Source organism: Nicotiana sylvestris, chromosome 10 (genome assembly GCF_000393655.2).
Source record: "Nicotiana sylvestris chromosome 10, ASM39365v2, whole genome shotgun sequence".
NCBI lineage: Eukaryota > Viridiplantae > Streptophyta > Magnoliopsida > Solanales > Solanaceae > Nicotiana > Nicotiana sylvestris.
The window spans coordinates 145194581-145338759 of NC_091066.1; the positions used below are offsets into that span (position 1 = coordinate 145194581).

Consider the following 144179-nt stretch of genomic DNA (forward strand, 5'->3'; position numbering starts at 1 on the left):
ACACCTCAATCCAGAAATCCCAGCAACACGGAGAAAACTAGTAAAAATGGAGAAGAAAAATAGTCCGGAAATCTCTCTTTGTTTTCTCTTTCTAGATTTGAACTCTCTCTGGTGTTCTTCCGCTCTCAATATTTCAGAAAATTTAGTTCTATCTTTTTTACTCTCTTCAAAATGAATTCTGTCCCTGTATATCCAGTGTATCCATAGTGTATATCGAGTGTATACCGCTCTCTCCGCCCCCTCTTTTTTTCTTCTCTCTATCTATTTTTTCCTCTTTTTTTGAACCCACTTCTTCCTAAATTTTCTCTTCTATTTATAGCAAAATTTTTAGATTTGTTTTTTTATTATTTTTTTATTTTTTAATTAAAAGAAATCCCACTTACAAATTGCTTTTATTTTTTTTAGAAAAAGAAATCCCACCTTTATTTACTTTTATTTTTAAAATTCCAACTTTAATTACTTTTATCTTATTTATAATCCCACTTTTTATTTTTTTTAAAAGAGAATCTCACTCTATTTAACTTTTCCTTAAAAAAAACAAACCACTTTCTTTTTCTTTTTCTTTTAAAAATGTTACTTTCATTTACTTTAAATTTTTTAAATTTTCAGATACTTTTTTATTTATTTTTTAATTCCAACCTTCTTTTACTTTTTAATTTTTTAAAATTTCCACAAAACGTTTTATTTTTTTAATTTTCTACATTCTTTTACTTTTTTTAAAAGAGAATTCCACCTATTTTTACTTTTATATTTTTTGATTCAATACTTCCCTTTTTCTTATTTTTTAAATCATTCCCGAAATTATTATTATTTTTTTAAAAATAAAATAAAATATTTTCGTATTTATTTTTATATATAAAAAACAAAAAAATAAAAAATATTAATAGTGATAATTCACCTTTTAATTTGTTTTGGTATTTTTATCCTATAATAAAAAGTGTAATAAAGTTAAAATAATAGTAGGTTAAAACCCTCTAAAATATTTACATAAAAGAAGTGATAAAAAATTAAATGTTGTCAAAATTAGGTGTTCACAACAGTTTCACTTGCAAATCTGATTTTTTTTTCTCTATTAGTACAAGTGATTAATTTGTTTAACTCTACCGTTTGCGACTATACTTAATCGTTAATATAAATTACCATTAATAAAAAGCATAACATTGTATAGTCGGCATAAAGGTTGCACCAGAAGACAAGTAACACGATGCAACATTATGTACTTATCACGCTGTTTAATACTGCCAAAAACATCAATCTATGCTTCCGCAACAGGAATACGCCATGTAAAATTAAGAGGTTTTCACAAGTAAGAAGCAACTCTATCACTGAATCATCTAAAGATTTGAATGGATTCAACTTAGTGCAGCATCAAACTTAAGCAAAACTGACTAACTTAATGCACATCTGAATGCAAAAGGAAAGAGATATTCTGATATTGCAGAGATAATTCTGTCTGTTATGTAATGTCATTTTTTTGTAGGGCGATTGGATAAGTGCTTCTATTGGCAAGTTAGTTTTGCATCTTTTCAAAACACAAATTGCTGAGCTTGGATTATATAATATGGCGAACTTTATCGTTTGTCATAATAAGGAGAAGTTCAACACCACGAAACATAGGTTGAGGCTGACGTTTACTCAACGGACAACAGTGGCTGAAACAACTGATCCACTTTTTCCAATGAATATCTTTGATTTGCGAGCATATGATCAATTGATAACTAAGGTTGACGTGAACGAGACTGAATTATTTGGTAAATATAGATTTTACGTTAAATTTCTAATTATGAATTTTTCTACTATTTATTTTAACAATTTCTTTTTCTTTAGATGTCATCGGAGAAATTGTCAATTTCAGTGAGGTACAAACGCAAAACCAAGGTGGAATTTCTAGGAAGTTTATGGATATTGAACTAGAAGATGACGAATAAGAATAAATATTCATCTACAAATTAAGGATTGATTTGATAATTACATATGGTAAAATTACATTCTTATTTCTATTTGACAGGAGGAAGAAGTTGTCTGCTACATTTTGGGGCGAGTTTGTTGATGAAATTGTTCCTCATCTACTAAGTGCTAACAACGAGCCTATTATTGTTGTTATGCAGCTCATAAAAGCCCATAAATATCAAGGTAAAATACAATTACTCAATTTATCATTACTTTGTGAAAGTTATTCATTATATCTTACACGAACGTTGTTTTGTAGATTCATATTCTGTGCGCAATACTTGGAATGCATCAAAGCTGTGGATTATTCCAAATTTTCCTCAATCTGATGAATTTAAAACACGGTTCAAAATAAATAAATATATATATATATATATATATATATATATATATATATATATATATATATATATATATATATTGATTTATTTATATAACAATTTCACTGCTTCTATACTCAAAACAAATTTTCCAAGTATACATCTAACTGTTTTAGTTATTCATAAATACAGATTACTTTCTGTTCGGGATAATAACTTCGAGAGGCTGACGCAAACCATTTCTCAACAAAGTTACTCTGTCTCGGATGAGTTGGAGAAGGGCATTGTTCAAGTTAAAATAATTGGCCAATTAGTGGAGTCCATGCAAGTGAGTGAACTAATTTCTGTAGTTTTAATTTAACTGGTGTTTTATGTTGAAAGTTGAAAAAATGCACATCTTTGTTTCTCTCATTTTATGGTTTGAAAAATGCTCATCTTAATTTTCTTCCAATACCCTATCTATGAAGCGCATCCTTTACTAAACCTGCATTGTTCACTGCATCTTCAACCAGTTCAAAACAACCCACCACATAAGAGAAGCCACCCGAACTGCAACAAATTAATTTAACATTGTTATATGTGCAAGAAATTAAAGTTAAAATTTATATGGGAAAACTATTAACAATGTCTAATATCCGAATTTAGCTAACAAGTATATATTGTTATTATTTAGATGTGATGCATAACTTCTTGACGAAAGAAATGGAAAGTAAAACTGTTGAGGGAACTCCTGAGCTTTATTACAAAGGGTTTATATTTTATAAAGTCTTACGAGGGAAATAACAGATGATTCCTTCTAAAAAAGGGGATGTAACGGGTGATTCCTAACTTTTTAGCAAATTGATGTAACAGACAGTATAGATATAGCCAATTTGGTCTATAGGCTATTCTAAGTAGGTGATTTGTAATCCATAAGTAGCTAAAAATGCAGCAACAAGTAGACTGGACAGTTTTTTCTCTCTGATTAATAAGATTTGAGTCGCAGCAACAGACAGATGCCATGACCCCAATCACCCAACATCATTGTGAAAAGGAATGGAAATGTGACAATAGTGTAAACACCAGGATTTGCTTCCTGATATTTGGCAACCCTGCAACTGTTAATCAACCAGCATGAATATCAAATTTAATAACATCATACAGAAATTATTACAAATCAACAAACCTACAAACCTATAAAGATAGAATCCAAGTGAAGACTTCTTTTACTTAAGAAATATCGGTAGTTCTCCTTCTGCAAGCACATATGACCTCATTGTACAGCAATGCATTAGGGCTAGACGTATAGAAAACTTACCATGACAAAAGTGCTTAAAGCTCTATAGAGATGATCATGTGTTTGTCTGCTGGACAATGGAACAGTTTCAATGAGTTCCAGGAATCATTTAGCACTCCATTTTCGATCAGTGGCTTTCTTGGTTAAATATGCATCCCAAAGTTCAGCAACGACGTAATTTCTTGGTGAAGGTGTATGAGGTAACTCCATTCCGAAGATTACATATTTTGAAAATATGCTCTTCATTATTGTTAAGTCAATGCACGAAGAAATGGAGTCGTTATCGCTTTCTGGAAGGAGAAAATCTTCCACTTGAGCCAAGTATAGTAGACAGGCAATCTGATCTTCCAACTTTTCTCTACTTTCAATTCTTAAACCGAGTTGAAGTGATCTTGAAAGCAGAGAGAAGTAAAATCCAACAAGTATTACTTTACTTGATTTCTCTCCCATAGGTAGCAAGTCAAGAATTCCCTGAAGGATTTTGGAAACTTTTTCATTTGTCTCATTATTATTATTATCGTCATCAAACACAAAGGTAGTGGTTTTACAAATTAAGAAAACAATATCCAAGTTCAAATGTGCGTTATTTTTTGCATTATTGGCTTGATGGCTATTCAATCACTAACTCATTATTTATGACGGATATATCTAATATATTATTTCTTTGATATTCTGATAGACCATATTCTCTATGTCTTTTCATTACATTTGTCTTATCAATTTATTCAACAATTGTCTTATCTATTTATTCAACAGGAAGGTCCATATTGGATTGTCGCAAGTATTGAAAATTTAGAACTTGGAAAAAGATGGTCGTACGTCAGCTGCAAGAAGTGTCAAAGAAGGTGGATAAAATAGGAAACATTTATCAATGCCCAAACCCCAAATGTAAACATGAAGATTACTCAACAGTTATTAGGTAAAAGCAGCAGATCTATTTACTTAATCCATCAAAATATTACATTTATATTTTAAATCAACTGTGCATTTAGGTACAAGCTTCAGGTTCGTGTAATTGATAATACTGGATCTGTTTCCCTATTGCTCTGGGACCGTAAAACCATGTTTCTCATAGGCAAATCAGCAAAAGAATTGAAGGAAGGGTTTCTTGAGGTATATAAACAAATTAAATTTATATTTTTTATTTCCAAAATTCCAACTCAAAATTTCATTCTAGAATACTGAAGCTGTTGATAAGTATCCCTATCCAGTAGAGCTGGACAATATTCTCCATAGAAAATTCATATTTAAGGTTATTATCAAGAGAGAGAACATTCACCTGCAAAAGGAAGTTTATAGTGTTGTTAAGCTTACGGATGAGGAGCAACTGATAAACAAATATAGTCCTGATCAACCTTCAGATGACTTAACTGTATGTCATATTTTTTCACAAACTTCATAACATATTTATATTACAAATTTCTTTTAATCATAATTTCAAACTCATTTATTTACTACTTTTTGATAAGAACCTGACTTCAATAATAATCAAGTCTTGGATGGAGAGAAAGAATGCGAGGTAAATACATAACTAATTTGTCCTTTAACATTAAACCTACTTACATATCTTGAAGGATTTCTTTATGAATTTTTTTTCATATTTGTAGTTGTTTTTTTATAACTTTTAAAGTTCTATCTGTTCACTTTGTTTTTCCTATCGGAATCTATGAACATAGTATTAATATTTTTTAGATTATTCATTCTTTTGATTAAATTATTTGTAGGGCATAAATTAATAAATTTGTAGTAACTATATGATCATTACTGATTTACACTAATTTAGTATTTTATATATGCAGGATTCCACTGAAGATAACGACTTAATCGATATTGCACATACACCTGCCAAGATAGGTATAACTAATGCCGCAACAATGATTGAAGAAGATCCTAATGCACAATTGTCAGGAAATAAAATGAAGAGAGTTTTTAAGAAGAAGAAAACAACATAAGGTGTTTGGGAATGTTACAGTTGGAGAAATCAAGAACTATTTGTTGAGTTACTTTAGTATATTATTAGTACTCTTATTAGTTATGAATATTATATTTGAATCATTTCACCTTTCTTCCTAATGTTTAACTTTTCAGTTTTACTTACTGTGGAGATTTGAATGGACAAGATAGTTAAAACTTTTCATGGTCCTTTCTGTTATTAGAACTCATATTACTGTTTATGTAATTATATTTCAGTAAATAGTTAAGCAAGTATAGTTGGTTGTATGATCGCATCCCTACTCTCGCCAAAAATGTTTGGACTGAGAACGATCCTCTACTGCTACAATGCCACAAGTTGACATGGAAGGCTGTTAATGTCGCTCTGGTCACATAGCCACGCCTCATTAAACTGGATGGTTTTCTGTTTTCTTAGAACTCAAGGATAAGGTGGTACGACCTTACTTTAATACTGAAAATTTTATTAAAATAATATAATTTAATATGTTCAGACGAGACAAATCACCACATGACATAGTTAGTAATTTTTAATATTGATAACGAAACGAAATTCAAGTATTAAAATTATCCTCTTGGATTATATAAATATAGAAAAAGAAAACATGTTATCCACTATGAGATTTGCGAAATGGTTTCATGTCTTGCTTCTTAATTAATATCTAATGATTATCAATAAATTTTATCTGGAAGGTTTATATTTTAAAGTTATTTATACATAATTCAAATAATCAAAATCACAACCCGACATGATTTGTGTCCGCGCATCGCGCAAGTACTAATACTAGTTAAATATAATCATCAAAGATGTGAATAATCAATTAAGCGACCTTTAAGAAATCGAAGAGCTAGGTTACATAAACTTAAAAGATACCTTGAAATGCTGAAGACAGCGTATTTGGCCATTTTTCAACTGCTGTTTCTGTTGGTGCTTGTGATTTAAGAGGGAGCAGAGGAGATAAAAACGGAAAAATTAAGTAGTAAATAAATTAACTAGAAGCAAATTATAACTCAAAAATTCGAAAAATATTTAACACAAAATTGTAAGGAAATTAATCCAATGTGTAGGCTAATTAAATTGCCGGCCGTTGTAGCTTATCATCAGATGATGTTAAGATACCTCAAATCAAATAGTCCATTGCTGTAGCCATCGGACGCTTACCCTGCGGCCGATCGAGCCAAGATCAGAAACATAACAAAACCCTTGGAAATTCAGAAAAATGTTCACAAATTACAATATAGAAGTCGTTCAGTTCTAGAAAGTTTTCAAACATGGTGGAATTTCTAGTACTGAACACTTTACACTTCTAGAAAGTTTTCAAACATGGTCGGCTGCTCGTTTTCCCAAACTGTTACGGCGGCCTCTATAAATAGTCTAATTTCACAATTTTTGCATCTTTTACTTCTCAAATCACTCTTAAAATCTCACTAGCTTCTTCGTCTTCTCTAAGTTCACCGCTTTCTCAACTTGTTCTTGCTACAACATCAACCTCTTCTCTTCTTTTGAATTTCTCAACCAACTTAACTTGGGGGTGGGGGGTGGGGTGGGGTTTCATCTTTCTCTAATGGAGATTTAGGGCATTTACCTACCAACAAATTGATGTACAAAAGAGTTACTGTAAATTGAACTCAAGGATGCGGATTAGTGGTCAACAAAGTGAGTTTGGAGCGATGAGGTCACATGTTCAATTCTCAATAGAGAGAAAAAATACAAGATGATTTCTTCTCATCTGTCCAAGTCTCGATGAATAGACTTACTTGATACTTGTTGCTGGTAAAATTAATTGAGATGCATATAAACTGGCCCGAACACCATGGTTATAGTAAGAAAAAAGCTCCCGTAAATTGTCTTTAGGATACAATAAACGCCAATCATCTACATTCACTAGGAAACCGAAAATATCTAACTTGAAGAAGTTTTGCGGTCTCTCTTTGGCAAGATGATCAAACTCAATATGAAGAGTAAAAACATCTCTTTCCTTAAAGACTAAATTGATCACCAGCCACTACCAACATATTGATGCTAAGGCTGTATTGTGGCCCGGGATCGGCCCAGGATTGCGGGCCAAACGGGCCGGTTCAATCGGGCCTGGGCTCGAGTGGTATAAAAGCCCGTGGTGGGCCGGTTCAACACATTTAGCCCATGAGCCCGGGACCGGCAGACGGGCTTGGGCCGGTTCAACCGGGCCTAACGGGCTCCAACGGCTAATTTTTTTAAAAAAAAAAAAAAAATTTTTAAAAAGACCAACGGTCAAATTTTTAAAATTTAGCCATTGACCTTCAAAATTTATCCGTTGGCCACTTTAAAAAATAGCCATTTGGCCCCTAAACTTTGCTTTAACCCCAAACTTTTTATAATTACACTTTTTCCCAAATCTCAACTATAAATACCCCCACATTCTTTCATTTTTACTCACAAATTCATCAATCTCTCTCAATCTCTCTCTAATTTTCTTCTATAATTGCTTGCTTTATTATTGCAATTTCGTGAAAATTTGTGAAGTTGGTGAATTGAAGTATTCAAGTCTTCAACGATATTCAATTTTCAAGAAGTTGTTCGTCAATTCGGTAAACGCGTTCCAACTCTTAAGTTTTAATATTATAGTTTTGTTAGTTTTATTTAGTATAATTATAATTAATATGGTATTTTCTTTGAAAAATATTTTTGATGGTAAGGGTAAGGGAAAATCTAAAATTGGTGAATCTAGTCGCCAAGCTACTACTCTTCCCTCGGCTCCTCGACCCAGACCTGTTACCCGTCCTCCTCCATCCATTATTCTTGATAGTGATAATCCTTGTTTTCAATTTTCCGATAGTCAATTTTGCCATGATGTTGCACCGGGTCAACAATTAAATGAAGAAGTTATGAATGCTCTTTATCCTAATGAAACTATCTTTGAAAATGATGAGGAAAATAAAACGCAACTGGATTTAGATGATACACCAACTAGTCCTGTTAATAACCCTACTAGTCCTGTTAATAACCCAACTGATGCCCCGCCTGACCCTCCTGTAGTAACCCCTACTTTTAATAGACAACCTTCTAAACGGCCCGAAACATCTCTTGTTTGGCATTTTTTTTTACTCAACTAACAGAACAAAGTAAGGCTAAGTGTAAAACTTGTGGGTCTCAACTAGTTCATAAATTTACTGGAGACCGTAGCGGTACGGGTAGTTTGACTAGACACATAAAGAAACACCCTAGAGATAAAGCTAGATATCTTCAAATGAAAGCTGCGCAAGAGGGGACACGTGTAGATACTACGGTTAACCCTAGTACAGGTTCAAATCTAGTTCAACCGGGAATTAATACTGTTACCGGTTGCATTTTATATTATGATCCAAATAAAGATTGTGAAGAATTGACAAAAATGGTTACTGTTATGTGCTTACCATATAGTTTTCCTTCTAACCCTCATTTTGTGCATTATATTAGAAGAGTTTTTAATCCTACTTATAAAGGATGGCCTCGCGCAACCGTAAAGAGTGATATTTATAAATATAAACATGAATATGAACAATATTTGCGCTATTTATTTACTCATATAGATTGTCGCATTGCTATTACTACTGATATTGGTAGAAGTGGTAATGACTGTGATTATCTAACTGTTACAAGTCATTGGATAGATGAGGAGTGGATAATGCAAAAGCGCATTATTGCTTATAGAATAATTAATTCACGCCACACAGGTAAGTTTATTGCTAACACAGTTGCAGATATTTGTAGATATTTTTGCATTAGAGATAAAATTATGTCGGTTTCAATGGATAATGCTTCTAGTAACACTAACGCTATAGGCTTGCTTACAACTACACTAAATCCTGCATTTAGTAATATTTTTCATGTTAGATGTATTTGTCATATTTACCATTTAATCGTCGGTGCTGGTATGAAAGTTTTAAATGTAGAAATTGAAAAGGTTAAAATGGCTCTTAATTGGCTTTTTTATTCAAACCGTAGAAGTAGACTTAGAGACTATTTTAAAAAATGTGATGAATTTGGCCTTAGAGAAAGAAAGGTTCCTAAACCTTGTCCGACTAGATGGAATTACATGTATGAAAGTTTAGTTGTTGCATATGAATATAGGAACCCAATAAGCGCAACGTATAATGCTCGTGTAGGTGATGGTGATGATGATGATGATGAGCACCTTACAAATCAAGATTGGAGTAATGTTAAAATGCTTGTAGATTTTTTAGAACAATTTCATATTGCTACAAATGAATTATCTGGCCAATATTATCCTACTATTTCTAACTGTTTAGTTTATATTGCAGCACTTGTAGAGATTGGATCCGTTCGGAAAGAAGAAATTTTGGACTTGCAGAATCACAACCGGATATAGATGAAGCTTATGAAGAAATGCTAGTGGAACTTGCGCAGGATGCTGCTTCGCCCCGGAAGCGGTGATGAACAAGCTTCTTTTCCACCACCACCAACGGAAATTCCTCCATCTCTTGAAGGATTTATGAGATTTGTTAGAGATAATACATAGACTAACACTACTACAAAAAAGACCTTGAGCGGCAATTATTTAGCGGCAATAAGGCAATTGTTGCTAATGAATTCTTTAAGATGAAAAATTAGCGGAACATGAGCATTAGCCAGTAAAAGATATCATTTTACCGGCAATAAAAATACAATTGCCACTAAAAATTACTAATTGAATTTAATTTTTTATTATTTTAACGTTTCCCTCCCCACAAAAAGAAAAACATCGTTCCCTCCAAATTTTTTGGACGAGAATTATCGTTCCCTCCAATCAGAAACTTGTAGGAACTAGGAAAACATATTTCCCTTTAATAGAAACAGATACCGTCAATTGAATAAGAAAACCTAAATTGTTGCTGCATCAATTTCCAGTACCTCGTCGTCGATTTTTTTTTCCAGGTAAGTTCTCTCGTTCCTATGACCTTCTCTTCTTCCCATGTTAATTTCTCTTCTTCCCCTGATAAATTAGTTTCTTGCAATCGTTTTGCAATACATTCTTGATTGATGATGCTCAATTTTATATGGATTGAACGATAGGAAAACCTAGATTGTTGTTGCGTCAATTTTCAGTACCTTGTCGTCGATTATTTTCCAGGTAAGTTCTCTCGTTTCTGTGACCTTCTCTTCTTCCCCTGTTAATTTCTCTTCTTCCTCTGTTAAATTGGTCGATTGCAATTGTTTTGCAATACATCGTTGATTGAAGTTGATCGATTTTTATATGAATTGAACGATTTACAGTGGATTGATGCTGCTCGATTGTTTATTTGGATTGATTTACAATGGATTGATGGTTGATGCTGCTCGATTGATTATATGGATTGTTTTACAGTGGATCCTTTTGCTCGATTTTTTATATAGATTTATTTACAATTGATTGATGATGCTTGATTGTTTAAATTGGTGTTGCCTTTTCCAACAAACTCTCGTTTAATGACTTTATTTAATGAAATAAAACAAACATATGTGACAGAGTATTATAAGTGTAAAGCACAAGACGATACGTTTGGACATGATCTGCTTCCTATCTATTTCCTTTTCTGGTTGCATTTTTGGCTACACTTCAGTCTTCAGGAAGCAATTGTAGAAAGCAATATAGTTAAGAGGCTTTCGTCTTTTATATTACAGTTAGGTGCATGATGGTATTTTGTATTCGAAAGGCTGACTAGAAATTAATCCAAATTGGAACTTTGTCACTGTCGACTAAGCAACTTGTCTTGTAGTATTTTTGTTTCTTTTCTGTCATCATGGTTAGGAATGACGACTTATTCGAATTCATATAATGACAACCTTTAACATAAAATATCTTACAAGTAGTAAATTTATGGTTCTCGATAGTTCACCTTCTTCTGGATCCTCTTCAACTTGCTGACTCCATAGTTTCCCTCCACTTAATTGTAATCTTTCATTAACATTGGACCTTCAATGTTGCATCTATATCAGTAGCCTGAGAAGGGATTTCTTGACAGGACTGATTGGTTGTAACATGATTGCCTACAAAAGCTCTATTAAGCCATGCTATTGTGGACTCCTTTTGTACACCCTCAACTATTGCACTCTCATTCCCAATAATATTTCCAGCTTTTCCTTCCCTTGATGTACTCCCAACCCCAGTAGGTTTAGGGTAAAAACAACTACTTTCGGATTTAATCTCCCACTTGCATTGAGATTAGTAGTAGGACTACTAGGTTCAACACTTCCTTCTACCATAACCAATTGGTTATTGTTCTCCTCATCATCATCTTGAACCTCTAACATTGCAAACTTGTTAGAGGTTTGGATTTGCTGATTATTAACTACACCTGCAAGGGCCATCTCCTTCCTTGTATTAACATCATTTTGCTGCAATTGCCCAGTAGCTATGACTATTTCATTCCTTATGTGACCTTGATCTTGTTGGACCTGGCCAGAAATTAGCACAATCTCCCTTCCAGAAATCTCAATAGCTCGATGAACACCTTCAGTAATTTGAACCTGTTGCACACTGTTAGAAATCACTGGAACAATTTCCTTACTAGTTTGACCTTGTACTAGATTTTTTTGTGCACCATTCTTCACACGATTGTCCCTTACCTTTTTCCATTATTCTCCAACATTGCCAAATTTAATGGCGTATTATTTTCGATCGTTATTTTAGTCTCAGCTGAAAGTTCCTACTTTTAGGCGCCACGTTTTGGTTTAAAGTCTCATTCTGTTTGACTATTTGAAGGTAACGATATGCATTTTTTTTAGCTCGGAGCTCGATGTGCGAGTGAATCTTTTAGTAATAATATGACCTTAAATACTATGAATGAACTACAACAATTAGGATACTTATCTATGACCGCATGCTCATTCCATTGGCATCTAAAATAAAAGGAAGACAAGTAAGGCTTAGACCTATAAAAAGAATAGGAATTGGCATATTCATCTCTTGTATATCCATGTTAGTCTCTGGTATCGTGGAACATGTTCGACGAAGAAGAGCGATAAGCCAAGGGCTGTTGAACAATAACTTAGTAATAATTTGTGAAAGTATAGCTTTTTATGTTTTTGCTAAGTCATTTGTGATATCTGGCTGCTGTTAGATTGATAGTCGATTGATTGAATTGTTTCCTCCTCTGTTCTGGTATTATTTTGTGAATTGGTTCCTCTGTATGTTTTCTAAAGCTACTTTTCACCATCTAAAAGCTCAATAGCCAATAGGACTGCCAACCACAGTAATTCATTCGTTTGTTAAGAAACAACTTGGGTTGTTAGCAATATATAGAATCATTCGACAGTCAGTACCCATTAGTTTCTTGTTAGTTATAGTCATAATGTCCAGCCTTAAAATTTCTATAATTTATAAGTTTAATAATTCCATTTTTAAAAATTTTATGAACCAATATATTGAAAATTGGCAAGTTATCTTTGGCTAGATTTCTTTCTCATTTACATGTTTATTCTATGATGACTATGATCTGTTTATAAATAACAAAATATTCCATATCGATTGAGCCCCCTATGTAGTAGCCCCATATCACTGCAATCATCGTCTTATTGTTAAAAAAGTTCACACCCTTTTAGGCTTTGCATAATCTATTAAATTTTTCAAGTTTATTTACTCTATCTCTTTCTTGTCATGTTTAGTTTAAGTAGTCTTTAACTTAAACTTTAGATGGATGATTTCATCACAATTATATTAGGCTTTGTATACTTTTAATATATAAACTAACTTATATTCCATTTAGCTTTAGAACTAGTTAAATTGGCGCCCAATAAACAAAAAAGCTAAAAACAAATTGGTAAAAATGGAGTATATATCTGGATATTCAACAAATATGAGTAGTAAGTTTTGATAATTTTAAATATATGATATATGGTTCTTCTATAAAATATAACTTTAATAATTCTATTCTTAAAAGATTTATAAATCAATTGTTAAAATAGTTTAACTGTTTAATAGTTTAATTGTTAAAAAGATAGTTTTAATAGATTTATGTTTGATAGTTTCAATTGTTAAAATGATATCTTTGAGCTATGGAATTACCTATTAATAGGATGGTTATTTTATTTTGAACTACCTTTTTGATTAATTTCTCCTTTTTACTAACAAATATGTAGCTCTTGCAGTAATTACAGAAAAGAAAGGAATATTCTTGAACGTCATGGACAATCTTAGAAATAAAAGATAGATGTATTGTGATAGAGTTAGTATAAAATATTTGGATGGAGTAGATGATTTTTTAAATCATGCCTTTTCTGGAAAAAAACCTGGAGAAAAATTGCATGTCCTTGTATGGACTGTGTGATTATCCATCAAGTAAATCGGGCTACATCATATGATCATCTTGTAGTTAATGATATTATACCGTCATATGATACTTGGTTTTGTCATGGGGAATCTCTAACGAGATCAAACAATGCTAGAGAAAATAACTGCAACCAGTCAACTCTAAGGGGCGACGATATGCGAGGAATGATACATGATGCATTTGGAGGTGTTACACAGTTTATGGATACTGAGATTAATTATCTGATCACGTGTATTGCTTGTCCAAAAATCATAGCATTGTCTGCCCACCTGTATTGTCATGTTGTTGAATTTCAAGTGCAATTTAAAGGGTGAATATGCGCAAAAATATAAGACTAAAGACGCTTTACTAAAAAATAGACCAAGTCGTATGCCGAGGGATCAATGGAGTGATCTTGTCTCTTATTGGCTTTCTGATAAAGCTAAGGTATCAACCTTGAAAATTCTCCTAGTCTACACATTTTTAAAGCATTTTGATTTTAGGTATGCTCAATTTTTGTTTAAAATTTATAAGATATCATTTTAATATTTCAATGACAGAGACGTACGCAAGCAAATAGAAACAATAGGACCAAGCAAACGATGCCTCATACAGGAGGATCAAAAAGTATTGCCACCTTGATGAATGAGCAGGTGAACCTGTAAAAACTACAAACTATAATATTTTAAGCTTTTCTTGTTATGCATATATGATATCATTTTTATTGTATTAGGCTGTAAACGGGATAGTGCCTACACGAGCAGAAATTGTACTATTAACTCATAAAAAAGTAAGGATGGTAGGCCACCGGTTGATGATTTTGTCAAGACAATCGTAAGATTTATTCTTTTTTTTTTTGGTTTGATGACTACGTCAAACAATATGTATTTTTTCCTATTCATGAATTCCAAAATGGATTTATTGTGTATTCAATGGTCAGGAAATGATAAATAAAAGGATGAGAAATAGTGAGAGATCTACTGAGCAACCTCCTTGTAGCGTTGCTTGGGAAGGCGTGTGTATTCCCAGGTGTTGGGAAATGAAAAAAGTGAGTATGTTCGTGGTTTAGGACTTGGTCCAACTCCTTTTGTTCTGTGGGGGTAGTAGGTCTTCCTTAGGAAATATTGCTGCAGATGATTCTTCTAATGAGGTTATACAAAGGTTACAACAACATATGATCGAGTTAAAGAAGAAACGAAATGAAGAAATGAATATTATGAAACAAAATCAGGAGAATATGCAATCAGAATTACTCCAAATGAGACAATTAATGCGCAATTATGCTCCTAATACATCTATGACTCAAAGTAGCAATGTCACCTTAGGTGAACAGGTAACTCCATTTCATAAACTTTAGGTATTTTAAATGAAATTATAATCATATAAAAGTATTGTAATCTAACATGTTAATATTTATTAGATTCCCGATGCCAAAAGTGGACATGAACGAGTACCACAAATATCAAGAATACATAGTGCTGCTGAAAATGCTCAACCTTCTCATGGTACTACTCATCTTTGTCCTTCGTCACTATTGTTTGAGTTTTCCTCCTTCGATTTTTATAAATTTGTTGTTGTATTTGGGCTTATAATTCATGTCACATGCATTTTGTACATAGAACAGTGGAGGAGTCAATTCCCTAACTAATTCTATTACTCATTAGACTGTTTCATGCTTCAGTAGGTAGTTGTTGAGTTCAGGCTATTTAATTCTTCAGCAGATATTTCTTAATTTGCACCACTACAGTATCTTAGTAAAGTGTGGATTGTTTTGAGTTCGGCAATTAATCTCCAAGTGTTTGAACTAAGTTTGGCTACCAGCTGTGCACCAGTCTTGTACCAGCTTTCTTGAACCAATTTGGAACTACTTTTTCAACTTTCTACTACAGGCATTTTGCTCTAGTAATTGTGAGTTTGTTTTCTACTTTTAGTTAGGGAAAGGGTGTTGTAGAGTATGTCTTCTGTTGTCAATTTTCTTCTCTTTCCTCCTTCCTAATTTGATTACTTTACAGATCCTATGAGTGACATGATAACATGCTAGATTAAAGCATTTTCGTGTATTGTCCCTTGGAACAAGAATAATATTAATGGTCATTCTGATTTATTGACTCAATAGGCCACAACTTATTCTGTAGATTTAGATTGACAAAACACGTGGGTGAAGAGTTTACTAAAAAGATATACACGTGGGTAAAGAGTTTGACAATTTGATTTCGTTCTTATTTGTTTAGTTGTTTGCTGCCATATAACGAGCAATGAACACTTAAGAGTACAAATTAGGTGAGCTATTAGACAGTACATGTAAGTTATGCAATTATCCCTTTCGAAGAACAACTTCCTCTCATGTTCAATAGAAATAGCACAAGCTTTTCAACTTCCAGGGCCACCTTCGCAGGATCTTCTTCATCTTCTTTGGTGAATCAGTCTTGTTTAATTTCCGTCCCAAAAGCTACCAGCTACTCTATTTCTAGCTTTGCTCCTATGACTCCTCAAAAAGTTGATATGTCATTCTTAAAGATGATAGTGAGTTATCTACCGTGTTTGCCGTATGTTATGGAAGTTGTCGGGGTTGTTGGTAATTTACTAGAAAAATAGGTTGGGGCAGAGAGCCATTTGGTTGACATATTTGGAAAAAGAAATTGCTTTAGCATGTCAGATAGTGTCATATAAAAGGAAGCCTATGAATTACTACTATACCTCAGCCTATAAGTGCAAGTTTTACTTCATTAGAAAAAGAAAATTCCAAAAGAAGTCCATAAGTAGAAAATTCATATTTCAGAAGTGTAATTTATACAATGAGACATCAGGAAGAAAACAAACTAAATTGATTCTGGTGATGAAACATGATAGCCTTTTAGATATTAGAACTATAAGAAGAGTACTGTTTCCTTAGAATGGCAAGGAAGAAATACGAGCTCTTCTAAAACTGACACTACACAACTGAACAGTTTAAGAGTGCTCGGACACTGCACAACTGGTTTGCTCATATGAATTAATATCACAAAGTGTCAGCTAGATAGGGCCTCTGTTTGCTGAATTCAATTTTTGTTTCTGTTGGAAGTTTCTGCCCAGTTTTTGCAGCTTCTGAAAAGCCTAATGTTCAGCTGTTTGTGATCAAGATTTGAGTAGTATTTGACAGCAATTTTCCACAGCTTGAAGCTGAAATTTCTGCACATTTTGGGCTGACCAAAACTATAAAGGAATTTTGGCTTCTTCCTTGCTTTGACAATAAGACTTTCTGCACTTTTGTGGCTACTCCGGGAAGTTAATAACTATAAGTCTGTTCTATTCTGCATTGTTTAAAGTTTCTAGCAAACTGGTTTGTTGAGCTACAATTTGGGACTAATTTATTTGGTTCTTGTATAGTTGCTTCAGTTGCATGACTTAGCTGAATGGTTTAAGAGTGCTCGGACACTGCACAATTGGTTTGCTCATATGATTTCCAAATTTTCCCAAATGTTCTTAGGTTCTTCTCCTTCTGAATCTGAGTATCTCAGTGGAGTGATGAGATATCTGGCAGTGAACATTTAGCTTTCGAGTTAAGATCTTCCTTTCATGTGGTGCTCCACATGTCGTGTAAATGCCCTCATCCTGAATTCTCAATCTGTGATCTTCTTTTAGAAATTCTAATCCTTAGATTAGAAGTTTGACTTGTCTAGGTTTAGTAGCTCCTTCCAGCACTAGGAATCTGTGAGAAAGAATGAAATTCATTTGTTCCTGCAAAAGAAAATGCACTGGTAGCTATAAAATCTACACTGTTAGCTATAACACTAGTCTCTTATTTCAGCACTTCATGTATATACTTTAACCTTTAACACAATTATTTTATAATTTCAGGTCATATAGTATGATGTTTGATGATTTAGCGGTTGGAAGATTTCAAAATGATGAAAAGTTGCGGAAATCATTTAAAGACCATCATTCTGGATTATTACAATGATGACATTGCTATTTAGTCCAAACAATATATTTTTATGTTTTAAGTTACTGTGATATTAATATTTTTGATTACTACTTTCTTTTGTTTGTTAAGATTTTATGAGATATATTATATTTTTTTAATTAATATTAATATATTTTATTATTTGGGTCATATTCTATACAAATGTAGTAACTATATATTATTAATTGTGGCCAAATTATTGCTATTATCGCTTATGGCTTTTAAAGCTATTGATTATTAGCGGCAATTTAGTTAAACATATTAACTATTAAAATGGACTCTAAAGGGCAAACTAAGATGTTTAAGAAGGGATAGTATTGCCTTTTTAATTGCAATAGAATAATTGCCATTAAAGATGCGAACTTTTAGCGACAACCATTTTGAATTTAGTGGTTATAAAAATGGATGGTAAAAAAGTATAGCTAGCCGTTTGGATTGGATTTAGTAACCATTATAATTGCCACAAACAATTGCCGTTAGAGATGCGAACTTTTAGCGGCGATTATTTTGAAGTTAGCGGCTATAAGAATGGATGATAAAGAAGTATAATTAGCCATTTGGATTGGATTTAGTGGCCACTATAATTGCCGCAAACCATTGCCGTTAGAAATGCGAACCTTTAACGGCAATTAGTTTGAATTTAGCGGCTATAAAAATAGATGCTAAAGAGGTATAGTTGACCGTTTTGGATTGGATTTAGTAGCCATTATAATTGCCGCAAACAATTGCCATTAAAGATAATAATTTTTAGCGGCAATAAACCATACCCTTTACCAGCTTTTGCGAGAAACGCCGCTAAAGGCTTTGCCGACCCCAACATCAGCGGCAAAACCCTAATGGCTGGTAAAAGATTTAGCGGCTATTGCCGCTAAAGCCGTTTTGTATTGCCGCTAAAGGTCTTTTTTGTAGTAGTATAACATGTAACTTGTATTTTGGCACATCTTCCTTAGTTTTTTTCCTTTTAATGGTGGTATTAATACATTGTTGTGCTCATTCCATTGGGGGGAGGAAGACTAAGAAAGATATTGTCATTCTTTGTTAATGTCGTAATAGTAAAATATATAAGACATTCCCTTGAATATTTCTTTGCAATTTATTTTGTGTTTAAATTTGATATAGTATATATATTATATATCTAATACATATAAACTATATATATATATACATACATATATATAAGGCAATATATATTACATAAGGCAATATATAATTATATATACACATAATACACCCTTATATATACATACTGTACATACTATATATATTTATATAGCTATATATAAGCAATTTATACTAGTATATACATATATAGTTTACAAGAAAGTGCCTTAAATAAAAAAAATTTAAAAAAATAGCCTATATATATGTGTGTGTGTGTATGTGTATGTATGTATGTATATATATATATATATATATCTAATACATATAAACTATATATATATATATATAATTATATATACACATAATACAACCTTATATATACATACTATACATACTATATATACTATATATATTTATATAGCTATATATAAGCAATTTATACTAGTATATACATATATAGTTTACAAGAAAGTACCTTAGATAAAAAAAATTAAAAAAATAGCCTATATATATGTGTGTGTGTGTGTATGTATATATATATATATATATATATATATACATACATACATATATATAAGGCAATATATAATTATATATACACATAATACACCCTTATATATACATATTATATATATTTATATAGCTATATTTTAAAAAATTTATACTAGTATATACATATATAGTTTACAAGAAAATGCCTTAGATAAAAAAAATTAGCCTGAAACGAAAAAAACCCGTTAGACCCGTTTAGGCCCGCGGGCCCGGCCCATTTAGCCCGGGACCATGTGGGCTTAGGACCGCCGTGGGCCGGTTCCACACATTGGGACCGTTTGGCACGTGACCGCCTCGGCCAGGCCCGCCTCAAGCCCAGGCCCGTTGGCCGGCCCGATTGATCCGGGCCCGGGCCACAATACAACCTTAATTTGATGCACAAGAAATTAAAAGTTCCTGGAAATTGTCTTTAGGATACAATAATGCCAACAAACGATTGTATGAATTCAAATTTAGAGCATTCGCTAGGAATACAATGTATGTAACGTGACTCGAGAAGTTATGCGGTATTTCTAAGCAAGATCCTGAAAATCAATATGAAGAGGTAGAAGGACTTTTCTGTAGGTTCTTTGTTTGAAATCTGTTGTTTGATTGTGTCAGAAATAATTTCTTTTGTTGTTATCTTGAACCTCAATTACTCAAATGGTCGTTCAACTATCCCAAATTATCTTCTAAAGTCACTTTTCTTTAGTTTATAATAACAAAGTCGCTGAACTATGCCTAAGGTTACTCAACTAGATTTTCCAAATTTTGGATTGCCAAATACATATTTTACCCGCTAAGTAAATATTTATCTTCTTTTTATTTATTTTTTAACTTTCAGACGACACAAAGTTTATGTCACCGAAAAGTAGGGAGACTATCTGTATAGGGTAAAATATGTTATATTAAGTCGTGCAGCGAATATATATAATATAATTGAGTATAATTTTCAAGAATATATAATGTATATTATAAAAGTACCATTATTTAAATAATTATTTTTATATTACGTGCATGGAATATATATTTTACAACCTTTATTTTCTTTCATTCCGAATTGTGTAAATAAATTTTTAAATTTTTGTTGTTAATACTAAAATTATTATTACTAACAAATTTTCTAATTTTTACTATGCTCATTATTTTGTTATTCAGCATTATATATGCTTAAATACTTTTTATTTTTTTAATTTATAAATAATATTTATTTATTCTATAGGCAAGTCCATAATGTAAATTAAAAAGGAAAAAAATTATAATATTAAAAAGTTCAAAAAAATAAAAAGAAGATAAATGTTTATAATTTAGAGGGTAAAATAGGTGTTTGGCAATTCAAAATTTGAAAAATCTAGTTGAGTGACCTTGTGAGTGCAATAGGCATAGTTAAGTGACTTTGTTGTTACAAACGAAAGAAAAGTGACTTTGGAAGATAATTTGAAATAGTTAAGTGACCATTTGAGTAATAGACTCGTTTTGTAATGAGCCAAGAAATCAAATCCATTCGGACATGTCTCCAAGTTTAGGTCCCAGCTTCCAATAGCCAGCTCCTCCACCCCGCCTTAGAAATCATCTGCAAAATCATCATCTGGAAAACATTCATCTGCAGTTTATAGAGTTTGTAATGAGACTGAATACAGATGTATTTTCTCAGTAGTGTACCTGAATTATTCTTCCACATGAAGAGCTTGAAATCGGCATTTTGATAATCTTCAACTTGTGTTTCTCGGATTTCCCTGGCTGACTTGGCAACAGATTCGTTGCATTCCGTTACCTCAATGTACTTAAGGGAAGAGATGTCCCCTAAACTAGAAGGGATCTCCTTAAGTGATCGACAACTATCCAGAAACAGCTGTTCAAGGTTAGGAAATGCATCATCCGCGACAGTCCATTCTTCAAGGGGACAATGTCTTTGTAGTTTCAAGACTTTGAGCTGAGGGAACTCGCCATTGTTCACCTTCCATTTACTAGGATAGCCAAATCTAACATAGTAAAGTTTGAGTACCTGAAGGTTCTGAAGCTGAGCAATTGCTGATAAGTTTTGAGGATTCAGGCGAAATCCAGATATTGTCAAGCTTTTGAGATTTGGGGCAGATATACAAAAGGGGATGTTCTCACTGGAATATCGTACTTTATAAATCCGTAGTATCTCAAGTCGTGTTGGAAAATCCAATATATGGTACCCATCGCTTAACTCACCCTCGACTTCACAACTCAGTTTTCGAAGATTATGTTGTGATTCTCGGATCAATATGAAGATTATTTGAGAGGAAAAACAACTCTATTTCACAAGAATAGAATTATAGAGAATTTACACCAAGAATTTCTCTCTACAAAAAACCTCACCAAACTCTCTTTTGTTCTCACAATCTCTTCCTGGATTGTATTTCAATCTCTCTGGATTGATGTTTCTGTGTAAAACATAAGGCTCTATTTATAGCCTTAAAGAAGGTGGTTGGTGGTTGAATTCTTCATTCAACAATGGAGGCTTCAACAATGGTGGCTTCTAGAATGGGTTGGTGGCTTCAACAATGGTGGGCTTCTAGAATTGGTAGTTGGCAGCAGCTGAACTTATCAATTCTCCCCCTTCAGCTGCATTCCAACGCAGCTACTATTTGAAAGTTATTCCAACTATGTCTCTGCACAGCTCTAACTTTTCTTGAGTGACCACCTTTGTTAACATGTCTGCTGGATTCTCCTTCGTATGGATCTTCACTAGTTTCAACAGTTGTTGATTCATCACCTCGCGTATCCAGTGATAGCGAATGTCGATGTGCTTTGTCCGAGAATGATACATTGAGTTTTTGCTTAAATCAATTGCACTTTGACTATCACAATGTATCTTATACTCTGTTTGATTTATCCCTAGTTCTTGGAGAAACCGCTTTAGCCACAACATTTCTTTTCCAGCTTCCGCTACAGCAATATACTCTGCTTCAGTTGTGGATAGTGCAACACACTTCTGCAATCTTGACTGCCATGACACAGCTCCCCCTGCAAAAGTATAAACATATCCTGAGGTTGATTTTCTTCCATCAGGATCTCCGGCCATATCTGAATCTGTATAGCCTTCCAAGACTGGATCAACTCCCCCAAAGCACAGACTTGATTTTGAAGTACCTTTAAGATACCTGAAAATCCACTTAACTACCTCCCAATGTTTCTTTCCAGGGTTAGAAAGAAAACGACTTACCACACCTACCGCATGTGCGATATATGGCCTCGTGCAAACCATGGCATACATCAGGCTTCCAACTGCTGAAGAATATGGAATTGTAGACATCTCCTCAATCTCTTTCTTGGATGAGGGGCACAAACTCTTGCTCAACTTGAAGTGATTTGCCAAAGGGACACCTACCGGTTTGGCATTACTCATATTGAACCGTTTGATCACCCGTTCAATGTAATTTTCTTGAGATAGCCATAACTTCTTGTTTCTCCTATCTCGAGTTATCTGCAATCCCAAAATATGTTGAGCTGGACCTAAGTCTTTCATTTCAAAGGACTTAGAGAGTTCTTTCTTCAACTGTCTAATTTTTGTTGCATCTTGTCCGACGATCAACATGTCGTCTACATAAAGTAGAAGTACAACAAAATTGCCATCCGAAAATCTCTGAATGTAAACACACTGATCTGCAGCAGTCCTTTTATATCCTTGACTTACCATAAATGAGTCAAACCTTTTGTACCACTGCCTCGGTGCTTGCTTTAGGCCATATAAACTTTTCGTAAGCTTATAGACGAGGTTTTCTTTTCCTGAAACCTCAAAACCTTCCGGCTGCTCCATATAGATTTCTTCATTTAGATCACCATGAAGAAATGCTGTCTTGACATCCATTTGTTCAAGCTCCAAATTCAAACTGGCTACCAATCCAAGGATGATGCGGATTGAAGTCAATTTTACAACTGGTGAAAATATTTCATCAAAGTCAATTCCCTTTTTCTGTAGGAATCCTTTGACTACTAACCGGGCTTTGTGCTTCACCACCTTTCCGCTGCCATCTTTCTTCAGCTTGAATACCCATTTACTCTTCAGTACCTTCTTTCCTTGTGGAAGTTTCACAATCTCATAAGTGTTGTTTTTCTGTAAAGAGTTCATCTCTTCGGTCATTGCTTGCAGCCATTTTTCTTTATCCGTATGAGATATAGCTTCATGGAAACTCTCTGGTTCTCCATCTTCAGAAAGTAGAATATACTCGGTTTCTGGGTATCGAGTTGATGGAATCTGACCTCGTTCAGATCGACGAGGTTGTTGATTATTAGCTTCAGGATGTGTACCATCATCGTTCCCCTGTGATGGTTCTGTAGTTTCCTGAGGGGTTTGTGCCTCCCCCTGCCAAACATCCTCCTGTTCTGCTTCTGGTACTGCTTCATGCTCCCCCATGCTATTTGTGTCAAACTGCAATGGTAGTGGATCTGGACCAACTTTTTGGGCACTGGAACCTCTTTCATAAGACATTGTGGGCTTTTCAATGTCTTCAATTGTCTGGTTTTCGTGGAATACAACATCCCTACTTCTGATCACCATCTTCTGTATTGGATCCCATAATCTATACCCAAATTCTTCATCTCCATAGCCTATGAAGATACATGGTATAGTTCTACCATCAAGCTTCTTCCTGAGCTCCTTGGATACATGTGCATGTGCTAAACAACCGAATACCCTTAAGTGAGAATATGAGGGATTCTTACCCGACCATATTTTCTCTGGAACCTCAAAATTCAACGGGGCTGATGGTGACCGGTTGATTAGGTAACAAGCGGCGAGAACAACTTCTCCCAAGAATGGCTTAGGCAGCTTTGCCATACTGATCATACTTCTGACTTTTTCCATAATTGTCCGGTTCATTCTCTCGGCTACTCCATTGTGTTGTGGGGTGCGTGGGACCGTCTTTTCATGTCGAATCCCTTGTCTCTTGCAATAGGAATCGAACTCCTTGGAAGTATACTCGCCTCCATTATCTGAGCGAAGGCATTTTAATTTCTTTCCCGTTTCACGCTCTACCATGGCATGAAATATCTTGAAATAATCAAAAGCCTGGTCCTTTGTCTTTAAGAAGTACACCCACACCTTTCGAGAAGCATCATCAATGAAAGTCAGAAAATACCTATTGCCGCCAAGTGACTTCTCCTCCATGGGACCACAAATATCAGAGTGTACCAGACTGAGTAACTCTGATTTTCTGGTTGAAGAAAATGTAAAAGAGACTCTATGTTGCTTTCCGAATAAGCAATGATTACAAGGGTCTAAAGCAGCATTCTTGTCCATTCTGATAAGCTGCTTTTTCGTTAGAATTGATATCCCCTTTTCACTCATGTGACCGAGTCTCTGGTGCCACAGGTTTTGAGACGCCTCTTTTTCCATAACATTGAGGCTGTCTGAACATACCTTCACATGAGTTTTATATAAGTTGCCACAAATATGTCCTCGAGCGAGAATCATAACCCCTTTCAGCAATTTCCATGTGCCTTTTCCGAAATAACTTTCATAGCCCTGTTTGTCAAGAGCTATACCTGATATTAGGTTTAGACGAAGATCTGGCACATGACGGACATCCTTCAATATCATTGTACTCCCGATATTTGTTTGTATTTTGATATCACCAATTCCAACTATCTCACAGGAAGAAGTGTTCCCCATCTTCACTACTCCAAAGTCTCCTGCTTTGTATGTTGTGAAGAAATCTTTTCGGGATGTGGCATGGTATGATGCTGCAGTATCTACCACCCATTCGTTTTCTTCTTGACTTGAGACGTGAAGGCATGCCTCTTCTTGGATGGAACAAATGGCTACCTCTCCGTGGGTAGTGACTAATGCATCTCCATCCTTTTGCTTCAACTGCTCCTTCTCCTTATGCAATTTTCTGCAGTTCTTCTTTAAATGGCCCTTTATTCCACAGTGGTAGCACGCATATGATGACTTCCTACCATCCGTGGATTTTCCCCTACTCTTGCTTCTGCCTCTCCTCTTATCTTGACTTCTTTCTTGTTGTCTCCCTCTTTCTGTAATAAGGGCATGCGACTCACCATGATCGATGTCCTTTCTTCTGGCTTCTTCATTAAATAAGGCATCTTTAACCATAGACATGGTCAGATTTCCACTAGGAGCTGAATTACTGAGAGAGACTACCAGCGTCTCCCAACTATCAGGAAGAGAACTAAGAAGTAGTAGGGCTTGCATCTCATCCCCGAGCGGCATGTCAACAGACGATAATTGATTTATCAAGCTCTGAAACTCACTGGTATGCTCGGCAACTGAAGTTCCGTGCTTTAACTTCAAATTTACCAAACGCCTCATCAACAAGGCTTTGTTCCTAGCGGTCTTGGCTTGATACATCCCTTCTAACTTCACCCAGAGGGCATACGCATCTGTCTCTTGTGCAACATGATGAAAAACGCTATCGTCAATCCATTGTCGAATTTGACCGATAGTTTTTCTGTTTAATTTCTTCCACTCTGCTTCTTTGGTGGAATCGGGGTTCCTACCCTTTGCTTCTATGGGATCAAACAAATCTTTACAACTGAGGAGATCTTCCATCCGAGGTCTCCACAATGTGTAATTTGTGGCAGTAAGCTTTATCATAGCTCCAGATGATGATGACTCTTCCATTATGTCTTTAAAATGGCTTGGTCAAAATTTTGGAGCAGAATCTCACCAAACGGAACTCACCAACACGTCCGGAATGGTGAAAAATGGTAGGATTGACTCTTCTTGGGTCAAAATAGGGCCTCCAGAAAATTTTCAAAATTTACACCAAACTTTTGGGGTTAAATCGAAAATATACTGAACTTGTGGGGCAGATTTATAATTTCAGTAACTTTAGGGGTTATTTCATAAATTTCTAAAAATTTTATGATGACTGGATGCTGATGTGGCGCTGACTGGATGCTGACGTGCGCTGACTGGATGCTGATGTGGCTCTGACTGGATGATGATGTGGTGCTGACTGGATGCTGATGTGGCGCTGACTGGGCAGTTACTATTCATCATCTTCTTCCTTGGGCAGAAGAAAAAAAATTGCCATAACTTCTTCGTTTTAGCTTTGTTTGGCCTCCGGAAAATTGCGTTGAATTCGTATCGACGCAAGGAATCTAATGAAATGATCAAAACACACCGAAGATCACGTTTCCGAAAAACGTAAATCCGGGTTGAAATTTTCAGTGTTCCGATATTTCTCGATGAACACAGAATCGAAGGCTCTGATACCACTTGTTGTGATTCTCGGATCAATATGAAGATTATTTGGGAGGAAAAACAACTCTATTTCACAAGAATAGAATTATAGAGAATTTACACCAAGAATTTCTCTCTACAAAAAACCTCACCAAACTCTCTTTTTGTTCTCACAATCTCTTCCTGGATTGTATTTCAATCTCTCTGGATTGATGTTTTTGTGTAAAACATAAGGCTCTATTTATAGCCTTAAAGAAGGTGGTTGGTGGTTGAATTCTTCATTCAACAATGGAGGCTTCAACAATGGTGGCTTCTAGAATGGGTTGGTGGCTTCAACAATGGTGGGCTTCTAGAATTGGTAGTTGGCAGCAGCTGAACTTATCAGATTAGGTGTTTTTCTCAACATCAATTCCGCATTCTCGACAGAAGAAAAATATGGAGCAGAAAAAGTTTCCAGATCATAAAGTTCTGCAGAGTTCTCAAGTAATTCTTCTTCATACATACCGAACTCAGAAATATGCAGATGTCTTAATTTAACCATCTCCCAAACTGTAATGGGTAGTAGCAGAGTTGTATACTCTCATTTACGACATTTTAATATCAGAGTTTCAAGGTTCCAGAGTTTGGATATGAATAAAGGAATTGACGTCTGATCAATTTGTGCAGAGAAATATCTCAAGTAAACTAGATAGCTTGGGAAAGAATCAATAACAATGTAGTGCTCCAAATCCAACACTTTTAGGAACCTGAAATTCTGTAAAATGCGTGAAATCGCCAAAGCATGTGCGGGTAAGCCACGAGGGTACAAGTCTGCTGCTTCATTCTTGAAAAGTACAGAGCCAACAAGTGAGCAAGACGAGCTCCAGTCTACAAGATTATCCACTTCAGAAAAGGCCAAACGACGTTGAGCATGCTGCTTGTGAGAGTAAACACAGGAAAAAGGATTGGCACTCTGATCCCTATCGAATATATAAATTAGCAAAACCATAACATTGAATCCCAAATATAACTTATATACTTGATCGCTGTAAATATATATATTAGTAAAATCATATCATTAATTCTCAAATATAACTTGGAGAACTTGATAGATTGAATAAATAAAGTATAATTAATTATCATATTACCATTTTATCCATAGTAGAAGATTCTCCTCAGATGCTCTTTCCTTGCAGAAGTCAAGCAATACATCATGAAGGTGACACTCTTTGACCTTACCATCTAAATTGGACTTCTGAGCAACCATTACAAGATTTCGTCCGATAAGATTCTCCAAGTAACCTTCTGCTATATCCTCCAACCTCTTGCCTCCACAACTTATTACAAATCCTTCTATAATCTTGTTAACTTTGGAGTTTTAATCACTTTGTCCTCCAAAAATGCTCCAAAATAAAGGAAGCAAGACCTGATATGATAGGGCAAATTCTGATGACTTTGTTCAATAATGCCCTTTGAGTCACCGTGAATGAGAACCTAAATTCTCAGCCATCTTTTCCCAAGATTCTTCGTTCTTCTCCATATCTTTGAGAATGTTGAAGTTTGGCAAATTTTTTGTCCCACATTGGTGGGCTCTTGAGTTTGGGGGGATTTTCTCCCTGTAAAAGAAGGCCTATTGTTTAGGATTTAAACACACCTCTCATTTGCCTTCTTATCTTCTTAAGGCATTTGTATCTTCTCTCTTTAGTATTATTTCACTTGTATTTTTGGAGTGGAATAAAATATTGGTTGTGTCCGAGGAGTAGGCAAAATTAGCCGAACCTCGTAAATTCTGGTGTTCCTTTTATTGTTGCTTTATTGTCTTATTTATTATTTGGTGGCTGTCATAATTTTTGGTATAGTAGTTGTGACTTATTCACACTATATACATTTGGCTTCCGCAACAATTGGTATCAGAGCCAAGGTACTGTCTAAGTATGCTCTGTGGTTGCAGCATAGTCTGATCTTCCACATCAGAAAAGATTTATCTTGGTAACTGAGTCAAGGTTCTGTCTGAGTATGCTCTGTAGTTGCAGCTTAGTCTGATCTTCTACATCAGAAAGGAAATAATCTTGATTTGTGTCGTCAGCTATTAAATAATATTTGTGTCAAATATGGGAGACAATAAACAAGAAGAATCTACATCAAGTGTCAACAATACGTCATCATTGGCATCTTCGCTTATGACAAGAATTGTGTCAAATGCGAAATTTGCGGTAGAAATTTTTGACGGGTCCGGACATTTTGGGATGTGGCAAGGCGAGGTTCTAGATGTCCTTTTTCAACAAGGGCTAGATCTGGCCATTGAAGAAAAGAAACCAGATGTTATTGGAGAAGAAGATTGGAGAATTATCAACCGTGTTGCTTGCGGTACCATTCGATCCTACCTTGCTAGAGAGCAGAAATATCCATACACAAAGGAAACTTCTGCAAGTAAATTATGGAAAGCACTGGAGGATAAATTTTTGAAGAAAAACAGTCAAAATAAATTGTACATGAAGAAGAGACTGTTTCACTTCACCTATGTTCCTGGTACCACGATGAATGAACATATCACCAGTTTCAATAAGTTGGTCACAGATTTGCAAAATATGGATACAACTTATGATGATGGTGACTTGGCCTTGATGTTGTTGGCGTCACTTCCTGATGAGTACGAGCACCTTGAAACTACTCTACTCCATGGAAATGACGAAGTTTCTCTCAGAGAAGTTTGTTCGGCTTTGTACAGCTATGAACAAAGAAAGCGAGAAAAACAGAAGGGCGGAGAAGGAGAAGCACTATTTGTGAGGGGTCGTCCTCAAAATCAAACGAGGACAAAGAAGGGAAGATCCAAGTCAAGATCCAGACCCAGCAAAGATGAATGTGCCTTTTGTCGAGAAAAAGGGCACTGGAAGAAAGACTGTCCGAAGTTGAAGAATAAGGCCAAACATAACAATGGAAAGGCCATTATGGATTCAAATGTAGCTGATTGTGATGATTCAGACTTCTCATTAGTTACAACAGAGTCATCAACATCATCAGACATATGGTTGATGGACTCGGCTTGTAGCTATCATATGTGTCCCAACAGGGACTGGTTCATGGAATTTCAAGAAGGAGAATATGGAGTCATCCACACAGCGGATAACAGCCCTCTTACCTCATATGGCATTGGTTCAATACGATTAAGGAACCATGATGGAATGATCAGAACATTGATAGATGTTCGATATGTACCGGATTTGAAGAAGAATCTCATCTCTGTGGGAGCCCTAGAATCAAAAGGGTTCAAAATCATTGCAGAAAATGGAGTGATGAGAGTATGCTCCGGTGCACTAGTGGTAATGAAGGCTAATCGGAAGAATAATAATATGTACCGCTATCGTGGCAGTACAGTTATTGGGACAGCGACAGTGACATCCAGTGACGACAAAGAGGCAGAAGCAACCAAGCTATGGCACATGCGCTTGGGACATGCTGGAGGAAAATCCTTGAAAACTCTATCAGATCAAGGATTGTTAAAAGGAGTAAAGGCTTGCAACTTGGAGTTTTGTGAGCATTGTGTTAAAGGGAAACAGACAAGGGTTAAATTTGGTACAACGATCCATAATACTAAAGGCATTTTGGATTATGTACACTCTGATGTTTGGGGTCCTTCCAAAACACCTTCATTGGGTGGGAAGCACTATTTTGTAACCTTTGTTGATGATTTTTCCCGAAGAGTATGGGTGTATACAATGAAGAGCAAAGATGAAGTGTTGGGAATTTTTCTCAAATGGAAGACGATGGTGGAGAATCAAACAGGCAAGAGGATCAAGTGTATTCGCACAGACAATGGAGGTGAATACAAAAATGATCATTTCAATAAGGTCTGTGAAAATGATGGCATCGTCCGACACTTCACTGTTAGACATACACCACAACAGAATGGAGTGGCAGAACGTATGAACCGGACCTTGCTGGAGAAGGTACGGTGTATGTTGTCCAATGCTGGCTTGGGCAAAGAATTTTGGGCTGAGGCAATTACATATGCATGCCACCTCATTAATCGTCTACCATCTGCTGCTATTGATGGCAAGACACCATTTGAAAAATGGTATGGAAAGCCTGCTGTAGATTATGACTCTTTGCACGTGTTTGGCTCAACTGCATATTATCATGTGACAGAGTCAAAATTGGATCCAAGGGCAAAGAAGGCTATTTTTATGGGAATTACTTCTGGAGTCAAAGGATATCGCTTATGGTGTCCTATGACAAAGAAAGTAATATTCAGCAGGGATGTTACCTTTGATGAATCTGCTATGGTAAATAAGGTAACAGAAGATACCAAACAAAATGAAGGTGCTTCTAAGCAGGTGGAGTTTGAGGGAAAATTTATTTTTCCTACACAAGAAGTAGAGGAGGAAACAAATGAAGATTACCCTCTGGAAGGAGAGCCAGTAGAGGAGATTCCAACTCAGGAACCTCAACAACAACTTGAATCAATAGCAACCAACAAGCCAAAAAGAACAATAACGAAACCTGTTCGTCTCATAGAGACGGTTGCTTGTGCAACCTCAATTGTAGCTGATGATGTTCCTACTACTTATAAAGACGCTGTCCAAAGTTCAGAAGAAGATAAGTGGAGGATTGCCATGAATGATGAAATACAGTCCCTTCATCAGAATCATACATGGAGATTGGCCAATCTCCCGAAGGGAAAGAAAGCAATTGGGTGCAAATGGGTATTTGCAAAGAAAGAAGGATTTCCTAACCAAGTAGATGTTCGCTACAAAGCAAGATTGGTGGCCAAAGGATATGCTCAAAAGGAGGGAATTGATTACAATGAAGTGTTTTCTCCAGTTGTAAAACATTCCTCCATTAGAATTATGTTGGCTTTGGTAGCACAATTGGATTTGGAACTAGTTCAGATGGATGTAAAAACTGCGTTTTTACATGGAAACTTGGAGGAGGAAATCTACATGACTCAGCCAGAAGGATTCAAAGTTGCTGGAAAAGAAAATATGGTATGCAAACTTGAAAAATCGTTGTACGGATTGAAACAATCTTCTAGACAATGGTACAAGCGATTTGACGAGTTTATGTTGCGGCAAGGGTACAAGAGAAGCAAATACGATCATTGTGTGTATTTGCGCAAGCTTAAAGATGGTTCCTTTGTATATCTTCTCCTATATGTTGATGATATGTTGATAGCTTCCAAGAATTCAGAAGAAATTGATAAGTTGAAGATTCAACTGAAGAAGGAGTTCGAGATGAAGGATCTGGGTGAGGCAAAGAAAATTCTTGGCATGGAGATAATAAGAGATAGACGTTCAAAGAAACTCTGTTTATCTCAGAAAGAATATTTGAAGAGAGTACTTCAACGTTTGACATAGATGACAAGACTAAACCAGTTAGTACTCCACTTGCTTCCCATTTTAAGCTAAGTACTACTATGTCGCCAATGGATGAAGCTGAACGAGAGTATATGTCAAAGGTACCATACGCAAATGCTGTTGGTAGCTTGATGTATGCAATGGTTTGCACAAGGCCTGACATTTCACAAGCTGTTGGAGTTATTAGCAGATATATGCACAATCCAGGGAAGGAGCATTGGCAAGCTGTGAAGTGGATTCTACGGTATATTCATAATACTGTAGATGTCGGGTTAGTTTTTGAGCAGGAAGACAATCAGTCTGTAGTTGGATATTGTGACTCAGATTTTGCGGGTGATCTGGACAAACGAAGATCAACTACTGGTTATGTGTTTACTTTTGCAAAGGCACCAGTTAGTTGGAAGTCTACTTTGCAGTCAACAGTTGCTTTGTCTACAACAGAGGCAGAGTATATGGCTATTACAGAGGCTGTGAAGGAGGCAATTTGGCTTCAAGGATTGCTAAAGGAGCTTGGTGTTGAACAAAAAGGTATCACAATTTTTTGTGATAGTCAAAGTGCTATTCAATTAGCGAAGAACCAAGTTTATCATGCAAGGACGAAGCATATTGATGTTCGGTATCATTTCGTACGAGAAATCATAGAAGAAGGAGGAGTCACGGTGAAGAAAATTCATACTACGGAGAATCCTGCTGATATGCTGACAAAGGTGGTGACTGCGATCAAGTTTCAACATTGTTTGGATTTGATCAACATTGTTGAACACTGAAGATTGAAGATTTAGACACAATCAAAAATTTGAAATTTGTTATTGAGAGAAAATTGAAGATATGGAATTTTGCCAAGGTGGAGATTTGTTGAAGTTTGACAAATTCTTTGTCCCACATCGGTGGGCTCTTGAGTCTGGGGGGATTTCCCCCTATAAAAGAAGGCCTAATATTTAGGATTTAAACACACCTCTCATTTGCCTTCTCATCTGTTTAAGGCATTTGTATCTTCTCTCTTTAGTATTATTTCACTTGTATTTTTGGAGTGGAATAAAATATTGGTTGTGTCCGAGGAGTAGGCAAAATTAGCCGAACCTCGTAAATTCTGGTGTTCCCTTTATTGTTGCTTTATTGTCTTATTTATTATTTGGTGGCTGTCATAATTTTTGGTATAGTAGTTGTGACTTATTCACACTATATACATTTGGCTTCCGCAACAATTGGTATCAGAGCCAAGGTACTGTCTAAGTATGCTCTGTGGTTGCAGCATAGTCTGATCTTCCACATCAGAAAAGATTTATCTTGGTAACTGAGTCAAGGTTCTGTCTGAGTATGCTCTGTGGTTGCAGCTTAGTCTGATCTTCTACATCAGAAAGGAAATAATCTTGATTTGTGTCGTCAGCTATTAAATAATATTTGTGTCAAATATGGGAGACAATAAACAAGAAGAATCTACATCAAGTGTCAACAATACGTCATCATTGGCATCTTCGCTTATGACAAGAATTGTGTCAAATGCGAAATTTGCGGTAGAAATTTTTGACGGGTCCGGACATTTTGGGATGTGGCAAGGCGAGGTTCTAGATGTCCTTTTTCAACAAGGGCTAGATCTGGCCATTGAAGAAAAGAAACCAGATGTTATTGGAGAAGAAGATTGGAGAATTATCAACCGTGTTGCTTGCGGTACCATTCGATCCTACCTTGCTAGAGAGCAGAAATATCCATACACAAAGGAAACTTCTGCAAGTAAATTATGGAAAGCACTGGAGGATAAATCAATGAACTCATCCTTTCGGGATGTAGTAAGGAACTCCTTAGTGTAGGCTTCTGGATCTGGGCCGTCGATAATAGCATGCAACCTCTTCCAAATTTCTTGTATTTTCTGAATGACATGTAGCATGCCGCATTCACCTGCGAAGGCAAAACTCCGCAAACAGAGAAAACTATCCAGAAAATTTAACTCCCACACAAAGAAGTTCAATCGATCCTTTGTAACATCGCAATCGACATCTGGCAGTATTGTAAGGATCTCATCTTTCATTTTAGACAAATCTTCGTCTAAAGCCATCACTCTCAGAAGTTGAGACAAAAGAATTAAACTGTTATGAACTTAAACTGCGCGCAAGGGAATCAAATTAAGAAGAAGAGCAGTTGAGGTATAAATCAGATGGCTTCACACATCCTTTTTTCTTCACCCTTGTTTCCTCTTGCTCAGCATTAAATTACTAATATTCCACAAATATTTAACTTCTGGTGCATCAATTACAACCAGCATTATTTGTTTGTTGTATGCATGTGACGAGAGCATTATTTATTAATTTCCTTGTCTATTTGTTTGTTGTATGTGATAGGACCAAACTTATGTGAAAGTAGACAAAACAAAAGAAAGAAAAATCAAAAAGAGATGAAAATATGATATAAGCGCTTACATCGACATTCTTGTGATGTAAGCGCTTACCTCAGCATTCTTATGATGTAAGCGCTTACATCGGCATTCTTATGATGTAAGCGCTTACCTCGGCAGGGCATTCAAATGCTTATAAATAGGGGTCTACATTTTCATTTGTAGAACATCCCAAAACTTCTTCTTTCTCTCTTCAATTAATAAAGAGCTATTCTTTGTGTGGCCGTGGAGTAGGCAAAAATTGCCGAACCACGTAAATCTTGTCTTGTGCAATTTATTGTTTCTCTCCTAAATATCCTTTTCATTCTATTATCTTGACACGCTTCCTCTACAACTGGTATCAGAGCAAAGACAGTGTAATTCTGGTAGAAAAGTACAGTATTGGTGCAGGTACTATTCACAAGAATAGTGCGACACTATTGATCATCGTTACTATTCACATAAATTGTTTTTATGAAAAATGGCATCGGAAGAAGGGAAGGTTAAGATTGACAAGTTCAATGGCAAAGATTTTGGATTCTGGAAAATGCAAATAGAGGACTATTTGTACCAGAAAAAATTACATTTACCTCTGACCGAGGTGAAACCGGAGACTATGTCCAAAGCGGATTGGGATCTATTAGATCGCCAAGCTCTTGGTGTGATTCGTTTGACGCTAACACGAAATGTGACGTTTAACATCATTAACGAGAAGACCACTACAGGCCTGATGAAGGCGTTATCAAATATGTATGAGAAGCCATCTGCTTCAAATAAAGTCTATTTGATGCATCGATTGTTCAACTTAAAAATGACAGAAGGTGGATCAGTCACGGAACATATCAATGAGTTTAATACAATATTAACTCAGTTAAGTTCTGTTAATATAACAATTGATGACGAAATCAGGGCGTTGATTATACTATCATCTCTACCGGAGAGTTGGTCTGCAACAGTAACTGCAGTTAGCAGTTCATCAGGAAGTACCAAACTCAAATTGAATGATATTAGAGACTTGGTTCTAAACGAAGATATTCGCCGAAGAGAATCAAGTGATTCCCCAGGATCTGCTTTTAGTACCGAAAGCAGGGGGAGAATCAACCAAAGAGGATAGATTTATGGTCGTGGCAGATCAAAGTCAAGGAGAAGAGGACAATCCAAAAATTGCAAGGACATTACTTGTTGGAATTACGATAAAAAGGGTCACTACAATAGTCAATGTAGAGAACCAAAGAAGAAGAAGGAAGAAAATTTAGCAAATGTAATTGCTGAACAAGTCGGTGATGCACTAATTTATTGTGCAGACAGTCCAGTCGAATCTTGGATTCTGGACTCAGGTGCATCCTTTCACTCTACATCATGCAAAGAATTATTGCATAATTATATTGCTGGAAAATTTGGGAAAGTTTATCTAGTAGACGGCGAACCTCTCGACATTGCCGGAAAAGGTGAAGTTCATATAAAGACTTCACAAGGGATGCTATGGAAATTGCAAAATGTACGACATGTTCCCGGCCTCAAGAAAAATCTGATATCTATGGGACAGATTGACGATGAAGAATATACAACAACACTCGGCAACGGATCGTGGAAGATAACCAAAGGGAATTTGGTTGTGGCACGAGGCTTCAAAAGGGGAACACTGTATGCAACTGCAATAGAAAGAGATACTATAGCAACAGTTGATCATGGTCGTGATACAACATTGTGGCACCGGAGGCTCGGGCATATGAGTGAGAAGGGAATGAAGCTTTTGGCATCCAAAAAGAAGTTGTCAAACCTAAAACATGTTGAATTAGGTTTGTGCGAAGATTGCATTTACGGGAAACAAAAGAGAGTTAGTTTCTCAAAGGTGGGAAGGACGCCAAAGAAAGAGAAGCTGAAACTAGTGCATATAGATGTGTGGGGACCAACTCCTGTAACTTCTCTAGGAGGCTCACGCTATTATGTCACCTTCATTGATGATTCCACAAGAAAGGTATGAGTTTATTTTCTGAAAAATAAATCTGATGTATTTGTTACCTTTAAAAGATGGAAAGCTGAAGTTGAAAATCAGACAAATCTAAAGTTAAAATGTCTGAAGTCTGACAATGGAGGAGAGTATGATAGCCAAGAGTTCAAAGCATTTTTCTCGGAGAATGAGATCAGAATGATCAAGACAGTTCCTGGAACACCGGAACAAAATGGTGTTGCTGAGAGGATGAACAGAACCCTGAATGAACAAGCCAGAAGTATGAGAATACATTCTGGATTGCCGAAGTATTTTTGGGCTAAGGCTGTTAACACGACAGCTTACCTCATAAACAGGGGACCCTCTGTACCGCTGAATTTTGAAATTCCTGAGGAGGTATGGACAGGAAAGGAGGTAACTCTCTCACATCTGAAATTTTTTGGTTGTGTTGCTTATGTGCATGTAAACTCTAATGATAGAGATAAGCTTGATCCTAAAGCAAAGAAATGTTTCTTTATTGGCTATGGTGATGATAATTTTGGTTATCAGGCTTGGGATGATCAAAATAGAAAGACCCTAAGACACAGGAATGTCGCATTTAATGAAAATGTGATGTACAAGGACAAACTTGAAGTAGAACCAACCAACACCAACAAACAGACAATGTATAAAACAGTTGAGTTAGAAGAAATCTCAGAAAATGAAGTAGCTAGAGGGATTACAACTGATTCTGAAATTGAAGATGAAGAACCAGAAGCCGAATTTGAAGAAGAACTAGAAGCCGAACCTGAAGCGGAACCAGAGATAGAATCAAATCCAGAACCAAATCTGGAATCAGGACCTGAATCAAATTCAGATTCTGTTACTCATGAACCTACATTGAGGAGATCTAAAAGAGTCACGAATGCTCCAGATAGGTTAACTCTCTCTCTCTTCACTATTTACTTCTTACTGATGCTGCAGAACCAGAGCATTTTGTTGAAGCAATGCAGGTGATAGACTCTGATAAATGGAAGCTAGCCATGAAAGAAGAGATGAATTCTCTTCAAAAGAATAAAACATGGATACTTACAGAGTTACCAAAAGGAAAGAAGGCATTGCAGAACAAGTGGGTGTACAGAGTCAAGGAAGAGCATGATGGTAAGAAGAGATACAAAGCACGATTAGTAGTAAAAGGCTTTCAGCAGAAGGAAGGAATTAACTACACTGAGATATTCTCTCCTGTAGTCAAATTAACTACTATCAGGTTGGTGCTAAGTATCGTAGTTGCAGAAAATTTGTATTTGGAGCAGCTAGATGTTAAAACTGGTTTCTTGCATGGTGACCTTTAAGAAGGCATCTACATGAAGCAGCCTGAAGGTTTTCAAGTTTCTGGTAAATAAAACCTTGTGTGTAAGTTGAAAACGAGTTTGTATGGTTTCAAACAAGCTCCCCGACAATGGTACAAGAAATATGATGGATTCATGCATAAAAATAGTTTCACACGATGTGAGATGGACCATTGCTGTTATATCAAAAAATTTGATGAATCCTATATCATTTTATTGTTGTACGTTGATGATATGCTAATTGCAGGATCTAGCATAAATGAGATCAACTTGGTTAAGCAACAACTGGCGTAGGAGTTTGAAATGAAAGACTTAGGACCAGCTAAGCAAATGCTTGGGATGAGGATTAGCAGAAATAGGTCGGAAGGAACCTTAAAGTTGTCTCAAGAAAAGTACATACAGAAGGTACTAAGCAGGTTCAGTCTTCATGATGCAAAGACCAGAAACACTCCACTTGAAAGCCATCTAAATCTGTTAAAGGACCAATCACCTAAGATAGATGAAGAAAAGAAGTACATGTCCAAAGTTCCGTATGCTTCAACAGTAAGAAGTTTGATGTATGCTATGGTTTGCACTAGACCTGACATAGCCCATGCAGTTGGAGTTGTCAGTAGATACATGTCAGATCCAGGAAAGGAGCATTGGGAAGGTGTAAAATGGATATTGCGATATCTCAAAGGCACTTCAGGTATGACACTTTGTTTTAAAAAGAGCAATATTATCTTACAAGGTTTTGCTGATGCAAATTTAGGTGGCGATCTGGATAGTCGAAAAAGTACCACGGGCTACGTGTTCACCTTGGGTGGTACTGCTGTTAGTTGGATGTCCAGACTTCAGAAAAGTGTTGCTCTATCTACCACTGAAGCAGAGTACATGGCAATCTCAAAAGCTGGAAAAGAGATGATTTGGCTCAAGAATTTTCTTAAAGAGCTAGGTAAAGAGCAGAACAATTGTGAGCTTTTCAGCGATAGCCAAAGTGCAATTCATCTTGCCAAGAATCTAGTGTTTCATGCAAGATCGAAGCATATCCAATGGAGGTATCATCATATCCAAGAGTTGATAAATGAATGAACTCTTTCCCTACAGAAGATGCCAGGATCAAAGAACCCGTCAGACATGTTGACCAAAGTTGTCGGTGTTGACAAACTGAGGCTGTGCACTGCCTCAGTTAACCTTCAAGACTGATAAAGTGAAGGCGCCACCAGAGAATTGCAAATCTTTCTTTATTTTCTTTCTTGATGTAACATAGGTTTGAGGGGGAGATTGATAGGACCAAACCTATTGTTATATGTGAAAGTAGACAAAACAAAAGAAAGAAAAATAAAAAAGAGATGAAAATATGATGTAAGCGCTGACATCGACATTCTTGTGATGTAAGCGCTTACCTCAACATTCTTATTATGTAAACGCTTACATCAGCATTCTTATGATGTAAGCGCTTACCTCGGCAGGGCATTCAAATGCTTATAAATAGGGGTCTACATTTTCATTTGTAGAACATCCCAAAACTTCTTCTTTCTCTCTTCAATTAATAAAGAGTTATTCTTTGTGTGGCCGTGGAGTAGGCAAAAATTGCCGAACCACGTAAATCTTGTCTTGTGCAATTTATTGTTTCTCTCCTAAATATCCTTTTCCTTCTATTATCTTGACACGCTTCCTCTACAGTATGCATGTGACGAGAGATTTATTAATTTCCTTGTCTTTCTGCTTTATCAATTCACAGAACCATTTGACATATATATCACATGGGTACTGGTAGTGATAGGTACACAAAATAATAGACTAATCCTTAGATCTGTGAATAATAAATCAAGTGATCATCAATTATGAGATCTAATTAAGAGCTAGGTTCCATTTTTAACCATCAAATGCGTTGATAGATATGCTGAAGACAACATATTTGGCCATTTTTCAACTCTGCTGCTTCTGATGGTGCATGTGAGTTAATCAAATTTGAAAGTACAACGGGGTGAATTGCTTATTTTTAATAATTTTTATAGTTAATTTACTAGTTTACCAATTAGTCGAGTTGAAATACGAGCAGAATAATAACAATAAATGCAGAATTGTAATGCAGGAAATAAAAACACCAGAATTTTTATACTGGTTCTGATTCAATGTGAATTCTAGTCCAGCCCCCTTGGGTTGCAGGGGTGTTCTCTTTCAATGATCGATGTTTTTTGAGTACAGAATGAATGACGTAGCTTTACACCAATAGCTCCGTCTCTATGTCTCTTTTCTTTTCTTCATACAATGCCTCACCAATGTTTATCTCTTTTTCTTCTCTCACTAGTTACATAATAGATCTAAATAAGCTACAATGCTTGTTTGGAGTAGAACAAAAGGAGGATAGATGGTTCGATCGAAGTATATCTTGTCACATCGGAGGCATTTGTATATATACTTCCTATGAGGCCTTCAAGAGTCTCGAGAGATTGCAAACTCAAAGGAGTTAATCCTTGAAGGGAATCATAGATTGATTCTTTCCAAGAATAAGGTTAAATTCTCGTTGATCTCCCTTGTAATGGCTTTGACGAGCTTTCCATCCGCTAGGCATATCCGCTGGATCCCTTGAATTCCGCTTTCATTGATTTCTAGTGATCTTGATTTCTTCTGATTTTGGGGCCTTCCAGTAATAGCTTTCGTCAATCTCTGATTGATTTCTCTTCCTAGATTTCTGCTACTTCTTCCTTGCCGATTGTTTATTCTTTTCCTTGTTGGCTTACGTCAATCTTTGATTGACTTATTCTTGTTGGATCTTTACTACATCTTTTTTTTGTATCGCAGATCATTGAATTATGTTTCTTAATCTATTCCTGACCAGTGTTGCTTCTTTATTCCCTTGATTCCTTGTGATCCTACATCAAATATAATATATTATTTTTCATCATTAAACTTATAACTAACAAAATTGACTAGAAGCGTGGAGTAACTAAAAAGAGTTCAAAAAGATTAAACACAAATAATTATATTAAAATAAAAACAGGCTAAGCTTTGCTTAAATTAATCAACTCAAAAATAGAAACCCCAATGCAAGATTTGTAACATAAATGCCCCTTTTCTTAGTAACATAAAATTTATTTTTCTAAACCCTAGTTAATGCAAATATAAGGAAGAATGAACCTTTGAAAGAACTATTCATTCCGCGTAACAAATGAAATGACCATCGATATTATGGGCCCTTCTCAGAGGAAAGAAATAGGACACACAAAATAAATATAAGGAACCGTGCTCAACATCTCTCTGTTGCGGCATGCAACTCGATCCACACACGATACCGTTGCGGCATACAAACCGATCCACACATGATATCGTTTCGGCGTGCAACCCGATCCACACATGATACTGTTGCAGCGTGCAACCCGACCCAAACGGCATGCCCGTGGTGGCGTGCCACTCGATCCGTGTGAGCACGTGATTTTTGCTTCACGCGACAATCGCTCCAAAAGAAATAAAAAAAATAATAACAATTGATCCTGTTGTACAATTTTTGGATTTTTACATGGCACTTTGTTAATTGTTTATGATTTTTTGCCCATTTTATTTTTTGAAAAAAAAATACAAAAAAATGTATGTGTCATGCATAATTTGAACCGTAATCCGGTTGTTAAATAGAAAATCATAAATAGGCATCTTTGTCCGTGATTTTGTTCTTGCTTGATTTTACCTGTTTTAAAATATTTTAAGGTGTGTGCAAACAATTGTATTAAGTGTTTATTTAATTTTAATTTGATTTACTTAGGTTTTGTTTTTTTTAAAATAAAGAAGAAAATGAAATAATAATAATAAAAAAAAGAGAAAGAAAGAAATCTTTTCGGACTTGGGCCAATTTTAAACAAATTGGCCCAAACAAACTCAGCCCAAAACCCCTGTGCAACCCAGTCCAGTCCAGCTGACACCAAGGACGTCCAAACGACGTCGTAATGGTTGAGTCTGATCTGAGCCGTTGATCTCTGAATGATCAACGGCCAAGATCACCTCCTCACAACCCATGATGAACCCGACCCATTTCCACCCGGACCAACCCAAACCCCCTTTAGATGAAACGACACCGTTTCCCCTAAGCCTTCAGATCCAAGCCATTGATTTCGATTGATCCGACGGCTGAGATCAACCCACCCATTCAATATATAAGCCCCTTACCATACCCTGCCCCCCTATCCGATACCCCAGCCTTCATCCTCACCAAACCCTTCCCCTTCAAACCCTAGCCGCCCCCATCTCCCTTCACCAGAAACCCGGCGGCATGAACGCCGGTGACCCTCACCTTAACACCCTAGGACCACCTTGACACCCCGAACATGGATCCACCAACCGTTCTGCTCGAATCCTATCCCACCTTCTCGAATCTTCATTTGAAGATTCGAGTCAAAACTCGATCTACACCGTTTAACCCCAGCTTCACACCAGACACTCCCCAGACCCCCTCGTGACCAAACCATGCTTGGTTTGGTCCGAATCTGACTAGGGAAGCACGAATCCCGGATCTAATTTTCGGAACTTTAAAGTTCTTCGTCGATGGTCCGTTGTCTTGTTCGAGCCGAAGAGATTAAGGTCTAATGGACCTTAATCGAAGTGTATCTCATCTGAGAAACACTTCGATTAAAGTCCGTTCAGCCTTAAGAAAGGTCTGTCCGAGTCCGAGTTAAGGTTTTGATTTTTTTTCGGGATTTAAGGTGAGTTTTTCTTTGTTCTGTTAGTCCATGTTTGTTTAAAAGGCTGTTATTATTGTTGTGAAATGGGTGTTTCGAATTTTACCAACTGTGTCCTGTCCACCTTGCCTGAACCTTTGTTGTTTGATTGAGTTTCTTCTTCTACTTGTTCTGATAATATATATGTATTTGTTGTGCAATTAGTTGAATTCCAAATTTGAACTGATTAACTGATTCCTCGAGTACAATTCTACTTAGTCAGTACAATTCGAATCATGTGTCCTATACTGTTAAATGTCTGATTTTGGTTTCGATTGTATGTGTTATAACTAATATAGTCGAGTCGACATGTGTTGTCAATTAGTTTCAGCTGCCTGAACAATAACAAATCGATTTACTTTTGATAAGCATGGCTTGAATCACTTAGGAACTGAGTTTAGTGCTTATAATTGGTAATTTGAATCAGAAATGTAAAAATCGATGTTCTGTTTAGTCACAGTTCTGAAATTGGAGGGCATGTGCACTTATGCACAACATGTGCATTTTGTGCACAGCCTGTGCCCTGCCTAAGTGCTTTTGAATTAAATAGTTTGACAGCATGTGCTGTCAGACTACATCCTGCTGCCCATATTCTGCTTTAAGTTTCAGAAATAATAAATATTACTAAAAAGTTAAGCCTGCAAGGGAATGTCATGGGGGTTAATACTTAAATAGCTGAGTGGAAACTGAAAAGAAGATGGCACATGGGAGGGGTGTTCTTTTGGTCTAACAAGCTGTTAAAGGGCAGATTTTAGGCTTATAAAAGAGGAGGACTTCCCTCAGTTTTAGGGCAGAGATTGGAGAGGAGAGAGCTGAAATACATAGATATTAATACACACAGAGCATATAAGAGATTGGAGAGGAGAGAGCTGAAATACATAGATATTAATACACACAGAGCATATAGGAGACAGAGAGAGGAGAGGAATACATCTGATATTAGGGAACACACATAGGGAACTCAGACTGGACTGGGGTTTGGAATTTTCAGAACAGATAGAGAGAGGTTAAGAGATAGAAAGCATACAGTCAACAATCAGAAACTGCTTCTTCCTATTGCTGTTTGGTTTTCATTTGTTCAATCTGTTCAATCAATTCTGATTCTTTGAAGTTCCAATTGAGTCTACTAGTCGAGTGTTTTCATTGGTTTACTACTGGTTTTGGTCTGCCTGGAGTTCTGATTCTACTCCACTGTGTGCTGCTGTCATTTGGCCACTCTTTCTATCGGCTATAGTTGTATTCTTGCACTCGAGCCTGTTCTGCTGTGTTGTTTTGTTTGCTGCTGTTACTTTGTTCCTGCTGCTGCTGATTTTCTCTATCTTCTTCCTTTTCTTCTGTCGTATTCAACATCCAGGTACACATTTCATACTGATGTAATCATGAGAGGCATGAATTGAAAGATCTGAAGAATTTTTAATCATCTGTTGCCTTACTTTACAGCTTTGCGAATATTGTTAAAGTTGTATAAATTCTATTATTTGTAGTCCAATAGAAAACACATTAGTAAGTTTGTACTTAATTGAAAATATTCTAGTCTAAAACTGCGATATGGTTGTTGGCAGTACACGTGATGTAGTCATATAATTTATGGAATGAGCTATCATTTGGTAGAATTGTTAATTCAAACTCTTCTTCTAGTTATGTTTGAATAGGTAGGGGCAAATGGCTGTTAAATCTAGCCAAATATAATACAGTCTTGAATCATCCAGTTTCGATTTCTTTAGGCAGTTTATAGGACTAGTTTTGAACATTATCAGTAACATCTTTTAATAAAGAACTCTGTTAATCCTGTTTAAGCAATTTGATTTAGATTCGACTTAAGGATGTTGTCGGATTAAGTATTGCATTTCATCAATCTCACATGTAATTTCTTTGTTCAACCAAAGCATTTTCATAAGGTATGGCGTCTTTTCATTTTTAAGTAATTAGAAATTGATAGGAATCCGGTTTAGGCCAAAGCATATACTTCAATTAGCATACATCTTTCTTTCTTCTATTTCTGGAAACAAAAATAATAGAAATGTAGTCACTTTAGGATATCCTCTTTAAAAATAATGAGACGAGCCTCGCCAAATAAAAATGCAAATTGCGGGGCCCTCAACAACTAATCATAATATTTAGAATTCAGGCTAGGCCGTTTAGTGAATCTCATGGCCTTCTCAAAAAATAATAACGCGTTAGACTCTTTAGGCGCGGCTTAATTAAATCATATTCTTAAATTCGGGTGCACATTGATGTGACCCAAATCCAAATCTCAACGAAGTCAAAATGTGTTGACGATCACGGGCGCATTGATTGTGACGTGGTTCGAGATGCATTTTCACGACGTTGCAATTCTATAAAAATAAGTGATAATGATAAAAGCGGTTTAAACTTAATAAAAGCACGTAAGTCATAACATGTATTTAAATCAGATATTTAGCCATTATAACAATTTAAGCGACCGTGCTAGAACCACGGGATTCGAGGGTGCCTAACACCTTCCCTCGGGTCAACAGAATTCCTTTACTTAGAATTTCTGGTTCGCAGACTTCATTTGGAAAAGTCGAAAATTTCCTCGATTTGGGATTCAAGATAAACCGGTGACTTGGGACACCAAAAGCCAAACCTTTTCCAAGTGGCGACTCTGAATTAAATAAATAATCCCATTTCGAATATTGTCACTTAAATTGGAAAAACTCCCCTCGCGCATTTAACCCTTCGGGGGCGGGCGCGCAAAAAGGAGGTGTGACAATCCGTACATAATAATTAAGAAGGAAACATACACAAGCCGTAACGCTCATACTCACAAAATGTCCAGGTATCAACCACAAGCACACGAAGTGCATAATACAAATCCTGGGGAGACGAATAGCGTCGTACACTACGAAACTCTAATACAACTAAGGTGTGATAAATGACCCGCATCTCGAGAGCCATCCTGCTCTCACAACACCACAAATTACATAGGATCTCAATACGAGTGCAAATAATCATACCGTATCACAACCCACATGGCACAATAGAGATAACACAGAATAGTTGACGATAGAAATAATATCCAAGGCTCGAATACCCTTCCATAAGCAACACTATGTCGAAATGTACACATCCGGCATGATACAGAGCACATATTCACATTTGGATCATCCATGAACCTCAAGCGAATTTGATCATACTGTATTGAGTTAATAACCTTTCAAGGATCCACAACAACCTTTTTCCCATGACACCCAAGAATAGCTGTCAAATCCGGAACAAACTTCTACAGTTCACAACCAAATGAACAGAGCGTCCTTCAGGCATAATTTCTCATATTAGCGATAGTACCACAATCTCCAGACTTGATTTCAATCTTCAATTAATCAAGTGACTGCATGTCACACTTATACAATCTTTCTGTGGGATACGCTCCCACAACCTTCCGCACCAGGTAACAAGTCTGCATCACCATACCACTGGCCATACTAATGTTGTAAAGTGAATCGAGGATCTGCAAATCAGTACACCAAGCCTCTTACTCTTGACACCGATCTTAGGTGACGCCAAAGATAATACCATCTTACTCTAAACATCTGAATTCTTCCCTGCTCATCCGAGCTCGTGACATTCTTGTCAACACCAAACTGCAACCTTGATCCTCAACTTCCAATTCTCATGCCGCTCACTGCACCTAACATACCAATACATGAGAGTACAAGAATTCCATCATAACTCCTGATCCACTAATAGAATAAACACTCCATCACATAGAAACCTTTCACCCAACTCATCTCAGGAGAACCATTGCAACACGCGACTGAATACCCATAACCACAGAAAATGCAATCCTCAAGTAGTGGTCTAGACCACCATAACTCTTCCGGGATCCATCTACACATAATAGGCCATAATACTCAAATGCCTCCAAATAAAATCAATTACGGTGGTCGTCAAGCCTCGCACGTACCGCCACAAATCACATGTATAACTTAACACGCTGAAAAAACTGGTCATTGCCACCATTGTGCCAATTCAACCATTGTTAACCGATCCGACTTCTTCTAATTTACGTTGGACTTGCCTTATGAATAATAATAGCTCTATTCAAAACATAACGAACCCAAATATGTACTCATCCCGAGTGACCTTATTTTACGAGACCACGTTGTCTCAAAACCCACGAACCATCTCATACCCTCCTTGTGCGCATATTCGCATCTTCAACTGGTATACCCATTCTGATAATTCCTCTATGAATCCAAAATTATTTTCTCCCACTCCTCCAATTCTACACCACAGACCGAATATAATATAGAATACTCCAAGCCCATTTTTATAATCTGATGCAGAAGCTCGATACTTAACCATACTACGGACTCGAAATCTTTAGGCACTACACTTTAATTTTTGAATCCACTAGGACCGTTGTTGTGAGCCACTTACTCCGACTTGGTCCCGAATATAATCAACTCTGAGGCTCTGCTAGCACATGAACACCCTCTCAAAGAAGCACCCAGCTGAATTACTTTCCTTGCACATCACATCCACATGAAGCATAAATTTTGAGTCTTCCCAAAGTTGAACATGAATCGATAAGGCCAAATATAGCACACATTCCCCAAATCTTTTGCTCAAATTACCACTGATATTTTCTTTCCTTAGTCGTAATAACCCACAAATATGTCGATAACCAGAAACCTTACAAGTAGACAACCGTACAATCCAATCGTAGACGGTGAGGCTCTCCCACTTAGATTGAATCTACTATTACATAACCCTGGAACCCACCAAGATTCGTTATTCCTCATTGATATGATCTCGCACAATCGACCCACCAAATTTCTCGAGATCTTCCTATTAAGCATTTCGTGAACATTCTAAATCACTAGCCACATTCACGTATTCGACCTCTTATTGGATAGCCAGTAGAATTCTTTGTAGAAGATTCATGTCGACACCTTCCAACAACGTTGCACTGAGTACAATTACTACAAAATAAATAAACCATCATGAGCCCGTGTTCATTCACCAGCTGTACAAGTTTGTTCACTCCCCATCGACATCAACTACAGGTGAGACAATACATTCCAATCCGAAGTCATGTTGCATCCCTCTTCATATCAAGAAACTCCTTTCTATCGTATCCAATCTTCCTAAGTATAGTAGCCAATATTCCATAGACCTAGTCACCGCCCACCATTAATCCCAAATCACTCTAAATTTTCTTCAAGACATGTAGCTATCCTACTGCAGAACCCATATGCTACCTCTTCCACTCTCTCACTTTGGTTAAACCCTCTCCTTTGACCGACTTCTTGACTTATACTTTTCATACTTGACCTTCTCGCAATTCAACCACTGCAAAATACCTCCCACATGTCCTTCCTCGTCCTTCGCTGCCCAATTGTTGCCTTACATCCAAATTCATCTCTGTAGCTTTTGAACTAATAAATTACCACCAACTCTAAGCCTTCTAGAAGATCATCCTTCTCGAACCATCAACATTAGAAATATCTATTTGATTCCAAAATTGAAACACTCTGCTATATCTGACAACTGTTTCTTAGGCACCATTTCAATATACCCTGCCCCAAAGGAAAATTGATGAAGACCATAATACCGACGAACCTTAATGAGTTCAACAAGGGTAGTGACAGCATATTGCAATTGAGAATTCTACCACGCTAAAAAATACCAAGTCTCGTCACTCCATTAACCCAAACCTGAACATGTATTGTCTGATTGCCTTTCCTCTGCTAGAAATAAAATGCTAAACCTCTGAATCATGCACTGAGTAAAACCTCCTTTCAAGTCATTCACTTCCTCGACATATAGACAAACACCCTACCATTACACAAATATTGTACCATAGCAACACACGAATCATCATAACAATCAGTGCCAAATCTCAAAACCATAGTCAATACTGATACTAAGCTAAAACGACGGAACACCCTTCCGCATGGCGACGACAATAGCCCAATAAACGCAGGGAAAAACATCCTGCACCACATCTGTTGTACTATTATGATTCCTCGATTCCCAATTGATAACTAGCGCTCCACGTCGTATAAGACTGAATAGGAATGAAATAAAGGCATAAGCCTCAAAGAAATCAAATCACACGATGAGGAATCAAGAAAGGAAGTGCTCCTAACAATCCTGTAGCCTCTCGAAGATAAGTTCAAATGTTATCGTATTGATCCGCAAGAATCTACTAGACTTGCCCATGACTCGTGAGGACCAAGTGAACCTAGCCCTCTGATACCAAGCTTTCACGATCCAAAATCCATTAAAGATCATGATGACGCCTAACACCACTATCAGGAAAGCCAACAATAAATGATTATCTTAATTACTCATTTTAGTGTGTTTGAAATTATAATTTCCTTCAATTAATTAATAAGAGATAGAATTTAAAGAGTAAAGGATAATATTTTCACAACTACAATACTGAACAACCCATAATTACCTCCAAAATTTGATGCCACAAGTGCATGAGCATCAACTAAGAAATATATAAAAATACAACATCTGTCTGGAATACAATTAGACAAGAGAAAGTAAATAAGTCTGATGCAGAGTATGTGTACTGCGGGCTCATAACATTTGATGTAGGTTACCTGTGTCCCAGCAATAACCGCGCCTCTGCGCCCACAAGACCGCTAGACATATATGTACCTGCACAAAATCTACAACAAGTGTAGTATAAGTACGTAAATTAACGCACACCCAGTAAGTATTCAGTCTAACCTCGAAGAAGTAGTGACGATGGGTCGACTCCGACACTTATTATGGCTAACCATAAAATATCGATATTATAATTAAGCATGAATTATGTTGAAACACCTGAAAACTCAAGAACAAGAAAAGAAATAGACAATTCTTTTACTTATTTGTGACTCTAGTGTTACAAATAAGAAATTTAGTGACCAACCATAAAAAAAATTTTAACAAAAAAAGAAAAAAAAGCAAAGTATCACTATAGGTACGAATATACTCCCTTCGTCTCATATTATGTGTCGTATTTCTATTTTACACATCCCTTAAAAAATATTAATTAGAAAAGGGATTGGACTATTCTACCTTTATTTATGTTATAAGATATAATCTCTGTTCATTGAATATTTATTCTATTTATGTGTTATCTCCATCTTCAAGAACAATTATTACTATGGGTAAAAAAGAAAAAAAAATAATCAATTTTGTCTTGAACTTCTAAAACAATAAATAATTTGAGATAATTATTTTTAGTAACGATGACTGTTGATATGAGACGGAGTGAGTAAAACTTTTACTTCAAAACATGTCCCACTCTCCTGTCCTCCCTCTTAAGTCACATGCGCCATCAGAAACAGCGGAGTTAAAAAAAAGGGCAAATTAATTATTCCCTCCGGTCCAAAATAAGTGATTTTTTGGCCTTTTTCTTGTGGTCCAAAATAAGTGATTTTTCCAAATTTCAAGAATGAATTAATTATTTTTTTCCTACATTGTCCTTGGAGTAAATAGTGTTGGAACATGTGTTAGGAGTGTTTATATGAGATAGTAAAGATTAATATGGTCAATTCCATTGCTAATTAATAGTAAAAAGGTGGATTTTTTTAGTCTGTATGAAAACATCCAAAAAATCACTTATTTTGGACCGGAGGGAGTAATAAGTTGTCTTCCGCATTTCAATGCATATGTTTTCAAGTCCTCCAACTTGGTGATTAATAAAGTTGAAGTGTAACCTGGCTCTTTTTTTTAGACAACATCATAATTTAATTTGTAACCTGGCTCTTAGATCTCTTAAACGATCATTTGATTGATTAATCACATCTTACAAGTACTATCATATTACACTTTGTAGGTAGATCTAATTACAACCATGTGATAAGTGTTGAGTTTTAGATTGTTGAGTTTTTGTTTAAGATGAAATAGTCTTAAAATGAGAGTAAATAGGAAATGGGATTTGGATTTAGATTTGGATTCGGATTTGATCAAATGATCGATCGATTGATGAATTATTTGGACCAAATTTATTTGTTAATAGTGAATATTACTATGATATAATCCGTGTTTGTAATGGATGTTTTCCAATCCGTGTATTGTGTTGCACCAAGAAAACAATAAGATGCCTAGTGTACCTCCCACCTGGAAGTATTGCCTAAGTTTGAATGCGAAAAATCAAAATGTCAAATATGTGTGGAATCTAAGTATGTTAAACATCCTTATAAGTCGGTTGAAAGGAATTCAAATCCTTTAGACTTAATTCACACAGATATTTGTGACATGAAGTCAATACCATCTCGCGGTGGAAAGAAGTATTTCATAACTTTTATTGACGATAGTACTCGATATTGCTATGTTTACTTACTTAATAGTAAAGATGAAGCAATAGACGCATTCAAGCAATACAAAAATGAAGTTGAAACGCAACTTAACAAGAAAATCAAAATGATAAGAAGTGATAGGGGTGGTGAATATGAATCTCCTTTTGAACAAATATGTTTAGAATATGGAATTATTCATCAAACAACAGCCCCTTACACTCCCCAATCCAATGGGATTGCGGAAAGAAAGAATCGTTCATTAAAGGAGATGATGAACGCATTGTTGATAAGTTCTGGTTTGCCACAGAACTTGTGGGGGGAAGCCATTCTTACGGCCAGCCGAATACTAAATCGAGTACCCCATAGTAAAACACAATCCATTCCATATGAAAAATGGAAAAGAAGGAAGCCCAACTTGAATTATTTTAAAGTGTGGGGGTGTTTGGCAAAGGTGCAAGTTCCTAAACCCAAAAGGGTAAAAATAGGACCGAAAACAGTTGATTATGTTTTCATAGGATATGAGACTAATAGTAAAGCATATCGATTTCTGGTTCATAAATCAGAAAATCCCGACATTCATAATAATACGGTTATAGAATCAGATAATGCTGATTTCTTTGAAAATATATATCCGTATAAAAAGGAATGCGAGTCGATTGGTGAAGGATCTAAATGACCTCGGGAAGAAACAAAAGAAAGTACATTTAATCAGGGGGATCCAAGACGTAGTAAACGTCAAAGAATGTCTACTTCGTTTGGACCAGATTTTGTGACTTTCTTATTGGAAAATGAGCCTCAAACATTTAAAGAAGCTATGTCTTCTTCGGAATCATTGTTCTGGAAAGAGGCAGTCAATAGTGAAATAGAATCCGTATTGAACAACCATACATGGGAATTGGTTGATCTTCCTCCTGGAAATAAACCTTTGGGTTTTAAATGGATTTTTAAGAGAAAAATGAAAGATGATGACACTATTGATAAATTTAAGGCAGACTTGTTGTCAAAGGATATAGACAACGAGAAGGTCTTGACTACTTTGATATATACTCCCCAATTATAAGGATTACGTCCATACAGATGTTAGTAGCATTAGCTGCAGTGTATGGTCTTGAAATTCATCAAATGGATGTTAAAACGGCCTTCTTAAATGGAGAGTTAGAGGAAGAAATTTACATGGAACAACATGAAGAGTTTGTGGTTATAGGTAAAGAAAATAAGGTATGTAGACTTGTTAAGTCCCTTTACGGACTAAAACAAGCACCCAAACAATGGCATGCGAAATTTAACCAAATAATGTTGTCAAACGGTTTTAAGATAAATGAATGTGATAAATGTGTTACATTAAAAATGTTCCAAATCACATAGTCATTGTTTGCCTATATGTGGATGATATGCTGATAATGAGTAAAAACATTGCCAACATAAATGCTACTAAGCGTATGCTAACTAGCAAGTTTGATATGAAGGACTTGGGAATTGCGGATATAATTTTGGGGATTAAGATCCAAAAGACTCCTCAAGGTCTGGCATTGTCACAATCTCACTATAGTAAGACAATACTTGAAAAATTCAAGCACTTGGGCTTTAAAGTTGCAAAGACTCCAATTGACGTAAATCTTGCACTAGCAAAGAATAAAGGCCAAAGCATATCACAATTGGATTATGTTCGTGTGTTGGGATGCTTAATGTACATCATGAATTGTACACGACCAGATATAGCTTGTGCTATAAGTAAACTAAGTCGATACACGATCAATCCAGGTCAATCTCATTGGATGGCAATGAAACGAGTTTTGGGATACTTAGAACATACCCAAAACTTTGATTTGCACTATAGTAAATATCCTGCGGTGATTGAAGGATATTGTGATGCAAATTGGATCACCGGTTCAACTGTTTCTAAGCCCACAAGTGGATATGTATTCACTATTGGTAGAGGAGCGGTATCTTGGAAGTCATCCAAACAAACATGTATTGCCCGCTCTACAATGGAAGCTGAGTTCATAGCCTTAGATAAAGCCGGTGAAGAAGCTGAATGGCTCCGGAATTTCTTGGAAGACATTCCATTTTGGCCCAAACCGTTGGCACCAATATGCATACACTGTGATAGCCAAATGACAATTGGAAGGGCTGGGAGCGTTATGTATAACGGTAAATCTCGTCATATACGATGAAGACATAAAACCGTTAGACAACTTCTCTCTAGAGGAATTATCATGATTGACTATGTAAAGTCAAGTGATAATGTATCGGATCCACTTACAAAAGGCCTAACTAGAGAGGTAGTTGAGAAATCATCGAGGGGAATGAGACTATGGCCGAGAACAAGTCATTGTGGCAGTAACTCTACCTAGAAGACTGGAGATCCCAAGATCTAGATTCAAGGAGATCAAACAAAGTCATTAATGACGGTTCAACATTGTCAACAAAATGTTTTAGTCCATTCTCGTGATGAGACGATGTTCAATACCAAGGATAAAACATTAAGGCTTTTTAATGATTTCTAAATTTGATACAGGGTATATCAAATAGTGTATCTACGGGATGACACGTTTAGGAATCACCTATGTAAGTGTGAAGTGTTAGCCGCTTCAAGGAGAATTTTGCAAGGCCAATTCTCTACGCACTTATGAAACCAGGCAGTGTTCATGGCTGAAACGAACACAACAATGAGAACCAAAGACGGTTAAGGGATTGATTGTGTGACTTATGGTTGTCTAGGTATACACTAAAGTTCGACGGTTCAAAGATATCAAATCTACCGATTGACCGAGTATATCCGACATAAGTTCACTACGGAAAGTTCAAAGGGAAACCTACTTATCCAGATGCAATTAATTCTTGTTTGCAAATCACACAAGTTTTTCATGCATACTTCCGTGATATAGCCGCATTCCTTCCTCTCAGAATTTCCATTCGACTTCTGAGTTCTCCTCCCTTGTTCTGCATTGTTTTAAAACTATAACAAAGCAACTGTAAGTGTGATTTGCTGCCGAACTTTGCGTTCGCTGAAATACTGGGGTTTGAAGTACCGCTACACCAGTGTGTAATTCGTTCTATCCTGGGAGGAAATAATCCATAACCTTGGGTACTAGGAGGGGATTAAATTCCTTAAGGAAACACTGTGAATTCAGTGGGCTCGAATTAATTTTTGTTTCAGTTATATCATTTATATTTACGTATGTTACTGCTGTAGGTAGCTGATAAAGAGGATAATATATATCTAAGAGTGGAAAAGTTAAAACTTGATCTTCCATCATTCCATATTTATACCAGATAAGAAGTTTTCACGACCCGGATTTTTCACCATCGAGTGTCGTGATGGCGCCTACTATCGGAGCTAGGCAAGCCAAATGTATAAAATATTTTTCCCCATTTCTTCCAAACAATATAATAAACGAGACAAAATTTAAGTGGAAGACTTTAAATCTAAAGCAATTGAGAACCAAAAGTACGGAAGTTTGAACCAAAATGCTACCCAGAGTCTGGTGTCACTAGCTTACGGACTACAACAAAATACTACAATCAATGTCTAAAAGGAATATACATCATGTTTGTCTGATACAAGATAAACAAACGAAAAACACATGGAAAGGGACTTCGGCCTACGAATGCCAGCTAGGCTACCTCGAGAGTCCCTGAACTGAAGATAGCTCCCAGAAGTTCTACTGCTGCGGTCCGTAAGCTGCTCCCTAATCTGTGCACAAAAATGCACAGAGTGTAGCATCAGCACAACCGACCCCATGTGCTGGTAAGTGCCTAGCCTAACCCCGGCGAAGTAGTGACGAGGCTAGACAGTACCTACCACAATTAACCTGTACAGATATATACAACAAGTGCAAGAAAACAATAACAGGATAATACAAAGTAAAACTGGGAGGGGACATGCTATCGGGGAGTAACAGATAAAAATGAAATATCGGAAATAAACAGAAGAAACTCCGGTTTCCATGATATATATATATATATATATATATATATATATATATATATATAGTGGACGACGTGCCACACGATCCCATAATATCATATATAAGTGGACGACGTGCCACACGATCCCATAATATAGTATATAAGTAGACGACGTGCCACGTGATCCCTTTTAACAATATATAGGTGGGCGGCGTGCCACACGATCCCAATTCATCTTTATCACAGTGCACAATATGTCACCGACAACAGAGGCCAATAACCAAGTGGACGGCGTGCCACACGATCCCGTAATATCATATATAAGTGGAAGGCATGCCACAAGATCCCAATTCATCTTTATCACAGTGCACAATATGTCACCGGCAACAGAGGCCAATAAACAAGTGGATGGCATGCCACACGATCCCATAATATCATATATAAGTGGACGGCGTGCCACACGATCCCATAATATCTGACTTCTTATAGTAGACCCCTTCACGGGAGAATAACAACTCAATACTTTTAACCTGGCAAGGGTGCAGCTAACAACCCAAAATATTCCGACAAGGGAGAATATATATCAGTCTACACATCCCGGCAAGGGAGTATTCACAACACATTCTTTTTTTAAAACATTCTTCCTCAACTAACACATTCATGTTCGAGCCAATGCTCCAAAAGTACACCAATCACAATTCCACCTCAACCGTTCACATTATAAGAAACTCATCAAATAAACAAGGAGGTTGTGTCACGTTATTCGAATTAAAAACAATTAAGACTCACGGTCATGCTAGACTCTGGTGCATAAATAACCGTCACCATGCATATACACCATACTCCACATTAGCAAGAAGCAATTAACATCCTAATCCTATTCCCTCAAGCCAAAGTTAGAATAAACACTTACCTCGAATGCTCCAAACTCACCTCACGCTTCTAGAATATATTTACCTCTTGATTCCACCACCAATCCGCTCAAATCTAGTCATAAGTTACTTAATCACATTAATAATTACTAAATGAATCATCCCCAATGCATGAAAATAGATTTTCAAGGGTTTTCCCAAAAAGGTCAAAAATACCCCCAAACCCACGTGGTCGAAACTCGAGGTTCGGACCAAAACCCGGTTACCCATTCCCCCATGAATCCAAATATATGATTTGTTTTGAAATCGGACCCCAAATTGAGGTCCAACTTCTCAATTTGTAGAAAACCTAGGTTCTACCCAAAACACCCAATTTCACCCCTGAAAATCTTTGATTTGAAGTTGAAATTATGTTAAAAGATGTTAAGGGATAAAGAAATTAAGTTAGAAATCACTTACCAATCGTTTTGGAGAAGAAAAATTGTTTGGAAAATCGCCTCTTAGGTTTTGGGTTTTTGAAAAGTGAAAAATGACTGAGATTTTCCGAACTTGTATAACTTTCTGAGGACCTGGCGCGGACCGCACAAAAATGTGTTGCGGCCGCGCTGAGTGGGAGAAAAAATTGGGGCTTCTATGAACCCTTCCAGCGTGGACCGCACTGTTTTGGTGCGCGGCCGCACTGGTTAACCTGAAACCCTAGCCCTCAGACTCAGCCACACGGACCGCACAGGAAGGCATCGCGGCCGCGCGGAAATGACCGCGGCCGCGCTGGTGTCTGCAACACCTGAACTTGCATTTTCTTAAGTCCAAGACCTCCCGGGCCCCATTCAAAACTCACCCGAGCCCTCGGGGCTCCAAACCAAACATTCATATGATCTCGAAAACACCTTACGGACTTACTCTTGCGATCAAATCGCCAAAATAACATCATATACATAGGATCAAGCCTCAAAATATATGATTTTCTTTCAACTTTTATAAAAACTCAAATTTCCCATTTTAAGTCCGAAACACGTCATATGACGTCCGTTTTTAGCCAAACTTTACAGATAGTGCTTAAAACATATTTAAGACTCGTACCGGGCGTCAGAACCAAAATACGAGCCCGATACCACAGTTTTCTGATCAACTTTCTTCTTCATTTTCCTTAATTAATTTCAGAAAACAATTTCACACAAAAATTCATTTCTCGGGCTTGGGACCTCAGAATTTAATTCCGGGCACAAGCCCAAGTCCCATAATTTTCTACGGACCCCTCCGGGACCGTCGAATCACAAGTCCGGGTCCGTTTACCCAAAATATTGACCGAAGTCAATATTATGCATATTAATATAGAAATTCATCAAAATTTTCACATAATTCACATATTCTAACATAAAAACTTTCCGGCTATGCGCCCGAACTGCGCATGCCAATTGAGGAAACTAAAAGCGAGGTTTTCAAGGCCTCGAAAGCACGGAACTAGGAAGAATTACGGTGATGACCCTTTGTGTCGTCACATTCTCCACCTCTAAAATAACTGTTCGTCCTCGAACGGACAAAAGAAAGAAGTACCTGAGTCGGGAAATAAATGAGGATAGCGACTCCGCATATCGAACTCGGACTCCCAGGTCGATGCCTCAGGAGGCTGACCTCTCCACTGAATACGCACCGAAGGAAAACTCTTCGACCTCAATTGTCGAACCTGCCGGTCTAGAATAGCCACCGACTCCTCTTCGTATGATAGATCTTTGTCCAATTGGACAGTGCTGAAATCTAACACATGTGATGGATCTCCGTGATACTTTCGGAGCATAGATACATGAAACACGGGATGCACAGCTGACAAGCTAGGTGGCAAGGCAAGTCTATAAGCCACCTCTCCTACACGATCAAGAATCTCAAATGGACCGATGAACCTAGGGCTGAGGTTGCCCTTCTTCCCAAATCTCATCACACCCTTCATAGGCGATACACGGAGAAATACCCGCTCCTCAACCATGAAAGCAACATCTCTGACCTTGCGGTCTGCATAACTCTTTTGTCTGGACTGAGCTGTACGAAGTCTATCCTGAATAATCCTGACCTTGTCCAAGGCCTCCTGAACCAGATCCGTACCCAATAATTGAGCCTCTCCCGGCTCAAACCATCCAACTGGAGGCCAACATCGCCTACCATACAACGCCTCATACGGAGCCATCTGAATGCTGGACCGGTAGCTATTGTTGTAGGCGAACTCTGCTAAAGGCAAAAACTGGTCCCACGAGCCTCCAAAATCAATGACACAGGCTCGGAGCATGTCCTCAAGAATCTGAATAGTCCTCTCGGACTGACCGTCCGTCTGGGGATGAAATATTGTACTCAACTCAACCTGGGTGCCCAACTTTCGCTGAACCGCTCTCCAGAAATGTGAGGTAAACTGCGTACCCCGATCCGAAATGATAGATAGCGGCACCCCATGAAGGCGAACAATCTCCCTGATATAAATCTCGGCTAACCTTTCGGACGAATAGGTGGCTGCAACAGGAACAAAATGCGCTGACTTGGTCAGCCTATCAACAATGACCCAAACTGCATCAAACTTTTTCCGAGTCATCGGAAGTCCAGTAACGAAATCCATCGTAATCCTCTCCCACTTCCACTCGGGAAGTGCAATCCTCTGAAATAGACCAACCAGGTCTTTGATGCTCGTACTTAACCTGCTGACAATTCAAACACCGAGCCACATGCACAACGATGTCTTTCTTCATCTTACGCCACCAATAGTGCTGCCTCAGATCCTGATACATCTTCGCGGCGCCCGGGTGAATAGAATACCGAGAACTGTGGGCCTCCGCTAAGATCAACTCTCGAATCCCATCAACATTGGGCACACAAACTCGCCCCTGCAATCTCAATACACCATCATCATCTAAGGTTACTTTCTTGGCACCTCCACGCTGCACCGTGTCTCTCAAGACACACAAATGGGGATCCTCAAACTGCCGCTCGCGGATACGCTCTAATAGTGAGGAACGAGCAACCGTGCAAGCTAACACTCTGCTAGGCTCAGAAATATCCAACCTCACAAGACGATTGGCCAAGGCCTGAACATCCAAAGCAAGCGATCTCTGGCTGACTGGAATATAAGCAAGACTACCCATGCTGGCGGACTTCCTGCTCAATGCATCGGCCACCACATTGGCCTTCCCCGGGTGGTATAAGATAGTAACATCATAATCCTTTAGCAACTCTAACCACCTCCTCTGCCTCAAATTCAACTCTTTCTGCTTGAACAGATATTGAAGACTCTTGTGATCAGTGTAAACCTCACACGTCACGCCATATAAGTAATGCCTCCAGATCTTCAAGGCATGAACAATGGCTGCCAACCTAAGATCATGAATCGGATAATTCTTCTTGTGGATCTTCAACTGCCTCGAAGCATAGGCAATGACTTTGCCTTCCTGCATCAACACTGCACCAAGCCCAATACGAGACGCATCACAATAGACCGTATATGGCCCTAAACCTGTGGGCAAAACCAATACCGGTGCCGTAGTCAAAGTCGTCTTGAGCTTCTGAAAGCTCGCCTCACACTCGTTCGACCACCTGAACTGGGCACCCTTCTGGGTCAATCTGGTCATAGGGGCTGCAATGAATGAAAACCCCTCCACGAACCGACGGTAGTAACCTGCTAACCCCAAGAAACTCCGAATCTCCGCAGCTGAAGCTGGTCGAGGCCAGTTCTTGACTGCCTCTATCTTCTTCGGGTCTACCTGAATACCTGATGCTGATATGACATGACCTAGGAATGCGACCGAACTTAACCAAAACTCGCACTTTGAGAACTTAGCATACAACTGACTACCCTTCAGGGTCTGAAGAACCACTCTGAGGTGTTGCTCATGCTCCTCCTGACTGCGGGAGTATATCAGAATATCGTCAATCAAAACAATCACGAACCAATCCAGATAGGGCCTGAACACTCGGTTCATCAATTCCATAAATGCTGCTGGGGCATTGGTCAACCCAAATGATATGACCAAAAACTCATAATGCCCATACCGAGTACGAAATGCTGTCTTAGGGACATCAGATGCCCTAATCCTCGGCTGATGATAACCAAATCTCAAATCTATTCGAGAACACCCTCTCACCCTGAAGCTGGTCGAATAAATCATCAATCCTCGGCAGTGGATACTTATTCTTAATTGTAACCTTGTTCAATTGCCGGTAATCGATGCACATTCTCATCGAACCATCCTTTTTCTTAACAAACAACACCGGCGCACCCCAAGGCGAAACACTGGGTCTAATGAAACCTTTCTCAAGCAAATCCTGCAGCTGTTCCTTTAACTCTTTCAACTCCGGCGGGGCCATACGATATGGCGGGATAGAAATGGGCTGAGTGCCCGGGGCCAAATCAATACAAAAGTCGATATCCCTGTCGGGCGGCATACCCGGCAAGTCTAAAGGGAAAACCTCAGGAAAATCCCGAACAACGGGCACATAATCAATAGAAGGGGCCTCCGCGCTAGAATCGCGAACATACGCCAAGTAGGCCAAACATCCGTTCTCGACCATACGCCGAGCATTCACATACGAGATAACATTGCAGGTACAATGACCAGAAGTCTCTCTCCACTCTAAACGGGGTAAATCCGGTAAGGCTAAGGTCACGGTCTTGGCATGGCAATCCAAGATAGCATGGTACGGGGATAACCAATCCATCCCCAATATATCATCGAAGTCGACCATGTCCAAAAGTAACAAATCAACACGGGTCTCAAGACCCCCAAACACTACGATACAAGAACGATGAACTTGGTCGACCACAATAGAATCACCCACCAGTGTTGACACATAAACAGGAATACTCAACGAGTCACTAGGCATAACCAAATAGGGTGGAAAATAGGACGACACATATGAATACGTAGATCCGGGATCAAATAGCACAGAAGCATGCCTATCACAGACCAGAATAGTATCTGTAATCACAACATCTGATGACTCAGCCTCTGGCCTGGCTGGCAAAGCATAACAACGGGGCTGGGCCCCACCTCCCTGAATCAAATCCCTGGGACGATCTGCTGCTAGCTAACCCCTACCTCTAGCGGTCTGAGCTCCACCTCTAATACCTCTACCTCCACCTCTATGTCCTCTACCCCCGCCTCTAGCTGGCTGGGCAAGCTGTGGGGCAACTGGTGCCTGGATCATCAGGCGAGGACCCTGCTGCTGCGAGCTGCTGGAAGCTCGAGGGCAATATCTGGCAATGTGACTCACATTGCCGCAAGTATAACAAGCCCTCGGCTGCTGAGAATAATGAAGTGGTGGTGCACTAATAGGTGCTAATGGTGAACTGAAGAAATGATGGTCAGAATACTGCGGCTGAGAACCACGACCACCTGGTGTACCATGAAAAGCCTGGAGAGCTGACTGAAAGGGCCTCGAAGGATGGCCTCTACCATAAGAATCCCTACCTCCAGACGAGATACCACTGAATCTACCAGAATGACGGGGCCTCTTATTGGACCCATGACCACCCCCTTGAGAAAGTGATAGTTCTATCCGGCGGGCACCATCTGCCGCCTTCTGAAATGTAATCTCACTCCCGGCACTCATGGCCATCTGAATACAGATCGGCTGAATCAACCCATCAACAAACCTCCGTACCCTCTCTCTTTCGGTGGGGAGTATCACAATGCCATGCCGAGCAAGATATATGAACCGGGTCTCATACTGGCTAACTAACATAGAACCCTGCTAGAGACGCTCGAACTGCCAGCGAAGGGCATCCCGCTGAGTAACTGGGAGAAACTTCCCCAAAAATAACTCTGAAAACTGATCCCAGGTCAATGATGGCGACCCTGCTGGACTGGCTAAACAGAAATATCTCCACCAAGTCTTGGCGGATCCTGCTAGGCGAAAAGTGGCGAAGTCGACCCCACTGGTCTCTAGAATACCCATAGTCCGAAGAACCTCATGACAGCTGCATATGAAATCCTGAGCATCCTCTGAGGGAGTGCCATTATATGTGGTAGTGAAGAGCTTGGTGAAACGATCAAGCCTCCACAAAGCATCTGCGGACATAGCCGTACCATCGCTGGACTGAGGCACAATACCTGGCTGGGCTACCACAGCTGGCTGAACTACCACGGCTGGCTGAACTGCTGGAACCTGAGCCTGAGGAGCTACCGGCTCTGGAGTACGAGTATCGGGAGTCTGAACTCCTCCCCCAGCCTGAGATGTAGCTGGAGCTACGGGAAGCAAACCCGCTCTAGAAATGCCCTCCATAAATCCTACCAGTCGGACCAAAGCGTCCTGAAGCACTAGAGTGGCTATGAAACCCTCTGGGACCTGAGCCTACTGGAACAACTGGGGCCGGAACCTCCTCCTTAAAATCGACCTGAGGCTCCGTCGCTGGAAATGCTGCTCGGGGCTGAGCTCTACCCCGGCCTCGGCCTCTGGAACGACCTCGGCCTCGCCCTCTGCCCCTAATAGGGGCTGCTGCTGGGGGATCAGGCTGTTGCGCGGTTGAAGAGGAAGCACGTGTCCTCGCCATCTGCGAAAGAACAGAGTAGAAAGACAATCAGTACTTGAGAAACAGAATCGCACGACAGGAATGAACAAGGTAAAGTTTTCCTAACTCAGTAGCCTCTGCGGGATAAATACAGACGTCTCCGTACCGATCCCTCAGACTCTACTGAGCTTGTCCGTGAGTTGTGAGACCTAAGTAACCTAGTGCTTTGATACCAACTTGTCACGACCCGAATTTCCCACCATCGAGTGTCGTGATGGCGCCTACTATCGGAGCTAGGCAAGCCAAATATATAAAACATTTTTCCTGCTTTCTTCCAAACAATATAATAAAAAAGACAAAATTTAAGCGGAACACTTTAAATCTAAAGCAACTGAGAACCAAATGTGCGGAAGTTTGAACCAAAATGCTACCCAGAGTCTGGTGTCACTAGCTCACGGACTACTACGGAATACTACAATCAATGTCTGAAAGGAAAATACATCATGTTTGTCTGATACAAGATAAACAAACGAAAAAACATGGAAAGGGACTTCGGCCTGCGAATGCCAGCTAGGCTACCTCGAGAGTCCCTAGACTGAAGATAGCTCCCAGAAGTCCTACTGCTACGGTTCGTAAGCTGCTCCCTAATCTGTGCACAAAAATGCACAGAGTGTAGCATCAGCACAACCGACCCCATGTGCTGGTAAGTGCCTAGCCTAACCCTGGCGAAGTAGTGACGAGGCTAGACAGTACCTACCACAATTAACCTGTACAGATATATACAACAAGTGCAAGAAAACAATAACAGGATAATACAAAGTAAAACTGGGAGGGAACATGCTATCAGGGAGTAACAGATAAAAATGAAATATCGGAAATAAACAGAAGAAACTCCGGTTTCCATGATATATATATATATATATATATATATATATATATATATATATATATATATATATATATATATGGACGGCGTGCCACACGATCCCATAATATCATATATAAGTGGATGACGTGCCACACGATCCCATAATATAGTATATAAGTGGACGGCGTGCCACACGATCCCTTTTAACAATATATAGGTGGACGGCGTGCCACAAGATCCCAATTCATCTTTATCACAGTGCACAATATGTCACCGACAACAGAGGCCAATAACCAAGTGGAAGGCGTGCCACACGATCCCGTAATATCATATATAAGTGGAAGGCATGCCACACGATCCCAATTCATCTTTATCACAGTGCACAATATGTCACCGGCAACATAGGCCAATAACCAAGTGGACGGCGTGCCACACGATCCCATAATATCATATATAAGTGGGTGGCGTGCCGCAGGATCCCATAATATCTGACTTCTTATAGTAGACCCCTTCATGGGAGAATAACAACTCAATACCTTTAACCTGGCAAGGGTGCAACTAACAGCCCAAAATATCCCGACAAGGGAGAATATATATCAGTCTACACATCCCGGCAAAGGAGTATTCACAACACATTCTTTTTTTTTTAAAACATTCTTCCTCAACTAACACATTCATGTTCGAGCCAACGCTCCAAAAGTACACCAATCACAATTCCACCTCAACTGTTCACATTATAAGAAACTCATCAAATAAACAAGGAGGTTGTGTCACGTTATTCGAATTAAAAACAATTAAGACTCACGGTCATGCTAGACTCCGGTGCATAAATAACCGTCACCATGCCTATACACCGTACTCCACATTAGCAAGAAGCAATTAACATCCTAATCCTATTCCCTCAAGCCAAAGTTAGAACAAACACTTACCTCGAATGCTCCAAACTCAGCTCACGCTTCTAGAATAGCTTTACCTCTTGATTCCACCACCAATCCGCTCAAATCTAGTCATAAGTTACTTAATCACATTAATAATTACTAAATGAATCATCCCCAATGCATGAAAATAGATTTTTCAAGGTTTTTCCCAAAAAGGTCAAAAATACCTCCAAACCCACGTGGTCGAAACTCGAGGTTCGGACCAAAACCCGGTTACCCATTCCCCCATGAATCCAAATATATGATTTGTTTTGAAATCGGACCCCAAATTGAGGTCCAACTTCTCAATTTGTAGAAAACCTAGGTTCTACCCAAAACACCCAATTTCACCCCTGAAAATCTTTGATTTGAAGTTGAAATTATGTTAAAAGATGTTAAGGGATAAAGAAATTAAGTTAGAAATCACTTACCAATCGTTTTGGAGAAAAAAAGTTGTTTGGAAAATCGCCTCTTAGGTTTTGGGTTTTGAAAAGTGAAAAATGACTGAGATTTTCCGAACTTGTATACCTTTCTGAGGACCTGGCGCGGACCGCACAAAAATGTGTTGCGGCCGCGCCGAGTGGGAGAAAAAATTGGGGCTTCTCTGAACCCTTCCAGTGTGGACATCACTGTTTTGGTGCGCGGCCACACTGGTTAACTTAAAACCCTAGCCCTCAGACTCAGCCACGCGGACCGCACATAAAGGCATCGCGGCCGCGCGGAAATGACCGCGGCCGCGCTGGTGTCTGCAACACCTGAACCTGCATTTTCTTAAGTCCAAGACCTCCAGGGCCCCATTCAAAACTCACCCGAGCCCTCGGCGCTCCAAACCAAACATTCATATGATCTCGAAAATACCTTACGGACTTACTCGTGCGATCAAATCGCCAAAATAACATCATATACATAGGATCAAACCTCAAAATACATGATTTTCTTTCAACTTTCATAAAAACACAAATTCCCCATTTTAAGTCCGAAACATGTCATATGACGTCCGTTTTTAGCCAAACTTTACAGATAGTGCTTAAAACATATTTAAGACTCGTACCGGGCGTCGGAACCAAAATACGAGCCCGATACCACAGTTTTCTGATCAATTTTCTTCTTCATTTTCCTTAATTAATTTCAGAAAACAATTTCACACAAAAATTCATTTCTCGGGCTTGGGACCTCGGAATTTAATTCCGGGCACACGCCCAAGTCCCATATTTTTCTACGGATCCCTCCGGGATCGTCGAATCACAGGTCCGGGTCCATTTACCCAAAATATTGACCGAAGTCAATATTATGCATATTAATATCGTAATTCATCAAATTTTTCACATAATTCACATATTCTAACATAAAAACTTTTCGGCTACGCGTCCGAACTGCGCACGCCAATCGAGGCAACTAAAAGCGAGATTTTCAGGGCCTCGAAAGCACGGAACTAGGAAGAATTACGGTGATGACCCTTTGGGTCGTCACAGAAGTACTATACAAGAAACAACAACAACAATAAGATGATCTAAATCTGTGTGATAGATCAAATGGTTCTGTTTAATGGAGTACGAAAATTGATAAAGAAGAAAGGAAAGGAATCTACCCATGTGTTAATAATGTGGACTTACTTACAATAAGTTTATTTTAATTGACGCAACAAAAATATTTGTGGAAACCAAAGTGGAGAAAGAATTTATAAAAGGCAGTATCGATAACTGTTTTTTCTTTCCGAACTTTTTGTCTAGGCATGTTTTACCTAAACTGCTTCTCTGATCTGTAAGAGGAGATCTAGGGATGTTTTTAGCCAAAGATTTTTCGGAACTGAAAGAGTCACTGCAGGATCTCCTTCAACTTCTGCAACTCACTGCAGGTATTTCAAGGGACCTTTTCAATTTCTGTGTATGGGAGTTAAATTTCCTGGATAGTTTTCTCGGCTTGCAGAGCTTCGCCTTCGCAGGTGAATGCGGCATTCGAGATTTCACACAGAAAATGTTCGAAATTTGGAAAATGTTGGACGAGTTAATTGATCCAAATATCGGTCCCATTACCCTTTCCCTGCAAACAGAAATTTGGAAGACTAAGCTGGAATTCAGAGGAAAATACTCCTTTCCCAAAATACCAATACCACCTTATTCCAAGGAGGAAGACATTCCTACCCCAAAATTTATACTGGAATTCATGGATGCTGTTGCACAAAATCTCAATGTTCTATTGCAGATCAATGATCCATGCTCTCTACTATATGTTCCGGAACTCAAGGAACAAATAGAAGACCTTTCAAAGGAGATGAAATTACTCCGATTTTTTGTCAGCTTTGTTTCAAACAAATGCATGGAGCCGCAAAGCCGGCATTCTTTTTTCACCCACATTTTAGTTTTAGTCGGCCACACAGCAATGGTTGCATGGTTGTGTTTGCCCATCCATGGCAACAAAATTCAAGACTCCTCTCAAAGTGATATGAATGCTTTGCTTTCTCATCTCCAGAAAATGAAGATTAAGCCCATTCAGCCGGGCATTCGCGAAATTTTTATTGGTGTTCTGCAAGCTTTGAAGCCGACAATACAATCAGGATGGCATCCCAATATTCAAGATAAGCATGCAGCTGACAGTGGTGGCTTTGTAGAGACTCCTGCACACAACTTGGTGGAGCTACCGCCAGCTATTAGTAATCCTAGTCGGATAGTTTCTTTCTATGATCAAGTGGCTAACCTTCAGGAGATAATCAGCCTTTTAAGAGACACTCTAATCCATCTGCCAATTCTAGAGCATGGATTTCATCTTCAAGATATGGACACTGTTATTGTTGATGCCGGACTTCTAATTTACTCGTTATATGATATCAAGGGTAAGAAAGAACACGCTAGGTTGGATGACGTGAACCAAGCACTTGGTTTTGACCTTCCGAGCAACATTCAGCCTATCAAGGCGATGATCTACCTCATCATTCGAAAGGAGTTTCAATATGACTTGCCAAGGATTCATGGGCTAGGCTATATTGATTTCTTTTTAACCGTCCTGAAGGGGTTTCAAGGCCGTTATGCAGATTCGCTTGCTTTCTCAAGAATCAACTTCAAATAATTGAAAAGGAATTTGAGAGCTTGCAACCTTTTCTCGGGATCACTACTAGAAATCCGGGAAAAAACGACCACAAAAAGCGACCAAAGTTGGTCGCTTATAGGCCTAAAAGCGACCAAAAAGCGACCAAACATGTCTGGTCGCAATATTGTTGGTCCCTTTATTTTAGGGACCAAATGGTTTCTAAGGTAAAAAGACCAAATATTTCGGGTAAAGACTATAACGACCAACTTTGGTCGCTTTATTATTTTAATAATATAATTTTGGCGATCAAAGTTGGTCTCTAAATGTAAAATACGTTATTTATTTATTTATTTATTTATTATTAATCATAAAAAACCGACCAACTTTGGTCTCTAATCCAAATATTATATTTTAAAATCTGAAAAATAGAGACCAAGATTGGTCGCTTTTTTATTTTTTTAAAAATAAGCGACCATAGTTGGTCGCTAACTTCAAGAAATAATTTTTTTTAATTATAAGCGACCAACTTTGGTCGCTATATTTCCAGAAATTATTATTTTTAAATAGAATAGCGACCAAAGTTGGTCGCTTTTGAGAAATCTGGGTTAAATAGCGACCAAGGTTGGTCGCTATTGCCCAGAAAATTGTTTTTTTAAAGGGAAAAGTGATCAATTAGCGACCAAAGTTGGTCGCTTTTCTTGGTATATTTTTGCCAGAAAATGCCTGTTTTGGAAGCTACACCACCTGCCAGCTTACCAAAAATCCTAAACATGCATTTTATGCCAACAACAACAACAACAACAAACAACAACAATAAAAAGCAACAAAGTATAAAGTTCAATAAAACTAACACATTAAGCTAACAAAACTAAGTTAACGCTTATTACAAGCCCATTCGAAAACTGGTTCTATTGTCTAGTTCAAAGTATATAAAGTACCCAAGGAGTGTTCTTTCAGCATCCTCATCCGAAAGTTGGATTGCCTCGCCCGACTCATTAGGTGGCTGACTGCGTATGAATTCCCCCACATCAGCTCTGAAGCGAACCTATAAGAAAAATTATATTGAATTAGTATTTCAAAATTTATATAAAAGTAAATCAAAATACTTAATAAAAAGTAAAAAACCTACATGTATAGTCGAGGCTCAACCCTCGTCCCACCTTTCTGGATCAGTCTCTTTCTTCTTCTTTACAATACGAGTCTCATTGAATAACTCATCTTACTTCATTGGCATCATAAAGTTGTCTGGTGGCTTTGGTGATTATCCTCGTGATACTATTACTCGGGATGAACTTAGATACAGAGAGTAACTTGGATACAATACCCGACAGGGTGTGTCTTTGATCAATTGTTGTTCTCATTAGCGACAATGCTGATGAGAAGGCAATGGCATGTGTTTCAAACAGTGATGGTGTAGGTAAGAATTTAACATTTCCTAAGCAGATAAAAAAAGAGGTTATAGAGGAATTCTCTACTTCCTCTTGGAAAATGAAGTGGGGAATTCCTCTATAATCTTTTCTTTTATCAATTTAGGAAATGTTAAATTCCTACCTACACCATCATTATTTGAAACACATGCCATTGTCTTCTCATCATCATTGTTGCTAATGAGAACAACAATTAAAGGCACACTATGTCAGGTACTATGCCTAAGTTATTCTTGGTGGAAGTTGCATTGCATGTCTAATAAAGTCATCAATCCCTTCTACAAAATCCTCCCGCAATCCTAAATTTCAATTCATATCCACAAAAGTTCAATTCATATCCTAAAGGCTCAATTCATATCCTAAAAGTTCAATTCATACACAAAAATTTCAATTCATATCCTAAAAGTTCAATTCATACACAAAAATTTCAATTCATATCCTAAAGGTTCAACTCATATCCACAAAAAGTTCAAGTCATATCCTAAAATTTCAATTTATAAACTAAAATTCCAATACATAAACCAAAAATTTCAATTCATATCCTAAAGGTTCAACGCATATCCACAAAAGTTCAAGTCATATCCTAAAATTTCAATTTATAAACTAAAATTCCAATACATAAACTAATATCCTAAAGGTTCAATTCATATCCTAAAGGTTCAACTCATATCCACAAAAGTTCAAGTCATATCATAAAATTTCAATTTATAAACTAAAATTCCAATACATAAACTAAAAGTCCAATTCATATCCTAAAGATTCAATTCATATCCTAAAGGTTCAACTCATATCCTAAAATTTCAATTTATAAACTAAAATTCCAATACATAAACTAATATCCTAAAGGTTCAACTCATATCCTAAAAAGTTCAATTCATATCCTAAAATTTTAATTTATAAACTAAACTTCCAATACATAAACCAAAAATTTCAATTCATATCTTAAAGGTTCAATTCATATCCTAAAGATTCAACTCATATCCACAAAAGTTCAAGTCATATCCTAAAATTTTAATTTATAAACTAAAATTCCAATACATAATCCTAAAGGTGCAACTCTTAGGGTTTCTTCTCCTCAAACAATTTCTTCCCCAAATTAGTAGGTAAAACTAAATGTTTTGGACAAAATGTATTAATAAGAACCCTAAAAATGCAAATAATATATAAATTTGAACCCTAATATGGTTGAGCTAACTTTTAACCCTAACATGGAGAAATTAAACCCTAATATGGAGAAATTAACTTTGAACCCTAACATGGTTGAACAAATAATATATAACTTTGAACCCTAACATGGAAAAATTAAATTACTTTTAATTCAATTTAAAATTATGTACATATGTAGTATAAATTTAGGATTTCATTCAATTTAAGCTATATATATACATATATAAATAAATATATAATATTTTAAAAAATATTATATATATATATATATATATTAATTGATATAAGTCAAGATGTTTTAATTTATTATTTATATATATACATGCATATGAGTATGTTATAAGTCGATGAATCAATTTACAAGTGTATCAATACCTAAAAGAACCCGTCCCTATGTTCCGAGCGCTTCATGTTCTTATATATATATATATATATATATATACACTATATACTATATTATACTATATATATCGAATATACCTTGATATATAATACACTTAGTATATATACTACACTATACTATACTATGCATTAAGTATTAGTGCATTAGCTAATATTATATCGAATATATATATATATATATATATATATATATACACACACACACACACACACACACACTATACTATATATATAGTATAGTGTATTATATAATACATTGTACCATACACTTAGTATATATAATACACTTAGTATATATATACTATACTATACTATGCACTAAGTATTAGTGCATTAACTAATATTATATCGAATATAGCTTATATATATATATATATATATTGAATATAGCTTTTATATATATATATGCATATGAGTAGGTTATAAGTCAATAAATCAATTTACAAGTGTATCAATACCTAAAAGAACCCGTCCCTGTTACGAGCGCTTCATGTTCTTATATATATATATATACATATATTAATTGATATAAGTTGAGACATTTTAATTTATTGTTAATATATATAGGTTATAAGTCGATGAATCAAATTACAAGTGTATCAATACCTAAAAGAACCTGTCCCTGTGTTCCGAGCGTTTCATGTTTATATATATATATATATATTAATTGATATAAGTCGAGACATTTTAATTTATTGTTAATATATATATAGGTTATAAGTCGATGAATCAAATTACAAGTGTATCAATACCTAAAAGAACCTGTCCCTGTGTTCCGAGCGTTTCATGTTTTTATATATTTATATATAGACACACACGCACGCTTCGTAGTACTGCTTAACTGCATATATAGCATGTTAGAGTATATTTTAGTCTATTCATTCTTTGTATAACAAAAGTGTTAGCCCCGTTATATTTATATTATTTAGATAGTAAATACAAAAGTGATTTTTAATTTTGACCATTGTTGACCCGAAATGAGACCAACTTTGGTCGCTAAATATACATAAATTTAAATTAGCGACCAAAGTTGGTCTCTAAATTTAAATCAAATTTATTTATATTTTATATAATATTTAAAATAATAATATAATTGTTAAACGTTAGAACTCGGTCCCAGATTAGCGACCAAAGTTGGTCTCTATTTTCGTAAGTGACCAACTTTGGTCGCTAAATTTGAATTATATTTTTTTATATTTTATAAATTTTTTTAAATAAAAATATAATTATTAAAATTTTATAATTGAGTCCCATTTTAGCGACCAAAGTTGGTCGCTATCTGCTTACCCCTTAATTAGCGACCAACTTTGGTCGCTAATTTAAGTTATATTTATTTATATTTTATAATTTCTTAAAAATAATATTATAATTAATATAATTATATAAGTGGGTCCCCCTGTAGCGACCAACGTTGGTTGCTAATCTCAGTATACCTTTGACCAAGCAAGTCTGACAAGTCCGGTCAATATTTTGACAAAATTAGCGACCAAGTAGCGACCAACCTTGGTCGCTAATGTATATCAAATAATTATTTTATTATTTTCGCCAATTTAGCGACCAACTTTGGTCGCTAAAGTTTGGTCGCTTTTTTCCGGAATTCTAGTAGTGGATGTTGCAGAAGACCAACACAATAAGCTCAAGACACATCATCAAGATTGTGCTACACAATTGATTAGCAAAGCATATGAGGTGGAATATATAGTTGATGCCTGTGCAAGGAAGGAAGTTCCTGACTGGTGTCTTGAGCATTGGCTCTTGAACATCATACAAGAGATTACAGTTATCAGGGCAAATGTAGTAGAGATTCCGGAAAATAAAGTACATGATAGCATTGGTGCTTCCACTACAGTTCACATGTCAACACAATTGACGAGGAATCGAAGCATGAATGCAAAATTTGTGGGATTTGAGGACGTGGATGAAGAATTGAGAAGAAGATTAATCAAAGAACCCAAAGATCTGGATGTTATCTCAATCATCGGAATACCTGGTTTGGATAAGACGACTTTGGCCTATAAACTCTATTCTGACGAGTCAGTTGTCTCTCACTTTGATATTCGTGCACAATGTTGAATGTCTCAAGTATATACGCTTCGAGATTTGTTACTTACCATTCTACATGATGCTATTGGCGAGGACTCTTGTTACGGCCCAAATCCCGAACCTGGTCGTGATGACGCCTCTCGTGAAGACATGTCCAGCCAATCTAACCCAATTCATCCTCCAGTCTAACCTAATTCGTCCTTTTAAACAGTTATTTAACACAATTATAGTACAACATGGTTTAATAATACCAAATAGCGGAAAATATAGATAAAATACGGAAACCCAGCCCGACGCAGCCCTAACCGGGGTGTCACAAGTCATGAGCAACTAAGAAATCCTAACGCAAGTATACTAAATATGAAATCTGATAATATAGTTCGAATAACATAGAAATAATAAGATAAAGGAGTCACGGGGGCTGCGGATGCCAACAGCTACCTCGTAGTCTCCGGAACACCGCCTGGACTGGAAGGATCAGCTCTCAGGAGTGGAAATCTGCTATGCCTGAATCTGCACACACAGTATAGGGAGTAATGTGAGTACTCCGACCCAGTGGGTAATAAATATAAATAATGGCTGAAAGCAAGAAAACACGTAAAGGCACAAAGCATTCTATACAGAAGTAGTAAAATCACTTAAAATAGTAATTCAGTGAAATATCAATGAAGTCTCTTTTAAAACCAGTAAAACAGGTAATTTGGCAGTAAATAACAAGTAGAAATCTGCCCCTTGGGCACAGTATCAATCACTCAGTAGAGTATCAGCCCCTCGGGCTCACTCTTAGAACAGTATCAGCCCCGAGGGCATAGTATCAATCACTTAGTATAGTATTAGCCCCTCGGGCTACCTCACAATCACTCATATTAACCCCTCGGGCATAGTATCAATCACTCAGGATAGTATCAGCCCCTCGGGCTCACTCTTAGAACAGTATCAGCCCCGAGGGCACAGTATCAATCACTTAGTATAGTATCAGCCCCTCGGACTACCTCACAATCACTCATATCAGCCCCTCGGGCATAGTATCAATCACTCAGAACAATGGGTACCCGCGCTCACTATGGGTGTGCAGACTCCGGAGGGGCTCCTACAACCCAAGCGCAATAATAACATAAGGCCTAAAAGCCTTCTCACATCACTCATAAGGCCTGAAAGCCTCCTCACATCACTCATGAGGCCTGGAAGCCTCCTCACATCACTCAAACCACCACCACCACCACCACCAACAACAACAACCCAGTATAATCCCACAAGTGGGGTCTGGGGAGGGTAATATGTATGCAGACCTTACCCCTACCCCGAAGGGTAAAAAGGCTGTTTCCAGGAGACCCTCGGCTCAAAAAAGCAACAAGAGCCGATATATTAGTACCATAATAATGCATAATAAAATAACAGCAATATAAGAGATATGAAATACAGAATACGAAATACGAAATAGATGGCTGGTATAGTAAAACTAGCAGGTAAAGCCCTGCATCAATAGACGACCAATGACATTCTTAGTCTAACTCCTAACTGGCTAGTCTCACTCTATTGTGCTGTAGAAATATTCACAACTTTCCCCTAACCTACAACCTTAATGCTCGACCTCCATAATTCCCTGTCAAGGGCCATGTCCTCAGTAATCCTAAGTCGCGCCATGTCCTGTCTGATCACCTCTCCCCAATACTTCTTAGGTCGCCCTCTACCTCTCCGCGTGCCCACTACAGCCAGTCGCTCACACCTCCTCACCGGTGCATCAGTGCTCCTCCTCTGAATGTGCCCGAACCATCTGAGTCTTACTTCCCGCATCTTGTCCTCCATGGGGGCCACGCCCACCTTCTCTCGAATATCTTCATTCCTAATCTTATCCATCCTTGTATGCCCGCACATCCACCTCAACATCCTCATCTCTGCTACTTTCATCTTCTGGATGTGTGAGTTCTTTACCGGCCAACATTCAGTTCCATATAACATGGCAGGCCTAACCACTGCTCTATAAAACTTACCTTTTAGTAACGGTGGCACTTTCTTGTCACACAAGACTCCCGACGCTAACCTCCACTTCATCCACCCCACCCCTATACGGTGTGTGACATCCTCGTCAATCTCCCCGATCCCCTGAATAACCGATCCAAGGTACTTGAAACTACCCCTCTTGGGAATGACTTGAGAGTCAAGCCTCACTTCAACTCCCGCTTCCGTCGGCTCAACTCCAAATTTGCACTCGAGGTATTCCGTCTTCGTCCTGCTCAACTTGAAACCTTTAGACTCAAGAGCATGTCTCCAAATCTCTAGCCTCTCGTTGACGCCGCCTCGTGTCTCGTCAATTAGAATAATGTCATCAGCAAATAGCATGCACCATGGCACCTCCCCTTGAATATGATGAGTCAGTGCATCCATCACCAGGGCAAATAGGAATGGGCTGAGCGCAGACCCTTGGTGCAACCCCATAATAACTGGAAAGTGTTCAGAGTCGCCTCCTACTGTCCTAACCCGAGTCTTAGCTCCATCATACATGTCTTTAATCACCATAATATAGTCAACCGGGACCCCTTTATCCTCTAAGAAGCTCCATAAAACCTCCTTAGGAACCCTATCGTACGCTTTCTCCAGATCAATAAACACCATGTGGAGATCCTTCTTCCTATCCCTGTACTGTTCCACCATCCTCCTAATAAGGTGGATAGCTTCTGTGGTAGATCGCCCCGGCATGAACCCGAACTGGTTGTCTGAAATAGACACCGTCCTTCGCACTCTCATTTCTACCACTCTCTCCCAAACTTTCATGGTATGACTTAGTAATTTGATGCCCCTATAGTTGTTACAGCTCTGGACATCACCTTTGTTCTTATACAACGGGACCATTGTACTCCACCTCCACTCTTCAGGCATCCTATTAGTCTTGAATATAACACTAAACAATGCAGTAAGCCATTCCAAGCCTGCTCTACCCACACACCTCCACAGTTCAACCGGAATTTCGTCTGGCCCGGTAGCTCTGCCCCTTCTCATCTTACGCATTGCCTCCATGACTTCATCGATCTCAATGTCCCTACAATTACTTACTTCATGGTGACTGTCGGCATTCCTCGATTCCCCAAGTATAATATCCTGATCCCCTTCTTCACTTAGAAGTTTATGAAAGTAGGTCTGCCACCTCCTCTTAATCTGGTTATCTCCCATCAAAACTTTGCCTTCATCATCTTTTATGCACCTCACTTGGTCCAGTTCCCGAGTTGTCCTCTCTCTCGCCTTAGCGAGTCGGAATAACTTCTTCTCCCCACCTTTGTTCCTTAGTTCCTCATACAGACGAGCAAAAACTATCGTCTTAGCCTCTGTCACTGCCATCTTCGCCTCCTCCCTAGCTACCCGTGTGGCATAAATAGTAACTCAGGCCTTCGTCCTCATATCACTCAGCATATCCTCACATATGGCCCTCTGTAACGACCCGACCGATCGTTTTGAGCTTTTGCAGTTTGATCGCTAGTTCTCGGGCATGACTTGCCCCGTGTACTGTATTATGACTAATGTAGATTGTTGGTTTTGGTTTTCAGGAAAATTTGGAATGAATTTGAAAGAACAGTCTCAGTTGAAAGCTTTGAATTTGAAAGGTTTGACCAAGAGTTGACTTATTTGTATATGAGCTCAGATCGGAATTTTTATGATTTGGTTAGCTTCTTTGGGTGATTTATGACTTAGGAGCGCAATCGGAATTACTTTTGGAGGTCCGGTGAAGAAATTAGCTCATTTTGGCGAAGTTAGTATTTTGGCGATTTCTGGTTGATAGGTCAAATTTTGATCCGACGGTCGAAATGAAATTCCGAGAATTTATATAGCTTCGTTATGTCATTTTGGACTTGTGTGCAAAATTTGAAGTCAATCGGACGTGATTTGATAGGTTTCGGCATCGGAAATAGAAGTTGGAAATTCTAAAGTTCATAAAACTTGGATTGGAGGTTGATTCATGATTTTAGCGTTGTTTGATGTGATTTGAGGCCTCGAGCAAGTCCGTAATGTATTTTGGGACTGGTTGGTATTATTGGTCGGGGTCCCGAGGGCCTCGGGTGTGTTTCGGATGCCCAACGGGTCATTTTTGGAAGATTTTTGCCGTTTTGAGCATAAATGTAATGATCTAAAGGTTCATTTTTAGTTCTAGAGATCCAAATTTGATTTCGAGACTTCCAGAATTTAAATAATGAATTATAGGACTGATCTAGAAATTTTGGTTTAATTTCATCAAGTCGCGATTAGGTTTTTGGCGTGAAATGTGAGTTAATTGTTTAACGAGCGAAATGGGTATTGAACTGGGCAAACGAGCTCCGAATTGAGTTTCGATTGAAGGGTTGTGTTTGTATTATTATTTGTGACTCATAGGAACAAGAATCGTCTAATTTCGTATTTGTATGATGGAGTTAGAGCCATTTTAGTGAAAAATGGTTGTGCTGCAAATTTCTTAAAAGCTGTTGTATTTTCTGCAGTAGTGAACAGTACCCGCGCGGGTGAACAATGACCTCACGCGCATGAATAGTGCCCCCACGTGAACAATACCGAAATTTTTTGGATAGATTTAATGTCCAGCAGTCCGAGTTTGGTCAATTGTTTTGACTTCCAAGCTCGGATTTTGGGCGATTTTTAGTAAGAAATCTTGGAAAATCTTGAGGTAAGTCCCTTGTGATTATTTTTATTCCATAATATTGAATTATCATCGAATATCCGACTAGATTACATATTTTTGAGGAGTAAATTGAAGATTTAGGTCTAGGGATTTGAAAATAAGATTTGAAGATTTGAGGGGTCATTTGAACTCCGAATTTGGTAAATTTTATATGTACGGACTCGTGGCGAGACGAGGAATCTGATGATGTGACTTTCATAATTTTTCAAGAAGTGGGCCAGGGGCTCGGGTTTTGCAAATTTTGTGAATTTCGATATTTTCGAGTCTTTTCGATTGGGTTATATTCCCTTAGCCTATTGTAATGTATTCGTTGTGGTTTTGACCAGATTCGACGCGCGAAGAGGTAAATTCGAGAGGCAAGGGCATAGCGGAGTAGACATTGGACCGTCTTGAGGTGAGTAATGATTTTAAATGATGCACTGAGGGTTTGAAACCCCGGATTGCACAACATACTGCTATGTTGAGATGAGACACGCGTTGTATGACGAGCGCGGGGTCATTTACTATTGGGGATTGTGACTTGGTCCATCCCAGTTGATATTTTTACCGCGTAATTGATAAAGATTTATTGTTTTTCACTATGATTGGGCTTATTGCCATATTTGGGCTTCGTGCCAATTATCTGAAATCTTTTGTGAATTTACATCACTATTTTCCTCACGAATTGAAATATTATTTGAACTCAGTCCAATTGAATTATATTATTTTGTGAACTCAGCTACATTTATACTCAACTCGAGATTTAATGATATTTATAATGTTGTTGAGCTGAGCACTATTGTTTTACTGATGCCCAAGAGGCTTATGATTATTTTCTGGACTGATTGAGGCCGAGGGCCATACGTGAGGATATGTTGAGTGATGTGAGGAGGCTTTCAGGCCTCGAGTGTTATATGAGGAGGCTTTCAGGCCTCGTGTGTGATGTGTGAAGGCTTTCAGGCCTATTGATATTGCGCTTGGGCTGTAGGAGCCCCTCCGGAGTCTGTACACACCCCCAGTGAGCGCAGGGTACCCAGGTGAGTTGGGAGTGGGCCCGAGAGGCCGTTGCTTGTGTGTGGTGAGTTGGGAGTGAGCCCGAGGGGCTGATGTTGTGTGCTGGTGAGTTGGGAGTGAGCCCGAGGGGCTGATACTATACTGAGATTTACATATTGAGCCCGAGGGGCAAGCTTTTGATTTATCCTTACTGTGGAAATTATTTGTCTTTACTGTTTTAAAAGAAGAATTATCTGATACTCACTATTTTACTGTATAACTGATTTTACTGCTTGGGATAGCGCTATATTGTGCCGTTATGAGATTTCATGTTTTCAGTCGTTATTTATTTTTATTACTCACTGGGTCGGAGTACTCACATTACTCCCTGCACCATGTGTGCAGATACAGGCAGAGCTGAGTTCGCTCCTGAGCGCTGATTCTTTCCAGACCAGGCGGTGACTAGGAGTAACGAGGTAGCTGTTGACGTCCGCAGCCCCGTTTTCTCCCTTATCTTTGTTATTTATGATAATTCCAGACTTTGTAAAATATTAGTAAACTCTGTAGTAGCTCATGACTTGTGACACCCCGATTTCGGGCTAAGTTGGGAGGGTTTTCGTTGTTCTATCACGTTTATTTCGCATTTAAGATTATATTGACCATGATTTAGACTTATTCCTACTAAATAATTATAAAGAGATGTACTGTTTTGTTGATTGACTGGCCTTGTCCTCCCGAGAGGCGCCATCACGACTGGGTTGGGATTTTGGGTCGTGACAAGTTGGTATCAGAGCCTAGGTTACTTAGGTCTCACGAGTCATGAGCAGGTTTAGTAGAGTCTCGCGGATCGGTACAGAGACGTCTGTATTTATCCTTGAGAGGCTGCAGAACCTTTAGGAAAAAAAACTTCACATTCTTGAATTCTTATCGTGTGTCCTTGATTCAGCTTGAAAAGTAACTCTTGAAACTCCTTCCACGTGTTCGTATGCGCGTATGAGCGCTCAGAATCAGATGTGCAATAACGGCTTGTGATTCCCCGATCGAGAGGCAAGATGCGATCTCTATAAATTGATGTTGGGCCAGTCTGAAGGACTTGAGGCCGAATCTTGCCTATGGCTTGAACACTGAGGTGTTGATTGTGCGAGCAAGTGTTTTGAACCTTTATGTTCGGTATTGTCCCTATTAGTGGGAATCATGGCTGGATAGCTACGTGAGGAGTATGATAGTACTGCGAGATATATCTATATGACTTGGAAGTGACAAGGGAGGTCTACTGGATTATAGATGAACTATTGAGTGTATGATTTCCATTGTGATAGGATGTGTAGTCCCAAGTTATGGGTGCGTGAAGAATCGTTTTATGTCTCCTATTTGGAGTGAAGTAAATTTCATGTTACAGTATGAGTTTAGACTCAGGAAGATTAAGTGATTGTGTAATGTGTATAGCAGTGGAATGTATACAAAAAAATATTAACAAAAGATATAGCATCAGTGAAAGTACAGTGGAGAGGTCGGCCCGTGGAGGAGGCTACTTGGGAGACCGAGCAGGAGATGCGGAGCAGGTACCCGCACCTATTTGAAACTCCAGGTATGTTTCTTAACTCGCTCGAGGAGGAGCGTTTGTTTTAGTTGGGGAGAATGTAACGACCCGAACCGTCGTTTCCTGTATTTTCGTCCCGTATTCCCCGTTAAATGCTTATTCATGTTTCAATATGTGTACTTGGTGAATTCGAGATCAGCGCAATCTAAGTATATGAAGTAAATTAAGGGGCTAAGACCATTGTTTGGTTCATAATAAGGTGATAGTTCTTGCCAGAAGTATAGACCCAATGAATTATTGATTCGGCAGTGTTATGAATTTATACAGATCTCATCCGTCGTGTCGGTATTGTAAGAATTTGAACAAGACCTATGTATGTCATGCAGAGCATGGGATGTGTAATGATTTTTCTTCTAGATGGGATCAATGGAAGTTCTTAACTAGTGGAGTACGTAAACGTTCATGGTTCGGAAGGGAGTTGAAGTCCTCATGTTACCTTAGGATGATGTGGTATATGCGATATGTGGTGAAGGATTGAGATTTGCGTGTGTAAGTTTATGGTTCAGTTCTGAATGGCAATTCATAACATTCATAGGCAGTACGGGCAGCTTTAGGTAATTAGAGAAATGAGCTTCAGATGATTAGGTTGAATGATCTTCAAATGATTAAGGAAATTGTATTTCTAATCATAGTGATTTGTAGAGGGTATATGTTTCAGAAAAAAGGCCAACGTGATTAAGTTGATGGCACTTCAATAGTATTGCGGCACTTTAGGGCTGGATCGACTTCTGATATTCGAGTTGCTTGTATGGCACATGGAAATCTTAGAGTATTTATCGTGGGATGAAGAGTTTTCTATCGGTATTCGGGAGTTGTGTGCAACGTCTATAATTAGAAGTTATCATTACGAGTGTTTGAGTTATGTGGAATATGAAGTGATTGCACCTAAGACTGCAAGTATGGGTGATTACAGCTTGTTTAGGCTTATTCTGAAAATAGATGTGAGATTCTGATCTTGTGAATCATTTCAGCAGTAGAATGTGGTTCAAAGACTTATGGGCTAGGTTGGAATATGGAAATGCAGTTTCATTGTACTATCGGACCTATATGAGATAGGGTGACATGGGATCACCCCCGGGTATATGCATGGTAAGGTCATTCAACTACGAGTTGGCTTTTAGAACAACTCTGAGTACGTTCGAGGACGAACGTGTGTCTAAGTGGGGGAGAATGTAACGACCCGACCGGTCATTTTGAGCTTTTGCACTTTGATCGCCAGTTCTCGGGCATGCCTTGCCTCGTGTAATGTATTATGACTAATGTAGATTGTTGGTTTTGGTTTTCAGGAAAATTTGGAATGAATTTGAAAGAACAGTCTCAGTTGAAAGCTTTGAATTTGAAAGGTTTGACCAAGAGTTGACTTATTTATATATGAGCTCAGATTGGAATTTTTATGATTTTGTTAGATTTGTTGGGTGATTTATGACTTAGGAGCGCAATCAGAATTAATTTTGGAGGCCCGGTGAAGAAATTAGCTCATTTTGGCGAAGTTAGTATTTTGGCGATTTCCGGTTGATAGGTGAAATTTTGATCCGATGGTTGAAATGGAATTCTGAGAATTTTTGTAGCTTCGTTATGTCATTTTGGACTTGTGTGCAAAATTTGAAGTCAATCGGACGTGATTTGATAGGTTTCGGCATCGGAAATAAAAGTTGGAAATTCTAAAGTTCATAAAACTTGGATTGGAGGTTGATTCATGATTTTAGCATTGTTTGATGTGATTTGAGGCCTCGAGCAAGTTTGTAATGTATTTTGGGACTGGTTGGTATTATTGGTCGGGGTCCCGGGGGCCTCAGGTGTGTTTCGGATGCCCAACGGGTCATTTTTGAAAGATTTTTGCCGTTTTGAGCATAAATGTAATGATCTAAAGGTTCATTTTTAGTTCAAGATATCCAAATTTTATTTCAAGACTTCCAGAATTTAAATTATGAATTATAGGACTGATCTGAAAATTTTGGTTTAATTTCATCAAGTCGCGATTGGGTTTTTGACGTGAAATGTGAGTTAATTGTTTAACGAGCGAAATGGGTATTGAACTGGGCAAACGAGCTCCGAATTGAGTTTTTATTGAAGTGTTGTGTTCGTATTGTTATTTTTGACTCATAGTAACAAGAATCATCTAATTCCGAGTTCGTATGATGGAGTTAGAGCCATTTTAGTGAAAAATGGCTGTGCTGCAAATTTCTTAAAAGCTGCTGTATTTTTTGCAGCAGTGAACAGTACCCGCGCGTGAACAGTAACCGCGCGGGTGAACAGTGAACAATGACCTCACACGCATGAACAGTGCCCCCGCGTGAACAGTATCGAAAATTTATGGATAGATTTAGTGTCCAGCAGTCCGAGTTTGGTCATTTTTTTTGACTTCCAAGCTCGGATTTTGGGCGATTTTTAGCAAGAAATCTTGAAAAATCTTGAGGTAAGTCACTTGTGATTATTTCTACTCCATAATATTGAATTATCATCGAATAATCCGACTAGATTACATGTTTTTGAGGAGTAAATTGAAGATTTAGGCCTAGGGATTTGAAAATAAGATTTGAAGATTTGAGGGGTCATTTTAACTCTGATTTTGGTAAATTTTATATGTACGGACTCCTGGCGAGACGAGGAATCCGGTGATGTGTCTTTCGTAATTTTTTGAGAAGTGGGCCCGAGGCTCGGGTTTTGCGAATTTCGTGAATTTCGATATTTTTCGAGTCTTTTCGATTGGTTTATATTCCCTTAGCCTATTGTAATGTATTCGTTGTAGTTTTGACCAGATTCGACGCGCGAAGAGGTAAATTCGAGAGGCAAGGGCATAGCGGAGTAGACATTGGACCGTCTTGAGGTGAGTAATGATTTTAAATGATGCACTGAGGGTTTGAAACCCCGGATTGCACAACATACTGCTATGTTGAGATGAGACACGCGTTGTATGACGAGCGCGGGGTCATTTACTATTGGGGATTGTGACTTGGTCCATCCCAGTTGATATTTTTACCGCGTAATTGATAAAGATTTATTGTTTTTCACTATGATTGGGCTTATTGCCATATTTGGGCTTCGTGCCAATTATCTGAAATCTTTTGTGAATTTACATCACTATTTTCCTCACGAATTGAAATATTATTTGAACTCAGTCCAATTAAATTATATTATTTTGTGAACTCAGCTATATTTACACTCAACTCGAGATTTAATGATATTTATAATGTTGTTGAGCTGAGCACTATTGTTTTACTGATGCCCAAGAGGCTTATGATTATTTTCTGGACTGATTGAGGCCGAGGGCCATACGTGAGGATATGTTGAGTGATGTGAGGAGGCTTTCAGGCCTCGAGTGTTATATGAGGAGGCTTTCAGGCCTCGTGTGTGATGTGTGAAGGCTTTCAGGCCTATTGATATTGCGCTTGGGCTGTAGGAGCCCCTTCGGAGTCTGTACACACCCCCAGTGAGCGCAGGGTACCCAGGTGAGTTGGGAGTGGGCCCGAGAGGCCGTTGCTTGTGTGTGGTGAGTTGGGAGTGAGCCCGAGGGCCTGATGTTGTGTGCTGGTGAGCTGGGAGTGAGCCCGAGGGGCTGATACTATACTGAGATTTACATATTGAGCCCGAGGGGCAAGCTTTTGATTTATCCTTACTGTGGAAATTATTTGTCTTTACTGTTTTAAAAGAAGAATTATCTGATACTCACTATTTTACTGTATAACTGATTTTACTGCTTGGGATAGCGCTATATTGTGCCGTTATGAGATTTCATGTTTTCAGTCGTTATTTATTTTTATTACTCACTGGGTCGGAGTACTCACATTACTCCCTGCACCATGTGTGCAGATACAGGCAGAGCTGAGTTCGCTCCTGAGCGCTGATTCTTTCCAGACCAGGCGGTGACTAGGAGTAACGAGGTAGCTGTTGACGTCCGCAGCCCCGTTTTCTCCCTTATCTTTGTTATTTATGATAATTCCAGACTTTGTAAAATATTAGTAAACTCTGTAGTAGCTCATGACTTGTGACACCCCGATTTCGGGCTGAGTTGGGAGGGTTTTCCTTGTTCTATCACGTTTATTTCGCATTTAAGATTATATTGCCCATGATTTAGACTTATTCCTGCTAAGTAATTATAAAGAGATGTACTATTTTGTTGATTGGCTGGCCATGTCCTCACGAGAGGCGCCATCACGACCGGGTTGGGATTTTGGGTCGTGACACCCTCGGCCTCACTCAGTCCGGAAATCATCATAAGCCCCTCGGGCATTTGTAAAACAGTAGTTCTCAGCCCAACATATCATTTAGAAATATCATTTAAGTTTCAAATCTATATAAAGTGGTTGAGTCTGTAAAACAATAATTGTCAATGGGACTGAGTTCAAATACAAGTCAAAGCAGTGAGGAATTAGTGATAAAAATTCCCGAAGGATTCAAATAATTGGCACGAAGCCCAAATATGGCAAACAGCCTAAATCATGATGATAACAAATAAGTTTCAGTAAAATACGCAGTAAAATCATCAATTGGGACGAATCAAGTCACAATCCCGAGAAGTAAAAGACCCCGCGTGCATTATCTAGCGCGTGTCTCGCCTCAATATAGCACTACGATGTGCAAATCTGGGGTTTCAAACCCTCAGGACATTATTTACACTCATTACTCACCTCAAACCGGCTATTTCTTTAATTCTTGACGCCTTTGCCCCTCGAATTGGCATCCACGTGCGTCGAATCTACCAAAAATCACAACGAATAAGTCACATAATGCTAAAGAGACAATACCCAATTGAAAGCACTCGAAAAATATCAAAATTCACGAATTTGGCAAAACCCGAGCCCCGGGTTCACATCTCGAAACTCAAAAATCTTTATATCATCGGGTTCCTTATCTCGCCACGAGTCTATACATTCAAAAATCACTCAAATCGGACCACAAATGGCCCCTCAAATCCCAAATTTAGTATTTCAATTTTAAGCCCTAATTTCTTACAATTTGGCTATATTTTCAAGAATTTCAAGGATGATTTCACAATATAATCGAGTATTGAGACCAAGATTCTTACCTCAAGTCAATTCCTCTTGAATCCCTCTTTCATTTCCTCCAAGAATCTCCAGAAACGGGCAGTCATGGGTAAAAATAGACCCAAAAACGCGTACAAGATGATTTAAAACATTCTGCACAAAAGGTTTTCGGAAGTACTGTTCACACGCGCGGTTACTGTTCACGCGCGTGGTCACTATTCACCCGCGCAGTTACTGTTCACACGCGGTTACTGTTCACGCTGCTAAAAAATACAGCAGCAGCCAGAAATTGCAGCACTTTTCTTTTTACTAAAATGGCTCTAACTCCATCATACGAACTCGTAATTCGATGATTCTTGTTCCTATGAGTCACAAATAATGATAAGAACATAATACTTCAATCGAAACTCAATTCAAAGCTTGTTTGCTCAGTGCGATATCCATTTTGCTCGTTAAACAATTAACCCATGTTTCGTGTCAAAAACCCAATCGCGACTTGATGAAATTAGACCAAACTATCCATATCACTCCTATAATTCATTATTTAAATTTTGGAAATTTCAAAATAAAATTTCGATCTCTAGAACTAAAAATGGACCTTTGGATCATTACATGCTTTTGCTCAAACGACAAAAATCTTCCAAAACTTATCCGAGCCTCATGGGACCCCGACCAAACATGCCAACATAATTCATAACATTATTCAAACCTCTTCAAATCATCAAAATACCTCAAACAACATCAAATTACCCAAAACTCATCGAATTCAAGCCTAATTTTCTAAAAACTTCCGAAATACACTTTCGATCAAAAACCCAACCAAACCACGTCCGAATGACCTGAAATTTTGCGCACATATCCCAAATCACCTAACAAAGCTACAAAAACTCTCGTAATTCCATTATGACTCTTGGATCAAAATCTCACATATCAACCGGAATTCACCAAAATACTAACTTCGCCAATTAAAGCCTAATTCTACACCGGACCTCCAAAATTACTTCCGATTACACTTCTAAGTCAGATATCATCCCCCAAAGCTAATCGAATTATCGGAATTCACATCCAAGCCCTCTAACTAATAAGTTAACATCCGGTTGACTTTTCCAACTTAAACCTTCTTAAAGAGACTAAGTGTCTCATTTTCTGTCAAAACAAATCCGATTTAACACTAACACACCGAATACCGATAACGAAACATGAAGAAGCATAAAATGGGAGAAATGGGGAGGTAACTCACGTGACGACGTGTCGGGTCGTCACATCCTCCCCAACTTAAACGAACGCTCGTCCTCGAGCGAGTCAAGAAACATACCTGAAGCCTCAAACATGGGAGGATATCTGCTCCGCATTTCCCGCTCGGTCAACCAGGTAACTTCCTCCATGGAACGACCTCTCCACTGCACTTTTACAGAAGATATATCCTTTGACCTCAATTTCCGAACCTGACGACCCAAAATAGCCACTGGCTCCACATCAAAGGTCAAATCACCATCCAACTGAACTGAACTGAAGTCCAAAACATGGGACGGGTCCCCAACATACTTCCGGAGCATAGAAACATGGAATACCGGATGTACACTCGACAAGCTGGGCGGCAAAGCAAGCATATAAGCCACCTCCCCAATCCTTCTAAGCACCTCAAAAGGCCCAATGAACCGCAGACTCAACTTCCCTTTCTTCCCAAATCTCATAACACCCTTCATGGGCAAAACCTTCAGCAAGACCTTCTCACCAACCATGTAGGACACATCTCGAACTTTCCAGTCCGCATAACTCTTCTGATGTGACTACGCTGTGTGAAGCCGCTCCTGAATCACCTTCACCTTCTCTAAGGCATCATGAACCAAATCTGTCCCCAATAGCCTAGCCTCGCCGGGCTCGAACCAACCAACTAGAGATCTACACCGCCTTCCATACAAAGCCTCATACGGTGCCATCTGAATGCTGGACTGATAGCTGTTGTTGTAGGCAACTCTGCAAGCGGTAAAAACTCATCCCAAGAACCTCCAAAATCAATGACATAAGCGCGCAACATGTCCTCCAATATTTGAATAGTACGATCGGACTATCCGTCCGTCTGAGGATGAAATGTTGTGCTCAACTCCACATGAGTACCCAACTCTCTCTGCACGGCTCTCCAAAACTGTGAAGTAAACTGAGTACCTCTATCTGAGATGATGGAAACTGGAACACCATGCAACCGAACAATCTCCCGGATATAAACCCCTACCAACCGCTCTGAAGAATAGGTAGTACATACAGGAATAAAGTGTGCGGACTTGGTCAGCCGATCCACAATCACCCAAATAGAATCAAATTTCTTCAAAGTCCGAGGAAGACCACTCACAAAATCCATGGTAACTCTCTCCCACTTCCATTCTGGGATAATCATCCGCTGAAGCAAACCACCCGGTTTCAGATGCTCATATTTCACCTGCTGACAGTTGAGACACCGATTTACATAACCTACAATATCTTTCTTCATTTTACTCCACCAATAGTGCTATCTCAAGTCCTGATACATCTTCGCGGCACTCGGATGAATAGAATACCGCGAGCTGTGGGCCTCCTCCAGAATTAACTCTCTAAGCCTATCTACATTGGGCACACAGATACAGTCCTGCATCCTCAATATGCCATCATCATCTATAGTCACATCCCTGGCATCATCATGCTGAACTCTGTCCTTAAGGACAAGCAAATGTGGATCATCATACTGGCGTTCTCTGATGCAATCATATAAGGAAGACCGAGAAACCACACAAGCCAACACCCGACTAGGCTCAGAAATATCCAGTCTCACAAACCGATTAGCCAAGGTTTGAACATCAACTGCAAAGGGCCTCTCCCCAACTGGAATGTACGCCAAACTCCCCATACTGACTGCCTTTCGGCTAAAGGCATCTGCCACTACATTGGCCTTTCCTGGATGTTACAAAATAGTGATGTCATAATCTTTTAGCAACTCTAGCCACCTCCGCTGCCTCAAATTAAGGTCTTTCTGCTTAAACAAATGCTGAAGACTGCGATGATCAGTGAATACCTCGCAAGATACGCCATATAAATAATGCCTCCAAATCTTCAAGGCATGAATTATAGCAGCCAACTCTTAGTCATGAACAGGGTAGTTCTTCTCATGGGGCTTTAACTGACGAGAAGCATAAGCAATAACTCTACCCTCTTGCATCAACACACAGCCAATCCCAACTCTTGAAGCATCGGAATATACAGTATATGTACTTGTAGTTGATGGTAGAACCAATATTGGAGCTGTGGTCAAAACTGTCTTGAGCTTCTGAAAGCTCTCCTCACTCGTCTGACCATACAAATGGAGCACCTTTATGAGTCAACTTGGTTAAGGGCGACGCAATGGATGAAAACCCCTAAACAAATCGGCGATAATAGCCTGCTAATCCGAGAAAACTACAGATCTCTGTGGCTGAGGACGGTCTAGACCAACTCTACACTGCTTCAATCTTCTTTGGATCAACCTGAATACCCTCGCTGGACACTATGTGTCCCAAGAATGCCACAGAACTTAGCCAAAATTCACACTTGGAGAATTTTGCATAAAGCGTCTCCTCCCTCAATCTCTGCAACACTACACGCAAATGCTTGGCGTGCTCCTCCTGGCTACGCGAGTACACCAGAATGTCATCAATAAATGCAATAACAAAAGAATCCAGATAAGTCCGAAATACACTGTTCATCAAATGCATGAACGCTGCTGAGGCATTGGTCAGCCCAAAAGATATGACTAGAAACTCATAGTGACCATATCTAGTCCTAAAAGTTGTCTTAAGAATATCCGAGTCCCTGATTTTTAACTGGTGATAGCCCGAACGGAGATCAATTTTTGAAAACACCCTCACTCCCTGAAGTTGATCAAATAAGTCATCAATGCGAGGCAAAGGATACTTGTTCTTCACTGTTACCTTATTTAACTGCCTATAGTCAATGCACATTCTCATTGTGCCATCTTTCTTCTTTACAAACAAAACTGGCGCACCCCACGGTGACATACTAGGCCGAATGAACCCCTTGTCTAGGAGCTCCTGAAGCTGCTCCTTAAATTCTTTCAACTCCGCTGGTGCCATACGATATGGTAGAATAGAAATGAGCTGGGTGCCCGGCACCAAGTCAATGCCAAAATCGATATCCCTGTCCGGCAGCATGCCCGGCAGGTCTGCAGGAAATACCTCAGGAAAATCCCTCACAACTAGGACAGAATCAATACTAGGAGTCTCAGCTCCAACATCTCGCACAAAAGCTAGATATGATTGACAACCCTCAACCATACGCTAGGCTTTCAAGAAGGAAATTACTCTGCTAGGAACATAATCATTCATACCATGCCACTCGATCCGCGGTACACCCGTCATAGCCAAAGTAACTGTTTTAGCATGACAGTCTAGAATAGCATGACACAGAGATAACCAATCCATGCCCAAAATAACATCAAAGTCCACCATGCTCAATAGCAATAGATCAACTCGGGTCTCCAGACCCCCAATAGTCACAACACATGACCGATACACACGGTCCACAACAACAGTGTCCCCTACCGGGGTAGATACATGGACAGGTAAAGAAAGAAACTCCCGGGGTGTACCCAAATAATGAGCAAAATATGAGGACACATAAAAATAGGTGGAACCGGGGTCGAATAATACAGAGGCATCTCTGTGGCAAACTGGAACAATACCTGTAATGACAGCGTTTGAAGCAATAACATCCGTTTTGCCTGGAATAGAATAAAAACGAGCATGGCCACCGCCTGATCGACCTCCCCCTCTGGGGCGACCCTGGATGCCTGACCTCCACCCCTAGCTGACTGGGCTGGTGGCGTAGTAACTGGAGCAGAAGTTGAGGGCTGACCCCTCTGCTGGGATGAAGTAGCAACACGATGAGGACACTACCTCCATATATGCCCAAACTCTCCACACTCAAAACAACTTCCAGGTGCTAGAGAGGGGGACTGAGGGAAACCCCTCGCACCGGAGTGACTAGCTAATGCGCTCGACATAGAAGAACCCTGAGCTGACGGAGCATGAGATGAAGTCTGGGCTGGAAGGGCGCTTAGTGAAGGCTGACCATGCTGAGAACCATGATAACCACGACCTGAAGATCCCCCACGGTACTCTGGATGGGCCGAATAAGCAGGCCTAAATGAACGACCTCTACCATGCTGGAATTAGCCCCTCGAAGGAGCACCACTAAAATTGCCAGAACCTCGAGGCCTTTTAGCCTCCCTCTCCTCTCTATCCTAACGGCGAGCCGTCTCAATCTCCCGAGCGATGTCTACCACCTCCTCAAATGAAATACCCAATACCCTCTCTCTAGTCATCAGAATACGGAGATGATAATTAAGGCAATCCACGAACCTCTTGATCCTCTCACGATCTGTCGAAATCATCCACCCGGCATGACGAGCTAACTCAAAATACCTCGCCTCATACTGCGATACAGTCATATCTCCCTGCTTTAGCCACTCAAACTGTCTACGCAGCTCCTCCCTACAGGACTGCGGTACATACTTCTCCAAGAAGAGAGTGGAGAACTTCTGCCAAGTTAAAGGTGCTGCATCAACTGGCCTACGCCTCTTATACACCTCCCACCAAGTGAAGGTAAACCCATTAAACTGGAAGGTAGTAAATGCTACACCACTAGTCTCAAGTATCCTTGCTGTACGGAGCATCCGCTGACACTTGTCAAGAAAACCCTGGGCATCCTCGCCCTCAGCACCACTGAATGACGGGGGCTGAAGTCTACGAAACCTCTCAAGTCGGCGCTGCTCATCATCTAGCATAACTGGTACTATGAACCCTTGAGCTGGTGCAACTGGCTGGGCTGGAGGTGCCTCTAGCGTCTGAAGTCCCTGCACTACCTGCTCAGGTGCGCGATTAACAAGAGTCTGGGTGCCTTCCCTGGCCTATGAAATAGCTACGGCTGTAGTGGCTGAAACCGCCTGAGCCAGACCAGTGCAAACTGATAAGATCTCAGCTAAGGCCTCCTAAAGACCCGGAATAACAATGGGCACAGCTGGTGCCTGATCCTGGGCTGGGGCAGCTGGCGGATTAATAGGTGATGCTCTCGCTGCCCTTCCCTTGCCACGACTATGACCGCGTCCACATCCTCTAGTGGCATTAGTGGGTGGCACTGGTGTTCATCTACCTCGTCCAGTAGCCCGAGTCCTCGCCATCTGCGAGAAAATAGAGTACAAAAGTTTAGTTCTCGGATCAACAAAGTCGCACGACAAGAATTTCAAGAATAAGAAGATTTTGCTAAAGGTTCTGTAGCCTCTCGAGGATAAATACAAACGTCTCTATACTGATCCACGAGACTCTACTAACCGGCTCATGACTCGCGAGACCAAGTAACCTACGCTCTGATACCAACTTGTCACGACCCAAATCTCAAACCTGGTCGTGATGCCGCCTCTCATGAAGACAAGGCCAACCAGTCTAACCCAATTCATCCTTTTAAACAGTTATTTAACACAATTATAGTACAACATGGTTTAATAATACCAAATAGCGGAAAATATAGATAAAATACGGAAACCTAGCCCGATACAGCCCTAACCGGGGTGTCACAAGTCATGAGCAACTAAGAAATCGTAACGCAAGTATACTAAATATGAAATATGATACAATAGTTCGAATAACATAGAAATAATAAGATAAAGGAGTCACGGGGGCTGCGGATGCCAACAACTACCTCGTAGTCTCCGAAACACCGCCTGGACTGGAAGGATCAGCTCTCAGGAGTGGAAATCTGCTATGCCTGAATCTGCACACACGGTGCAGGGAGTAATGTGAGTACTCCGATCTAGTGAGTAATAAATATAAATAATGGCTGAAAGCAAGAAAACACATAAAGGCACAAACATTCTATACAGAAGTAGTAAAATCACTTAAAATAGTAATTCGGTGAAATATCAATGAAATCTCTTTTAAAACCAGTAAAACAGGTAATTTGGAAGTAAATAACAAATAGAAATTTGCCCCTCGGGCACAATATCAATCACTCAGTATAGTATCAACCCCTCGGGCTCACTCTCAAAACAGTATCAGCCCCGCGGGCATAGTATCAATCACTCAATATAGTATCAGCCCCTCGGGCTACCTTACAATCACTCATATCATCCCCCCGAGCATAGTATCAATCACTCAGAACAATGGGTACCCGCACATACTGTGGGTGTGCAGACTCCGGAGGGGCTCCTACAGCCCAAGCACAATAATAACATAATGCCTCAAAGCCTTCTCACATCACTCATAAGGCATGAAAGCGTCCTAACATCACTCATGAGGCCTGAAAGCCTCCTCACATCACTCAAACCACCGCATGACATAAATAGTAACTCAGGCCCTCGACCTCATATCACTCAGTATATCCTCACATATGGCCCTCGGCCTCACTCAGTCCGGAAATCATCATAAGCCTCTCAGGCATTTGTAAAATAGTAGTTCTCTGCCCAACATATCATTTAAGTTTCAAATCTGTATAAAGTGGTTGAGTCTGTAAAACAATAATTGTCAATGGGACTGAGTTCAAATACAAGTCAAAGCAGTGAGGAATTAGTGATAAAAATTCCTAAAGGATTCAAATAATTGGCACGAAGCCCAAATATGGAAAACAACCTAAATCATGATGATAACAAATAAGTTTCAGTAAAATACGCAGTAAAATCATCAATCGAGACGGATCAAGTCACAATCCCCAGTAGTAAAAGATCCCGCGCGCATCCAGCGCGTGTCTCGCCTAAATATAGCACTACGATGTGCAAATCCGGGGTATCAAACCCTCAGGACATCATTTACACTCATTACTCACCTCAAACCGGCTATTTCTTTAATTCGTGACGCCTTTGCCCCTCGAATTGGTCTCCACGTGCGTCGAATCTGCCCAAAATCACAACAAATATGTCACATAATTCTAAAGAGACAATACCCAATCAAAAGCACTCGAAAAATATCAAAATTCATGAATTTGGCAAAACCCGAGCCCCGGGCCCACATCTCGAAACTCAGAAATCTTTACATTATCGGGTTCCTTATCTCGCCACGAGTCTATACATACAAAAATCTCTCAAATCGGACCACAAATGGCCCCTCAAATCCCAAATTTAGAATTTCAATTTTAAGCCCTAATTTCTTACAATTTGGCTATATTTTCATGAATTTCAAGGATGATTTCACAATATTATCGAGTATTGAGACCAAGATTCTTACCTCACGTCAATTCCTCTTGAATCCCTCTTTCATTTCCTCCAAGAATCTCCAGAAACGGGCAGTCATGGGTAAAAATAAACCCAAAAACGCGTACAAGATGATTTAAAACATTCTGCACAAAAGTTTTTCGCAAGTACTGTTCACACGCGCGGTAACTGTTCACGCGTGGTCACTGTTCACCCACGCAGTTACTGTTCACGCGCGGTTACTGTTCACGCTGCTTAAACATACAGTAGCAGCCAGAAATTGCACCACTTTTCTTTTTACTAAAATGGCTCTAACTCCATCATACGAACTCGGAATGCGATGATTCTTGTTCCTATGAGTCACAAATAATGATACGAACATAATCCTTCAATCGAAACTCAATTCGGAGCTTGTTTGCTTAGTGCGATATCCATTTTTCTCGTTAAACAATTAACCCATGTTTCGTGTCAAAAACCCAACCGCAACTTGACGAAATTAGACCAGACTATCCAAATCACTCCTATAATTCATTATTTAAATTCTGGAAATCTTGAAATAAAATTTCGATCTCTAGAACTAAAAATAGACTTTTGGATCATTACATGCTTTTGCTCAAACGGCAAAATTCTTCCAAAAACTCTTCCAACACTTATCCGAGCTTCATGGGACCCCGACCAAACATGCCAACATAATTCATAACATTATTCAAACCTCTTCAAATCATCAAAATACCTCAAACAACATCAAATTACCCAAAACTCATCGAATTCAAGCCTAATTTTCTAAAAACTTCCGAAATACACTTTCGATCAAAAACGCAACCAAACCACGTCCGAAAGACCTGAAATTTTGCGCACATATCCCAAATCACCTAAAAAAGCTACAACAACTCTCGGAATTCCATTCCGACTCTCGGATCAAAATCTCACCTATCAACCGGAATTCGCCAAAATACTAACTTCGCCAATTCAAGCCTAATTCTACACTGGACCTCCAAAATTACTTCCGATCATACTCCTAAGTCACAAATCATCCCCTGAAGCTACCGAATCATCGAAATTCACATCCGAACCCTCTAACTCATAAGTCAACATCCGGTTGACTTTTCCAACTTAAACCTTCTTAAAAGAGACTAAGTGTCTCATTTTCTATCAAAACCAATCCGATTTAACTCTAACTCGCCGAATACCGATAACGAAACATGAAGAAGCATAAAATGGGGGAAACGGGGCGGTAACTCACGTGACGACGGGTCGGGTCGTCACAACTCTAGACATATGGAAGTGGCTACTGATCAATTAGCTGATAAGCTTCGTAAAACTTTGATGCCCAAAAGATATCTTATCTGTTTTGATGACTTGTGGGAAGCTAGTGCTTGGGATGATTTAAGATGTTGTTTCCATGACAAAAACAACGGAAGTAGAATCATTCTAACAACGCGATATCTTGGAGTTGCCAATTATGCTAAATCTGTTAGTGATCCCCTTCATCTTCGTATGCTTAACGATGATGAAAGCTGGAAATTACTACAAGATGCGGATTTTGGCAAAGAAAGTTGCCCCCTTCCTCTTGAAGAAGTTGGCCAACAAATAGCAAAAAAGTGCGGAGGGGTTCCTCTTTCAATTGTTTTGGTGGCTGGTATTCTGGCAAAGATGGAGAAGAAAGAAGAGAATTGGAAAGAAGTGGCTACAACTTTAGGTTCCCACATTCATAGTGATACAAAGGGCATTATCGAACAAAGTTATCAGGATTTACCCTATTATCTTAAGCCTCGCTTCCTTTATTTTGGAGCATTTTTAGAGGATAGAGTAATTGAAACTTCATTATTAATAAGGCTATGGATATCAGAAGCATTTGTAAAAAGTTGTGAAGGCAAGAGTTTGGAGGATATAGCAGAAGGTTACATGGAGAATCTTCTCGGAAGAAATCTAGTGATGGTTTCTCATACACCTGATTTAGATGGTATGGTCAATGCATGTCACATTCATGATATATTACTCGAGTTCTGCAAGAAAAGAGCGATAGAGAAGAATTTTCTACCATGGATAAAACGGTAATATACCAATTAGCGGTACTTTATTTGCTCAATCAATCAAGTATTTCAAGCTGTATTTGAAAATTAATTTTAGGTGTAATGACTTCCTGACCACTTAAACTTGTAGGGCTTTTGAAAGCCGATATACGAACTTTGGATTTTCTCATTGAACACTCCAACTTGAGAAAATGAATACTAATAAACACATCCATCAGAGCATGCATATCAATTGCACTGATATGTACAACACATCATGCTAAGCCATTTATTACTTGCCATGTGTTATTTGTGGGTCCTATTTTTAAATACAAAATCAGAAAAAAAAAAGTTACAAATACAAAAAGGGAACGTGAAGAGAGATCTGCATCGGTGCCGCAATAGTAGCAGAAGTGAAGATGGAGGCAGCGAGAACCGTGAAAGATGTTTCCCCTCACGAATTTGTGAAGGCTTATACCGCTCACCTCAAGCGTTCCGGCAAGATGGAGCTTCCTGAGTGGACTGATCTCGTCAAGACTGGTAAACTCAAAGAGCTTGCTCCATATGACCCTGATTGGTACTACATCTATTTGAGGGGTGGTATTGGTGTTGGTGGATTCCGAAGAATCTATGGTGGTAACCAGAGGAATGGCAGCCACCCTCGTCATTTCTGTAAGAGCAGTGGTTCAGTTGCACGCAACATACTTCAGCAAGTACAGAACATGAACATCATTGACTTTGATCCTAAGGGTGGAAGGAGAATCACATCCAATGGCCAACGTGATCTTGACCAAGTTGCTGGAAGAATTGTTGCTGCTCTTTAAGAGATGAATTCAGGCAATTGTATGAATACATGCTAGGAAGACGAAAGAATTGGAAGGGGAGGGGAAAAGTCTTTTTTTTTCTTTTTCATTTTTCTTTTTTCTTTATATTTTATTCTAATTCTAATTTTTTTAGTAAAAATAATACTTTTCACGCGCCTTGGCAGAGTGATTTGCCCACAGTTTAGCTATGTCAGTTGCAGTGCTTCCACATAGGCATGGTCAACAGTCAAAAGTGTTTATCATTACCCATTTTGTCAAGTTGGAGTGTTCAAATGAAAAAATCCAAAGTTCATGTATCGCCTTTCAAAAGCCCTACAAGTTTATGTGGTCAGGAAGCCATTACACCTTAATTTTATGATATACTAACTTATATATTCATACTTATAAAGTACTCAAGTTATATTTGAAAATCAATGTTAAGATGTTGCTCATTTTATTTTTATTTTTCAGGGATCAGAGTGGCAATCCTTCTTCCTGTATTTACTCTCACAAATAGTATGCTCAACGTCGCTTGGCCTTCTTTGAAATGGATACTCTTAAAGAATGTTGCTTGTCTTTCTCACTTGTTGGCTCTATACTTTGTTGGGGAGGTACAATATCCTTTGAGAAAGTTGCAATTTTTGGCGAAGATGGCAGTAATGGAGGCTAAGACGACATCTTTTGCTCGTCTGTATGAGGAACTAGGGAACAAAGGAGGGGAGAAGAAGTTATTCCGACTAGCTAAGGTGAGAGAGAGGACGACTCGGGATCTAGACCAATTGAGGTGCATAAAAGATGATGACGGAAAAGTTTTGATGGGGGATGACCAGATTAAGAGGAGATGGCAGACCTACTTTCATAAACTTCTAAATGAAGAAAGGGATCAGGATATTGTGCTAAGTGAATTGAGGAATGCCAACAGCCCACATGAACTAAGTTATTGTGGGGACATTGAGGTCGATGAGGTCATAAAGGTAATGCGTAAGATGAGGAGGGGCAGAGCTACCGGGCTAGACGAAATTCCGATTGAACTTTGGAGGTGTGTGGGTAGAGCAGGCTTGGAATGACTTACTAGGTTGTTTAATATTATATTCAAGACTAATAAGATGCCTGAAGAGTGGAGGTGGAGTACAATGGTTCCGTTGTATAAGAACAAAGGCGATGTTCAGAGCTGTAACAACTATAAGGGCATCAACTTACTGAGTCAGACCATGAAAGTCTGGGAGAGAGTGGTAGAAATGAGAGTACGAAGGACGGTGTCCATTTTAGATAACCAGTTCGGTTTCATGCCGGGGCGATCTACCATAGAAGTGTCACGACCCTAACCCCGAACCCGGTCGTGATGGCGCCTCTCTTGAAGACAAGGCCAGCCAGTCTAACCCAATTCATCTTTTAAAGCAGTTAATGAACACAAATATAGATAATAATGCGGAAGTCCAGCCCGACACAGTCCTAACCGGGGTGTCACAAGTCACGAGCATCTATAAGAATGAAATTTCCACTTTACAGTCTAGAAATACACTGAACAAGAATAATGAATAACATAGAAAGACAGTGGTGCTGCGAACGCTGGCAGTCACCTCGCTAAAACCTCTACGACTCTGCCTCCACGCAGCCAATACCCGCTACCAGGTGAACAAATACCTGCAACTGCACGCGAGGTACAGGGAGTAAAGTGAGTACTCCAACTCAGTGAGTAATAAAGGTAAATAATAACTGAGTAGCAAGAAATCACGTAAAGCAACCAACATGCTATATAGAAGCAGTATAAAACTCCTTGAGAAAAATCAGTGAAACTGTGAATTCTTTAGAAAATACCTTGGCTCAGTTTTAAACCTCTTTTGAAAATGATCTTTTCAACAGTTGTGAAATAATTTCAAAACAATTAGTGCCACTATGCACAGAAATCCGCCCCTCGGGCACAAATACCACAATTAAACAAGTAAAAGAAAAGTGAGTATGCAAAATGAACATATAAACCTCGCCCCTCGGGCAATCATATAGAATAGTACCAGCCCCTCGGGCACAAATTAGTTCCTGGTCAGCCATTGTTACCTGACCTCACGGTGTTATTCCTGGTCAGTCATTGTTGTCATTGTTACCTGACCAAATTGCATCATACAATGTCATTGTTACCATTGTCCTGGTCAGTCATTGTTACCTGACCAAATTGCATCACACAGTGTCATTGTTACCACTGTCTCAAATCACATGGGTACCCGCGCTCACTATGGGTGTGCAGACTCCGGAGGGGCTCCTACAAACCAAGCGCAATAATAACATAAGGCCTGAAAGCCTTCTCACTTCACTCATAAGGCCTGAAAGCCTCCTCACATCACTCATAAGGCCTGAAAGCCTCCTTACATCACTCAAGCCACAGCGTGACATAAATAGTAACTCAAGCCCTCGGCCTCATATCACTCATCATATCCTCACATATGGCCCTTCGCCTCACTCAGTCCGAAAATCATCACAAGCCCCTTGGGCATTTGTAAAATAGTAGTTCTCAGCCCAAAATATCATTTAAGTTTCAAATTTGTATAAAAGTGGCTGAGTTTGTAAAACAATAATCATCAACAGGACTGAGTTTAAATATAAGTCAAAACAGTGAGGAAATAGTGAAAAAAATTCCCGAAGGATTCAAATAAGTGGCACGAAGCCCAAATATGGCAAACAGCCCAAATCATGATGATAACAAATCAGTTTCAATCATATATGCAGTAAAATCATCAATACGGGATGGACCAAGTCACAATCCTCAGTAGTAAAGGACCCCGCGCTCTTCATCCAGCGCGTGTCTCACCTCAATATAGCACTATGATGTGCAAATCCGGGATTTCAAATCCTCAGGACATCATTTACACTCATTACTCACCTCAAACCGGCCAAAGCTCTAGCTCGCTATGCCCTTGCCTCTCAAATTAGCCTCCTTGTGCGACGAATCTGCTCAAAATCACAACGAATATGTCACATTATGCTAAAGGGACAATACCCAATCGAAAACACTCGAAAAATATCAAAATTAATGAATTTGGCAAAACCCGAGCCCCGGGCCCATTTCTCGAAACTCAGAAATTTTGACATCAACGTGTTCCTTGTCTCCCCACGAGTCTAACCATACCAAAATTATCAAATTCCCATAACATTTCAACCCTCAAATCCTCAATTCTATCCGAGAGGGTTTCTAACTTTTCCCGCTAAATTCATGGATTTAATGCCAACATTTGTAATAGATTCGAGTAATCTAACCAAAATTGAGTTATGAATACTTACCCCGTTGTTCTCCATGAAAATCTCTCGAAAAATTGCCTCACCCGAGCTCCAAATCGTCAAAAATGGAAAAATCTCCCGAACTTAACATTCTGTCCGGTACTGTTCACGGATTACCGTTCATGGCACTTTTCATGGGTCACTGTTCACCCCATGTGGTTACTGTTCACTGGGTACTATTTCTGCAATTTTTCTCCAAATTTTCCTAAGTTCGAAATCACACCGAGACACCTCCAAAACACTCCCGAGCCCTCGGGGCTCCTAACCAAACATATGCACTAACTCAATAACATCCTACGAACTTAACCGTGTGATCAAATCGCCAAAATAATGTCGTATACCATGAATTAAGCTTTAAAATTCAAGAATTCTTTCAAATTTCATAAAACATCAAATTTTCCATTTTGATCCGAAACACGTCAAATGACGTCCGTTTTCAACCAAACTTTACATAAAGTGCTTAAACTATATATAAAACCTGTACCGGGCACCGTAACTAAAATACGGGCCCGATATCATCACTTTATTATCAAATTTCATTTCCATTTTTCTTAAATATTTTCGAAAAACAATTTTACTCAAAAATTCATTTCTCGGGCTTGGGACCTCGGAATTCGATGATTCTTGTTCCTATGAGTTACAAATAATGATACAAACATATCACTTCAGTATAAACTCAATTAGGAGCTCGTTTGCTCAGTGCGATATCCATTTCGCTCGTTAAACAATTAACAGATGTTTTGCGTCAAAAACCTAATCGCGACTTGATGAAATTAGACCAAACTTTCCAGATCAGTCCTATAATTCATTATCAAAATTTCGGAAGTCTCGAAATCAAATTTCAATCTCGAGAATTAAAAATTGACCTTTGGATCATTACGTGCTTATGCTCAAAATGGCAAAAATCTTCCAAAAACTCTTCCAAAACTTATCCGAGCCTCATGTGACCCCGACCAAACATGGAAACACACCCCATAACATCATTCAAACTTTTTCCAATCAACAAAATACCTAAAACAACATTAAAACCATCAATTCACATCGAATTCAAGCCTAAGTTTTCCAAAAACTTCCGAAACACGCATTTGATCAGAAACCCGACCAAATCACCTCCGAATGACATGAAATTTTGTACACATCCCAAATCACATAATGAAGCTACAGAAACTCTCGGAATTCCATTCCGGCCCTTGGATCAAAATCTCACCTATCAACCGGAAATCGCTAAAATACTACTTTCGCCAATTCAAGCCAAATTCCACACCGGACCTCCAAAACCAATTCCAATCGCGCTCCTAAGTCATAAATCACCTAATGGATCTAGACAAATCATAAAAATTCCGATCCGAGATCATTTACACATAAGTCAACTCTTGGTCAAACCTTTCAAATTCAAAGCTTTCAACTGAGACTATTCTTCCAAATTCATTCTGATTAACCTGAAACCCAACACCAATGATTTACATAAGTCATAATACACCACACGGGGCAAGTAATGCCCAAGAACTGGCGAGCAAAGTGCAAAAGCTCAAAACGACCGGTCGGGTCGTTACAAGAAGCTATCCACCTTATTAGAAGGATGATGGAACAATACAGAGATAAGAAAAAGGATCTCCACATGGTATTTATTGATCTAGAGAAAGCGTATGACATTGTTCCTAGGGAGGTCCTATGGAGATGCCTAGAGGTTAAAGGGGTCCCAGTTGACTACATTAGGGTGATTAAAGACATGTATGATGGAGCCAAGACTCGAATTAGGACAGCAGGAGGCGACTCCGACCATTTTCCGGTTGTTACGGGGTTGCATAAGGGTCTGCGTTCAACCCTTTCCTATTTGCCTTGGTGATGGATGCTATAACGCATCATATTCAAGGGGAGATGTCATGGTGCATGCTATTTGCTGATGACATAGTCCTAATTGACGAGACACGACGCGGCGTCAACAAGAGGCTAGAGGTTTGGAGACATGCCCTTGAGTCAAAAGGTTTCAGGCTGAACAGGACGAAGACGGAATACCTCGAGTGCAACTTTGGGGCTGAGCCGATGGAAGCAAGAGTGGAAGTGAGGCTCGAATCACAAGTCATCCCTAAGAGTGGTAGTTTCAAGTACCTTGGGTCAGTTATTTAGGGGACCGAGGAGATCGACGAGGATGTCACACATCGTATAGGGGTAGGGTGGATAAAGTGAAGGTTAGCAATGAGAGTCTTGTGTGACAAGAAAGTGCCACCGTTACTAAAAGGTAAGTTTTTACAGAGCAGTGGTTAGGCCTGCTATGCTGTATGAGACTGAGTGTTGGCCGGTTAAAAATTCACACATCCAGAAGATAAAAGTAGCAGAGATGAGGATGCTGAGGTGGATGTGCAGGCATACAAGGATGGACAAGATTAGGAATGAAGTTATTCGAGATAAGGTGGGCGTGGCCCCCATGGAGGACAAGATGTGGGAAGCAAGACTCAGATGGTTCGGACACATTCAGAGGAGGAGCACTGATGCACCAGTGAGGAGGTGTGAGCGACTGACTGTGGTGGGCATGAGGAGAGGTAGAGGGAGACCTAAGAAGTATTGGGGGATGCGATTAGGCAGGACCTAGCATGACTTAGGATTTCTAAGGACATGGCCCTTGACAAGGAATTGTGGAGGTCGAGCATTAAGGTTGTAGATTAGGGGGAAGTCTGTGAGTATTACTACAACGCACTGGAGTAACAATAGCTATTTAGGAGTTAGTCTTAGGATGCCACTGATCGGTAACAGATGCAGGGTTGTGTAGGTTGGATATTAGTATACCTCACACCCTTTTCTCCATCATTTTCGTATTTTCTATATTTCTTATATTGTTGTTATTCTGGTATTTTATATTATGTATTTTATGTTATTTATTATGACTCTATTGAAAGTACTAATATATTGTCTTTTGTTGCTCTCTTGAGCCGAGGGTCTTCTAGAAACAACCTCTCTGCCCCTCGGGGTAGGGGTAAGGTCTGCGTACATAGTACCCTCCCCAGACCCCACTGGTGGGATTATACTGGGATGTTGTTGTTGTTGTTGTACAAAATTTCAAGTTTTTGAAAGTGTTGTTTTTGTGGGACTGCATTGTTATTGATTCTTTCCCCAGGAATCTAGTTCACTTGAGGTATTTTGTTGCAAGAGTTGATCAGGAGTCAATCCTATAATCCATAGCTAATCTTTAGAATCTTGAAACTCTAATATTAGGATGTCGTGGAGAATGTTTGTCACTACCCATCACAGTCTCGAAGATGGTTAAATTGAGATATATGACTTTTCTAAACTGTAGCTTCATTGTAGAAAATGCAGAAGAATCACTCAAGGATTCACAACTTGATGATTTGCGAACTCTTTGCACTCCATATTTTTCTTCTGCGGAGGATGCGAAATTGATGTTGAGAAAAACTCCTAATATTCGGAAACTCATATGCGAATTTGAGGGTGTTAGCAGCAGTCATGAGTTCCCAGTAATGGATTTTCCGATTCAGTTTGAGACGCTACACATTTGTGGTAAGCTCAAAGGATGCGCCGATTCAGGAGCACTTATCAAACATTGCTCAGCTTCAGAACCTTCGGCTGTTAGAACTGCTAGCCATTGAATTTGACGATGAAAGATGGGAAGTGAGCAGTGACAAGTTCCCTCAACTCAAAGCCTTGAAACTGACATATTGTAGCAGTTTCAAAGAGTGGACTGTTTCCGATGATGCATTTCCTAACCTTGAATACTTGGTTTTGTGTGGATGCGATCTTCTTGAGGAGATCCCTTCTAATTTCGGAGAAATCTCTTCTCTGAAGTCCATTGAGGTGGAATATTGCAACGAATCTGTTGAAAGGTCGGCCAGGGATATCCGAGAAACACAAGTTGAATATTATCAAAATGCTGATTTCAAGCTCTTCATCAAGGAATCCTCCAGGTACACTGCACTACTACTAATCTACAGCTATATTCAGTTTCATTTTTAAACTCTTGTTAAATGCATTTTCTTTTAAGATGTCGCTTTTGTATGCACTTTCCTTTGTTTGACACCTTGTCTGAAGATTTACTATTAGTTTCTTTTTAATTAAAGATAATAGTTCTTGAAATTGAAGTACAATCAATTAAAAGATTAAAAAAGATGAATTTTTAGATATGAAAGATGGATAAAGCCTATTCCTTCTCAATGCAAACAATTACTCCAATTAATTAGGAAATTCCCTCCTGATTTTGCAGATGGCCACCGAATATCGCAGATTTTGATTCTGATGATGAAGCTTTTCTACGTGAAACTATTGAAAAGCATGGTTGTACAGCATGTAAAGGAGCTTTAGTTGAAAGAAATCAGTTTTGATGTATGTTTTGTAGCTTTAAATATTCTGGAAAAAACAATTACATTATACTTTATGAGCTATTAACTCATTCAGCTTCTTTTTCTTTTTTCAGAGAACGATGAGTCTATGGCTGGAGCACTTTGAAAGATCACTATGCAATTTTCTTAGTATAGTTTTTTCTTTAATAAATTATGTAAAATTGTCCGTCAGTTGTTTCATTCACTGTTAACCAATGTTTGGTGTAAGTCATTAGATTTTTTTGACTTCTGAGGTGAATGGTTTCGCCCTTTTCTTTTTTCTTAGTATGAGTTATGATACCCTAGTGTTTTTTATGAATTCACCAAAATGCGGTGATATTGCCACTGCTTAATTCTTGCTTCTACATCATACAACGCTTTCTTTGCACTTTTCCGTATCTGTTTCTTCCTATGAAATAATGCCAGTTTATGTCTTCAACTTGGAAAATCCTTCTTAAACGTTAATCATAATTCATAGCTTGATAGAAACTAAAGGTCCACCAAACTATATATAGAACCTGATTCTCTATTAGTTCTCACAGAACGCGCACTCACACCAATAAGTAAGTAACACAACGGAGTTTTGTGGAAAACTTCTAGCTCACGGGATTAAAAACCACGACCTATACTCGTAGGATTTCAACTTCACTACTGAGCAAACTTCAGATTACAAACTATTGTAACCTAGGAATTAAATTCTTAATATCTCACTCGTAATAACTTTATTACGAGCCTCTTTGTAATAACTCTATTACAAAGCTTACAACTCGACTAACTCTAGCCAAGACACAAACACAAGGTTTATAGTTTTAACAAAAGGTTTCCTACACAATGCTTCTAGCTAAGCTAAGTAGGAATTACAAGAAAATCATTTTAACAAAGATACAACATAACTAAGGACATGTAATAACTCAGTGCAGGAAACTAGTCCTTCATTGTGATGTTCTCTGTTCTTGAAGCCTTGAAAGTCACTTGCAATTTGGCAACACACTTGAGAGAAAGCTTGATGAAATCTGGAATGTGTAAGTGTTGTTTTTTTCTTTGCTTCATGTTAATATTGCCCCAGTGATGTCTGGATGATGCAAGCATATTTGATATAAGGGCATTCCTCATAAATTGATTGTTGCACTGTTTGCCTTGTTGTGTGTGTGCAGAGGAACAGTTGCAGCAATTTAATAGCTGCGAGGAGTTGACTGGTACAGTCAGCAGGGGAACTGATGTCCATCTGTTCCCCCTGTCGTTTCTTTGACTCAGAATGTTGGAACATGTCTCAGACTTGAGACTTGTTGATCTCGAGCACTTTGAGGATATGGAACTGGTTCCCCATCCGTTTCTTATCATTAAGTTTGTTAGATCATCAAAACATAACAGGACACATAACCTATCAATTTCTCCCTTTTTGATGATGACAAACTTGTAATTGAAGTTCCCCCTAAAAACCAGAGTATCATACATAATAATATATATTTCCTATATTCCCCCCTAAACTTGTTCCCCCTCTTGTTCCCCCTCAATTAGTTTTCCCTCTTCTGGCATCATAAAAAGACTAGTTACAAGTAATAAGCAAAAAGAAGTTTAGCATGGTTAGCTCATGCCACATGTACGCACACAATCATGACTAAAAACAGAGCATAAGAGCAAATCATGAATAGTAAAAGGATGTGATATTCATTAATTGGACATAAAAGGGAGCATAATTAGTAGTACCATTTGTTACATAACCATCCACAAAATAAAACAACAAAAAAGTACCAGCCAATAGTCACAACAACACAAAGGGATCAAAAACAGAGGACAAACAACTTTGAACTGGACACTGGGAAGAGAAGCAGTTTTTAAAGGAGCGTTGGATAGGGGAGGAAGAGATGAAGAGGCAAGGTTTCTAAGGAGGATGTCCATTTGAGCATTTGTTGACCCTTGCTCGTTGAGTAGCCTCTCCTTTAGGTCCTTAACCTATTTCCTGAGATCAGCATTTTCCTTGGTCAGTCGGGCAACCTCTATTCTTTGTGTACTGCTGGAACCAGGTGCCTCCTGGGCCTGACTAAGTTGTCCCTTAAGAATAACATTTCGTTCCTTCAACCTCCTAATCTCTTAGTTGGCAGATTCTGAGTCTCAATCAGTTGAGAGATAGTCAAATTGCTACCAACCCCTCATTTCTTATCAATGCACTCATACTTTTCTAAGGTGGTCTTGGAGAAGGCTTGCTTGCGAGTATCCACTGTAGCTTTTCCCAAAGGGACTTTGAAGAAATTAAATATCTTAGTGAGTAAGAACCCAAAGGGAAACCCATGATTACCATTCTTAAAGTCTGCCACTTTCTTTATGTGCTCGATCATGATACCCGACAGGTTGATAGTGGAGTATGCATTCAGTTCTTCCATGAGGAACATGTCTGCTCGTGATATAATAGATCGTCTTTCTACGCATGGTGTTCACCATGTCAAACAACAGTTGGCACACTAGAAGGAGGGCCTTCTTATGTACCCGTTTCCCGTGCTGTATTGCATCATCTTTCAAAATGACATTTCTGAAGTTTGGAGAATATGTTGCCTCAATGGATGATATTCACCTAGTAGGACTCCCAAGATAGTTCCCAACACAACCTTGTCCATCAAAAAGTCGACAACATTCACCTTTAAACAGATTTTATTTCCTTCCACTGTGAACATGTTTGCATAGAAACTACGCACTTCTTCCTCGTACACCTTAGGACTCTCACTTGTGAACAAGTGTGTCCACTGTTGAAACTCACAAATCTTAACCAGTTGGCGCATACCATTCTTGTCCAGAATATAATGGGCAAATGTTCTGCCCTACAACACCTTCTGTTTTCTCAGGTTTTCTCTTCCTTCATCCTTGGCCACACCCAACTTGGCCTTTTTGGAGGAACCAGGTTCCTCATTGACACCAGCTTTTCTTTTCACCGACTTTCTCACACTTTTTCTTTTCTTCGTAGATTTCTCAGATACCTTTTCACAAGATTTCTCAGACACTTTCTCACTAGAATCTTCTACCTCAACACTTTTTACCTCAACCATTTTCATAGATGACTCTTTCCTTGATCTTAGAACTACAGGTTTCTTAGAGGGCTTACGAATTAAGGAACCAGGTTCCTCATCCACCTCTGTATCAACATCAACAATAAGTGTCGGAGGCACTTCCTTTGCATTCACTAGCTTACCATCCTTTACTAATTTCCTTTTCCTCTTATTTTCTTTATTTTTCTTTAGAACTGATTCAAGGGCCTCCTTCTTTTGCAGCCTAGTAGTAGACCTATTAGGAGTGGTCTATTTGGGAGTTGCCCTTCTACTCTTACCAGTAATAAAACTAGCAATATATATATTGTCATAATCTTCCTCACTATCCTCATTCTCTTCCTCAGAAAGAAATCTCATCTTAGCAACAACGATGGTCAATGGCTCAACATTGAAATGAGGAGAGGGAGAAGGATCAGTACTGACCTGGGGTTCTTTTGAAGAACAGGGGGTTTCATCCCAAGCAGGAGCATAGGGCTCCTCTTGGGCAGAGGGATTAGGTCCCTCATGTTGTTCCCCAATAGTACTTTCAGGTGCCAGATTTTCAAAAGGCATCAGTTCCCTACCCTCTACCTATAGACTATCACCTTTCCCCTAAGTGCCAATAATTTCAGTGGCACTTTTATAACCACCAACTAAACTTCCCGTTTACCTTGAAATTGGTAATTACAATTAGATTTAATTTTTTGATTCTAAAAATACATGATCTATTTTACTACCAGTTGTTAGTCAGTAGATGCTAAGTGTTAGCTAGAAAAGCAAAGTAAGGGTAAGAGTAAATTGTTTTGTTCAAATCGAACGATTGTGGATTGGGGCCTCGAGCTAGCCTACGCTGGGCCTCGAGGTCAAGCTAAAGCTCTGGACTGGGGTCGGTCGATGAGGAACTAACAGTTCTGGGAGCCTTGATAGTAGCTCTTTATGGTTAATGAAGAGTAATAACTGAATAACAATTAATGAAACATAATAAATGTAAACAATAAATCAAAGTAGAGATGATGGAGAATGTTTTAGTTAGAGAGCAGAGAATGTTCTTGTTCTTGTATTGAATATCATGTGTGCAAGAAATAACAAGGGCCCCCTTTATATAAGAGAGGGAACCCCAGCATGGTACATGTATAATTATTACAAAGAAAAGTAGTTGGTACATCTACTTAATGGTCTGATACGGACTTGTACTATTCTTGCAGGCATTGTCAGCTTTGAGCACGCGCCTTGGGAATTTCCCGCTTGTCCATGATAGCCATCGATTTGTGCTACCTCAAGATAGAGTATAGGGAACTCTGGGGGTCGAACCTCGATCGGTGCCGCGTGCCTACTAGGCTATGGAATGTCATATCGATCATAAAATCGGAGCGTTCGATTTTAGCCGTGTACATATAGTCCCCGCATTTCTTAGAGTGAAAATGATAAGAAACGACCTTGAATTATTTCCTCTTCGATACATCCGTCATGACATCAGTTACATCATATCAAGCAATTGATGTGACGAAAAAGGATGTCTAAAAGTGGCATCCATACAACCTTCGAAGAGCCTTTAAATTAACTATAGCGGTCGGCTACCGTTTGGCCTGCTCCAATGTAAATGTTTGGCCTCTATAAATACTTCTTCCTTCGCCTCCTATTTTCCACTGTAAAAAGAGTTCTTCTTACTTTTCTCTTGTTCTCTTTCTCTGATTACAATCTCCTCTCTCCTTTGAAACCTTTTAACAAGAATGGTGAAGGCTTCCATCTCTGTCCCTCAGGAGGATGTGCCTCCCTCTTCTTCACGCTCGTCTAAGGGTAAGATAATAGTACCCCCTCATCTTGAGGAATTCATCCCAGGATCCTGCAAAATGACCTCCAATTTCAAGGTCGAGAAGCCTTCTTCAAAACCAGAATGGTGTGAACCTGTGTCTTGATATATTAGTTTAGTAGCAGACCCTGAGAAGGTAAAGACTGATTGCCGCTGGGGGAACGCGATGTCATTGGAGATTCCTTCTCGGGGAGAGGACATAACGACATACAAGGCCGACTTCCTTAGTGTGTATACCTATCCATTTACTCTTGTCCCGGTGGAGCCGTCCTCGCCTTTAGTAGACCCCGTGATCCTCGACTTCTGCAAACGATATTGAGTGACTCTCGGCTAAATTCATTCGTCGTTTTGGCGTATTGTTTATATGATCATATATTTTGCGAACATGATTAAGGGGATGCCTTTCACCCTCGACCACATGATCAGAATGTACAGTCCCCGACTCCTCCGAGGGGGCCTGATTAAGCTCTGATGTCGGGCCTCGAAAATCTTTTTTGCTTGTACTGACGAGGTTAGGGATGGAGGGTGGATGACCCGTTTCGTCCGATTTAGGACCTCAGAGCTGATCCTATTGGAGAAGATGTCGTTCCCCGTAAGGTGGAACACGAAACATAAGTGGATACACTGATTAAGTATTTTCTTTTCCTTTAGGATCAATCTCCCCATGAACTAACTTCCTACGCTGATGCAGCTGGCGCGGTGTACCCTGGTGCGGTTAGGGATCTCTCGGGTTGGGTTAGCTGGCAGGATTCGATTTGCCCATATGTTGAGTGCATGTGGCACAACCTATCTAGGGCTTGATGGGAGGCCAAGGACCACGGTGAGACCTCACTTTTGCTGTGGTTGAATCTCTCAGAAGAACTATCACCGATTGTGCCCTCATTCCCTATGTTTATATTTTGTATCTGCGCAGGTCTAGGAGAGGCCTCCTTGATGAGGGAAGCACCGACTGGGGAAGCAGATGCCCCGAAACCTGACAAAGAGAAGAAAAGACGAAAGGAATCGTTGACTGAACCTTCGAAATCCAAGAAGGCCAAGGTGGAAGAACCTAAGGATGATTCATCATCTTGAACTCCAGGAGTAGTGGGGAGTCCCCGACATGAAAGTGAGGAGAAAGATCATTCCTTGGTAGCATCCGAGGGAGGGGAAAACCTGATCGCCCCTCACACTGCTGAGACAGTGGCTTCCAAGTCAGAACTGGATGCTGTTGTTGTGCTACCTCAGGCTAAAGAGGCCTTCGAGGGTGTATCGGATAATGACCTTGAGCTGGTTGACGACCAAAATATTCCTCGAGCTGAGGTGCATTTGGTAGTCGGTCCGGGGGAGCCTAGTTCTAAAGCTCTCCAGAAATAAGAGATGGCCCCGATTGATCTAGTCGGGGCTATTGAACTGAGTGATTCCCCTCCGATACCAACTTTCCCTCCAATGGAGAAGCGGGATGCCCAAAATAAAGAATCTTCTGATGTGGGGGCGCCAGTCAGAGATAAAGATGCGTTTGAGAAGTTTTTTGATGCGCCCAAGGAAAACCGTGAGCTTGGCGCATCACTTATTTTCAGTGAGATCGATAGGCTCTGTGAGCAGGTAAGTTTTTGTAAATTCTGCTCGGCGTCCTAATCTTTGTGTTTCTAACTTTGTTTCTTTCACGGTTCCAGGCCAAGGTGCTTTATAATCAAACCTTTGCCAAGTTTCAAGCTGAGTTGACCCGCTATGAGGGTGAGCGCATAAAGATCACCTCGGAAGCCGATGAGCTTAGAGCTCTTTTTATCAAGAAGGAGGAGGAACTCCGTGGCCTTCGGGATTGTTTGGAGGCAGCATCCCGTAAGAAGACTCATCTCAATGAGTAGGTTATGTATTTTCCGTTTGTTTTTGTCTGCATGTTTACCTAATTTCAGTGTTTTAATGCCTTTGTGCTGATCTACGCAGCTTGAGAAGAAGGATGTCCAATGAGGGAGGAGCTCCGAGCAGAGACTCTAAAATTCTTGAACTCAAATGACACGTGAGTGAGATAGCTTCTGAGAGAGATACCCTCCAGGGGAAGGTGGTCTTTGTCGGGTATCAATTTCATAATGCGAGGGCAGAGAGTAATAAATATAAAGATCTTTATACTGAGTTAGTTGTTGCGCTATCCGGGATCGAGGCTGAAGCCGAGGCGCTCGTATCCTCGCACAAAGAGGATGCTATCGCTGCAAATGCTTAGGCCAGGAGAGTGTCCGAAGGGGCCGAGATACAATATACTCGAGCCATGGAACATGCTCGAATAGAATCTAGGAGGTGTGCTCTCGAGGATATACATGCAGGGGCATTGATCTGTATGCCGAGCTCGAGAGGGTAAAGACCCTAGAAGATAAGGCTGTGGCCCTGCTTACTTTTGAAAGTGAGTCGAGCAGTGGCTCGGAAGATGATGAGGATGAAGGAGAAATCCCCAAAGGGGAAGAGGCCTTTGAAGACCCTGGGGCCGTGGCCGAAGCCGTTGGGGGAACAACCTCCGAGGGAGCCGTCAAAGGCATTGACCCGGTGGTAGATTAGGGTTTTATTTGTTCTCCCCCTTGTAAGGGCTTTATAGTCCTTGTGAATGTACCCCTGTGAACAATATATATAAAAAGCCTTTCATTTTTCATCATTTCTCATTTTTCCTTTGCTTTGACAATTGATCCGAAAATTTGGACCTCAGATTAAACCCTTGGGTTCTTGCCACTGCTGGGCGATTTGAGACAGTTTAAAGTTAACCATTTGGGGATTAGTCCCCGAGTGAGGTTCTAGACTCGAGTTTATCGACCTTTAGATCTAGAAATCGGCCCTGAGATTATTTGGGCCGACCTTAGGCTCTTATGCGTTGGGTCGGTGTGACCTATGTCTTGCCCCCTTTTCCCCCTTCATATCAGAAAATCGGGTTTTTGATATTTTTGGTATGGGACCACTCTTTTCCTTTTGGGAAAGGGGTTTGCAATTTTGAAGAGACGCCACCTAATGATTTAAGGCGCATTAGGACACCTATAGGGTTCATTTCTAAATATGTTTGATAACCAGAGATAGGGTAATGGATTGAAATTATCCCAAGGGGAAGGTGTTAGGCACCCCTCAGGATCCACTAGTGTGGTTCCCGGCCAGACAGTTTTTATGAATTTGTATAATTTGCAAATAGGCAAGTATTGGCTCAAATAGTAGGGGATTTAAGTTCGAATACACATATGTAAGAAAACAACTAAAAGAGGCGAGATTTTGAAAAGAGTTACAATTTAAACATACTTGTAAAAAGGAAACGGGTCCTAGGTTTGTTTATAATATGGATCATGTCAATGTAATACCCGATACGACACTCCTCAAAAGAGGGGATACACGTGGTATTAATGCATCGGTCATCATATCCATATTTACCCTTTCCTACCCCATGGAGGTCATTAAAGTGAGGATTGGTCTCGGCTCTTATTGCACGCTGTTACCCATCCCTTTCTATCAGTCCCGGAGGAATTTGGGACTTCTATTCTATAAGGAGGTTCTAGGCAGACTCTCAGGTTTAATGGAAAAATACTAAGGCGACATTAAAAATAAGTAAGACTGCATTTAAAGGGGGGGAAAACAGAGAAAATAAGCAGAAGGCCTAGTTATACCTCTACAGATAATGCACATAGACAACATGACTTATACACAGTTAGGGGTCATTTGGTAGGGTGCTATAAGAATAATGCTGAATATGGTGTATTAGTAATGCTGGTATTAGTTATGCTTGCGTTAGTTATGCTGGTATTAGTTATGCTGACATATTTCTTATTCATTGTTTGGTTTGATGTATTAAAGCATTGCACAATTTCTAAAAGAACTGCTTGTTTACAATAATGCCCTCAAAACCAATCCATCACTCTAACTTTTTAAAGAGACATATTTTGAGAAATGTTTTTATATGAAAAAGTTTAAAAAAAATTATTTGATTTGTCTACATATATTGTAATATATAACTAAATATTTATTTATAAAAAAAGGAATATGTTAAGTATTTATTTATTTACTAGAGCTATAATTTTATTTCTCACTACTTGGATTATTTTAAACTTGCATTTAATATAATAACTAGCATATTTTAATCAAGCATAAATTTTGAAGGATAATTTTGTCTTTAACTAAGCTAATGCATGCATTAAAACCCATTGCATTGTTAATACCATGGTTTTCTATGCATTAGTTATGCATAGAATAATACCAAATAGGATGTATAAGTAATGCTTGCATAACTAATGCATAGGTTCAAAATGTCTAGCAAACATGGTATTATTAATACACAAAACTAATGCATGCATTATTTTATCTAATGCATCCTACCAAACGACCCCTTAAGGTCTGAACTTAAAAACCTAAAGCAGGGTGTTTAATTTGTTGCAGTAGAACCAGATTTATTGCATGACTCAGATAAGAAGTCTGAATCAGGCTTGCCTACTGGTTGTAACAATTGATAATTAAACAAAGGCAGTTCCAGTTTTATTTAAGTTATTACCTAATGCTTGCCTAGGCGCAAAGCGAGATACAGTAGTTGTTACAAGTCATTAAGATAGTTTGGAGATTATTTTTTAATACCTAGAACATGCTGCTCTAGGTGTTCAGCACATAGAATTATTGTCAATTGATTGTAAAAGACTGAGTAAAGTTGTTTTATTCCTTTTTGTGCATTCATAGTTAGCCTAAGCGTGTTTAAGCGAAATCCTAAAGACATGGTATCTAATGTCCAGAGATGCAGAATGATGTATATGCAGAAACCTAAGCAGGATTTCTATATGCACAAATATTATAGTGTTTAAACATGATTTCCAGAATATGTAGAGATGATATGTTTGTGAGTGTTGTTTAGCCTAAAATAGGATCTCTAAGTATGCATGGAAGTAGGAACATGATCGCAGAAAACACCGGTTATTAACACATTTAACGCAGGATTTTCTAAGTGATATGATAGTGAAATGGACATGCTGACAATAGTAAGTGTAAGTCATAGGGAACATGATCTCTAATGCATAAAATGAATCCTAAACATGGTTTCTATTGCATAATTAAGAATATAAACCTAATAACATGCTTTCTACCCTTTAACAACTATAACATGCATATTTCCCATCCCTTTTCACTAGTGAACCCCATACTTGTTTACAAATTATTACAGACCATGTGATTGAATTACATAAGAAATGCAAAAATAAGAAATTACAACCATAGGAAGCCTAATTCTGACTTCCTCTCTGAGTTATGTAATAAACCACCTCAGATACCAATAATATTCCAAAGCATTTCTCATATCTGGGTGTGTCAGAGTTCCCTAAGGATCTCAAGGGATCCCAGGCACTGCTCACACCCAGATTGCATAACCAAGAGTAAGTGCAGTGTGGAAGGGCTAGCTCTTATGTGTCCAGGTTCAGAGGGAGCTCAAGGGTCCCAAAGCGAGGCTCACACAAGAGGGACATAACCTAATGATCTAAGAGTATAGTGAAAGTGTAGGAACACATATTTGAAAAAAAGGAGTTTGTTGTAGAAACAGTTTTGAAAGACTGCATGTTTGAAATGAGTTTGTAAAACCGCAGGAGAGTTGATTAATGAAAATAGTTTTTTGAAAGGGAAAGGGGATAGGAGCAACACAACACACACAGAACCAGTTTAGAGAGTAGTGCAGCTTCAGCAATTACAAGCAGGGGAGTAGGGGTTGGGGACATAGAGGACCTAAATCAAAAACACATAATTAGTCATGAATGAGTGTTAATCAAGTACATGAAGAGGCATGCTAGTGGAAGGACATAAACATGAGCAAGTAAACATGCTGATTACATTTTGAACAAGGTGGGTAGAATTTTAAGCATGCCGAGTAAAGCAATAAACAAGAGTACAATTTAACAGCACGAGCCACTAAGTTAGTGTAGAAAGAGACAAGGATTGACACACAAAAGAACACATAGAGTTGATCTTCAGAATTTAAACTAAGAACATACCAGTTGAAGAAGCAAAGTGGAGAAAAAGTAAAGTAATCGGAGCTCTTTAGTCTAGACTTAGCTTTTAGCCGGCTAGACAAAGCAGTAGCACAAGTAGTAGTAGAGAAAGAGAGAGTTTGAGTGTGTAAGTGTGTGTTCTGAACTTAGTTGTTCGTGTTTTTTTAAAGAAGAGAGGGTAGGGTATTTATAACTTTCAAAACGAGTAGAAAATAAGGTAACAAGTAAAAGTTTACCACAAATATGGAAATAATCACAATTAGAATCCCATTAATACAAGTACTTCCCTTTAACCAAGGAATTACTGCTCAAACGGATACTAACAAGGTTAATTAAGGAACGACAATCAATTGAGAAAGATTGATTTTTTACCAAATAAGAGATAGTAAAAGTATAGAGTATATAATCGAGTCTAGGTACATAATATATTTTATTTGAGGAAAGGATTCAGCAGGATAAAACATCACAGCACATAAAGGAAGAGAATCAATCAACTTAAACAAATGAGTAAAAATTAGGGTTTATAAGAAAACCTTGCAATCAAACCGTAACTTAAGGAAATCAAGATCAATCAAGAAGGAGTCATGATTGACATATAAATAGAAAAGAATGAATAGGAGTATCAGGCATGCAAGGCCGAACATATTGCTAAAAGAAGCAACTAGATAAACATACAGTAGTAACACGAGTAGGCTAAGGATTCTGTAGTAAGAGAACCTACTTGAAGCATGGTAATCAAAAAGTCAAGTAGTCAGGGCTAACACATAGAACCATAGTGGAAAACCAAACTAACAGGTAAGAGGGTCAGAAACAAGTAAAGAAATCATAGTAATAAGTGAGGAAATCCTTTTCAAAAATTAGGGTTTTAACAAAGTTAGGTTAAAAACGGTAAGAACTCAGAATCAGTCAACAATAAGAGGATCTAAACACGAAGAACTCAATCGAAATAAGTATATATACAAAACAAACGAAGACAGTTCCAAAACCTCGGACAAAACCAAGGATACTTAGGGTTTTCAACACGATAAACCAGGTAGAAGAAAACATAAACAACCGTTTAAACTTAGTCAAATCATAAGATAATACTGAAAAATCAGAGGAGAAGTCTTTTAGAAAAGATTGAGAAAACCCTAATTTTTGAAGACAAAGAGTCATTTTGAAAAAGAATCGGAAAACCTTTGAGGAAAACACTTAAGAGGTTCATAACATGCACAGATCTAAGACAGATCTGAAAGAAAAATTGGAAAGCTCTTAAACTAGGGTTTCAAAGAACCTAGAAAAAGTGAGAAAACTTCGAAAAGTTACCGATCTAGCGAGAAAAGCCATGGATCTGACTTGAACGGCCATGGATGACCGGAAAAAGACCAGAGATAGAATTTGAGCAAGGACCAGACCAGATCTCTTCAAGATCTATCCATGGAATCACAAAAGTGGGCCACCAAGAGACGTAGAAGACCGGTGTACATCTCAAACAGCCATGAGAGTCCATGGATTGGGTGGGGATTGAAAGAGATTAGGGTGGATTTGGGTGGCGGTGACTAGGGTTTAGGTGAGGTTGCAGAGAGAATTGGAGAGGAAGGGGATTCAAGTGCGGCGGGTTGGTGGAAATGATTTAGGGTGAGGGGGTCGTTTGGGTTTATTTTAGGCAGGTGGAATGGTGACCGTTGATCTGAATAATCAACGACCCAGATTAACTGACGTAGGTGGGGATCCGGGTTTGGGTAGGGTTAAAATTGGGTCAGGGTTGGTTTTAATTATAAATTAGTCCGGGGAATTGGGTTTTGATTTGGTTAGATTTGAAAGCCAATTTGGCTAAAATTATAATGGTTTTATAAAAATTAATTTAAAAGGCTAAAATGATTTATAACACATAAATAAAAATTTAAAAATACAGGATCCAATTTTATACGTATAAAACATATTTAAACCTTAAAAGGGCTAATATTGCAATTATGTGCAATTTAGCTTTTAAAAATACTAAATAAAATTGTAAAAATATATAAAAATTAATTTTGCCATATTTTATCATAAATATAAAAATTCAATAGAAGAATCATCAAAATAATAATTTTGAAAATAATTATTGGGATTTTATGGATAAAAAGGGGGAAATAAATCAATTAAAAAACCTTTAAAACTATGGAAAAATGATAAAACTCTTGGACATGCTTATATATGCATACATATACTATTTTGAAGGTATTTTGCATATTAAAAATATATAGGGAAAAATTGGGTATCAACAACCTCTAATCAGCCCTGAGGCTCCTTTAAGTTGGCGACAATGGCTTTTACGCATTGGGTCGGTACGACCTTTAATTTAAGCTGGCGATAGTGGATCTTATGCATTGAGTTGGTACAACCTTTAATTTAAGCTGGCTATAGTGTCTCTTATGCGTAGGGTTGGTACGACCTTTAATTTAAGCTGACGACAATGGCTCTTACGCGTAGGGTTGGTACGACCTTTAATTAAAGCTGGCGACAATGGATCTTATGCGTAGAGTCGGTAAGACCTCTAGTATAGGCTTTATTTTTCCCTCGTGAAGTTTGTGTTCGTCTGACTCTTCGACGGTCCAAAAAGAACCTCGATTGTGAGCCGTTATGTGACGATAGATAAGCACCTCGGGAGGTTTCGCTCGATGTCTAAATTGTTTCAAAGCCTTTTTGTTGTTTGGAGCTGATATGATCGAAGCTCTTTTGCTTATACCGAGGGTAGCCTAGTTAACCAGTTCTTTTCGAAGCATTCCAAAGTAATTGAAGGCCTGTGATTTTATGGCGACAGTCGGGCATCCCCGAGTCGCGTTAGGCTGGAGCCTTGTGACCGGAGTCATTGTGTTTGGCCATAGAGTTTTAGTCCCCGAGTGAGGTAGCCTCGACGTCTATATCGAGGGTATGCCTTTTTAGGGGTCTTACAAGTTCGAATATATAGTCTTGACTTTAAGATCAGGATTATGCCTTTTGTAAGGTCTTATAAATTTGAGCATGCCTTACTTGAGGTCTTACAGATAGGTTACTTATTACAGGTATAATTCATGCCTTGCTTGAGGTCTTACAGATTTGGGCATGCATAGAGGTCTTATAACATTGAGGATGCCTTATGGAGAGCTTACATTGTTGATAATGCCTCATGGAGGTCTTACATTGTTGATAGTGCCTCGAGCCTCATGAAGGTCTTACATTTTTGGGCATTGCCACATGGAGGGCTTTCAGGCTCGAGGTTGCCCGCTCGGTGTCTTATGGCCTTGAATTTTTGATAGTTCGATGGGGTGAAAGTCGGCGACAGTCCCCGAGACATCGAAAGCTTTTGGCTCTGGAGCCGTTCTTTGTAAGATTGACGTTGCCTCATTTGAGGACTTACGAGCTCGAAGTTTCTGGCCTGGAGGTCTTACGACTTCGAGGTTTTGATGTCAATCCCCGAGAGTTCGGGAAATTTCTGGCCCTAGGGCCGTTGTTTGCAAAAATAACAATCTTCTTTCGGAGCGTAAAGTGCTTTGATAGTTAAAATATTCCTTTGATTACTTGGTAGAAGTATACATAGTTTTTGCCGTCGAGGGTTCGATCATTTTTTGCGGACATGGTTCATTTGACCGTTTGGACCGATACATCATTTTTCTATCGAGGCCTTCTTTGGATCATCTTGATTTCTTCAGGGAGGTGATCTCCGGGGGAGATGCCCCCCAGTATTTGAGGTTAATTGAAGAGGAGCCTTGAATACTTGTTAAGTTATCCTTAGGTAGCATATGTATGTTGCCTCGTTAAAAACCTGATCGGTAAAACCCTTCTCAGGATAAAAATCCGATCGAAGGAAAAAAGTGCAACACATGATATAGAATCCAAGGTCTTTGAGTCATAGGATGTTTCGGTGTCTTCCATCGGACACTTCAATAGTAATAGCATTTGAGCATTGATATGTTCCAATTGCTTCGAAGCTGTTCGCCTTCCGTGGTACCGAGCTTGTACAACCCTTTGCCGATAACTTCGAGGACGTGGTACGGTCCTTCTTAGCTCGGGCCTAGATTCCCTTCATTAGGGTTTCGAGTGTTTAGGGTGACTTTCCTCAGGACTAAGTCCCCGACTCCCAAGGCCAGAGATTGGTTCTCATGTTATAGTACCTTTATATTCTTTGTTTTTGGGCGGCCATTCGGACTAGTGAAGCTTCTTACTTTTCATCTAATAGTTCGAGGGATGCAGTCATAGCCTTGTTGTTTGAGCTCTCGGTGGCATGACAAAATATGGCTCTTGGCTCTTCGACCTCGATCGGTATTAAAGCCTCAGAGCCGTATACTAGAGAGAAAGGCGTCTTTCATATGCTCGATTTTGGAGTTGTTCGATATGGCCATAGAACCTCGGGCAACATTTCTCTCCATTTTCCTTTCACATTTTTCTAACTTCTTTTTCAAGTTTTGAATAATGGTCTTGTTTGTGGACTCGGCCTGACCGTTCACACATAGGTGGTAGGGTGTTGACAAGATCCTTCTGATTTTACGATCCTCGAGGAACTTTGTTACTTTGCTCCCGATGAACTGCTTCCCGTTATCACACGCTATCTCAGAGGGAATCCCGAATCGACACATGATATGGTCCCAGATGATGTTAATGACTTCTTTTTCCCTTATCTTCTCGAAGGCCTGGACTTCCACCCATTTTGAGAAGTAGTCAGTCATAAATAAAATAAATCTAGCTTTACCTATTGCCATTGGCAGGGGTCCGACGATATCCATCTCCCGCTTCATGAACGACCATGGTGACAAGACTGAGTGTAGCTATTCACTGGGTTGGTGAATCATTGGTGCAAATCTTTTGCATTTGTTGCATGTCGGACGAATTCTTTGGTGTCCTTCTCCATGATGTCCCAATAGTAGTCCGCTCTGATCACCTTTCGGACTAAGTAATCAGTACCGGAATGATTTTCGCAAGTGCCCTCGTGGATTTCCCGGAGCACGTAATTTGTGTCTCCCGGTACCAAGCATACTTCTAGGGGCCTATAAAAGGTTCTTCTGTACAGAGTTCTATTTTCGTCGAGTGAGAACCGGGCTGCTTTGGTTCGCAGGGCCCTCGACTCTTTTGGATGTGCAGGTAGCTTCCCACTTTCCAAATAATTGATATTTTTATTTCTCCAATACCATGTGAGGCTAGTGGAGTTGATCTCGACATGGCCTTCTTCGATCACTGATTTGGACAGCTGAACAACAGCCCCAGAGAGTATGTCATCTTCCTCGACAGATGATCCCAGGTTTGCAAGAGCATTGTCATGACCCCAAACCGGCCCGGTCGTGATGGCGCCGCTGAACAACAGCCCCAGAGAGTATGTCATATTCCTCGACAGATGATCCCAGGTTTGCAAGAGCATTGTCATGACCCCAAACCGGCCCGGTCGTGATGGCGCCTCTCGTGAAGACAAGGCCAACCGATACAACACTCACCTTAACCCTTTAAGCATTAAGAGTCATTTTTAAGTCTTTAAATTAAACAATGTTTCAAAATAAAATCCTGGAATAATAGTGCGGAATAAAATACCAGCCCGATATCGGGGTGTCACTAGTCATGAGCAACTATCAAGGTCTGGATACAACAAAAGTCTAAAAAGGTACTAAATACAGTAACAACAATGAGGGGAAGGAAGCGGTGCTGCGAACGTCATGCAACCACCTTGCTAACTCTGATGACTCCATGGCTGAGCTATCAACACCCGCTACCGGGTTCCGATATACCTGAATCTGCACACGAGGTGCAGGGAGTAATGTGAGTACTCCAACCCAGTAAGTAATAAGAGTAAATAAAGGCTGAGCAGTAGGAAACAATGAATCCACATTCACGTTAGGCTCAATAACCACAACAGGCCTTCAAATCATAATACGAGTAAATCTTCCCTTTTAAAATCCAACTTTTAGTAAAAATCATTTTGAAATACTTTCCAGCAGTTTCGGTAGGGGTTCAATACCATTTAAGATAATAATAGAGATTAAAGCCATAATCGGCCTCTCGGGCAAAACATAGTTTGTAAAACAGCCCCTCGGGCAAAACAGTAATCATAAGCACTTCATAACTTAAAAATCTCAGTGAAAATAACCAATGCCAAATCAGTGATTAATTTCTGAACATCTCATAAACCCCAGTTTAAATAAAAGTTGTTTTAAAACATTTGTTCAACTTTTCGATAGAGGCTCAATATAAATATGAGTGAAAACAGTAGATTAATCAACATATTCGATAGAAAGTCACTTTAAAGAGGAATGAAATCAATAAGTCCATAAACATGCCTCTCAGGCAAAAACATCACTCATATGCATGTATATATCTATCGCCCCTCGTGCTAGCCTCTCTGTCACTCGTGACTCAACTCTTGCCAATCAGTACTCGCACTCAGCATTCATGCTTAATTGGTACCGTATAGTAACCGCTGCGGCGTGCAACCCAATCCATATATCTCTCCAATAACTGAAATCAAAGTAACCGCTGCAGCGTGCAACCCGATCCATGCATCGATGTGGCGCACAACCCGATCCATATAAATAGTCGATTGCGCTCACTGGGGGTGTGCAGACTCCGAAGGGGCTCCTAAAGCCCAAGCGCTATATTGCTGCGGTGCGCCGCCCGATCCATATAAGTATCGATGCGGCGTGCAGCCCGATCCATAGATATATAATCCTCACAACTAGGCCCTCGGGCTCTCTCAGTCATTAACCTCACCATCAGACTCCCAGTCTATCCCAGTCATCAATCTCACAATCAGACCCTCGGTCTATCTCAGTAAAACAGAGAACTCAGCCCAAAACAATTTCCACATTTTAAGAATATAGTGACAAAGCCAGATTTGAGCAGTAAACAGGTAAAACATGACTGATAATATTCTTTCAAACAAATAGAGTGAGGAAAGATAGTAAAAATGCCCCTAAGGGTCTCAACAAGTCGGCACAAGGCCCCAAACATGGCATACAACCCAAAAATATAATAATGTCAAACAATTAACTATCAAATACGCATTAAAATATTCGTTCGGGATGGACTAGGTCACAATCCCCAGCGGTGCTCTACCCCACGCTCGTCATCCAGCGTGCAAGTCACCTCAAAGTAACACAACGACGTATAATTAGGGGTTTCAAAGCCTCAGGGCAGCATTTACAATCATTACTTACCTCGAACCGGCTAATCCTCTAGCTGGCGATGCCTTTGTCGCTCAAATCGATCTCCGAATGCCTCAAATCTAGCCACAATAATTCGATTCAGTTAATAATAATTATAGGAATTAATTTCATATGAAATTCTATATTTTCCATTAAAAATCCGAAATTGCACTCAAAATTCGCCCGTGGGGCCCATATCTCGGAACCCGAAAAAAATTACGGAATATGAAACCTCATCCAAACACGAGTCTAACCATACCAATTTTACTAAAATCCGACTTCAACTCGGCCCTCAAATCTTCAAATTAAACCAAGAGGGCTTTTCAAGATTTTCCCAACTAAAATCACCAATTAAATGCCAAAACTAGTAATAGATTCGGGTAATCTAACCAAAATTAATTTAAGAATACTTACCCCATTGTTTTCTCTGAAAATCTCCCGAAAATTGCCTCTCCCCGAGCCCCAATTTGGTAAAAATGGAAAATGGGATTTGTCCCATTTTCCAGAACTTAACATTCTGTTTGAGACTGTTCACGGGGTACTATTCACGGGGGACTGTTCACGGTATTGTTCACAGGGTACTGTGCATGGTATTGTTCACGGGGTACTATACACGATACTGTTAACGCTTGTGCGGTCACTGTTCACACGTGCGAAAAATGCAAAAACTGCCCAGAAAATTGCAGCAACTTTTCTTTTCACTAAAAAAGGCTCTAACTCCATCATACGAACTCGGAATTCGATGATTCTTGTTCCTATGAGTCACAAATAATAATACAAACATAGCCCTTCAGTCGAAACTTAATTCGGAGCTCATTTGCTCAGTTCAATGCCCATTTCGCTCGTTAAACAATCAACTCATGTTTCATGTCAAAAACCCAATCGCGGCTTGATGAAATTAGACCAAACTTTCCAGATCAGTCCTATAATTTATTATCAAAATTCAGGAAGTCTCGAAATCAAATTTCGATCTCTAGAACTAAAAATGGACCTTTGGATCATTACATGCTTATGCTCACAACGACAAAATCTTCCAAAAACTCTTCCAAAACATATCTGAGCCTCATGGGACCCCAACCAAACATGCCAACACACCCCATGACATAATTCAAACTTGTTCCAACCTTCGGAACACTCAAAACAACATCAAAACATCAAATCACCCTCGGATTCAAGCCTAAGAATTCCAAAACTTTCGAAATCCGAATTCGATCAAAAAGTCAACCAAACGACGTCCAAATGACCTGAAATTTTGCACAAACATCACAAATGACATAACGAAGCTACAACAACTCTCGGAATTCCATTCCGACCCTCGGATCAAAATTTCACCTATCAACCGGAATTTGCCAAAATATTAACTTTGCCAATTCAAGCCAAATCCTTCCACGGACTTCCAAAATGCATTCTGATCGCTCTCTTAAGTAATAAATCACCCAACGAAGCTATCCAAATCATAAAATTTCCGATCTGAGCTCATATACAAATAGGTCAACTCTTAGTCAAACCTTTCAAATTCAAAGCTTTCAACTGAGACTGTTCCTTCAAAATCATTCTGATTTTCCTGAAAACCAAAACCAACGATCTAAATCAGTCATAATACGTTACACGAGGCAAGTCATGCCCGAGAACTGGCGATCAAAGTACAAAAGCTCAAAATGACCGATCGGGTCGTTACATCCTCCCCCACTTAAACACACGTTCGTCGTCGAACGTACTCAGAGTTGTTCTAAAAGCCAACCAATAGCTGAATAACTTTACCATGCATAACCCGAGGGTGATCCCACGTCACCCTATCTCATATAGGTGTGATAACACATAGAAGCTGAAATTACACAACCCAATCTAGCCCATGAATCATAGAACCACGTTTTCACTTCTGAAACCATCAATACGATCAAAACCTCACACTCATACACTGAATAGGCCCGAACCAACTGTAATAGACTAAGACTACAACCTCAGGTGCAATTATATGATATACCACATAACTCAAACACTCGTAGCGATAACTTCTATTCACAGTATCTGCACATAACAATCGAATACCGACAGAAAACCTCTTATCAACTAAAGTCTTATTCCAACACTTCCATATACTGCCAATGATAAATGAAACACGCAATAAACCATAACCATTTCTCAGATCAACCACTCATAAAGCCACTTCTCCTTTGGCAAGGACCATAGCACATTTCTAGCCGAACCTCGATATTTATCCTCCCGACATGCTGAAATCGAATCTGTTTGTATTCATTAAAGATCCCAACGATCTCCTCTAATCCAACACACTATTCTGGTGACATGACACATCCGTACAGGCCTAAAACACCACTTGCATAATATGTGCACCAATAAGCAATGGTCCGAACATACTCAAATCATGAAAATGACTCAATTGAAAGAGCTGTACCTCAAGCTCACTAGTACCGCCATAACACAAGGCTGAGAACCCGCCTCGCATTGTAGGAACATAACACACGAATCTAACCTGCAAGGTCATACCTCCATATAACTTCGCTGTGATGCGCGATCCTATATAACACTGTTCCACATGAAACACATCAAGTCATTATGCTCGAAATCGACAACCACGCATAATTTGATGTCTGGAACCAAAGCAATCATTACACCCACGGTGAAACAAATAATATACACCATGCACACCCGATAGGACATAACCAATACGCCGTTCACCGAGCAACACCAAATTACTCTTCCCGCTCGACTTCCACTATGAATCCCTAATAGAACTGCACCATATGTGCCTATAACCAACAAATCATAATGCCTCACAACATAGAAAGGTAACTCATAGGTCTCCCCAGATTACTAATAAGCTCAATAACAGACGAATCAACACACACCTCACCATTGGCAACTCGAAGTCAACCAAGCCGTCGTGATACAGAACACACATCCATATAGGTCTACCAATGGACCATACATCAAGTCTAGTCACACACAATAGATAAATAATCCTCCGAAGGTTCATAACGACTGAATCATAGCACATACTACCGTCTGACCAACCTTAGCTATTTTCTCACAGTCCACAACCGCAATACCTATGATGTATTATTAACTCAACCACATTTCCCTCTTTCTGAAGTGCATACCGTTATCAAGAAACACCATTTAATAATATCATTTACCTAGTCATCTGAAACTGCCTGTGCTATCTAAGAATTTATGACCTTCCTTTCAAAATTGAATTGCGACCTTACATATGCCAATCCCCGCCCTACACTACATACCACATATAACATGCCATCCTATGATAAATATGAGAACTTTAAAATCCCTTTCCGAGCCACAATCAACTACATATTCACTAGTCACGAACCTTCCATTGGTCCCATCTAGAAGGAAAATCACTATACATCCCATGTTCATAGAAAATATACATTCCCAAACCGCGATGAAACCATCAAGAACTCTCCGAGTTCCCTTTCCACAAATCAGACATGTCAGGACTGAATCCTTCTAACTCGATAAAGCTAAGCAAGTCATCAAAACCTAAGAGCATCGCCGCAAAATACCTAAAAGAACTCATTACCTTGAACACACACACAAAATTAATCATATCCTTACCATACCGATTCGGTCTACTATCAAACTATTCCATCTATCTAAATTTCCTTCTGATTCATTTTCAACTTGATATTCTCTCTTGCTGTAGCACCACAATTTCTCAACCCAGGATTACCACACGAGACCCAAGCATAAAACCACACTGTCTAATACTCATAAGCTGTTGAATACTCTCTTAAATATTCCCAAAAGAACCACATTCGAAATACTTCGCTCTGAAGAACTTCCTACGAATCTAAATCTGTTACCTCCTAATATTAATACATAGAATCCTACAATTAATATAGAAAACACCACAAGTCTTGCCATCTTCCACTGAAAACTTAGTTTCTATCCATAAGTACAACTTAGAAGCCTCCAATTATTGCATGTAGAGTTTTGAACACAATAGGACCATTCTCTAGAGTCATCCACACTACTCAAACCGTAGTTAGATTGATTAAATGAACCAAACAACTTGTGCTTTATTAGCACTCCAACACTGCAGAATGTGACCTCATTCCAATATAACCAAGCAACTTCTTACCCTATGCACCGGGCATTCCTTACCAACCACAACTCAAGTCATTCCCCGATTCTCGTACACCCATAAAGCATAGCATAGCCTTTATTGAAATTTCCTTTACTCGAGCCATAACTAATTCACAAATGCGCCTCGAACTGGGTCCATTAGAGCATATAACCGTGCAATCAACTTCAATAGTGGACTCCCCCACTTGGCTCAAAGCCATAGGTCAAACACGAACCATAACTCATAACACATACGCTTTATTGCTGCCATAATACCATAGTGAGATTAACTCAATCCTTCTTAAGCTTGTGGAACACAGACCATCTGGTACTTTATATCTTCTACAAATCTCGTATTTACTCTCATAACAATTAAACCCACTCTCTTAAGCGACCCAAATTAAATTCACATATATATTTCACTTATAAATGGGATCTTCTAACGGACAACATAAAGATCACACAACTCCAGAACACTTTGCAGGAGATAACCCACCTGCTCTGCCTTAACTAACATTTATGTATACCTTCCACCATCATAAACTGTACGCAGTCACTTAGTCTTCTTGAGTATGAACTCATACCGCAACATGAATTTTTTTTTAATTCACTCACAACTGGGAAATATGAAAAGGTTCTTCACACGCCCATAACTCGGGGCTATACCTCGAATCAAGATGGAATTCGAGCACCTAATAGTTCTTATATCCTCCAGCAGACCCTTCTTGTCGTTTCCAAATCATATGAATACATCTCGCAGAACTAACATACTCATCACATAGTTACTCAACCATCACTTCCACTAATAGGGACAATATCGAACATATAAGTTCAAAACACTTGCTCACACAATCAACACCTCAGTGCTCAAGCCATAGGTAAAGATCCGACCTCAAGTCCTTCAGACTGGACCAACATCAACTTACAGAGATCACACCTCGCCCCTCGATCGGGAAATCACAAACCATCAAGGCACATCTGATACTGAGCGATCATGTGCGCATACGAACACGTGGAAGGAATTCAAAGAGTTACATTTCAAGTTGAATCAAAGGACGCACGATAAGAATTCAAGAATGTGAAGTTTTCCTAAAGGTTCTGCAGCCTCTCGTGGATAAATACAGATGACTTCGTACCGATTCGCGAGACTCTCCTAAACCTGCTCATGACTCGTGAGACCTATGTAACCTAGGCTCTGACACCAACTTGTCATGACCCCAAACTGGTCGGGTCGTGATGGCGCCTCTCGTGAAGACAAGGCCAGCCGACACAACACTCACCTTAACCCTTTAAGCATTAAGAGTCATTTTTAAGTCTTTAAATTAAATAATGTTTCATAATAAAATCCTGGAATAATAGTGCAGAATAAAATACCAGCCTGACATCCGGGTGTCACTAGTCATGAGCAACTATCAAGGTCTGAATACAACAAAAGTCTAAAAATGTAATAAAAACAATAACAACAATGAGAGAAGGAAGCAGTGCTGTGAACGTCATGCATCCACCTTGCTAACTCTGATGACTCCGCGGTTGAGCTATCAACACCCGCTACCGGGTTCTGATATACCTGAATCTGCATACGAGGTGCATAGAGTAATGTGAGTACTCCAACCCAGTAAGTAATAAGAGTAAATAAAGGCTGATCAGTAGGAAACAATGAATCCACATTCACGTTAGGCTCAATAACCACAACAGGCGTTCAAATCATAATACGAGTCAATCTTCCCTTTTAAAATCCAGCTTTTAGTAAAATCATTTTGAAATACTTTCCAGTAGTTTCGGCAGGGGTTCAATACCATTTAAGACAATAATAGAGATTAAAGCCATAATCGACCCCTCGGGTAAAACATAGTTTGTAAAATAGCCCCTCGGGCAAAACATAATCATAAACACTTCATAACTTAAAAATCTCAGTGGAAATAACCAATGCCAAATCAGTGATTAATTTCTGAATATCTCATAAACCCCAGTTTAAATAAAAGTTGTTTTAAAACATTTGTTCAACTTTCTGACAGAGGCTTAATATAAAGATGAATGAAAATAGTCGATAAATCAACATATTCAATATAAAGTCACTTTAAAGAGGAGTGAAATCAATAAGTCCATAAACATGCCTCTTAGGCAAAAACATCACTCATATGCATGTATATATCTATCGCCCCTCGGGCTAGCCTCTTTGTCACTTGTGACTCAACTCTTACCAATCAGTATTCGCACTCAGCATTCTCGCTCAATTGGTACCATATACTAACCGCTGTGGCGTGCAGCCCGATCCGTATTTTTCTCACAATAACTGAAATCAAAGTAATCGCTGCGGCGTGCATCCCGATCCATGCATCGATGTGGCGCACAACCCGATCCATATAAATAGTCGTCTGCGCTCACTAGGGGTGTGCAGACTCCGGAGGGGCTCCTACAGCCCAAGCGCTATATTGTTGTGGCGCGCAATCCGATCCATATAAGTATCGCTGCGGCGTGCAGCCTGATCCATATATATATATATATATATATATTGCTGCGGCGTGCAACCCGATCCATAGATATATAATCCTCACAACTAGAACCTCGGCCTCTCTCAGTCATTAACCTCGCCATCAGACTCTCAGTCTATCTCAGTCATCAATCTCACAATCAGACCCTCGGTCTATCTCAGTAAAATAGAGAACTCAGCCCAAAACAATTTACACATTTTAGGAATATAGTGATAAATCCAGATTTGAGTAGTAAACAGGTAAAACATGACTGAGAATATGCTTTCAAACAAATAGAGTGAGGAAAGATAGTAAAAATGCCCCTAAGGGTCTCAACAAGTCGGCACAAGGCCCCAAACATGGCATACAACCCAAAACTATAATAATGTCAAACAATTAACTATCAAATATGCATTAAAATATTCGTTCGGGATGGACTATGTCACAATCCCTAGTGGTGCTCTACCCCACGCTCGTCATCCAGCGTGCAAGTCACCTCAAAGTAACACAACGACGTATAATTCGGGATTTCAAACCCTCAGGACAGTATTTACAATCATTACTTACCTCGAACTGGCTAATCCTCTAGCTCGCGATGCCTTTGTCTCTCAAATCGACCTCCGAATGCCTCGAATCTAGCCACAATAATTCGATTCAGTTAATAAAAATTATAGGAATTAATTCCATATGAAATTCTACATTTTCCATTAAAAATCCGAAATTGCACTCAAAATTCGCCCGTGGGGCCCATATCTCGGAACCCGAAAAAAATTACGGAATATGAAACCTCATCCAAACGCGAGTCTAACCATACCAATTTTACTAAAATCCGACATCAACTCGACCCTCAAATCTTCAAATTAAACCAAGAGGGCTTTTCAAGATTTTCCCAACTAAAATCACCAATTAAATGCCAAAACTAGTAATAGATTCAGGTTATCTAACCAACATTAAGTTAAGAACACTTACCTCGTTGTTTTCTCTGAAAATCTCCCGAAAATTGCCTCTCCCCGAGCTCCAATTTGGTAAAAATGGAAAATGGGATTTATCCCATTTTCCAGAACTTAACATTCTGTCTAGGATTGTTCACGGGGTACTGTACACGGTACTATTCACACAGGTGTGGTCACTATTCACACAAGCGAAAAATGCAGAAACTGCCCAGAAAATTGCAGTAGCTTTTCTTTTCACTAAGAAAGGCTCTAACTCCATCATACGAACTCGGAATTTGATGAGTCTTGTTCCTATGAGTCACAAATAATAATATGAACATAGCCCTTCACTCGAAACTTAATTTGGAGCTCATTTGCTCAGTTCAATACCCATTTTGCTCGTTAAATAATTAACTCATGTTTCGTGTCAAAAATCCAATCGTGGCTTGATGAAATTAGACCAAACTTTCCATATTAGTCCTATAATTCATTATCAAAATTCAGGAAGTCTCGAAATCAAATTTTGATCTCGAGAACTAAAAATGGACGTTTGAATCATTACATGCTTATGCTCACAACGACAAAAACTTCCAAAACATATCCGAGCCTCATGGGACCCCGACCAAACATGCCAACACACCCCATAACATAATTCAAACTTGTTCCAACCTTCGAAACGCTCAAAACAACGTCAAAACATCAAATCACCCTCGGATTCAAGCCTAAGAATTCCAAAACTTTTGAAATCCGAATTTGATCAAAAAGCCGACCAAGCGACGTCCAAATGACCTGAAATTTTGCACACACATAACAAATGACATAACAAAGCTACGGCAACTCTCGAAATTTTGCACACACATTACCTATCAACCGGAATTTGCCAAAATATTAACTTTGCCAATTCAAGCCAAATCCTTCCACGGACTTCCAAAATGCATTCCGATCGCGCTCTTAAGTGATAAATCACCCAACGAAGCTATCCAAATCATAAAATTTATGATCCTAGCTCATATACAAATAAGTCAACTCTTAGTCAAACCTTTCAAATTCTAAGCTTTCAACTGAGACTGTTCCTTCATATTCATTCTGATTTTTCCTGAAAACCAAAACAAACGATCTACATCAGTAATAATACATTACACGAGGATATTCATGCCTGAGAACTGGCGATCAAAGTACAAAAGCTCAAAACGACCGGTCGGGTCGTTACAGGCATCGGCCTCACTATTTTGCTCTCGAGATATGTGGATCAGAGTTCATTCATTAAAGCAGTGAAATGTAACTTGAATTTTGTCTAAGTATCTTTGCATCTTGTCTTCTCGAACCTCAAAGTTCCCATTTACCAGATTTACCACTAGATGGGAATCATATTTTGCTTCGATTACTTCCGCTCCTAGGCCTTTGGCCAATTCCAGACGGGCAATCATAGCCTCATACTCCGCTTTGTTGTTAGTCAACCTTGCAATTTTTATAGATTGCCTAATCATGCTGCCCATAGGTGGCTTCAGAACTATGCCGAGCCCGGACCCTCTCACGTTCGAGGCACCATCAGTGAATAAGGTTCATAACCCCAAAGATGTGCCCATTTCCAGCAGAAGTTCTTTCTCTACCTCGGGTCTTGATAGCTGTTCGGGGCGGATACTCGACATCATACCCCCCGAGTTCGATGGCCCATTTGGCCAGTTGGCCCGATAATTCGGTCTTATGCAATATGCTTTGAGGAGGATATGTCGTTAAAACACAAATACGATGGCATTGAAAATATGGTTTTAATTTTCGAGATGCGTTTATCAATGCAAGAGCTAATTTTTCCAGGTGCGAATACTTGGTTTCGGCATCTCCCAGGTCCAACTTACATAATAAACAGGGAATTGCGTACCTTGTTCTTCCCAAATCAGCACACCACTTACCGCTACCTCAGATACGACCAAGTACAAATATAGCATTTCACCCTCCTTTGGGGTGTGGAGTAAAGGTGGGCTTGTCAGCTATCGCTTCAACTCCACTAGGGCACGTTGGCATTCTAGAGTTCATTCAAAGCTATTTTTATTTTTGATCAAGGAGATGAAATGATGACTTCTATCTGATGACCTCGATATGAATTGGCCTAGGGCTGCTATCCGCCTGGTCAGCCGTTGCACGGCCTTCAAATTGTTTACCACTGTGATTTCTTCAATGGCTTTGATTTTGTCGGGGTTGATCTCAATCCCCCTGTTTGACAACATGAAACCTAAGAATTTGCCCGAACCCACTTCAAAGGCACATTTCTCGGGGTTGAGTTTCATGTTGTAGCTTCTGAGGATGTCAAATGTCTCCAGCAAATGAGTCAAATGGTCCTCTGTGTGCAGGGACTTAAGTAGCATATCATCAATGTAAACTTCCATGGATTTGCCTATTTGATGTTCAAGCATCTTATTAACTAGGCGTTGCCCGAAGGGCATCACATTGTAGCAGTACGTACCATGCTTCATGATGAATGAAGTCTTTCCCCTATCCTCAGGGTTCATTTGGATTTGATTATACCCCGAGTAGGCATCAAGAAAGGTGAGGATCTCATGGTTGGCCGTGGCGTCGATCAAGCGGTCGTTGTTGGTCACTAGGAATGAATTATTGGGGCATGCCCTGTTTAAGTCTTTATAATCTACACACATTCTTAACTTATTCCCCTTTTTGGGAACTACGACCACATTGGCCAACTATTTGGGGTACTTTACCTCCCTAATTGATCCTATTTTGAGAAGTTTTGTTACCTCGTCCTTGATGAACACGTGTTTTACTTCGGACTGAGGTTTCCTTTTTTGCTTCACCAGTTTAAACCTGGGGTCGTCACTCAGTCGATGGGTGGTTATTTCCGGCGGGATCCTTGTCATATCTAAATGGGACCAAGAAAAGCAATCGGTGTTATTGATAAGAAATTGAATGAGTTTTTTTCCTGAGTTCGGGGGTCAATCTCGTCCCTAGGTATACCTTCCAATTTGGGAGATGCTTGATCAAAACAGCTTGTTCTAGTTCTTCAATTGTTGATTTGGTTGCGTCTGATTCTTCGGTGGCAACGAAAGTTCGGGTAGCGTGAAAATCTTCTTTATCGTCCTCGGGGGTTTGTTTGCCGTCCGGCTCTTCCGAGGTGGATGGTATAGTAGTTGGTGCCTCCCCGTGAATCACGGACATGTCCTTCTCCACATGATGTTCTCCATATACCATTTTATGCCGTCTTTTGTTGGAAACTTCATCATTTGATGAAGAGTTGACGGTACTGCCCTCATGTTATGTGTCCATGGCCTTCCAAGCAATGCGTTGTACCTCATGTAACCTTCGATAACATGAAATTTGGTATTCCGAACTATATCCGACATGTTGACCGGCAGAGTGATCTCCTTCTTTGTTTCTTCGCCGGTCATGTTGAAGCCGTTGAGGACTCGGGAGGTAGGTATGATTTGATTGAGCAGCCCGAGCTGTTCTACCACCTCCGACCTGATTATGTTGGCTGAGTTGCCTGGATACATGAGAACACGTTTAATTTGGATATTATTCAAGAGAAATGAAATTACCAGCACATCGTTATGTGGACGAGACAAGGTCTTGAAGCCTTCTTCACTGAATGCTAGGATGTCCTCGGGCATGCGGCCCCGAATTTTCCCTTCTGTTGTAGCGGGAACTTTTGTCTGCTTGACCATGGGTCCTTGAGGAACGTCGGTCCCCCCAATGATCATATGAACAATGTGCTGAGGTTTTTTCATCCCCTTCCTCCTGTCTGCCTCTCTTTCCTCCCGGGGTGTAGCTTCTGAGCTTCCTGTTGGTTTTCTTGGCGCATACTCCCATTAGTGTGGGAGCTTATATCAACGTGTTGGGCATTGAGTGAGACCACATCCACGAGAATTGGCTCTGGTGCGTCTCAGGGTTTCGTAGTGGTACACCAGCGCCTGGAACTGCTACACAATTCCCGCTATGGTCCTTAGGACCATTGTTTTCAGGTGCATTTACTGAGTTAGAAATTTTGACCTGAAATCAAAGATTCTTGGACAAGAAAAAGTGTGGGGAATAACTTGCATTTTTCAGTAAACCAGCACTAAAACAATCACTATTATTTTTAGCTCCACGGTGGGCACCAAACTGTTTACCTTGAAATGGTAATTACAATTAGATTTGATTTTGTGGTTCTAAAAATACGTGATCTGTTTTATTACCAGTTGTTAACAATAGATGCTAAGTGTGAGCTAGGAAAGAAAAGTAAGGGTAAGAGTAAATGCTGTTATTCAAACTGAACGATCATGAATTGGGGCCTCGAGCTAGCCTACGCTGGGCATCGAGGTCAAGCTAAAGCGTTGGACTGGGGCTGGTCGATGAAGAAGTAACAGTTCTGGGAGCCTTGATGGCATCTCTTTATGATCAATGATGAGTAATAAGAGAAGAACAATTAGTGAAACACAATATATGTAAGCAATAAATCAAAGTAGAGACAATGGAGAATGTTTTAGTTAGAGAGCAGAGAATGTTCTTGTTCTTGTATTGAATATCATGTGTGCAAGAAATAAAAAGGGGCCCCCTTTATATAACAGGGAGAACCCCAACATTGTACATGTATAATTATTACAAAGAAAAGTAGCTGGTACAACTACTTAATGGTCCGATACGGACTTGTACTATTCTTACAGGCGTTGACAGCTTTGAGCATGCGCTTTAGGAATTTCCCACTTGTCCATGATAGCCATTGATTTGTGCTACCCCGAGATCGAGCATAGGGAACCCTCAGGGTCGAACCTCGATCGGTGCCTCGAGCCTACTAGGCTACGAAATGTCATATCGATCATAAAATCTGAGCGTTCGATTTTAGCTGTGTACTCTTCACTCAGCATCTATTAGCCACATTTTCTCTGTGGACTCTTTTTCATTTAACCCCAAAGTAGATTCAGAAGACACATAAGGAATATTACCTGTAGGGCCGGCAACATTCAAATCGAGGTTTGGGGTAATCAGTGCTGATTATTCACCATTACAACCACACTCTGTTGTGCTTCAGAGCTCTCTTCAACTTGTAGACTGGAGACTTCTTGATTTTCTTCTTCCTCTACTATTTCTCCCTCAGCCATTTTTTTCGGCGTGGCAGAATGAGAGATTGTAGTTACAAACCTCTTTGGGTTTGGAGTTTTGCGACTCCGATAAGAACCAGAACTCGATTGGGTTGAAGAAGAAGCAGTGGGTGGTTGGGAGTCTTGCGTAGTGTTTGGACTAGGTGGCATAGAGGACTTAGACTCTGTCGCCTATGCTTTGTGAGAAGAAGGCACAATAGGGACTATAGTGTTAACATTTGAGGCTTCTAGACTCCTAGACATATTGGAGATTTGTTGTGAGGACTTAAGGAAAATGAAGTATTTGGTTTTTGAGAGAAAAAGGGAAATTTTGGCTTTTGAAGTGACTAATGATGAAAGAGACATCGTTTGGGTTTATTTAAAGAGAGTGAGGGACCAGTTAGGAATGGGTATTGATTTTCTGGTAGACGGGTTGTTTAATAACTGGTACAACATTTGGGTGGACAAAGAGAACTAGCATTTTAATGACATGACACTTTATCAGCCGTTACAAAGTTGTGCATGAGAGTACAAAGGAGATACTAACATGTGTCAAGGGAACCAATTTCCCTGACAGATTTTGTAAATGTGAGACACATCTTTTAACCAAAATGCAATACCATTAGCTTATCGTTTGCTCTATAATTGCCATCTGTGTTGATCTCGTCCAATTCACACCTCAAATTAAGGTTATGAAACAAACGAATGCAATAGTGTTACCCAACAAGGAGTCGGAGTCGAATTTTATAGTGAGCTATACGTGGAGTTAGGAGTATATATTATAGTACTTGAGTTTGAACTATCTCAATTTACACTTCCACAATTTGGGGTTGTTTCTATATTTATTTTAAACTAAGATTGCAAAGTTAAGAAATGAAAATAAGAATTTTTTTTTTCAAGTTTTGTAAAAAGCCTAGGGCTATGACCATTACCAAGGTGTTTGCCTAATGGGTTATAAAACATAATGCCTATTTTGTTGATCGGGGTGTATTGTAGCTATCAACACTCAATTACCCACTCAATACCTCTCATACAGAAAGTAATTTTGCCAAATTTGGCTTTCTCAAGACCAAATGGATATTGCACAAAATGGTTGATAAAAGCTCAAGTCAGGTTATTGTAAGCACGTGATTTTTGCTTTACGGACATTCGCTCCAAAAGAAAATAAAAATAGTGACAAATGGCTTCGTTGTACAATTGTTCGAGTTTTCATGTGTTGTTAGTCACTTGTGGATCTGTCCATTCTTTTTTTGCATTTAATCATTAACAAACAAAATACAAAATATATGTATTAGGATGGTTAAACCATAATTCGGTCAGTAAAAGAAAATTCAAAAAATATATATGTGCACCGTTCGCCCTAGGCTCTTAGCTAACCTACGTAAATATTTTTGTGATAATTGTGTTAAAATGTTGCATTGTTGTTTAATTCCGTTACCTTATTATTTGTTATTTTTATTTTGTTTAAAAGAAAAGAAAAAATAATAAGAAAGAAAACAAAAGCAAAAGAGTAGGGAAAATCGGTTTGGGCCAAGAAATGAAACAAAATAGGCCCAAGACCAGGACACAGATCCAGTCCAAACACAGGCTGCCCGGACACGTCCCAAACGACGTCGTATCAGCGCCTCAATCTGAGCCGTTGATTCATGGCAATCAAACGGTCCAATACAGCCCCTGCTAAGTCGAAACGACGTCGTTTCAGGCAAGTTAATCTGGGCCGTTCATTCCCATTGATCCAACGGATCCAGGCCTTCCTCTAAACCCGTCAACATGACCCGATCCAATCCCCTACCCGGTCATAACCCACTATCATCTCCCGAACGACGTCGTCCCTCCTCAATGGTTAGATCCTGGCCCTTGATCTCAATTGATCCAATGGCCAGGATCTAAACCCTCAATACATATATAAACCTAACCCCCTTACCCCACGCCCCAAGCCACACCCCCCCCTCGGCCACTATTCACCATCTTCCCCAGGCTCCCTTTCCTCTCAAACCCTAGCAGCCTAGGTTTCCCACCATAAGCCTGGCAACCACAGTTCCGATGACCACCAAAATAACACCCCCGATGCACCCGACCATCCTGAACACGAATCCACTAACCACAAGCCTCGAATCACTTCCGTTCGTCTCGAATCTTCGTTTGAAGATTTGAGTCGAACCTGGACCTATGCCAAACCACCCCATCTTCATGCTAGACACTCTCCTGACCTTCCTCGTGACCAAACCAAGCTTGGTTTGGTCCGAATCCACCCACAACTCCCAAAAATCCAGATCTGGAAATCCAGACTTCTGAAGCACATGCACCTGGGGAACCCGGCCAGTTTTGACATAGGTTTGAGGTCTAATAGACCTTAACCAAGGTGTTCTCATGTGAGAACACCCTGATTAAGGTTTGTTCGGCCTCAAAGGTTCGAAGTCGAGTTTGATTTGGGTCTGTTTGGTTTAAACATTTTGGTAAGTTTTCCGTTCTTTTGTTTTATTTCCAAATAAGTTGTCAGCATATCTCTTTGTGTTTGTTTGTTATTTTGTTACTTCTTCCAGATTTCTTTCATCTCTGTTAAAGACCCTTTATTTGGTCGATTGTCTTCTGTTTGTTCTGAATACACTCTGTGATAAACATGATCGTCAGTTAGATTAATCGTCAAAGGAACTAATTCATATAGGCCCAGTAATTTAATAAAAGTTGTCTGATACCCTTTAGGTCCCCGAACGTGTTGTTTATATGAGCGACTGATTATTACCTGCTATAATTAGTATAGTCGACTCGATAAATGTCGTCGATTAGTTTTCTATAACTAATGGATCGAAGGAGCTAGGAGTTTCACATAACTAATTAAACTCGGACACTGGCTGGATGACCTAGTAATGTTTGAAATGGTCTGTTGGCATTATAAAAATGACTAAAAGGGTTCAGTCTAGGCAGTCCTGAGTTCGAGTTTTCATCAGTGCAAAAATGCCCTAATGCTGCAATAGGCAGGGGCAGTAATAATCAAGGTTAACGGGGGTATTCTGGGGTGTTTAAAAAGAACAGAAGTAATTAGTTTAAGTGAGCTGACAAAAAGGGTACTAACTTAGGATTAAACTAATACCAATGGGGGAACAAGACACAAGGGTATGGGGGCTCAAAATGAATAAACAAATGAGCCCATAATTCTGGATTAAACAAAACCAGGCGTGGGGAATAAAGGGAGCTGACACCAAGCATGCTGAGCATGGGCTTAAAAGAGTATGGGCATTCTGCCAATTGGCAGGCAGGGCAGCTCAGCTGTAATGGTGCATTTGGCCTATAAATAGGCCATTTGATAACTAAAACAGGGGCTGAAGTTTAAGGGTCTTAGGCTGGACATTTTTGAGTCTGGAGAGAAAGAAAAAAAAAAACAAAAAGAAAATTTCAGAATATTGTAACAAAACACTGTCTGAAAACTGCTTAGGAGTTCAAGTTAGCCAAGCTGTCTTTGCTAATTGTTGTTGGTTATTTGCCGAGCTGTTTGTGATTGTTGAACTGCTGGTGCTGTTATATTGAATACTCTGGTTTTCTGTTGGTTCATCATTCTGTTCCTGGGACTGCTTGTTTGTTGCTCGACCACTTGTGAGCTTCATCATTGTGGCTGGTTGTTGTTGCTGTGTTGTTGGTGTTATCTGCTGTTGCTGTATTCACTGCATATTGCTTAGCTGATCATTCCTTTCTTCTTTGTCCTCCTTACCAGGTACACAATCGATACCACTAATGTAACTGAGAGTTTGAACATAAATGCAAAAGAGAGGACCTGCAGATTGTTTATATACACGTGGACTGTTGTGTTAAATGTCATGTAGTATATAGTAGTTACATTTTTGTTTGGATAATAGAAGTAGCCTACATGCTTAGTGTATCAATGCAGGTTAATGCATGCTAGTCATGTATGTGTGCTGTTAGGTGAAAAAAAACATTCCCAGTGTAATAAGTTGTACCTTTAGACTTAGTCTGAGGGTGTAATATATTCTCTAATGTAAGCCAAATAGGAAAACTATCCACTTTAGTTAAAATTCTTTCTCCTTTTGCCAGATTGTCCCATATAAATTGATAAACTCATTTCACAGAACAAAGAATCAGTCCTAGGCCTCAATCTCATGAAGGCCGAGCCCAAATCGAAACAAATCAGTTAGGCCCATATCGAAAAAGGGGGCCTAAGTCTGGCCATCTCGCATGAGCTAGGTTTGGGCCCATAATTTTCGGCTAGTTATCCATAATCGCAGTCACATTTTATTATTCTGTAAAAGCATTTTAAATCCTGTTATAAGTAAACTCGCAATCATGTAATTAATTAGGACTGTCTACCGTTTTCAATTGATAGAGACGAACACGACAAGAAACGTAGTTGCTATAGGATATCCTTTTAAAATAAGAACGAGATGAGCCTCGATGAAAATAAACAAAACACGCAGATGCGGGGCCCTTGTTAAATGTAAATCATTGAAGCATTTAGTTTCCCGGACGGGTTGTTTAGCAAATCTCACAACCTTCCTAAAATGACAACACGTTAGTCTCTTTAGGATACGCTTTAATAAACTTTACCTTCTTAAACTCGGGTGCACATTTATGTGACCCAAATCCAAATCTCGACGGATTCGAAATGCCTCTCTAATCACGGGTACATTGACTGTGACGTGGTTCGAGATGCATGTCCATGACGTTGCAAATTCATTAGAAATAAAGAACGAGGTGAGCCTCGCCAAATAAAAATACAAATTGCGGGGCCCTCAATAAATATTGCTTTAAAAATTGTTTAGGCTTCGGGATGGACCGTTTAGTAAAATTCCACGGTCCTACCCAAAATAAATACGCTAGTCGCTTTAGGCGCGCCTTTAATAATTTAATTTCCTTAAACTCGGGTGCACATTGATGTGACCCAAATCCAAATCTCAACGGAGTCAAAGTGTGTCGACGACCACGGGTACATTGATTGTAACGCGGTTCGAGATACATTTTCACAACGTTGCAATTCTTGATAAAAACAGTAAATGATAAAAGCGGTTAAAAGTTAAATTTTGCACATAAGTTCACACTTGTATAAAATCAGATAATCAAGCCGAATATAACAGTTGAGCGACCGTGCTAGAACCACGGAACTCGGGAATGCCTAACACCTTCTCCCGGGTTAACAGAATTCCTTATCCGGATTTCTGGTACGCAGACCATAATATAGAGTCATTCTTTTCCTCGATTCGGGATTAAAATTGGTGACTTGGGACACCCTAAATCTCCCAAGTGGCGACTCTGAATAATTAAACCAATCCCGTTTCGATTGTCCTTTAATTGGAAAAAACTCCCCTGCGCCCCCGCGGGCGCGTAAAAAGGAGGTGTGACAGCTCTGGCGACTCTGCTGGGGATCTGTAACCCAGAACCACTGGTTCAGGGTTAAGAATTCGAGCTTAAAATAATTGTTATTATTTGGCTTTATTTATTATCTGGTTTTTTACGTGTTTGAGCCTAATGTGCTAAATGCTGCTTTTACTGCTTTGATATTATTTGGACTGTATATATAAACTGTGCCGAAACCCTTCTCTTCTTACCTCCGGGGAGAAGCTCGCTGGTCGAGACTCCCTATTCTGTTAGTGTCAATACCCGAAATAAGAAAGAGGACGGATAAGTTACGAAGCCGGACGGCCTTTTGGTTCCCGGTAAGTTGCCCCTCCTCGGCCCGAGTTGTCTGCTCGGGTACACTGTCTAGAACACTGACCCAGGTTTTGAACATAGAATAACGTGACTTCATGCCGGATCCCTAGTAGGAGCGCTTATTTGCATCATGTTGCATATGACTTAGGGGACTCAACACAGGGGTTGGGTCCGTCTAGGACTAGCAACCTGGTATGAAAGGACCATCCTAATGCATCCCATTTGTTTTCCGTGCATCTATTTGTCTCAAGCCCGCATGCTGACCAGTGTTTGAATAATGGAAATCGAAAAAAAAGGGGAAGGAATAGCGGTTAAGGAGTTAATTGTTTATTTTTGAAAAAAAAAGCCAATGCCAAAATACAGTCAAAACTCTGCTGAAATTTTGAGAAAATGAAAGGAAAATGTCTTATTAGTTTTATTTTAATTAATTGCAAAGGAAAAATAGAAAAGAAGAAAAAAAGGGGTCGTCGTTCTACTTTTATATACTTTTAAATATATATATATATGGTTTGTCCTGTCGCAAAAATGAAGATGGAAAAGAGTCTTATTTTTGATATATATATATATCTCTACATATATATATACAAATATAAAAATACGCCTTTATTTGTGGCAAAATTACTGGTTTTGCCAAAAGTCATGAAAGTAATAAATGTGCAGGGTTTTTCATAAAGTTTTATAAAAGTAGACGTCTAAATAAAGTTTTATTATTTTTTTTTATTATTTTTTTATTATTCACTTAGGCATAATCACCCCAATAAATGTGCAGGATGAGCACGGTACAAAACGAACCCTTTTCAATAATGACCAGGATCCCGTTTGAGTTGCGGTTATGGTGGAACGACTTAGGCAAAGAAGGGCAAGACAAAGTAAGGAAATATCTGAAAGGTCTCCCGGACCTACTAAACATTCAGCCTCGGGGTGATATCATCAGATCATTGGTCACTTGTTGGGATTCCGCACACAACGTGTTCCATTTTTCGGACTTCGAGCTCACCCCGACGTTGGAAGAAATAGCAGGGTACATCGGGATTGATGAAGCCCCTTTTAGATTCAAATACTTAATTGCACCTAGAGCTGTCACGGTACACAGGTTTCTGGATTTCCTAAAAATACCTCGGACATTCCACCATCCAGATCTTGCCAAAGGATTCTGCAGTCTCCACCTCATATATGCTAGATACGGTCACATGGGCGGGTTCAATAAGCCGGATTTCAAGCTATGCAGTAGAGGCAACCGACAAAAGTGGGACGAACACAGGCTAGTGGCTTTTATGACAGCCTTTCTGGGACTTATAGTGTTCCCTAGGAAAGATGGAAACATTGATCTAAGGATAGCCGGGGCTGTCAATACTTTGCTTACCCAAGATAAAAGTACTCTGGCGCCTATGATTATGGCTGACATTTTCCGGGCTCTCACTGCTTGTCGAGCCAGGGGCGACTTTTTCGAAGGATGTAACCTACTGTTGCAAATGTGGATGACCGATCATTTATGCCATCGCTCCTCACTTTTGGGTTATGGTTCGCCAGAAAAAACTTGTATTGGAGAATTCTACACGAGAATCAAAGGGCTCAATTTACCTAAGGGAGTCACATCATGGACCGCATTTCTCCGAACTCTCACTGCCAGCCAAGTCCAGTGGACGCTCGGATGGTCACCTATCGAGGAAATCATATACATGCCGGCAACCCGGCCTCACTTTCTGTTAATGGGACTGAAAAGTATCCAACCCTATGCACCATATCGGGTTTTGAGGCAACTTGGGAGGTACCAAGTGGTACCGAAAGATGAAGATTTGAGTACCCAAGTGATTGAAATCAGTCCGAACGGTCATTTCCCTGAAGAAGAAGTCCGCCAAATATGGAGTGAATGCCAACATCTGACAGCAAACACTTGTGTGATTAATACGGCACAAGGGGAAGTCGCCCCAGAATATCACGCTTGGTTTAGAGGTAGCCTGTCCTACGAAAGACCGGCTAAGAGGCCGCATCTCAAAGATTTCGTAGAATCATCCCAAGGGCAATGGAACTGGTTAGCAAAAGAGAAGGGTTATCGGGCAGAGATTGGCGATTTGAAGCTACAAATGGATAGTCTGAAATTCGATAATAGCGTACAAGTCGCGGCGGATCGAAGCGAAAAGAATAGATTGATCCAAGAGAACGAAGAGCTTAAGGCCCAAATCCAAAAATTGAGATTGTCTCTCGACGAGCAGCCCAGAAGTCGATCAGACCAGCGGTTGATAAAGGGTTTGAAAAGGGAGATCGCGGAATGGCGAGACAGGTTAGAAGAATCCGAAAAGGTCATGACAGAGTTCAAGGCACGGTGGGGAACAAGAGTAGATAAGCATCGCCGGTGTTTGAACCAATTGAAACGTGACCACGAGAAGACTGTGGCCAAAATAAAGAGGGAGATGGCTACACTCGAGTTTAAAGCAGTTAAGCAGGCCGGGGATTTCCAATCGGAGAGTAGATACTGTTACGACTTGTTGGCCCAAATGAAGGAAGAAGTGCGACAGCTGAGGGATCAGCATATACAGGACTCACAGGTATTCAAGACGTGCAGTGATCAGATAAGACACCTACTCATAGAGAAGAAAAAAACCAGAGACAAGATCAGGGCCATTGCCCATGCCATCATCAGAAGGTGTCGACGGTGTGAAAACATGACCTGTGTTACCGTTCTCCCAGTAGTGATGGGTTATGTCAAACAGACCATGCACGAGTTGGAGCAGCTCGAAAGGGATCTCGCACCTAGAACCGCGAAAAGGCCGAACGATGCCTCGCGAGTCCCTAAGTTGGAAAATTAACCTCTGGCCGAGTCTTGTTTTAGTTAAGCTTTGATGTTTTCCCATATGTTGTTTTCCATTTTTTCTTCAATCAAATAGGGTCAAAGAACCATGGAGTCTGTACTGTTGCTATGTTGTTTGAAGCAATGTGTAATAGCAAATTTTGATAATGAAATTAAGTGACTCCGGAAGAATTTCTATGTGTCTTTACTTTAAGGCAGAACTACGCCTGGTCTGATTCACGCGGGGACGTGATACGTAGGCAATCCCCATAAGATTCGACCGCTTTTTAAATAAAGAAAAGAAAATGTAAATAAAATAAAAACGCGGGGTTTCGCATAATACTCTAAAAAAGAGACGAATGAACAAACCGGGATGACGCATGTGGTTTGAAGCAAAGCATGTAGAAACGGTCAACTGCCTAGGTGCATTGCATCCTCTATGTGCTATGATCAAATCTGTTAAGCTCTAACACTAACAAAGTTTGTTGTTGTCTGATACCAGACAGTTAGTTGTTAAAGAATTCTGGCAACACATTCATACCAAACCAGATCCAAAGGACCGGTAGCAACAAGCATGACCACTTCTGAGAATAGTAATGAGGAAGAAAGGCCGATGAGCCAGTTGCTAAAAGAGGCAATGGAAAAGATTGAGAGGATGGGACTGGAGATGCATGCCATGCAGCTAGCCCTGGCCAAAACGCAAAAGAGCCCTGAGACACTGGGACACGTACCGGAGTACCCTCACTCTGGCCCTTCCACAAGCCGCCCAAACCCCCTCTATCATCAAGAGAGAAGCCCTCATGATTCCCAAGCTCCACCACCCCACCAACCTCTCCCAACATCCAATATTCCCATTTTTGTGGGACCTGCATCAGCCCCTTTGCAGCGAACGACCAGTGAGCCATTGTTTCAGGCTCACGATACACAGTACTATCCCCCTGAGCCTACATTCCACGCACCGGAACCACAGGTTTACAATCCCCATTTGGAAGTACCGGCAGAGGTTGAGAAGCCTGTTAAGGCCCCAGAACAGGATGAAGTGTTAAGAAAGTTCAAAAGCCTGGAGCAATCCTTCAGAAACTTGCACGGGCTGGGCAATCAAGTCAGCGTGGCATACAAAGATCTGTGCCCTTTCCCAGATGTCCAACTCCCGGCTGGGTTCAAGATGCCCAAGTTTGATTTATATGAAGGGCACGGTGATCCCATGGCACATTTGCGGGGGTTCTGTAGCAAAATGAGAGGGGCAGGAGGCAAGGATGAGCTTTTGATAGCTTACTTCGGCCAAAGTCTGAGCGGATCTGCGCTGGAATGGTATACCAGGCAGGATTTCAGCAGGTGGTACACGTGGGATGATCTGGCACAGGCTTTTGCAGGTCATTTCCAGTACAATCTAGAGATAGTCCCTGACCGTCTCACGTTATTGAGGACTGGGAAGAAACCCGGGGAAAGTTTTCGCGAGTTCGGGTTCCGTTGGAGAGAACAAGCAGCTAGGGTCGATCCTCCCATGAGAGAGGGAGAAATGGTAGACTACTTTTTGCAGACATTGGATCCAACCTACTTTGGTCACTTGGTGACAACGGTTGGAAAATCTTTCAACGAGGTAGTCAAAATAGGGGTCATGATAGAAGAAGGTTTGAGGTCGGACAAGATCTTAAACTATTCGGCACTTAAGGCCACGACCCAGGCTATTCAAAGCGGCACGGGAGGTGCGCTAAGAAGAAAGAAAGAAGAGGTTGCCACGATCGAGGCAGGCAGTTGGTCCAGGGCTGGCAGGCCACACTACAACCAACCCAGGCCTCACAGGTCAAACTATCCATACAACCCACCACAAAATTTCTATCCACCTCGAGAACCACATTGTTCCGTACACCAAGCCCAGGTATACACTCAGCCTCCGGTTCGCCCACAATGGCGCGCACCGGCTCCCCAGAACATATATGCACCACCACAAAACACTTACCCTCCACCAAGGGCATATAGAAATCCTTCAGGGGCAGGTTTCCGGGGAAATCCAGATGCCAGAAATGACAGGTTGCGGAAGCAAAGAACCTTCACCGAACTGGGAGAAACCTACACCGCTGTGTTCCACAAGCTGCGGCAATTGGGTTTGGTTAGTCCCGTCCATACTCGGGAACCAAATCCCCCGCCTCAGAATTTGGATCGTTCAATCAGTTGTGAATACTGTTCAGGGATGCTCGGGCACGATACCGAGAAGTGTTGGAAGTTAAGGCATGCCATACAGGATCTTATTGACACCAATAAGATCGAGGTCCAGACACCGGAGACTCCTAACATCAACCAAAATCCACTGCCAGCGCACCACGAAGCTCACATGATTGAGTTGGTATGTGAGGGAGGTGAATTAAGAAAACCCTCACAAACAGTGATGATGATCCAAGCTGCCCCAAAAGAAGTCTTAACCAGGGGAGGAACAAATGCACAGTCGCAGGGAGAAGGTGTCAAGCCGGTAGTATTATGGGGGAAGAACCCGTCCGTCATAGCAAGCAAACCCGAGCCAAGCAAGTTGGTAATACCAGGGATCCTGCCCACACCGGCGGTCGTGTTGATAGGGGTATGTAGAGAACGGGTAACCATAAAGCCGGTGGTCCAACTGCCAATGCTTGACAGCAGGGCTGTCCCCTGGAAATATGAAAAAGCAGTGGTAACGTACCAAGGAAAACAGGTGGAAGAAGTCAGTTGTGAAGCGCAAGGGCTGACTCGATCAGGTCGATGTTTTGCTCCGATGGAGTTAAGGAAAACCAACCCAGTGGCAACCAAGAAGCCAGTGTCAGAAGAAGAGGCCGAAGACTTCCTGAGGAAGATGAAAGTGCAAGACTATTCTGTGGTTGAGCAGCTGAGAAAAA

At 39.4% G+C, this 144179-nt stretch overlaps 1 protein-coding gene, 1 non-coding gene and 2 pseudogenes across 2 annotated transcripts; 2 read left to right on the forward strand and 2 right to left on the reverse strand.

The window, feature by feature from the left end:
• Positions 1-1178: 1178 nt before the first annotated feature.
• On the reverse strand, positions 1179-1318 carry LOC138880574 (small nucleolar RNA snoR137). The gene has a single exon (XR_011403308.1). It is a non-coding gene; the product is annotated as a small nucleolar RNA snoR137 (small nucleolar RNA).
• A 19562-nt stretch (positions 1319-20880) lies between these two features.
• On the reverse strand, positions 20881-28011 carry LOC138880075 (putative late blight resistance protein homolog R1B-16; annotated as a pseudogene).
• A 37257-nt stretch (positions 28012-65268) lies between these two features.
• Positions 65269-102515, forward strand: LOC104223450 (late blight resistance protein R1-A-like; annotated as a pseudogene).
• LOC104223449 (small ribosomal subunit protein eS19x-like) lies at positions 94364-94830 on the forward strand. The gene has a single exon (XM_009774899.2). The coding sequence runs from the start codon at positions 94407-94409 to the stop codon at positions 94809-94811; it is 405 nt and encodes a 134-aa protein (XP_009773201.2). The 5' UTR covers positions 94364-94406; the 3' UTR covers positions 94812-94830.
• Positions 102516-144179: the final 41664 nt, after the last annotated feature.

Coding starts and splice junctions, on each gene's coding strand:
- LOC104223449 (XM_009774899.2), top strand. CDS start 94,407: ATGGAGGCAGCGAGAACCGTGAAAGATGTTTCCCCTCACGAATTTGTG.